The following is a 140,376-nucleotide window of genomic DNA, read 5'->3' as shown; positions in this document are numbered from 1 at the left end:
ATATGACATCCTGTCGCTTCAGAGAGAGGAATTTATTTTACAGAGTAATCCCCAGCAAAATACTTTGAAAGCCAAATTCGCAGCCTGCAGCACGTTTTTCGAGCCCCCCGTGCCCCCCGGAAGCAGAGGTGCCGACGGCAGGAGGCTTGCTCGCTCCCGGCTCTGGCAGGGAACCGGCCTCCCCCGCCCCCGCCTGCGGCCTCTGCACTGTGCACGCTCCACACGCCCAGGCAGCCACAGGGACTTTACCTGCTCTCTGCGTGTGCGAAATGTAAGTCCGAACCTCGGCTCCTCAGTTGCCTTGCAAGCTGGTCCCTTTGATTTGTAATTATCGGGGGCTCAGGTAATTGGCTAGAACTTGCCCGCACTGTGTCCGCGGAAGATCGATAGGCGTGCAACTTTTCACCACTTACCGTCGTCTCTGTAAGGCCGGGAGCTGGAGCTTCTCCCTCCGCTCCTGCCGTCCCCGGTACAGCTGGGGACACTTCCCAACCAGAAATATGGGTGCGTTCGAGCAACGCCGAGTGCCTGCTCTGCGTTTGAGCCCGGATTTCCTTCTCCCCGGTGCCGCCTCAGCCATCCAGCATGCAACCTCCCAGCAGATGCAGAGTAGGCATCGCTGAGGAGCGAGATGGAGAAACCGTGAATTTGAGAAGATTTCGCTTTTCTTTACTCGTTTTGCTACATTTCTTTTCGTGCTTAAATAAGGCGGGCGTTGCGTTTTGCTGCACACCGTGTTGCGCAGTCCGCAGGACGCCCGCCACGCTAGGCAAGGATGTCCCTGGAGATGATCGTTTATTTAAACGTCTAAGGCCATTTTCAAAGGGCGCTCTCGCCTTTTCGTGGCCGCGTACGAAGCAGAGCCGGGGCACGAGGAGGAAATTTTGTTCTGCGCCCAATTCCTTCCACACTGCCTCGCAGCCGGCGCAGGGGCGCGCTGCAAACCCTTTCTCAGGGTCCGCCCGGAGCAGACCCCGAGCGGCCGCCGTGCCGGGAGGGCGGGGGTGGTGGTGGGGGCGGGCGACACAACCCACCGCGGGCGAGGCGACGAGTACGAGAGGGGCAGCCGGGAGCAGTCGCCCAACAGGTGACTCCATCCCTCCTTCCCTCCTGCGGGGGGACCCCGCTCCTTCCCAGGAGGCTGCCGAGGCGGCCGTCAAGTGGCAGCCAGGCGCTCCTGGGGCGGCGGGGGGAAAGGGTCTGTCCCCTCTCCTTGGGGAAAGCCGTCCCTAATATCGGGCTGGAAGGCAGCTCGGGAGCCTGACGTTTAAAAACGCTGCCTCGACATCAGGGAGTAAAGGCATCCGCTGCCCGCCTGCGCTCCCGCAGCAGAGCGGGGCTTCTGCCGCGGCCGGGCGGCCCTGCCCGCTCCCGCCTCGCCGCTCCCGCCTCGCCCCCTTTGCGGCCGGGAAAGTCACCCACACCCGCAGGAAGGCGGCGGGGGGGAACGCCGCTCCCATCGCGAGGGGGTCAAGGATTTTCCGGCAGGTTTTTCTCAGACTCCAAAAATCGAGTTTTTAAACAAAGATCAATGTGTTATGCTAAAGTGTTGAGCTGACTGTTAAAACATTTGGGGGGATAATGACAGTGTAACAAAGGCCTGGTTTGGAGTGAATCATCACCCTTTTAAAAGTTAAAGCAATTTTCAGGAGAATAGCTTTCAGCAAACGCTTTACATTATTCAAAACGGCCAAATAATGCTCTATTATAGCGCCTGAATGCTGCCAGTCAGCCCGTAAGTGCAATTTGTGCGAAGGCTCGGTGCCTTATCTCCACTTCTTTATAAAGAGGTGAATATAAAACAATTTCTTCCAAACCCAGACAGAGAGCACGAAAATTGCTTCCCTTTCTGCAATCAGGGCAATTTAACTGGAGTGCAATTAGCACTATTAAATGTCGATTCTGCATAAACAAATCTGACTAAGAAGCGAAAGTGGGGTGAGAACCTCATATAAACTGAAACTGATTTTTTAAAATTATGTATCCGGGTCCTTTACAATTGATCCGTGACGTTTTCATCTTGGAATATATTTACATCGTAAATACATTACGGTTAAATCAACATAGATCTTTAAAAAAAATCTCAATATGAATACTAATAAAGAAGAATAGCCTAATTAAATGCAACAGTTCACTTCCTTTGAACAATATTGTTTCCCATCTTCCCTTTACGCGTGTCTTTTGATCTGTGCAACTACTAAAGTTGCTGTCTTCGGGAGGTAAAGCTGGGAAACAATTCGTTCATTAAAGCTGATTGGGAGGCTCCTGGGTTCATATTCAAGAGCGTCAGATGAAATGGCTCTTCTGTTCAAACAGAGCTCTGGGAACGAGCTGCCAAATATTTTCCAAATAAATCGATTTAATAGCAGTTAAATGTAAGGCTGCTCTGCAATTTCCCCGGAATCCTAGGAGGGGCACGGAGTTTTACACATGGATGTTACCGGTGGGAAAGGGGCAAACCCTTCCAAGTTCAAGAGAAGCAGCCTCATTTTCTGCCAAACAGAAGGGACGTGGGCAGGAAACAGGCAAACTGCTCATCGCCGAGACAAATAATTGCGTTCTGCCAGATTTTTTTTTTTTTTTTAGCAACAGGACTTCCGTGCGAGCCCCCTCCGCCCCCCCCCTTAATTACACTTTTCATTTACGTGATCTAGAAACCACCATTGATTATCAGAGCAACGCAGAGGGGGACCTGGGAATAAATTAATAACTTCGGTTGAGAAAAGGCTTCCCCACTATTCTGCCCAAGAGTGGATATTAAAAGGGGGAAGGATATATAGAGATGGCGTCAAAATACAGACCTTGGTGCCTGTTGAGTCCACTGCATTCTTTCTGCTGCAGAGTTTTTCATTTGTGGGTAAGGATGAAGTGCAGCGTTTGATTAGAAGAAGATATTTTATAGTTAATAAAAAGGGAATGAGCGCTGGGATCATAATAGCTCATGGAAATTAAATGAAAATGGTGGCACTCTTCCACAATTTCTGCTGGAGCTTCCACGCGAGGTTTGTTAGGTGATGCGCTCCCCTCGCTCTCCTCCTGCTTCTGCTCGCAGAGCCCCGGGCTGGGCTCTCGTCTTTCCCTCGGTCTCTACGGGGACCTAAGGGGACACCAGTTGGGAGTAACAGGGCGACTCGTACTGCCCCGCGCTTAAAAGAACCTGAGCGGTAATTTGAGAAATCCTGTCGTCTACCGAGCCCGGTCAAAAAGGTGTCTGTGGAACTGATCCTCTTCCGCTAAATGCGTCTGGACCGCGTGTTTTTACCCCCCCCCCCCCCACCCCCCGTCTCTGTTTCTCTCAGTTGAAGAGACGTTAACAATTAACGGGAAGACTGGTGTCAAAGGAAGGAAGGTGGCTGTAGACTGTGTGAGGATTTTAATTACTACAATTATTGGAAGATTATTCAACAGCACCGTAGATGTGTTTTCTGGCAGGGAAGCCTGAGGAGCACCGCACGAGGATTTCATCTGCGGGTGCGCAGGCTGCCCAGCGCTGGTAGGACGTGCAGGTTAGACATGACGAGCTCAGGCTGCAGCAGGTCTGACATTCAGCCGGTGCTGGCGTTCATCAAGCTTTTTTTTTCTTTTTCGAATGAAGGCGTTTCTACACAGAGGAGCTCGCTCAGTAAGCGGCTGGACCCACGTTCACAGGGCGCAACCCCACCTTCCGCAGGAGTCTGTTACAGAAGCTCAGACGACGCGGTTACGAGCTCTGTGTCTTTGGCAGAGTGGCCACTACCGCCAGCTTGGCGACCTCCCGTGCCGGCCCGCCGGCCCCTCCGGACCCGCGGGACTGCCCGGGGGCGAGCACCGGCACCGCACGGGAGAGCGGGCCGGGCCCCTGACGACACAGTGCTCCTGTCCCCGCGCTGCTGCTAGTAGCCCGCCTCTGATACCGTCCCAGCTTCTCCCGTCCCATTTTTAGACAGGCATGACTCAGAACGTTGGTGGTGATTAAGCAGGCTGTCTCTCTGCAGATAGAGATACGTGGGAGCCTAATAGGCAGGATGATTGACGTTACAAAGTTCTCTTCGGTCCACAATGACCAATAAATCCTCCTGCAGCTTTCGCCCGTTAATGAATTGCTGCTTTGGAAGAGGAAAACACACTGGAGCCCCCCATTCGTATGCTCCCCTCTCCCCCCTCCCCCTGTCCTGGGATTAGGGCGAGGAAAGACGGGGAACCGTTCATTGTGCTCCTCCTGTGTTCTGTAATTACTGGAGCTCAGGCTTAAGGTGAATTTCAGCTCAGATCATGAACCATTTCACGTTCAAATGCAAGCTTGCAGTACTTTCCTAGTGGCAATTAGGAGCCTATTACAAGCCATTAGATTGATCAATGTACCTTAAACAATGTGAATGATTTATATGGCACAGAAAAAAAACCTTCTTACATCCATTGTACTGTTCCAGCCACCAACCTGGCCCTGTGTCTCCATTCATCACAGCCTTAAACAACAAAAGCGATTTATTTGGAAAACTCACATGCAAAGGAACAGGCTCAGTTCCTTCGTCTGGAAGGGTACCCAAGCTTTATCTGTCTTTACTGTCAAGAGATGTAGGCTGGAAGAATTCAGGCATATGGAGGGGGGGGCGGGGAGGGGAGGGGTGGATTTACTGGTTTCCAAACGGATTAATTCACCTTGTACCTGAAAGAAGGAAACAAAGAGATTCCTGACTGCTTCCCAAACAAGCCCCTAATCTGCTGTGCATATGCAACGCAAGGAGGAGAGCAGCAGCTTGCTCGTGTGTTTAACAAAGTGTTCAGGTAGCTTTTTGTAGCTACAAAAACATCGGGGACACAGAACCACGGCCCCTGGAAGTTCCAAGGCAGCTAGGGAGCGGAGACAGCCTGGGACGTGCCAGGTGATGGAGGAAGGGGGTACGCGCAGCCTTCTTCACCATGGATAATTATTCCAATCGTTCTGCGACGAAGAAATTACAAGATACAGCTCATATCAAAGCCAGAGCAGCTGCCCTGTAGGCCTTCCTTCTGTCGGTATTTGTCTCCTTTCACAAGACCCAGGGAACCTGGGAAATTCCTCCCAGCTCCTGGCAGCCCCAAAGTGAGGGGCTGGGAGAGGCTGGTGACTTTGCCCTTGTCAACAATTTGTTAGGGGTGCAGAGATTCGGGTCGGAAGGAGCAGGACCACGCTTTGCCATTCATTCAAGAGAAGGCCTCCGTTTCTCGCATTTTCCTTACCTTTTTGCTAACCTTATTCACCTTGCTACTTAGCACTGCAAAATTACCGTCTTCTCAATAGCTACAAAGTGACTGAATGAATCTTTGGCTTGGTGTTAAACAGTTCTGACATGTTCTGAATTTAAACAACAGAGAAAAAAACCTCACATAAGTGAACTAACTGAGCTGTTCTTTAAAATGGGACTTGGATGGGACCAGCGTTACTGGTGACTGTTTGCTAGAAAAAAAACCCAAAACATTTGTAAGTCTTAGTTCAGCTGGAAATTTGTTTTGAGATACCACACGGGGGAGAATGTTATTAGTTTAAGATCCCAATTATAATTTGTGTTTCAATAACAGTCTGGTCTACTGTTTTCTACATTCTGGTTTCTGGAAATTGCTGCAATGCTTGTCAAAAGTCACCGTTTTATCACGTCGTTCTCTGTGAGGAGGTAAGCACGCAGCACATCAATACTGGTACAAAGAAAAGAAACAAGGGATGGGTGTCAAGTCCTATCAACAGATACAAGGCTTTTGTTACAAAGCACAGATATAGCCACTTCAGAATCTGATTTTCCAAGTTGTCGGTATGGGATTGAGACTATTCACTTACTTCTCTAGTTATCAGCTGCTTGTTTTCTTGATAAAAAGGGATTAGTAAAATGCAATGTCTACCGTGTAAACTGAATGATAGATGCAATAGGAGTAAGAGCCATCCTCTCCCTTCCCTGTAGGAGATCCCGTAACGAGAAGAGTGTTTCTATTGAGTCTGTCGTACAGTGCCTGTACAGTGTCGTACAGTTCCTCCCTTTCTTATAGAACCTACACCATCAGGAGCTTAACCCATAGAATCAGCAGTGTGTCCTGCTTACCTTAAACTTGTTCTTTCTCACAGAGGACACGCGAAAGAATAAAAGATGTGGAGGCCTCTTTCAAATGTTTTGTAGAGATATTGTCCATTTAGTCACATTGTGCTTTAGGTCTTTTTCCTTTTCCAGAGCTTTGTACTTGTCACTTTGCCCAGGAGAATTGCTGGGTCAGCCTTTGCAGGACAGGTTCTGGTCTTCTACTTTAAGTGTCTCTACTAAAACCGTCTACTTGAAGGGCTTTCTGCAAGCCTTAACCTACACACATACCCTCTCTTGTACAAAAGCAGCCTATGCTTCCTAACATGCTGCTTCAGGCACTTGCATTCCATCTGGGTCGCATTGCCCTTTAATTATCAGTCTTCTTATTGTGATCAAGTGAACTTTTACTAATCTCCACACTTATTGTTAAGGTAAATAGATGCTGCTTTTAATCAATATGGAGAGCCACACCAATGCAGTTCGAAGTAACTTAAGTCAACTGTAAGGAGTTCAATGTGTGTATAATTACAGAGGACGTCAACTGTTCACTCCAGTCTAATTCCGTGTCTCTGTAGAGGCAGACGTCTTCCTTTTCCCCAGATCCCACTCTCACCTCCTTTCCTCCCCCCGCCCCACAAAGCAGGCAAGAGGAAACCAGCAGAGGCCAAGCAAGCAACAGCCCTGCTGAACTTCAGGCTGCCTAGCGCGTTGAAACTGCTAGGTGCATAGAAGCATATGGGTACAATATAACCCCTTCTTCCAACAAAAAAGATTGATTGCATCTTGGCCTTGGTATTAAATGCACTATTATCAGAAGAAGCTGAAATAATGCGTACAGTCACTTTAAAAGAAACCGGGTTTCTTTTGCGAGCATGCCTATTATTTCAATAGTACTCGAGAACTATTTCAATAGTGGCCAGGTTGTTGCTTACTGAAATACATTTGAATTGAATACGTATATATCAAGGTTTTTTTCTTAATTTTAGTTTGAATTATTCCTGAAGTTCTCATTAAATTTACCATTTGTAAAGGACAGATTAAATGAAAATGGCTTTTAGAAAAATAGAGCTGGAAATTATTTTGGCCTTTCTGACCTGGAAGAGGTGATAATTTGCAGCAGCACTAGATACTGGACATGTCTGGCATTTTAGGTATTCCCTCACAGTTTCAGACCTTTGTACAGATGAACTCCGCCTGGGACAACCCAGCAGTCAACTTTTTGTTACCTTAATGTAAATGAGAATACTACTGTCTTAAGTCTTAAGCAATGTCTTAAGCAATCTAGGCAGGCAGCACCAATGGAAAATGAAACTCGGGCAAGGGCAGTGCTAAGAAAAGAATGTCCATTATCCACAATAATGCTCCTAACATTTTCTAAACAGCTATTACCTGTGTCTGTCCATAATTGTCCTTGTTACAGTAACGGTGCAATCTGTCTTTCAGAACACTTAGAGAAAGCTCTCTCCACTGACTTTTCCAAATGTAAACAACCTATACAGCATTTTCTAATGTAAAACAAATGTGGTAAGTAGGCTCCACATTAAAGAATCACTTTGACTGGAATGTCTGAAATGCTCAAGGGATTTTTGGGTGGGTTAGAAAATACCACCACTTGCATTCAGTTTCCAAACGCAGTCCCATATATACATATGAGGGTTAGTGGGACCTATATAGCACATGGTTGCTGAATTTGGATGGTTGCAGAGAATAGATAGTTCACTTTCTCTTCTGTAAAGTGATGCAAAATAAGCTGTTGTGGATTTTTGCTGGTATTTCTCGTGGCCTTTATTGCACACGAACATAGCTAATTTTCAATGTTGACACTAAGAAACATTTGTCTGTTTAGAAAACAACATGACTACAAAGTTCTCAGTTACAGCAAAAAAACCCCTAGAAGCCAAAGTCTGTATCGCCCTGCCCTCCCCGCCCCCCCAGTTTGTAATCCTGTTTGCTAAGCCATGTTAGTTACGCTCATTAAAATGGGACTCTGTAAACGCAGACCATTAAACACATTGGAGGGATTGAAAGCAGTGAAAGAAATCCACATTTCTAAAATCTCATCTCCTTATTAAGATGTTCACAATTCCTATGTGATACTCGTACAGTGTAACTTCGTCCTCCATTATGCAGGTTGGAGGAAATGTAGCAAAGCTCCTAGGTTACCACAAAAATGTGTGCTGTTTGTCTGGTTTTTTGTAACCGTGACGGCTGAAAGCACAGGTCTAAGAGGAAGAGGGGGCAGTGTCCTCCAGCTCTTTCATATTATCACTGTACATACAGCAGATAGGTGAAATCAAGTAGCCAGACCTTTCAGTCATTACCCAAGTCCTTCCGTGCTAACTCCAACAGAAGCTTTATCCGAGTGAGGACTACACGCTCCTATTCAAAGTAAGATGTTGAAGTTAGTGCGTGTAGAAACCTGTGCTCGTTCTGAGAAAATTTTATAAACAATTGTAAAGTTGAAAATACAATGGCAGGCTTTGTTTCTGCATTCTGCTTTAGCTCCTGAGACTGTTTTGGAATCCTCTTTTCCCAGCAGTTGGAGTCTGATTCCCAGACTGCAGACAGGTGATACCACACTTTTCCAGGGAGCAGTGGTACCTGCAAAGAGACAAGCTGTATCCCAGGAAGCAGCAGGAGTGCAGGAACACCTCTTTGTGCCAAAAGTGCAGCCTGGAAATGCTGCAAAATGTGGCTTTGTTGCCATGTGAGGGAGGGACTCAGACTGGATGTTCCAGTGATACGTAAAAATATGCAGTATCTGGAGTTTTGCAGCTCCAAGACTGAAATTCTACGAACACAAACTATTTGCAGATGATGTCTTACCTGAGCACGCACACTCACAGTTGTGGCCGCACATGGAAGAGAGAGGGGATGTCTGTAAATAAATTTCTTAAAAGGAAAACCAAATAGTCAAACTAGCAGCTTGGTGATTTGATATTTGACTGCTTTTTGTTACAGTATTTTTTCAGATAGCTGTTACCATAACAACATAACATATTTTTCTTTTAATATTTTTTAGCTGTTTGGAAAAAAATATATATTTTCTTCCAGAATTCTTCCGTAATAGCTTCCATTAACTGCAGTGACTTCTATTGGGGAGGCCAGTGCTGATGTCTCCTGCTGTCACAAGTCACTCACAAATCTAGCAGATGTTTTGTTTGATAAGGCCAATTTGAGCCTTATAAAACATGTTGTGTATTTTTTCCATCCTCAAAGAGCAAGTATCAGTAAGGATGGGATTCAGAACTGATCATTTGCCAGGAGACAAGGCGCTTGATATCTGTCAGCAGAACTTGTCCTACACTTGAAAAGCTAGATCAGACCGAACTGTAAAGATTCTCCTTTAACATTGAGATAGTGTACCAAATACCAAGAGGTAGACCTTAGAGGCATATGTATTTATAACAACAACAACAAAACACCCAAAAAACCAAAACCAAAAACAAGGAGGAGGAAGAAAGGAGGTACAAATCCCTTAGGAGGCCAGTATTTCCCCCCCTATTCTATAGCACATATTTTGCTAAACTCTTAAGGTAAATGCTGTAGATGAGAGTGGTTTATCACAATCAAACAAGTTACTATAAAAACAATTGGAAAAAGTGAAAGAAAAGGAATCTCCTTTAAACACTGATGCTGCCCTAGAAACACTGGCAATTTTATTTTGGATTGAAGTAATTTGCATGGCTAAGAAATAATCACTTTTCCAGGCCCTCCACACACTTGACCGTGGTGAACATGTTCACATTCTAATATTTAGTAATTTGTCTGCTAATACCATCTTGTTTCTGGAAACAGGGACGAAACTATTTATTTTTGCAAGGCTTATTTTATAATCAGCTAGAACCATGTTTTAGTGTAAGGTGTTTGATTTTTTTAAGCAGTTAACACAGAATAAGAGAAGGTTCCATGAATTACTTTCATGTTGTTATCTAAAATTTCTCAAAGGAGAAGAAAATTTAACTATACATTATGTATTAACTATACGTTATTTCTGTGTTGATTACCTGGATTGTTGATTACCCTACTTTTCTAGGAGAGGTGTGCAAGTGTGTACATCCATATGTATGCACGTGTGCCCATGTTTTCTTTGTACTAACTAAAAAATAATATTGTAAAATCTTTGAAAGTAAAAAGTGGTGCTAAACAACGTGCTTTATTGTCCATACTCTTGTCCTTAAATCTGCATTCACAGTATGTGTTTTAATTAGTAGTAGTTTAAATTAAACTAATTCCAGAGAGGATATTCCAGATTGGCAAAAGGACATTGGTATGTGCTTATCTGGTCATATGGCTTCAGTGAGACTACGGCCATAAGATTGAATCTTCTCTTTAGCTTGTGGAAGAATCAAACATTTCAGTGAACCTGAAAACAGCAGTGTTGAAAACAGCGTCACAAATCCTCTTGCTCCGTATTTAAAATTCAGAATAGATAGCAATTTTTTCCTATGTAGTTCAGATTTTTTCCCTAATGTGTAGCTGAAAATATTTCTGTAAGTGTCGTGGTTTTGTTAGTGAGGTGGGGCCTAAGGTGGTAGCTTCTGTAGGAAACTGCTAGAAGTCGCTCCCCTTTGTTCAGTGGACTCGGCCGGTCCTAGGGCGGACCTGCTGCTGGCCAAGTCTGAGCCAATTGGTAGCAGAATGTTCCGTGATAACGCCTCTGCGATAACGTATTTAAGAAGGAGAAAACAGGAAAAAAAAAGAGGAGAGAAGATGTGAAGAAGCTGAGCGGGGGCAGAAGCGCAGAGGGGGAGGCGCAGGCCTCATGGGCCTTGCAGGCCTCACCCTCTGGCCTCTCGCCAGGCAGCCGACTGGGCCCAACTCGGTCCAGCCCGGCTGCAAGAAGTGGAGAGGAGATGAGACGTGAATAATTTCCCCCACATTTCGGAGTCTTTAAAAGCATACACACATTGATGTATTTCCACTTTTAAGAACGTAGCAGGTCTAGTTTTAGACCGTCTACTTGAGTATCTCTTTTTGGTTAGCAACAGAACTATGTCAGGGTTGATCTAACACTCCCTGATCACAAATCACTTAATATAAAAAGGTGAAAGACAACTACAATTTGATTGATAATATTAAGAATGTTCATCTACACAACTGTCCACTAGGTGTTATTTTCTGCAGTGAGGTTACTCAGTTTGAAATAATTTCATACAGGCAACAAATCTGCAGTTTTGAAATCAAGTGACAAATATAACATGCTCCTTTTTTATGCTCCATATTGGCTGTACGTGCATGTGAAAAATGTTACTGAGCTGTATTAAATTTATGAATAACTAAAATCTCTTGCATTCACACCACTCTGCTGCAACTAGGACTAAGAAGACAAACTTGAAACAAAAAGAGCTTTCATACCCTGCTCCAGTGTGACCAGTCATTGTAGGTTACCCTAGGACTTGTAACTACTGAGGGGACTTTGAAATGGGCACTATTTGAACTTCTGAGTGTGGTCTATAATCTCGCTTAATAATTACATCAACTGTGACAGTTTAATTCAGTGTAGATATCCAAAACTATTTCTGAAATTAATAATAGGCATGCTTTATAGCTTATGCATGTCAAAAGTTATAAGACAAGTCTCATCATGGAACTTAACTATTTTAACATGACTTTTTAAATAGTTCAACAATTTAAAACAATTACATAACATTTTTTCTTGCTAACTTTTAAAAAAAAAAAAAGTTTTATTGCATTTATAGGGTTAAATATAGTTAAGTGACCTCTACAAAAGGCTTCCTCTGATGTGTTCTCTGAAGAGAGCTTCAAGGCAGCTGAGCGTCTCAGATTGTGATTTTGTAAGGTTTTGATGCTAGAAAATTGTTTAACAAACAGCTCAGAAATATTTAGATTTTTATTAATAACACACAGTGCCCTGGTATTTAAATAATATAAAGTATGAAATCTAACATGTGGGAGAAGAGTTTGCATTCCACATGGTTAGGAGAATAGGAATGGGGACAAACCAGCATCTGAGCAGGAGGGAAATAGTTATACAAAGCCAATTAAACTATTGTTTAGGAATATATTAAACTGCTGTCTCTACTTGTGCCAAAACTTTTCCTCTGACTTTGTGGTTGGAAAGGATGCTCCTTCAGCAGCATAGGGAATTCTGGTTACCATTGCTTTGTTCTTCAAGTGTCCACATCGTGCGTGAGTCTGTAGAACCCTGGGCTTGGTTAACATTGACCTCCCAGCAGAGAACCGTTTGGGGACATTCGCCAAATTTCTTAATACAGTAATACATGAATAATACTAAGTAAAGTCAGGGAAACAAGTGGTGTATAACTGTCCTGAAGAGGAATGCTCTCGCTGAAATCAGTCATAGGGCCTCAGAACCTTTGACTGTAGGTAAATTCCTATATAGTTTCACAATCTTCTCAAAAGTTGAAACTTTACTGACAGAAGTTGTTTTACTCTCTCCAAAGAAGTAAAATCCTGCTGTATTTACAGACTTCCTGATGAAGGGACTGAACTGGCCTACACTGAAAGGTTCATTTAAAAACCTCACCTCATTTATACCCTGATTACTACTAGATTAGGATAACATCTAATCTCATAGTAATTATATCTTAGTTGTGTATCAAGGATGAGATCTGATGTTTTCATACAAGTATTTATTTTATTAAATGAAAAGGAGAAAAGACCTACCCAATTCTGGCATTGTATGCCTATACCTTATTTGCATAGGTACCTTTTAAATTCCAAACCAGAAAAAAACTTGTAACTTTAATTTCTATTTTGGAACAAGCCAAAAGGAAAAAAAAAAGCCCAAAGCACAGATTTTTTTAAAATCAATTTTCCTATGATGGAAGCAAAATGCAAACTACATAGCTATTTGCTGTGCATACATAACCATTGTGAATCTGCAAGAGGCCATTTAACTTGCCAGGGCAATGCTGCAGCTGTCCAGATGTAACACTGTCAGAAGATGAGGTGTACCTGTAATTCTTAGTTATTTCAACTTTCTGGTTGTTTCTAATGGCTGGAAGTAGTATGTAGCCACAGAAATATGCACAACAGAAAAGACTCATAGCCAACATTTCTGAGCAGTTTCACGTTTGATCTATCAGTCTGAAGAAAATCCTTCCAAACTCAGTTTTCTATTAGTGATGGGAGATCTCAGAAAGTGGGTAGTGGTTACAATATGAATATGCTTTCAGCAATGCACTACCATCTAAAGTGGACATTGACGCATCTTTGAAAAGTGATTCTGTCTTCAGATCAGCATAGCTGTGACTCTTAAAAATGTAGAGAAAAGAGCTCATTCAGCAACCCATAGTAATTATATCTAGCCCATATTTGCAAATTGGTTAACTGTAAGCATTCCTGGACTCATATTACTAAATCTCAAGGATTATCTTGTGGTTGTTGGTATCAAAATTAAAAATAGTCTCCATTTAATCTCTTCCAGAAGAGTTGAAGCTAGATGCTGTGAAAACAAAATGTAAAGAATAAATAAAAGCCCTATAATAAAATATCTTGATACCCAGCCAAATTATTATCTAATGGCTGGAATCTAACTTCAGAATCAATTACAGAACAACATTTTTAGTGTTCATTCAGCTTATCACAGAGATAAGAAGATAAAGATTTTAACATAACATTTTTATAAGCAGGAATGTAACAAATTTTTGTGATGCAGGGTTTTGAGACTTCGGATTATCATCTTTAGTCTTAGCTAAACAAAAGAGAATCTCTCAAGCTTCTTAATCACAAACACATTTTAGTGATCAAATCCATAAGAAACAGTATCTACGGCTTTATAAATCAGATTTTTTTTTTGTTCAGGTGCTTCCCCTTGGTGAATTCCCAGTCTGTAGAAGCACATACCTACCTACCGCCATTCACAATCTATCGCAATTTCACATTTCAAAATTAACTAGGCTGGTATTTCTCCAGTCAATAATGTTAAAAGTACATACATAAGGGAGTAAGACCTTAAAGCTTTAAGATATCACATATTTTGAAAATGGAAAATGCTTGACTCTTGCGGTCTCCAGGAATTACAGGGATACAAAACTGCAGTACTGATGTTGCTGACAAAATGCTTTTTACTAGTGGGCTCTTTGTCAGGTACTCAAAGCCTGAGGCGGCCCCGCTGTTGTTATAATTTCTTCTTTCCAAGAAGGCTGGTCTCGGAGATACTGGAGCATCAGTTTTTCACCTGATGGATTCTTGACTTAACTGAGGAGGCTTCACAACCAAATCCTTCTTACAGTGTGTGACGTACAGAGCTGGCTTAGGCAAGTTCAAGTTAAGCTATTTACATCCATGTCACTTTGGACGTGTCTTGATTTGTGAACAGTTAAAAAAATAGGTCAGATTCTCCTATTTGTGATTCTCCCAAAATTTAAACATTTTGCATGCCTCAGACCACTTCAGGAAGCTTGCAGTGTAAATGGAGTCCCCTGCTGAGCAGCTAATAAGGGAACTCAGACTTTCAGGAAAAGTGTGTCTAATAGCAGGGGATTACTATAAATCTCCTGGTTTGATGTACACCCTTGCTTAAATGTTACACGAGTGGCTTCAGTATCCTGCAGCTTCTGCATCCCACTTGTAGCTGCAGCCAAGCATATTTATAAATTTATTAAAGGCTGAAATTTTTAAAGAGGAGTTATCAGCTCTCCTTAGAGATGCAAACCCTCCCCCCCCAAATAAAGTAATTGGTTTACCTTTCTTCCCTCCTTCAAAATGCTACACCTTCTTATTATTTCAAAGTAAAAGTCACAACTGGGGGATTTTTGAGTTCTGTGATGGTTGAACATTGAGTGCGTACATATTTATTTGACCTTAGGTAGAGAAAATAAAATAAGTAAAACTACTTGTGAATCTATTTCATAAAGAATCTCCTGTATAGCATATAATACTATGTTGTATACAAAATTGACCCCTGAAGAAAAAACAAACAAACAAACAAAATATTTATTTTGTAAATATAATTATTAGATTTGTTCATGGCATACTCTTAGACATAGCATCTCCCAGACAGTGTTTGTGATTCACAGACTGCTGAGACCTTTGGATTATTTCTAAAGGAATCTGTGAAGAATGGCTGAGAAACTGAGTTAATCCACAGAACATCACATGTAGTTGTGCAATTAATGGTTTTAACTCATCTTGCAGTTTTCTGAAACATTAGAGAAGCTTTCTAGATTTTCTTTTCTAAGCCCTGAGGGTGCCAAAGAGTCCTGGAGCTTTGGCTGTTTCCCCAAAGCCCTAGCTTGGGTGTTCCTAAAACAGCTTAATGTTTCTCAGCTGAGCAGAAGGCATTTAAGCAAGTGTTAAGCGTTACAAGGCTAGATAAGAGGCCAGTTCAGGGTTTTAAATGCTTTATTCCTCTCCTAGTTCTGGGAAGTGGACACTGCATCATGGCTGCTCTGTGATTCATAGTTTCAGGTACAAACTGGGGAGGTGGCTGTGATTTGTATGTGATCTATACAAACAATGCTGGTTTTTTTTTCCCCAAGTGCTTTACCAAATCTGGCTATTAAAGATGTTTTTGTGGCTAGCACAGCTGATGATCTGACAGCAGACATAACTTCAGCTTCAGTGCTGTGGAGGTCATCTAGCCCCTCCTGCTATCACAGCAGTGAGATGAATACTGGCACTAGTGACCATCATCTCTTCCCTGACTGAATGCTGTTCCTAGGCATTTTGTGCTTGATGGTACACCTCCTCCAGAGAAGTGGGAATCTTAAGCTCAAAAGAATCCTAAGGTAAATGGTATTTCAGTCTCATCTAATTCCAGTGATACGTGAAATGCTGAACAAAAAAAAAAAAAAACAAACCTGGAAATGACAGAAGAAATAAAGGGAGAAACTCGAGATCACCTTTGGCTTTGAACCAAGAGGAGTTCTTGCTCTGCCTTGCAGATAGATGAGTTTGCAAGTGTTGCTGCTGCTGTTACTAATTCCCTTGAATACACGACCCATGAGATTGAAAGTGAGCTTACAGGAGATCTCCTGTGTTGCCACATGCTAACAGCTCAAAAAATATGCGGAAGATATAGGTGGAATATCATCACAGCTTTCCTACAAGAAAATGTTGTGAGTTGGGAAGTGCATTGAGATTTGCATTGGAGTGGACTTTCAATGATTTGAAATCTTTCTTGATTGTTGAATGCCTTTAAAAGTAGCCTGTGTTTCTGCTGGGATCATGCAGAAAGCATTAGCCAACATGAAAATTATCATGGATAATTGCTGTGAAAATGGTTAACTTTATCTAAGATTCACCTGTGAACTCACCTGGATTTCCAGTTTTATGCAGTGAAATAAGCAATGATTGTGTGAGCTCCTGTTTTTGTTCTAAAGGTAGTGGCTATTGAGGAAGAATTCTTGATGTTTTATTTTCTTCATTTTTAATTGCAACTTCTTATACTGTGAGCCTGTTTCTCTTCTGTGTATTTTAATTATTATTTTTCTTTGAAAACAAGGCATGGCTTTGCTTGGCTCTTTGCGTAACAAAATTAAGATCTTCATCATGATGTTTCAGCCCTGAGTCTGTAGAGTTAGAAAAAACAACTTAGATACATTTGAAACCTTTTGTAACCTTTTGGCTGAAATATGTATTGAGATTGATAGGGATAATGGTTAAACACTAGTTTTGCCAGTACTTCTCTGAAACAAAGAATAATTAGGACTGAAACTTGCAGATTCAGGCTGTGCAAGTATGTTTCCAATCTAAGGGTTAAGAAAAGAGGGGCAATAATTCAAGTTATTATTCAACAATAGACTGAAACTTCCATTTGAGAATTGACTTTATAACTATCTCAGCTAAAATGAAAAAAGAAATACCCTTACCTGGAAGATAAAAAATAGTAATATGGTTCTCAACCATTTACTTAAGAAAATTGGGTACAAATTGACATAAATTTGGCATTGAAGTGGAGATTCCACTAAAACTGTGACTGCTTCTATTAAGTCTTCTCCCATTTGGTGCTGCAAAACAATCTGTCTTGTTGTTAGAATGGTTGGACACAGCCCTGTAAGTGACTATGTAGATTTCTCTTCCAGAGGCTGTAATTGTTTCAGATATGTCTGTCAGGCCATGTACACATTACGCTTTAGCATTAGCCAAAAATAATGACACTTCATCATTACTGAACTAACGTAACACAGCTATTCAAACTTGGCCACCGACCTATGCATTCCAACCTACAAAATATTATGAGGGAAGAAAATAGGAGTGGGATCATAATTTGGCAGATAGATATCGTAATTTAGTGATCTTCCCAAGGCTTTTCACAGAACCAACAGCGCAGCTGAACAGCTGTCACTGAGGCTGAGCACCTCAACCTCTTCCTGCCTGCCCAGCAGCTTGGCTGCTTGCGCTTGGGGCAGCTCCGATGCAGTGCAGGGGTGTGACTTGGAATCAGGGTGCTGTCAATAGAGCTGTGAGAGAGCTATGTTTGCAGTCAGGTGTGAGGTTCTAGGTGAGCCTGCCCCTAGTTCTGTGACCTTTTGTGAAGGTCTTCTGAACCAATCTCCAACCTGTTTTAACTGGAACACAGACCTGCTTTGTCACTATAGGCTTTTCTGGTATAACTACTGGACTTTTGGCTGATCCTAGTTATGGTTACCAAACCTGCTTTGCTCTTCCTGCTGAGGTATTGTGGGGATGCTGCTCTTGCTGAGTGCCTGGCTGGAGTTCTGTGGGTGGCTCGCCTGCTTGGGGCCACCAGCTGCCCTGGTGGGAAGGGGACGGTGTCTCCAGCCCCTGGGCTGTGAACCAGAGCTACCAACTGGCACATTTCCCTTAGAGAACTTCAAGGAATTTGGAGACTTGTAGCTCAAATGGAAGAGAACAGCGCACATAGGAACCAGGTTTTCTCTAATTAAAAACAAAAGATGCATTTATTTTGGTGGAAAAGACTGTAGCCAATTGTAAATACCATTACAAATGTTTCTGGAAACAATGGATTGCTTCTGCAAGCCACTCCAGGTCTTTGAGACAGTCCTTTGAGGTTGCCGTCTGTCATCCAAAAAGAAACACTAATGGATATCATTTAACAGAGGATTTGGAGAAGAAAAAAAAAAAGCTAAATGCTCACGTCATTGACATACTTAGTGTTTTGTAATTAACTTTTTTTCCCCCCTTACAATTCCTAAAGGACTTTGTGGACTAAGTGACTGTGCCACTACTATCAAATAAGGTAGGAAATATTTTATCACACTTTGATCCCTTTTTTAACCACAATTTATGTTACTGGTTATTAAAACTTCCAGTGTTCAGATCTGTGAAGTGACATTATTCGTTGAGATTTTCACCATAAGTGTTTTCACACTTTTGGTTTCCATCATGTATTTGACATAACTCAAATGTAACTAATTGGCACTGAAGTACAGCTTTACATTTATCACATTTTTGCAGATTTTTTTTTTTAAGCATTTATTCTGATTTCTTAGGTGTCATGATACACTGCTTCAAATTAGAACCTTGACTTATTAAAATAAGGATTCTGAAATCTATTAATACATCCTGCATGTGAAAGGCCTAACAAGAATCCTGTTATTTCCATAACATAGTGGTATTGCTGTAAACATGACAAAGTTGTTATGTTTTCATCATTTTATTCAAAGACACCCAATACTAATACTTATTCCTCAGCTTCAATATCATTTTGGAACCACCATCCTGAGAAGCAGATAATGTTAGAAAGAAGGAGAATTATTAATGCAGAGTGGCATAGCCTTCAATAGGCTACAAAATACGCTTTTAAAATCATGCTTTTACAAACATGGCACAGACTCCGCCGTAGCACTGTATGCTCTAAAAGCTGCAGATATATTTTAGAAAACACTGATGAAGCCATTACTGCTCCATCCATTTGTTCATAGTATATATCATTATTCAAGAAATTTAAGAACTGTAATGATGGAAAATCACACAGAAAGAAAAGAAAAGGAACATGGACTTTGTCAGAAACAAGGGCTACATTTTTATTCAAGAGGCCCATAATGACGGAAAATCACAGTGAAAGGCAGAGACGAAACAGGGATCCCATAAAGGACTGACACACCACAAGTAGTAGAACAGTCATAGCAAGTGGATAAAAATAAAGAAAACAAAATTAACTAGAGAAGAGCTGGACTCAAGAATGAAGCACAAAACAAAAACAAATCACAGCAAATGCTGCCGATTAATTTGAAAGAATCTGCTGAGAATGAATGGAGAGACAAGTTGCATCAATATTAATGAAGATGAAATAGAACTCCAAACGACCACGAGTACAAAACAGCACACAAAGCATTTTCTTTTAAATAGGTTGGAGATTGGATCGCAAGACCTTTACAAAAATGAACAGAAGTCACAAAAGACATTATAATGGGAAATGGATAAACAATCACAACATAAATCTTAAAAAAAGAGCTATAGAAATATTAATTACCAGGGCATACATTTATTTTAAAACAACAGTTTATAGACAAGGTATTTAGCAGAGTAAGAAGAGAAGAGTATTTTCTGATATCCAGTAATCTATAAATGTCGTAAAGGAATCTTACATATCTTCAGGTACCAGTCTGATTTTTTTTTTTTCAAGCAGTCTAAGAGAGCTAGGCACCTCAAATTCTCAGAACTTAATTCCACTTTAAGTTCATATAATGTACAAGGAAATATTATTGAAGACCTTGAAATGAAAAAAAGAATAAATATATGATATCTATATAGGTTGGCAGTCAGAGCTTTGTGCAGACAGGAAATAAACTTTCCTTCTCAAATTACTTAAGCTACCCACTCATATTAGACAGCCGTGACTACAGGCTATGGAGCTTTCCGAGATTCTTGGATTCTTGACATAAAAAAATTCTGTCCCACCAGCTGACAGCTGTATTCACTTCTCGTCAGATAGCCTATGGTTAGAAACAAGGGGTCATGCTTTAAGAACCTGATTTCTAAAAAAACCTAACACAAATGTGTAATTTTTCAGATGATGTTGTCAGGAGTCCTGTAAATTATAACTGGCATGTCAAACATCCTAAGATCTCCCCTATTGAGAAAGAGGAGCAAGTGAGTACCTTTCCCGATAAAGATCGCTCTTCCCTGTGAAAATTCTTCATGACAGGCAAAATTTCAGTGTCACAGAGATGCAACCAATTGATCTGTTTCACTTACATAACAAATTAAACTACTAAAGGTTTTGCATCTGCTGCAAGACTGGCTGCATGTTTTTCCTTCTGCTCATAACAGGTCTCTGGTTATTTCAGTGCCTTCCCCCCGCTTACCAGCAGTAGTCTTCTCCACTTGAGGGTTCTCATTGCACAGACTGTAAATGCGGTGATCTTTCTTTTACATTGTAAGTAAAGCTATTGAGAGGAATAAAAATACTTTGTAAGCCAAAGTTTTGCTTTAAAAGGGAGACAGGGATACAGGGGCGTGGTGCTACCACAGCGTTTCTGAGCTGGACTGAAGTATACACCCATCTGATCATCCCAGCAATGTACCTTCATGAGGCAAACCTTCTAGATGATTACTGCTGTAACTCTTCAGATTTTATATATCTTCATATGCAATCTCATCTTGAAGGTGTAGGCTATATCCCTGTTCCCACCTTTCTACGCGCATAGGCATGATGCGCTCTGGGGCTTTAATGAACAAGCCCAGAGGAAGGTGCCACAGCCCCTTTCAGTGTACTGGGCTGGGCTCAGCATCCAGCCAGTTACTCTCCATCACTGCAGCAAGAGCTGCAGCTGTCAAAATTTTGGTGAGAACTCTGACCTGGTGAAGGCTGCAGATTTTCCACAGCTAAAAGAATTCTTTACTACTTTGTAAGCGGTGTCCTAACTATTGCCCACAAGTAACTTTTTTTTTTTTCTTCCCCAATCTCTAGAAATGTAGATGAATAGTATTAATCAGTTTTATCTGAACACTTCAGGCTATAAAATAATAAACACTTTAAATCAAGAATTGCTGCATGATGTTCTTCAAAGCTTTCTTTGGTTTTCATTTTACAGCCACTTTGCAAATTATATATTGCAAAATATGTATATATATTTGTAGTGTATAAAAAGTACAGTTTTCATTTTACTTATGCAGCTTACTAGGTAACTCATCAGTCTGTTCTTTCACCAAAATAGACAGGCTATCCTTATCGGGTTAGAAAAAAACTTCATGTGCATTAGGTTAGGCCTAGAATGAGGTTTGTGACTTTTTCTCTAAGAACACATCTTTGAATTCAAATTATCCAGACTTGTCAATATATTTTTGTACTGTGTACAATATATGAAACAAAATTAAGTCATGAACTCTATCACAAAAATAATACATCGCAAACATTTTTGTGCCCTAGAAGAGAAACATGAAATGTCTTTGAAAGCTAGCAAGAGTCTACAATTCTTGTATGGACATTTAAGTGCACACAGTTAAAAATCTAGATTAACATTTTAGCGTTCTAAGCTGTAACTTCAAATTCACACCTCACACAAAATCTAGAGGTTAGAGACAAGTTATTAAAAAAACCCATAATTTTCCCTGAAGTTTCTTCCTTGCAGGTGTCTGCCTAGGTTGCTGAACATTCCCAAAGGTTTGCAGAAAACAGATTCCAGAATAAGTCCTTCACTGGGTTTATTCCTGGTCAGCATTCTTGGAGTTTTTTGGTTTTGTTTGTTTGTTTTGTTTTGTTTTTTAATAGGTATATAAGTACAGCCCAAATTCAGAGACACAAGTCTCCCTACCTGTAGATCAGAACATCTCCTTTCATGTTCAATAATATCCTTCAAAGCACAGGAAATATTTCACAGTTGCGTTCCTTTCTTATACTTAATTGCTCAGCTATCAAGCATCTTGATAGTGCTCTTCAGTGGCACTCTTCAGTGCCACCATCCAGCACTAAATAAAATGAAAACTAAACCTTTTTCTTGGACCACTACCATTTCTTTAGGTGAGAGATGCTTTATGCCACCACAGCAATCCTGACTTTGGAGCAGCACTGACATCATTAACAACCTGTTATGATACTTAAAACAAGGATATTTAGCATAGTACAAGAGCAGGAAAATGAGTAAATATAAAGCAGAAAGTATAGTGTGAATTTAAGCATATAAAGAACAGTGTAAGGTTAGATTCTCTATGGAACTGGATGAATCCCCAGTTAAAAGAACAGACACTATTGAGCCCTATAACATTTAAAAATATTGTATTAAAGCACAGTTCAGCTGGATGATTACTCCCTTTTAAACTTCACAGAACTCAATGAACACCGTTTAGTTTAGACCATGCCCTTGAGCAGTGTTCCTTTTTAGCGCTGAGTGTATTTATTACTGCGAGCCATCCAGTTCCCTCCAAGCGGCACAGACCCAGGCAATTCGGGAGCGGTGGTGTGCAAAAGCAACTGTGGTGTTCTCACCCCCTGGGTTGTGCTGAGCATTGCCTGGTCACAGCAAGGATCGGAGACTCTGTCTTTATTCTTCCAGTTCTACAAAACCACTTATTTTTGCAGTTAACAGTGACTCTGCAGTAAATATATGTTTTGGGCAGCAAAAAAGCAGAGGGTATGCTGGTGGCACAAACCACAAGGTGTTTGTTTTATTACTCTCCCTTAAATATTGTTTTTAATCAGGCAGAGTTGCTCCAGGGCTGTTTGACTTCTGCACGTGTTCCAGCTGTACAACAAGCTGTATTTGTGCAGTACTTCTGTGTTGGAGAGCTGACATTGAGATGACTGCTCTCTACTCTATATGTGTTTTTTTTTTTTTTTTTTTTCCATTACAAAACACATTTTGAATGTAATACGGTTAAGATTACTATTGTTTAAACTATGTATGCCGGTTTAAAATGAGGTTTTCACCCCTATGACAGATTTGGATAGAAATGTTCACCCAAGTAAGGCAAACCATGACTCCAAAAGCAACGTGAAATCAAAAGCACGTAAGGTGAAGTGTTACATTGCCAAGAGACGATTTCTAGCTGAAGGAATCAAATGCCTTCAAGTCCTGTATCTGTATTTTGTGAAGTGGCCATGCTAACAGTAAATTAGATACAGAGATTAATGGGGGGCCAGCATTATTACAGTATGTTGTACGAAGAGCATAAACTAAAAAATTACAATCCAACTTGCGAATTTTTGCACACACAGCACTGACTTTTGCACCATGTGTAGACACATTGAAGTACAGGAACAAAACAATTTCTCTTCCAGAGTTCAGCTGTTTCCACAGATAGCTAAAATGAGAATTATACCTATTGTAGGCTCTACTATTTATATTTATATACAGACAGACACTCCTTTACTTCATGTTGCAAACCGCTCATGCCCATATTGTGCTTATGAACTGGTGAGAGAAAAAAAAAAGTTAAACTTAGCTGGGTGCTAGATAAATACCAACTTTCTGGTCACAGACAATTATTTATCAGAGTTTAAATATTTTTATTTTAACATGACAGTCAAAAAGTCTATCTTCTGAGAGCTATTATGCTGGCGATAAAAACATGGACAACAAAATTGTCTGATAAAATGTTAGGATGGTGAGAAAATTTAATAAATGGAAAAGGTCTCCAGAAGTAGCCTTTCGGAAAGTTTGTGGTCTTATTAACAGAGCTAGGCAAACCCATCCTTTACTGTGGCTGTGCAATTGTCTTGCACAACCCTGCTTACAGGACAAGTATGGGTAAGAGTGAGCTCTCTTGAACTTGAGAGTGGTGGAAAACTAAGACCGTTCCTGAAAAGGAAACTAATTTTAGTTACTGAAACTTGTTATTTAGGGATGTGAAGGATGCAGGGGCTGCCCTGCAGTTACAAATATTTTTTGTTAATTTCAGTATTTATGAATGTTTGTTGTAGTAACCCATTAGCTTCATTCAACAGCTAAGTAACAATATTTTAATCTGAATTAGCCGGCTGATTCCACCCCCCCCCCTTCCTGAATGTATAGTGTTAGATTTTAAGACAGTAGAAAGACCGTATAAGCACATTACCAACAAGAACTGGCTGTTATTGATTATCGCTGTACTAAGAGAAAAGCTCTGAACAGATCTCAACCATATTGTTGCAGAAATCTCATGTCACTGGAAAAAACAAGTTATAACAGACATTTTAAATGTGTAATTCCAAATTAGGCTTAGTAAAAGTGTCCTTTCTTAGAAAAAAAGAATTTTTTTGTTTTTTTTAAACATTCAAGATCATATTCCTTTTACAATAACAGAGATGATATATCATCTGATGATACTCTCACCTTGACTCCTTCACTCTGGTATTTTTCAAGTTTTGAGAATTTTATCTTATGAACTTAAAATAGGACATGCTCTAAGAACAGTTTTTACTGCCTTCTCTCCTTCAATTTTCTTAGCAGGCAAACACTTGATGGTGTCTGCCTTTAATGGTTCAGAGAAGCAGGATCTGAGTTAAAGAAAATGTCTTGACATTTTTTTGAAAGTCCTCCTCTGACTTCTGTAATATTCCACAATTAATTTTTCCTGGATTCTAAATAGTTAATCTCCTCTTCTTGAAATCTGTATTTTATGCCCAGATCTATCCTCTCAAGAGGATGATTACTTTGTTATTTATTAAATTGCCATGTGAGTTGTTATAAATAAATCCCAATGTGTTTACAATGGGCCCCTCTTAAGCATACAACATCTTTATAAATCTAGAGAATCCAGTAGTGTGCCCAGCCGCCAGTGCGCCTTAGCATCCGAAAAGCATACAGATGCTCTGGGCAGTGGGGATTTCACCTGTCCAGAGCTTCCCGCTCTGGTGCAGGATTGTTGGGGTGGGAAACAGAAGACCAGTAAACTTGAGCCCACATCTCTACTCGCAGTGAACAGCGTTACTCTTTGTGCGTTGATGTTCCCCTTTGATTTATGTTATTATTTCCACGAGGGTCCAGGTTCTTGTTCACAGTTTCCTTGCAAGCCATAATCATCTCGGACAGCTTTTGGAGCTCAGGTTGGCTAGAGAGCCTATAGAGAAGGACGTCCTAAATAACAGCATCACGTATTTTGACGGGGCTGATTCAGGCTGAGAGAACTGTTGTTTCCTTGCTGAAGGCTTATTTATTTATTTTTGGCAAATTCTTTTAACAGAACTTCGAAGCTAGATGAAAAAGGAATTATTTTTCAGCTGGAATATTGTTAAACACTCACAAAAGCAAACTGCGTGTAACTCTAAGGTAGTATTTACGTTCTTGGTAGTTTCTGAACATTTACGGCAGAAGAAAAAAACTGATACAGACACAGAACACAGACAATAATGCACAATAATGTAATCATTACTGACTCATATTTGTTTAATTTTTTTTTTACTGTGCCAATTATATAATTGAAACAATGCTAGGCAGGGGAGCTGGTGATCTTAATGACTCTTGCAGATGGTTAACTGTATTATACAAATGTATATATAATAATTATGTATTTTATAGAACATATTAATCTATTATGCCTATTAAAATTGTGTATTTGTTTGTTTGAAACAGCAAATGGAAAAAAAATTAAATAAAATCTCGATTCTGAGAACTGTCAGCGTAGGCCCAAATCTACGATCGACTCCGGAAACCGGTCGGAAAAGGGCGGGAGGGCGGCGCTGGCGAGACGCGGCGGCGCGCAGAAGCCGCTCCCCCCCCCCCCCGGCGTCTCGCCAACGCCGCCCTCCCGGGGCGCCCTTTCCCCCTCCTCGCGACGCTCCCGGCCAATGGGCGGCCTCCGGCCCCGCCTCTTCCGCCGGCGTGTCCGCGTGCGAGGTGGGCCACTGCCGCCTCTTCCTCTCCGGGCTCCGGTGGCTGAGGTGAGCCCGGGCCCGCCCGCCCCTTCCCTGCTTCTCCTTTCGGGTCTTTGCGTCCCTGCTCCTGCCGAGGTGGGCTGGGGAGGGGAGGGGAGTGCGGCGAAGGAGCCGCCCGGGGCGGGTGTTTCTTCCCCTCGGCCTTTTCCTAGGCCCCGGAGGCGAGGGGGGGCCTTCATCTTGCCCCTGCTTCTGTGCTTTCAGATGCCCCCGAAAAAGGGAGGCGACGGGGTTAAATCGCACCCCATCATCGGAAGGTTTGGGACGTCCCTGAAGATCGGGATCGTCGGGCTGCCGAACGTTGGGTAGGTGGTCGGGGGAGCGCGGGCCGGGGCCGCCTGCTCGCCCCGGGTTTGCCGCCGCCGCAGGTGGAGCGAGCTGGCGGGGTTTCCGGGTGAAGGTGGGCGCCTGGGGACGCGTGTGCGAGCCGAGGGGTACGATCGAAGTGCTTTTGCTCAGCGGTAGACTGCGCTGGAACCGCTTACAGGTGGAGCGGCGTAGAACACTCAGGTAGCGTAAGGCTGGTACGTACAAGTCCGGACAAGGTAATAGTGAAGAATTAAAAGAAAAAAAAGTCTTAGCAACTGCTGAGTTCTATGAAATGCAACATCTTTTGCATTTCCTAACTTCCACTGTTGTCTGTGTCTAATGCACGTTTTTATGCAAACACATATGCACACATGCACGTGCATGCAGATTCCTTTTTTCTTTTTTGAGAGGCTGGTGTGCGCAGGAAGGGGTTAATGATATCGTAAGTGTCATTAGCAGCGAAGAGGACTTTCATTCTTGAAGCCTCTTCAGAGTTTGTAATGGAAAAAAGAAGTTGTGTAAGTTATAGTTCGGGAGACATGAAGGAAAATGAATTGTTCTGTCGGGCTTCTCATCTGTAGTTCTTATGGCTCCTCAAAGGAGCTGTATTTAAAGCCCGCATAAAGGATGGCAAATTACCTGGAGAATATCTGTGAAACTATTGGTACTAACTTGTGTATCATAGTTACTAAAAGAAGTTCTCAGCATTCTTAAACTTGACATCTTTAAGAAGTTAGAGTACAAGTCTTTGAGCATGTCTCAGAGTCATAAGTACTGCTTTCTTTTCATTATAATTTATTTTTTCAGGGTGTAGGCAGGACATTATAAAGCATGTCAAATTGGAAAAATAGCATTTGTAGTTATGTTATGATGTAACTTTCAGATGAAATTGTGACTGACTTTTGAGCATGTTGGCTGTATGCAGGGCAGCTTCCAGTAGCTGAGAAGTTTAGTGAATACGGAATATTTATGGTAGAAGATTCAGGAGTTGATTAAGAACTTTATCTTACCAATAACTCAAGAATTACTCTCTTTTTGTTTAGTAAATGCTATCTAACAAAATAGTCTGCTGCTTGGTTCAAGTGAAAATGTTTCCCCCCCCCCCCCCCCCCCCTTGCTTTTTTTTCCCCAGTGATATTTAACAAGGATGGAAAAAGTTTGGTAAGGTAGAACTGTATCTTTATATGCACAGAAGATTACCTGTAATTGATTAACTGATGTGGTTTGCTTTCTATGCCTTTTTTTTTTTTTTTTGATTTTTGACTTTTATTGCTTAGATACTGAAATTGTAGAATGTAAATAAATTTGTTAATATGTAAATAAATCTGAAGAAACAACACAGTTGTAGAAAGAGCTGGTGAGTCTTGGCAGAACTAATTCACTCAGAAGAAGTTTCAAGCATTCTTATCAGTTTGTCACTTTGTGCTTGAGGAAAATGAGTAGTAGCCACTAAAGCTGTGCTCTGCTTTTGACTTAAAGTTTCTTTGCTAGCTGACGGGTGCAATATAGCCCCTTAGGGGAGTTTTCAAGGGCAGGGAAGAGAGGTAAACATCATTGGGTTTCCATGGGACACACCCTATGCGTATTTGAGAGTGTGTTGTACTAGAATCAGGGCAATGGTCACTGTTCATGAAGTAAAGGGAAAGTTCAGTACTGCTTTTGGGTTGGAATAAGACCCAGCCCTTTTAAATCCTTCTAATTTGAACTTCTTTAAGAATGCGTGTATTTCATTTATAGGAAATCCACATTTTTCAATGTGTTAACAAAGAGTCAAGCGGCAGCAGAAAACTTTCCTTTCTGTACTATTGATCCAAATGAGAGTCGAGTACCTGTGCCAGATGGCAGATTTGACTTCCTGTGCGAGTACCACAAACCTCCAAGGTAACTCAAATTCCTAATATTTTTCTTCAGTTAAGCAGTTGAAATAGTGTTACTGAACCCAAAGTTTTCATAGAAGTTTAATGTAACTATAATGTCTTTTGATTAAGTTTTTACTGATATCTGCTTTAGAATGTGAAGTTGTGTATGTACCTGGATTATACCTCCCCCTCCCACCCACTACGACCTTTGCGGTATGAGAATGAGAAATCTAGGAGCTGCCAGTCATTGCACAGCACCGTTTGGTGCTTGGTATTCCTGTATTTGAAGGTAGTGGCTCCCGGGTGACTTGGAGAATCTTCTGAAGAGATTTGGGAAATGAACAGTAGTGGAGATATCTAATGTGTCATGAGGTTGCTCATTTATAAAATTTCTGTTCTGTATTTTGTGTTGTTCAGAATATTGAATATGCTGTAGGCGCCAAACAAATATTTACCAACGTTCCTGTATCCTCAGTCTTTTGATAGTAAGCCTTTTTTGCTCTGACTCTTTTTCTCCTTTTTATAGGCTCTGCTACTTGTTACCTGGTCCATTCAGAGATATTCCTACTATGTGTCTCTTCTAATTGTTTCCTTATTCTAGAAGTGTATTAATTTTGTCGCATCAATGGTTTTTGCTATTGACTGTTTCCATAATCTGCTTTGTGTGTTCAATGTGGGAACTGCATTTTTACATGAACAGCAAAAGTGCTTTCAGAAAACAGAAACTGAAAGAGACACCTGACTTGTTCATTTCAATTTGCAGTTACTTGCAGAGGTGTCTTGAATAAAGTGAGTGTACATAAATCATAGGGCAAATCAGCATGCACGACTGTGCTTTTATTCAACACCTGGGCCTCTGTTTTAGAGCCAGGTCACGCCCACAAATAAAGAAAGATTGATTAGTCACTGATCAAAAATCCATTTTTTAACTTAATTTTCAGGTCCAAACAAGTTGCTTCTGTCTGTAATTCCTGTGCACTTTTAAAGGACGGAAAAATACATTAATATGTAGTTTTGTTTAGGTGGATTGTTATAACATGTTACCTTGTTTTTCTTTCTCAAGTGGGTGTTAAGCCTACCGGTTACTGTATGGATCATAAAACAAAGCTCTACTGAATTAGAGACAAAACTTTCTGGCTGTTGATTGTGCAGAGATAGTGGTGTGGCTTTTAAGTTTTGTTATCAAATTTGTTCTCAATTGTAGTGTTATTGCTGCTGTGGCCACATCAGTGATCTCTTTCTTCTCACTTAGCTGTGACTGGCTACTTCTAAATTAATAGTTGAAGTAACAAAGAGATTATTACCTCTTCCTTCATCCTGCGTTTGGCCATCTATCCTTACAAGGAGTGCTAAGATTGTAAATACCTGTATGCGTGTTCTTCAACTTGCCAACTCTCTCTCAGGGGCAAAAAAATCACCCTTAAATATTAATGAAAGTAGTGTATTTACTGAATCTGTTTTAAGTAAATATACTGAATTGGATAATAAGCTGGGTGTAAATAGTAAATCAGCTTTCATTTGAATGGTCTTTTGACTTTTTTAAAGGGAGTATTTTTTACTTAAAGTCAAAGGATGTGTGGATTAGTGGGTAGTTACAACTCCTGAGTTCACTTACACTGCTTATATGATTTCAGTGTTTCACTATAAGAGTAATAAAGCAGAGATAACTCGTGATGATTCAGTAGCACAGTAGACTGAGATAACTCTACTTGGTCTGTTTGTGTTTTTCTGTCTGAGATGAACTCAGGAAAAGGCAGCTATGGTTGTGAAGATATACAACTGTATTGTAATTTAAATTCTTTAATTTCTCTTGTATAGCCTTGATTTTGTTCTTCATCTTTATGTAATACGTTCTGTGTTAATTTTCTACTTGTTTGGATTAGTAGACGTAATCAATCTGTGCATGCATAATGTTTTATAAACATTGAGTTCTCTTTAAATTAGACTCTTGTCTAGCCTCAAGATTTTGTCTTGTAAAATCTAAAGCATTCAGGTTTTCATTTCCCATATGTTACACTTAGTCATGACATAACTGCAGTCATTGTTGAGAGGTGGGCGGGGGTGGATTTTGTCTTAACTAGGATGATGTATGACAAGCCAAAGTGATCTTGCCTTCTTCATGAGTGCTGTGGGCGAGGGAAGGGAAGACTGGAACTGGGATGGGCTGGCAGTCGCTCTCTGTCACACTGAGCTGAGATTGCTGCTGCTACAGGGAGATGGACTCTGTTGCTGAGAATATTGCTCAAGTGAATTTGCGGTTCTTCCATCAGAGGAAGAGTTAGGGTCTTCAGGTGCCATTTGTTGCTTGAAGGTACCTTCTTGTCTCCTGAAGAAGAAAGCATCAGCTTGATTGGGACTGGTGTGCAGTTACTTCCTAGCCCATGCTGAAAGCTGACTGGTATTGCTTAATTGGAAATGTAAATGTTTGTAAATTAAATCATGTAGGCAACAATTTGGAGACTTATTATGTAAAGGTTAATCTGTACTTAATAGATTAACGTATGCTGCCAGAACTTAGAATCTGTGCTTTTTTCTTTTTGCAGCAGTGGATGATGTATAGGACTGTTTATAATAAATAAGTTCAGTGATATAGACTGTACACAGAAAGTGGGCTCTGAGAACTTCCAGTATGTGTTGCTGCCAAATGGATTAGATGAACAAACTTCCTTGAGCTCTGATGTTACCTGTTGCCTGGTTTCTGGTGTGAAGGGAATTGTGGATATTAAAAAAAAAACAAAAAAAACTTTAATATATTAAAAATACTTCTGAATGCGTGTTATTTTAAGATCTTAGTTTATATTCTGTTACTAACTTAATATATTTAAACTACTTGTTTGTTTTAAATTTTATACAATATTTAGTGAAAACATATTTGTTACACTGTGCCAATATGTAGCTTTTCCAGAAAGGAAACACTGTTGGCTTTTTTGTTGTCCTCCTACCCCTGTTCCTTTAACATGGGTACTTTCAGGCAAGGTTTGACAGACTAGTGGTTGAATTAGTTCCAGTTTAGCAGTTGGAAAGAGAACCTTTTATTTGGACTGATTCACTTCAGCAGGAACTAAAGCAGAAAATGGTTAGGTTTTTTGGGGGATTTTCTTTGTGTATGTCCTGCCGCGCCCCCCCCCCCCCCCGCCCCAAGTTTGTGAATCTTAACCAGGTAGCAGAGGATGAGATCTACCAGTTCTGAAATAGGAAATAGATGTTATTCTTCATCTCAGCAGGTAGCTCCTGCCTTGAAAATTTGGACTTGGAAGTCAGGAACAGTTGATCTGTTAACTGCAGTTAACAGATGTTTTGTGTTTAGAAGTGATGGGTTTCTTAAAGAAGAAAAGAACTGTGTGTGTTGAAGCACAACTAAAGAAATTTTAGTAACTTCATAAAAGCTTTAATAAAGCTATTCTTGTTCATTTTTTGTTCTAAATTTAATTAAGTTGCTCCTTAATCACTTTAAGCCTAAACGTGTTTTTTGGTCTAAGTATGTAGAACTGATTTCATTTGGACAAGTGATTTATGTCATAAGTCACAAATACCCCGAAAGCCTCTGAGGATATATACCCACCAGGCTTAGCCATTACGGTCCTGCCTGCTACCGCAGCTGTAGCGTGCTGTGCCTGGCCAGGAGGTGGACCTCAGAAGTGACATTTGAGTCAAGCCTCAAAATGATTTTGAGTGAGGAGATGGAGGAAACTGCTATTTCCTCCTTTTTTAAAATTTTGTGCCCCAAATAATCTTTTCACTGCAATTATTTGCATTCCTTTGTCTTTACTTTATATGATTAACTAGAAAAAATACTCAGATAGAACTAATGTAAGCCTAAGCTATGTTTTAACTGTAAATAGTTAAAACTGAAGGACTATATCAACTGATAGTAATCAACCTGTATGAAAACATCAGTAAAAAAAGTTACTTTAATGTCTATATTTCTGCTTCCTCCTCTGGTTAAAATCAAATGAGATTATAAGCAGGAATGAGTAGAATGTAAGTAGTTTGTTTCACCCTTTCTCAAGTTATCAGTATTGATTTAATTCCTTGTTTGTTTGCGCCTGTAAGCAGGTATGTTGTTTTGCACAGATGTATTCACAAAACACAATGCTTATTGCAACTACAAATATTTCTGTTTAACTTAGACTGTTTTTAATCTATTTTGGATGTCCTTTTGAAACTTCACTTTTAAAGCAATCCTGATTATCTTGCAGGAGAATAATACCTAAAGTGCAACTGCTCCTCTTCAGCTCTAGCGCTGTCCAGTGTACTTCATAATCTCCGTCTTTGTCAGCAGCTTGCTTTGGTTTGTTCTGTTGCATTGTAGATGTTAAAATTTGTGCATTCAGATCTTTAATGCTCAAGCAATGGTTACTGAACTTAATCTGAGTGACTTCCATTGTTATCTAGGTCATGAAAGTCCTGTGTAATATTAAATAAAAGTTCTCTTGAGCTATTGTAGGATAGCATACTCAGATTCTTGATAAAGTTTTGAAGTTAAAATTATGTAATCAGTTGGTGGAAAATGCCGCTTAGAAACCACATCATCAGTGGGACTTTTAAAATTACATCATGTGGGACTTACTCTCGTTTTAAAAAGAGCATTTATGTAAATGAGAACCGCCTATAATTCCAGAGTGAAACACGAACAGCTTAGCTGCATTTAACTCCAGCATATCAGCATCTGTAAGAGAATCCCATTTTTTACAGAAAATAGCTAAAAATTGGGAAATATGTCTTGTTGCAAATATGTCTCCTGGAAGAGAGAGGGACTGTGAACTGCTCTTTTTTGTTGGGAAATGAGCTGAAAATAATGGTGAGGACAGACTGAGTGGCTTCCGAAGAAGTTGTCACAATATAGATGTTCTCCTTCCATGTTGCTACTTTTCCTTCAAGTTGTTTGTAAACTCTTAGCGGGTGACTCCTACTTAAGTTTTATATGAATTTTCAGGAAGGAAGAAGTTTCCCTTTTTTTACAGATATCAAATAATAGCTTTTAAAGGCAGAAGAGCCGGTGCTGGAACTAGGAGATGAGTAGTGTGTTTGGCTTTACCGAAGAGCTGGACATTTTACCCTAACACTGAAGAATCTCCATTTTGGTATGTGGGACCTAGGATCAGGTAGGGTTTGAGTTGAGAGAAATTCCTTGAACTATTAAAGAAGTTATTAAGAACTGAGTGTGTTACAAGAATTATCAACCAGGCTTACTGGAAAATTGCTGCATTTTGAACTTAGTTGAAGCTTTCATGTGGCTTTTCAGGGTCTCCTGGTGAATGTGAGATTTCAGTAAACTGTAGTAAACGCTGTAGAGAAGTTATGGGGTATTGTTTTCAGGAGGATAGAGATTGTGGAAACCTAGAAGAAAAAAAAAACCCAGTGAGAGAAACAGCATTTTGGTTATGATATTTCAGTCTAGGTCAAAGCTTCAGGTGTATGCTGTCTGTGAGATTTCTCAACTAAACAATTACTTGTGGAAACTTGAGAAATAAATCTGTGCCTCTTCCCCTCAAATTTTGGAAAAAGAATATATGCACAACACATTGCAGGTACTGTATGTATGTGCATTTTAAAAGAAAAAAAGGTAACTAGTTGCATTGCACCATTCAGTACTACTGTACTGAACAGGTCAGACAAAGAAACTGCTCTTACCTGTTTAAATAACTGTTTTAGACAGAAGTTTGAAACAAAGTTGTCCGCCTCCCCTGCAAAGTGCATAACCCTATGGTGCATAAGTCTTTTATTCCTGGATAAACACCCTAACCACTGGACTACAAAGCTGTACTTTCTTTGGCCCAGTGAGTCTTGGGCTCTTTGCACAGTAGCTCAGACAGTGAAGGTGTTACACTGACACAAAACCACTGTTGCTGTATTTCTAAGTGAGGTAAAAAAATCCTTGCTGAAGGATTATACCTAGACTTAAAATAGAGAGATGATTCTGGATTCAGTAATCTGTTTCATGTTGTAAATTCCTGTGACGTGCTTTATGGTAGATTGAGGTTGCACGGGTATGTACAGATGATCAGTTGATGCCACCTGTTCCTGATGATCATTTGAGGCTCAGTGACATTATGCTAATGCTGACTAACGAATCTTAAGAAATGGAAATCAATCTGTTTAGGGGTGAGGGAAAAAAAAAAGAACAATCCAGTTAAGTCTTCTACATTTAAAAACTAAAACACACTTGAGATATGTGGTACTTTTCTGCGATTCTTTGCGATGTTTTATGTTTGTTTAGTTTCATAATGTTTACTCTTTGTCCTTCAGAGCATAGGCAAGTGTGACTAGTTTGTGCCTTTTCCTGCTTTGTTCTGTATTAATTTTTCTATGATAAAGTAGATACTTAAGCTTAGGAAAGGGACTGCTAAGAATGGGGATGGTTTTATTTTGCTTGGAATGTTAGCTTTGCGGTACCCAAGGTGAAGGTGAGAAAACATCCTGGAAGGGATACTCGTCTTCAAAGGTCTCTTGCTAGTATTAGTCAATTGTGAAAGAAATGTGCTGAGGTTCTCTTTCCATTGTCGAGCAAATGAGGTTGATTCTAGTGACAGAGTGGTCTATCTGCATATGAAGGTATCTGTCTTGCTGTAATGTGGCATCTTTGTGGTGAAAGTGTGAATTCTTCTGGCTGGCCCGGAAGTTAATCCTACCAGAATGATGAGAGGGGAGGGCATAGAAGGAGAGCATTTCTGACAGCACCTTTGTTTTTCTTAAAACACAACTTAAAATTACAATGGAGAAGTGCTTTAAAGAGTGGCACTTTTCTGCCTTGCTGTTGACTTAGTTATGTGTCAAAAAGGAAGGAATTATAACAATTCTGACTGGGAAGTTGCTGCTGAGGTAGGTATTAGCTCTGCAGTTCTGTCAGGCAAAAAGAGTTATTGGGTTAATGCATTTATGGAGTTACAGGTTTCTGTCTTCAGAACGTGCATTACTCTTGGTAGTGTGTTAAACTTAAGGATTTGCTGTTTCCATTTGAATTTGTGTACTGGTAGTTAAAAAAAGATTGTGTGCTAAGAAAACTAGGGGCACAAAAATTTGACATTTTCAAAGTTTGTTTGCTTCAGAATGTAGTTACATTTGTGTTCTTTCTACTGCATTCAGCAGCTTTAACTTGCAGCACACATGATCTGTCTTCCCAAGGATGGGCCCTTCTTTTCATGGACCTGGTGAAGTTTAAAGCTAAAAGTTAACATATTGTGTACCTCAGTTTAAGTAACGTTTATCAGCAAGCTGTTGCACTAATAAAGATAAATCTCAGTTTGGGTTGTGGACAACAAAGACTTCAGAAGTGAAACGCTGGTGAGAGAAGGTTCTGTATAGGGTTGGCTAGGGGGTCACTGGCTGGGCCATCCCTAGTGCTCATTGACACCTGTGTGGTTGCTTCCATCTGTGAGCAGCACTGCAATGGTAGGTCTTTGGAAAAGACGTCTTAAGGTAGACCACAGACTTTATATCTTTCCATTTGAATCTCGTGTTGAAGAATGCTCACTGTAGAAGAGAGCTTTTCACTGCTTTACAAATTGGAGCTGTATGCTCATGTAGACTTCATAGTATAAGTCACACCCTTCTCATCATTGTGCAATGGATTTGAGTGTTTCCCATTATACTTACGGTCAGTAGAATAGTGAACTGTTGTTCTTAGTGTAGTGCTGATAAAATGTAATGGTGATAATTTTAAGTGTTTGATGGAAATTAAATAGTGTTCCAGTTACTTAGTTTGAAGCCATCAAGTTAGAGATTTTGATGACTATGGTGTGCAGTTTCTGGCCTTTTGCAAGTTAGGAATTTGCAGCATTTCAGTATGATTCTGTCTATGCCACTGTGTATGATGGTATTGTCATTTGCATAGACCATATGAATGTGTTTTTAGTCAACACCCTATCAGAAAGTTTTAGTTGTTGGTTATTTTTTTCTGACTCAGCTGGATTTTGAGAAGTAATATGATTTAGAATATACCTGAAAAGGTTAATGCCCATTAAGTTATGTGTTAATTTTAAAACAACTTGAGAATCTGCAGAAGACAAAAGGCTTACAGTTTATAAATTGCCATATGCATTTCCCATAGCTCAAAAAGCTTTTTTTCCATTTTTTGTAAGCTAATTTGAATGTCATGACTGTTCTGTTGTTGCTATGCAAAGTATCATATAGACATGTCTGCTAACCTGTTGTTGTTAACTATGGTGGAAAACATCACAGCTGTTTCCATTATAATGCCAGACTTCATCTTAATTTGTGTTCTGCTCTTTCAAATTGTTTGCATAACCCTGATCACTGCTAGTTTTAATCACCACTATGTTTAAAAAAAAAAAATGCCCTTGTCTTCTGAGAGTTGCTTAACTTCCTGAACTAAATGGTAACCTTAGAGGTGTGCGATAGCAGAGTGTGATGGCCGTTTGTGTCTTATCCCTTTGGTAATATGAAAACTGTTCGTTACAGATGACTGACTTCATGCCTCGGGGTTCTAGTCCTGGTTGATTATTTGTATAGTTGTCAGTATGATTCCACACTGTAGAAACTAGTTTACCTCATTTTACATGAATTATGACAGAGAAGTTAAAGAATGGTTGATGTTTCACGTGGGGTGGGGGAAGCTTGTGTTCTATACAGTGCACGTTAAATAAGGAAGAAAGCTACTGTATAACAACTTCTAGAAAAAACAAAATGTTGAATTTTCATGTTCTGAATTGATTTCTGCGACAAAAGTTTTGCCTAATATGTTTCAGTAATAAAACTTCTAACTTTTGTATTTCAGCAAAATTCCAGCCTTTCTGAATGTGGTGGATATTGCTGGCCTTGTGAAAGGAGCGCACACTGGCCAAGGCTTAGGAAATTCCTTCTTGTCTCACATTAATGCCTGTGATGGGATCTTTCATCTGATGCGTACGTAAACTTATTTGTATGTTCTTGCTATAGCTTAAGGACAGCATTGTACTCTGATTAAGAACTGTGGAACAAGTAGCCATGATGATTTTAACTTCTACCATTCCACTCAGTCATCAGGTTTTGGGGTTTTCCAACCAAGAAAATCCTCATCCTCTGCTACATAACGAGTATGTCTGTCTTCATTGGCGTTGTGCTGAAGACTTAAGAAGGAACTGAGTTTTTGGAAGCTTGCAGTGATGGTTTGTTGTTTTCTTTTGCCAGCAGTTGCATGGCAGTTGATTTGTTTAATTTTATAAAGGAGGAGGAATGGAATGTGATAGTAGAAAGCTGAAATGGAAGTAGAAAATGAAAATCTGGAGTTAGTAGCAGACTCTGGGATTTTGTTCCTCACAGGGCAAGCCTCACTTCTTTCCCTTTTCCTGATTTCTGTGTGACTTATATTGTCTTGAACACACTTGCCCCTGCCTCCCTGTGAATTCTGAATATTTCTCAGTTTGACCAAGGGCTTTAATTCTCTCTTTCGTCACCTCTTAGCACAACACAGAACTGACCTTCAGAGTCTTGTTAACAGCACTTACAAACTTGGCACTTAAAAGCTTGTTGAAAGCATATGTTGGTTTTGGGTCTTGAAAAGGCTTCTGATCTGAAAAGATTGAGCTTAATAATGTTTGTGTAGATTTGAGGAAGCTGGACACCTTTATTGTTGTCTTTTGGTTGGCCATTCTTACACAGTGAGTGATGAAACAATAGAACAAAATTAAAAAAAAAGAAATATTTTTTAGTTGGTGATGGGAACAAAATGTTTTTTGTGGGCAAGGTGTTTCTAAAACAAAACCCAAAAGCATGGAGAGTTACTATATTATGGTACTGATTTAGATGCTTAGAACCCCTTTTCCCATGAGATTGCGTTTTGAAGGATATTTATACAGAGCAGTGAACTGGTATGCCTCTACTGTCTGGATGCTTGGTGAATAGGTAAGTGTGCTACCTTAGTCAAATACAGTTTATTATGCATCAAGAATGCCTAGACAGTGATTTGGTGCAGAAGGCTGATACTTTGTTTTCAATCAAGTAAGACAAACTTTGTGGGTAAAGGTGTTATGTTTTTAGGCTTATACTGTTGAAAAACAGGACATTCTTTTGGGTATACTGGCCTTTTTTTAAGGTCTTCTAGTACCTTGAAGCCATCTATAACTGTGTGTGTGTGTGTAGCATTACGTCTCCTTTGAAAACTCAGTTTTATTTGTATTTTATATCTACTACTACTATTTTCTGTTAAAGTCATTTGATGCAGAATAGAAAGCTATGGGCTATTGGTCGTAGCTAAGCAGTGAATAGTATTTAAAACTCGGACATTGTGAAAAGGCAAGGCCATATCCTTACTGGGTAGAGTGAAGTAGGTCTTTTGAACTTGTGCATCGTTTTAGGAACTAGTTTAATATGTGAAGGCTGTACTAATACATTGGTATATTTTAAATATTTGTAACTGGCCAAGAACCATTACTACAGTATCCTTAGAAAAAAGCAGGGATCAATTTCCTCAAGTCCGTTGCTATCCTGGGATTGTAATTACTCTTTTGCCTGGTGTCAACTGAAGAACGAGTGATAAACTCCTTATACTTGCTCTGTTTTAATACGTGTACCGTAAAAGCTTGTTAAGGAACAGACTGGTGTCATAGTCAGTGGAGAAGATGCTTTTTAATCTGTATATTAAATAATTCGAAGCATTTGTTTCAGGTAACTGTTGTAAGGATTAACAGCATTTGCATTTTTCTTTGGGGACAGAAAGAGGAATGGGACTATTGTTGTGGATTTTAAAACCATTTGGGTACTTACCTTGTAGTAACATCTATTTCTTCTAATCTAGTCTTGCAGTTACTTTGTATATGTTTCAGTTTCTTTCAAGGATTCTTAAACCTAATGGTTGTGCAATGGTTGCTGTTTTTCTTCGGGGCAAAAAAGATAATGGAATAACTTTTAAAATAGCACTTTTTCCTTTTTCTTTTTAAAATCTTAACTCAGCCTCTTATGCTGCTCTTGCTAGATGTTTTAGCTAGAATGCAAGCTAGTGATGAACTGAAGTAGAAATTCTGTGTGTTGATTGCCCAATAAACCCAAAGATCTTTCAAAATATTACTTAGGGATAATAATGATAATAAAAAACTAATGCAAAATTTTATGGTTGAGATGTAAGACTGTTTTTTTTTCTCCCCTGCAAAGTGCATATTATTTCTACTTTCCTTTCCCCATAGTACTGTAAAAATGAAGATTTGTCACTAAAAGCTAGTAATAGCCCTCTCGTAAATAAAAAAAAAAAGCCCTATTGGTTACACAGCACAAACTCTAGTTAAAACTTGTAACTCATAGAAGTTTTCAACATACCATTCCAAATTATAAAAATGTATAAACATGTTAATATGCTCTAATGTTTTTACACGCACTCACCGACCTGTCAGAATTATTTCCAATCTAAAAGATGCCTTTTTCTGAGTCTGTGGCATTCCTATAGTTTGCACTGTTTCTATCAGGTTATAAAAACTACCTCAACTGTTTCCATAAATTCTTAAACTTTCTAGATCCTGAGAGGATGAAGCTTCTTTGTCCTTTACCAGGGTTTGGTCGCAGTTGTTAATGGACTGTGTATCTTTAGGAACTGGTTCCCTGAGATCGGCTGTCAGTTTTCAGCCTGGCAGGTAGGTGCTGGATCTCTGCAGTCGCGTAACACCAGACTTAAAAAGAAACCCAGACAGCTTGTTCTTATTAAAGTGGAACAGGCGGTGGACTGGAAGGTGAGGCTCCGTATGCCAGCAAGCTGGAAAGGAGATGTTGCTGAAGATGGGGATGATAAAATGTTCTTAAGAACAGATACACTAGGAGGTGACCTAGGGATCATGCTTTTTCAAAGCATGAACATTTAGCGTTTGTTTTTGCTAAGATTTTGAGTTGATCTGGAACAAACTTTCACCTTTGAGCACTGAAGCTCATTAAATCAATGAAAACATTGTTTTTGTTTCTAAGGTATATTTGAAAATCTCTAAAGGAACAGCAACATGTGTGAGAACAGCACGTGGTAGGGTAATAGGACAAGTAAAAGGAGAGATAAGGTTTTGTTGAGCACCACTGTATTTTTGTACATGGTTAGTAACAGTATGAAGTAGATTCCCTTAGCTCAGCAAACAAGGTGCATAAGTTTTCCTCTACAGAATAGAGCAATACGTTCTTGGGTTTTGATACTTCCTATAGATTTTTTCTATTAAAGTGCACAAACTGAAAATGATTTACTGATATTTTAAATAAACCATTTAATCTCAACACACTTTAAAAATCCAAAGGTTGTTTCAGTTTCTCACAGGTGTATTTTTTTCTTTTTGGCCGAATCCAATTATGAAAACCTCAGACAGGTATACTTGCTTACTCATTGAGTGAATGGGGAGTTTAATTCTAAAACTGTTTTCTGTCCTGGATAGTGGCGTCTATAGCATTAGTACCATAGTAACCTGACACATGGTTTAAAGTAGTTACAGCTTTGTTCGTGTTCTGAATTTCACTGTTTAATTTGAAACATTTCTGACAGTTCAATCTTCCGTTTCTCAGGTGTATAACGATTTTACCTGAGGCAGCAATGTTTTTGTGGTGGCAGAAGGCAGGCTGTTTGAAGATTGTAATAGCGTTTCTTCACAAGTTGCACGGCTTTAACCACCTTTCAACTTTTATGGCAGATCAGTCACAAGTACTTGTAGAAAATTACTGTCTTTGTAAGGTGGACTAAAAAAGGCAACATTGTTACAAGTGTAAATTTGCAAATTACTCTTAAATAGTGCTTCTGTGAAGAAAATGGTAGATGTCAGTATTTAGTCCCTGCTACAGCTCTGCTGAATTCTTGAATGTACTGGATGCTAAACAGACAGGCCTTCATATTCTTGAGTTGCTCTTCCCACTGATATCCTGTAGTCTTTTATTTTTCTAGAACATATGTTCCATATTTTTATCTTATTTTTAGTTTCTTTAATGAAATCCAGTCTTTATCTTCAAAGTTACAGAAATTGGAAGGAAATTTGTCTGGAAAAGTACTTTGCTTTCAAATGCTCCTTTTTAATAAATAAAAAAACCTTGGGGTTTGCCCAGTGTTTGAAGTAGGGTGGGCAACATTGGCTTTTGTGGAAGAATTTAAGAGCTCACCTGCATGCCATCACCTGGTCTTTCAGTCCTGCAGAGGAACATGTGAGCTGCCTGCAGTGACTTGGTGTGAGCGCAGGCAGGTAGGACTGGGGAGCTCCTGCTTTGCTCTTTTGCCTGAAGTGCTCTGACTCTACAGCAGAGGAGCTGCCTTTTAGGGGCAGGACAGTGAGTTTGGTAATTTATAATCTGTGAAATGTCGTTCTTTGTGACAAGAGTGAAAGAACCATGACGCTAGGTGAACATCCCCTGCTGTCTGTTATAACTGGGAATGTTTAGTACACGCCCTGGTTCTGCCTCCTTCAGGGTTTTAGGTAACTTCTAAATGAATTTGCCATCATTTAAAACTTGGATAGATATGAATCATAGGAGTTGTGTAGTTTTTTTCTTGTTTGAGATAAATACTAATCAAAACTAAGTTTGACAATATTAGTACTGATTTTTGCTTAGCATTTAAAATCAAAATGACTTGGCTTTATTTTTTATTGTCCTGAGAGTTATTGGGAACTCGCAGTAATGCTGCCAGTATTTTTATTTGCTTGTAAAAATTGGAGTGGTGATAACAAAGTTATTGGACTGAATAAGACATCCTCTCTTCTGACTTCATTTGGTGACTTTCTATAAAAATGTGTGTATTTTCTCTACAAAGACACTAATAATTCTGTAGCTTTTGTATACTTGAAGCATGATGTGTTGTTTTTTTTTTTTTTTTTCCATGTTTTCTAAGAAATAATCATACCTGCTGATTTCTGCTCCTGAAAGCTGACTGCTGCAGAGAGGAGGCATATGATGATATCACTTAGCCACACTCCACTGCACTGGCATTTCACTGAACAAAGTATGAGTCGCATCTCATCCCTTCAGCATGTGTATTCTGTCCACTGCAAATCATAGTGGCTCTGTTTACGCAGCCGTAGCTTGGCTGTGTCACTTCTAATATCTGAAGCTGTTTTTTCATCTTTATAATGTGTCAAAATTCACCTTGAAATGGTATAAACGAGGCTGACTTTTTTGAAGATGCTTTGCTTTTGTTTTATGTTACTAAACATAATTGCCACCTGTTAAAAAGGTTAGGGTTCCTTATTTACAAATACAAACCTTTCACTGCTAAGCTACCAAAGTTTAAAAGTAGTTTGCAGTTATTAAACTTTAATTAGTGTTATACAATCAAGATGTATTTCTGTATGCTATTGAGTAGATAATAGTTCTTGTTGAGATTTTATCTTCCTTGTTTGTTGTTGGAGTAACTGAATCAATGTTTAATAAAATATTTGGAGTAGCTCACAGTTCAGCTAAGCTTTCAATTAGCTTTCAGTGACTTCTCTGTATTTAAACAATTGTGAAAGCTTGCAAATTAAAGTGTCAGTTGCAGCCATGTGAAACATTTTATTGTATTAACTAGTGTGCTTGGTGGGATTTTTTGTTTTATTTTCTTTTGTGATGTGGTGGTTGTTTTGATTTATTTGGGTGTTGTTTTTTTTGTGGGTTTTTTTTTTTTTTTTTAATACTGTAAAATGTTTTGATTCAGGGTAAGGCTTTGCATAGCAGATCTTTTTGATCACGAAGTTGTGAAAATGACATTCCTCTAGCTCTTTTAGTGAAATTATCACCAAAACTGAAATAATTTTTATTATCAAGACAATTTTTGCATTGTATGTTGCAATTTCAGAATATCAAGTCACAAAAAAAAACCCCAAGGGGTAATTCATCTTAGGCCGTGTGTTATCTGTCTTTGACTTTTACTTCTCAGGATTCAGATACTGAGCCCACCACTTTGAAAAGGAAGGGAGGCTAGTAAAGATATTCCTGGAGATGCATACAAATTTGCTTTTTGTTACTTTTTCCTCATGAAAAATGCTTTTGTTGCGGGAGAGGAGGATTTTTCACGGGCTGGTTAGCTTTATTTTACTTCACACCTTTTGTTGGTGTAGGTGATACAAGCAGAAGCAGTACTTCATTTCTCCTCTGTTCCTTACAGCAGTTTTGTACTTGCAAGCAGAAGCAGAATATGCACGTGTAACAACCGCTACCTGAATCTAACCAGGCCTTTGCAGCTCTCTTGGTACTGTACCACGTTCCATGTGGTAATGAACAAGACTGGGAAAGGTGCCTTCTGGAAACAGATGGAGTTAAGTTCTGAAGCAAAAAGCAATGTTGTATAGAGGAATTCTGTATGCATACCAGTCTTCCTCCTCCTTTTAAATAACATGAAGTGGACAAAAGGAATCACATTTGAATAAAGCTTTTTTTTTTTTAGGTTTTTTTTTTCCTTCTGGGCATGGAAGTCAGTTTGAGGCAAAAAAAAAACCCAAACAAACAAACAAAAAACAAACAAAAAAACCCAACACAAAACCCCACAAAATACCCAATAAAAAAGGGATTGGAAGATACGATGTGTCATGGAAGACCGATTTTTGAGAAGTATTGCCTTGACAGGAGATTTGTTGTAGGGAAACGTGCAGTCATCGTTAGTATAATGTACGAGCCATGTATGAGAGCTACTGCTGTTGGATTTTTTTGTGTGTGTGGGTTTTGTTTTTTTTTTCCCCTTCTGTGTCCAAGGTTGGATCACAACTGTCTTTTTGCTAGAAAAAGCATTGGTAGAGAGAAGAAACGTTCATGTAAAAATCTATTCAAAGAAGCTTCTTGAGAAGTAACCACATAGTCTTGGAGTAAGTGTTTGTGCAGCATCCAGCAGCAGAGACAGTGAATGTAAGTGAAATTAGGAGTAGATTAGGGGTAAGACCAGGCATAATATTAGTGTTTCTGAGGTCCAGGAAGTGACACTGTAAAATCACCCTCATCTCCTGTTTTTGGAGCTGGTGTTTCTTTCCTTTTGCTGTGTTTATATGAAAAAAAAACTTATGGGTTTGTACCTCAGAACTGTTTGCAGTATGCTGATTGCAGCTTTGTCTCCCACAGAGGCATGAATTTGGTTTTGTGGGCATGTGGGTGCAGATTGTGGAAAAGGTACTGGAAAATTGTCAGCACTCCAGTGAGTTAGCCTTTGTCTGTATTGAACAGTAAATTGCATCGCTAGGCTGAGTGAAAGTGATACCTGAGCTTTAATCCATATTCCTCTAACACCAGGTAACTACAGTTGAAAGCACAAATAAACTCAGATGACGATTTAAATAGGCTTTACTCTTATGTTTATCACAAGTAATTGTTATTCTGAAAGCTGAATGAGCCTCCCAAATACATGAGTATGAGGAGCAAAAATTTATACATAGCAGAGTGGTAACATTTTAATCCCCAGTAATTAAATAAATATTTCTCAAGGATATATTTCTTCAGAAAGAGTAAGATGAGAGCTGTGAATGTTTAAACGTTTTTGTTACTAATCAAAAGCCTCCAGAGTTTGTTTTACATTGAGGCCTGCCTCTTGAGGTCACAAGTAGAATTTTGATTGTACAGTATCTGGGAGGACTCAAATGTTGTAAAAATCTATAGTTTCAGTTAATTACTTACGTTCATTGAGAAGAAAATTATTGTTCTTGCATTCTTCTCTAGCCCTTTACTGTAGTTTGAAAATACTAGAATTGCAAGTCTCATGCTAACTGAAGTTACAATGGATTTTGGAGCCCACTCTGCAGCCTCTGTATGTCCAATTTCTTTTTCTTATCAGAACAGATGAAAACATAAAAATTTCTTATCTAAAGGCCACCACCCTAGCTAGAGTAGCAGCATCTAATGGCATTCTATTTATAGATGGAGCTTGTTAAGTTTCCTCAGCAGGGACTTAAAGCTATGACCTCGTAGGCCAGAAACAGGAGAGCTACCTACTGAGCTACAAGGGCAATCTCTCAATTCTAAAGAATACATAGAAAATTTCTAATATACTGTACTGTGAGTCATAAAGTACTTGACCAGTAAACCCCCCCACTTCCCCTGAGAATAAAGACCAGGCAGGCTACCTTTACTGAGTCATTGCTGCTGTTTGACCTACAGCTACTTTTATTATAGTTACCTGTGCCATAGGGCAGTGTATAATTGCTATTTAGGCAGTACAGATGAGACTGAAGTTTTTCTCTGTAATCCTTTAGAGAAATTATCAATATATGATAGTGTTACAGGTGACTATTTTTGAAAAATGTTTGCCTGCTTGAGTGGATGTCTGTACTGATGGTGTACAGTATCCTGGCTTTAAGACAGTAATAGTTTAACACTTTATAAGTCACTAGTACTTTGCTGTGCCACAGACTTTCTTGAAAGCTTAAAGTGAAAAATATTGCAGGGTTTTTTTTTTTCTGGTTGTAATATGAAACGTGAAAGCCTGTTTTCCTTTAGTTGGAGGAAGGCCGCTAGGTAAAAGTAAAATCTTTTACCTTTTTGTAGGTAAAGGTAAAATCTACGGTTCCTTGCAATAATTTTGAAACAGAAAAAGGTAGGTAGCTTAGTTACAATATGTAACTGTAAGTCTAAAGTATAATTCTATATTTGTGTGTGTCAGGCAAGTCTCTGAGATCCTTGTGGTGTCAGTTCAGAGTGCTTCCTTTGTCTTTGCCCGTAGTCCCACCAGTGCTTAAAGCTCGCTGCAGTTATTGCACATTAAAATGCCAAAGAGTGTATCTACCTGTACCAAAGGAACTGCTTTAGGAGTAGCCCCTGCGCAAAAGCTCTGTTCAGTCATCCAGTTCAGATGCCACCTTTTTTAGTGTATAAGACTGTTTAATAAACTGAGAGAAAGACCTTTGGTTCAGTTTCCTTTCAGAATTGCCATTTATTGGAGCAGTCCTGGTTTGTACAATGACAAAAATGCCACTTCTGGAAAAAGAGGTGTCTGCCGCTTCCCAAGTGATACTTTGTGCCTAACTTGTACACTGGATAAGTATGTCTTTTGGTAGCTGAAGCAGCTCCATACTCCAACACCTTTTCTCGTCTATGTGCTGCCGCTTTCTCCTGTGCTGTTGGCACTGGTTGTAGAACCATGTAGTAAAAGGGCTTTTGTTTTTTAAAAGTAACCATTTAAAAAAATAGATAATTTCTCTAATGAGATTTAATATGTAATCCAGCAAACAGACGTGCTATTCTAGTTGCGGGAGAATTAAGCTGATTGGGTAAGTTGAAAAATGTTTGTACCTTTTTTTTTTCTTCCCCTGTCTTTTGTTTTTTCTTCCAAGGAAGAAGATGGTGGTTCCTTTTTTTTTTTTTTTGTTTTTGTTTTTGTTTTTCTGTTGTTTTTTGTCTGATTGTGTGTGTTTGTTTGTTTTCCCTTCCGAGGCTTAGAGGTGTTTTCTTTCAAACCTTGCATGTTGTCCACTGGAGTCTGAGGAAAACTGACTTCTTGATGACTGTTAGGTACGCTGGAGATGTTAGTGAGATGGAGGGTTTGGTTGTGGTGTGCCTTTATGCTTTTGTTTTAATGATGAAGTATTAATGTGAAAATCTGCTGACTTCTTTTGGTGAGCCCTCAACAAAGATAGCTGTTATTTTTCTAGTGTGCTTTCCAAAACTTCTCTTCTGTCCTCATGAAGCCCAGCTTCACATTGGCTAAGGATGAAGTTTTACTTTTCTGCTTGGGCTTACAGGTGGTCTTTTATTAATCAGTTATCAATGGCATCTGAGCAGAAATTCTGATGGTCTGGGTTTTTTTTCTGTTTGGAAATTGTCACACTTGCATTTGTTAATCTCAAGTTTCTCCCAGCTATTTTTTTAGTGTATTTCAGGATGTGTTTTTATTGTGAAATCTTGTGTGGAAGAAAAAAAGTTAGCATTGGCCTGGATTTAAGTGGTGAATATTTACGTCAGCAGCAGTTGCTAGAGATGTTTCGAAAGCTATTGTTTTAATATTGATGCCAAGTGGTCTCTAGCCTCAAATGATGTCCTGAAGTCCCGGTGACTGGAGGCAATTAACAAAATGCATTAATTATCAACCTAACCATTTGTTCTTGTGGAATACCTCAGAAATGCTACTTTCAGTTCTTATTTTAAGTCTTGCAGTTAAAGTGGGGCTTAATCTATTGTTGGACACAATAGCAGCAAGATTTTTCAGAACCTCGATGTTTATCCTTAGAGACAGAATTAATTTTCTGAGTATTCAAGCATTACATGGTTAATCTATCTTCTGTTAAAGTTCGTTTAGAAGGCTTTCTTTATAAAATTAAATAATACCCATTCTTCCTTCCTTTTCTCAAACTTCTTCCTTCTCTTTCCAACCTCCACCCTGTCATACAGGTTTTTCTCCCAATAACGATGATGGCAGATAAGCTTCTGCACTTCAAGCTCACTTTGCTAGTTAAACTTTTAAAATATGTTTGAGCATAGGTTTGCATTTCAGTACTTACTGAGATAGCTGTTATTGAGATAACAGTTGCTTGAGGCTTATTGAATATTTTTTATGCACCAAGCTTTGGCAATTTGATGTGAAAATTGATGTCTCAAAACTAAATAGTAGTAGGAATGGGAAGTCAAGTGTGTGAAAGAGTTCCAAAAGGGAAGAAACATACAGCTACCTGAGAGGGATTGCTTTCTTTCAGAGAAAATATAGAAAGAAGCAGAGGGAATTTGAAAGATAGACAGTCTAAGACTCCTGGGTGAGCTGCCCTGCACTGCTCTGAAGTGTCACAAAGCAGAAAGATTAATCCAGTGAACATCACCATAGAAATTGTGTGTGTGTGTGTATATATATATATATGTAGTGTACAAGACAAAAATATTGATGTGTCATATTTTTTAATTGTTAGATGGTGCGGTAAAATAGCTGTGCAGAGGAAAAAGTCTAGTATCTTGTTATGCACATTTAATCCATCCAAACCAGCAAACACTAAAATGTTTTAGTCATAAGCAGATGGTTATTTCATAGTTTAATTACAAGGCAGAATGTAAACATTATTTTGGTATGCTTATTGCATTTTTACCTTCTCAACTTATCTTCCAGTTTTTTTTTTTTTTTAATGTAACTAAATCAGTCAATACTACTCTAAGTTGCCTGGAAGTCTTTTGTATGTAAATGCAGATGTGAAGTATTAGCCTGCATTCTATGTAATGTAGATAGTTTAGTATATTTTTTTTTTTATAACTCTGTGTGCTTAAAGAAAACAAAACTGTTAATTGGATTGTGCAGTATTTAGGAAAAAAACCAATGTATTTCTCTGTCACTGTTGGCCAAAACTACATCAAGCAACACCAGAAACACATCACTCTTTTAGTTGGTTTGAAGACCTGAAAGTAAAAATTGCCTTCCAACTGTGCTACAGTATTCAGCTATTGTTTGAGGTGGTTATAGAAAAGACAGCAAGCAAATATAACATTTCTTGTCGTAAGTTGATTTAATTTATATATCACAAGGTACTGTTTAAATGTTGTGTGCTTTATGCAATTACAAAACATTGTGAGTGTAGGCAGAGCGCAAGTCAGTGGGATCCAGAGCCTTACCCTAGTTTCTGCTTTTATCAAAATAATGGATAATTTTCTCTGAGCCAGAGTTCATCTTTGTAGTTAGTATGTTGAGCTTTTATTTGTAGAGATTGTTTAGTCATTATGATAAAACTTATTATAAAAATTTTGATAATGAAGAGTTAAAAAGCTCTCTGTTTTCTTTTTATAAGCCACCTGTTGCCTTAGATGTGTAAGTATATAAATTCGAACAAAGTGCTCATCACTTGTCAGCCATCAGTGTCAGCATAAGAATTACTTGTGGTGCTTGCTTTCCAAGAAGTTCTTTTGTGTTTGTGACATCAGCTTTGTTTTATACAATTAAAGTATTACACGCTAGAATAATCTAAATTGCAGCCACTAAATGGTGGTGTAGTTCTTTTTTCATAGACCTGAATTTGTTTACTGGTTGTATACAGCTATTGACTACTGTTTAACATGACATGTCTCTTTTGCCTTGAACAGTCTTCAGAAAAGGTGTTTTTTTGTGTCCTGTTCTTGTCTCCCACCCCCTCCATTCCTCCTCCCTTCTCCATTATGGAAGGCTTTTGTCATACTTCTTTTTTTTTTAAACAAGTAGATATAAATACATGGTAGGCTTCAGTATATATATTTAGTTTTTTTTCCAACTAGCAAATTAATGGCACATGATGATATTGCAATAGAGAAAAGCCTTGCAGTAAAGTGATCTGGACTGCAGGAGATGTTTTGTTCCGTATAAACACATTTGACACAAATGGAATAGTTTTAGTTTGCACGGTTTAAAATAAAACCGAAAAGCAAACTCTTGTTTTGGTAACGCACACAGGGTTTTTATGAATCTGACCCTACTGTACTAATGACTGTACAGATACCTACTGAATGGCTTTCTCTGTTGGAAATAGCTAATCTGTGATGTTCTGTTCCTCTGCTATTGCTGTATTTTTCTTTTATTTACATGTCTTTCCACTTTAAAGTGAAAGGGAAGAATTTGCACGTGACTGAGTTATGATTTCTTAATATTAAATTGTTTTCATTGTGTTAGATATTCAGTGCTATAGAAATTTGTGGGAAATACCGCTGTGTCCTCGCGTTCTTTAGTCTTGAGTAATGGATGATTTTTGTGGCGAGTTCAATAAAGCAGGTAAAATTAGTATAGTTTTTTGTATGTTGGTAATATATGCAATAGGCCTGTCTTGTTCCACGTAACCTTAGTAAAGGAATACTGCTGCTTCAAACTTTTAATGTACTTAAAATTATCTGAGGCATAGTTCCATTTTGAAGAAAAAAGGCTATAATAAAGCTGCATCATTATCGATTTTTATATTGCTTTATTTTTGTAGGGAATACATGACAACTGCATAATTCTATTGTAATTTGCATGCAGGAGTTAACTGGCTCTACTGAGCCTGTGCTAACAGGAAGTAAAAAAGTGTTATCCAGGCTCTTACCGCTTGGCTGCTTGGCGCAGCTCTTGCTGTTGGGTAACATCTTTGTGGCTGCATGTTAGTCCTGCAGCATTAAAGGCTGCTTTTAGCTGCCACTCCTCCTCAGGCCAGAAGAACTGAGACAGGAGTGTGTAAGCTCAACTTTTCTATTCTTTCATATAACGTTGATCTAGTAACTTGTCTTTCTGAGGAATACTGCAAATTAGGGACCAGTTGCCCTAGCAGCTTCATTTTTTCTGAAACTTCCTCCCCTTTGTGCTATGGTGAAATGAAATGATTCTGACTCCTGTTTGCTCACGTGTTCCAAGCACTTTGTATAGCCCTGGTGGAGCGAGGAGTCTGTTTGCGCTGGTTACAACTGGGACAGAAATTATGGAAGCTTGATACTGAATTTCTGAAGATCAGATATTGCAATGTTGGCAGGTTTCTTGTTTTCACTAGTTAAAGCTTTTACAAGAGAAGGGGACAAATGTGCGATGATATTTCAAGATAATCCCTCAATCCACAAATAAAAATAAAGTTAAAAGTAGCTTACAGTGGAATAATGATGCAGCACTCTTCTAACAATAATCGTGTAGTGATGGGATATGAAAAGGATAGAAACACAAGCTAGGGGCCATGCAGAACAGTATTAGAATCACAACTGTACTCATGTAGCCTTTCTTTTCCCATGTAGTGGCTTTGAGGAAAACATGATTATTTTAATGCTTGCATTTCACAGTTATGTTTAAACTGACAAACTATTAACAACAATCACTTTACTGAGATGATATTTTTTTATTTTATTATTCCAACATCATTCTAAGCTGCTAACTGGTAAATTACTGATTCTTCCTGTCATCCTTTCACATGTTTTCCTGTTGTTGTTTTTCTTGGAATGTGCATGTAAACAAGTAGGAAGAGAGACAAAAGCAACTTTTAAAACTACTTGTATATCCTTTCCAAGGGTGCGGTTCTTTTATGTGGTCATACTGTGTTTGTGACTTAAATTCCACAAATTGCAGTCAAGTTCTGCTCAGTGTGAATGAAGATGACTTGGTCTGAACCTAAACTAATCAGTATATATTTATAAAAAACACAAATAAACACCCTCCCCTCTCCTGTATTGATTGCATTTGCAGACTGACATTAATGTGTCTGTGCTACATAGAATGAATAATTTTGTGTGTGATTTAATTGACCATTTACAAATACACATTCTTCTTGTGTGGAAAAGGATGATGTTTCCTTGTAGCTGATTTATCCCATACTGAAATAAAATAAAAACATTGGTATGCTTGTTTATATTCCTCCCCCCCCCCCCCCAACACTTTCATTATGAGTGGTTTTGAGTATTAATGGATGCAGTTGCACTCTTTGAGAAAATAACTGGGGAGTTTTGCTGTGTGCATATATTTTCCTTTATGCAGAAGCATTACAGTGTCGCTGTTGGGCTTGCCTGAGCCACTGTTAGAGCTGGAGAGTGTGACGTGAGTATGCCGAGCAGGGCAAAGGTGCCTTCCAGCTGAATTGGCTACTCAGCTTCTCAGGTGTCTTGCTCACTAAACCTCAACAGGTTTTCTGTTATTAACAGAAGAAGAGAACATTAAAATTACTTAATTTGTTTTTAATGAAGCCCTATAGTTTTTTAAGGTGTTAAATGTTACTAAGCTTTCATTTTCCTCCTGTGCGGTCAGTGTAATGTCATGCTAAGATATTGTGACTATCTCATTTGAATGTTGTTGTTGAATGATATGGTGGAGTAGGCACTTCACAAGGTAAATACATTGTAATTCTGTTATTCCTCATCAGCTGCCATTTCAGACAAATGTCTCGCAGCTTTTCCTAGTCTTGCTGTAGATGGGAATGTACAGCTTGCTGTTTGATGAGCTAAGGGAACCAATTAAATTCGGTAGCATAGCATAGGTCTGGATGTGTAACCTGTGGTTCTCATATTCGTGCCACGCAGGTGCTTCTGTATCGGTGATCGGCTTATGGCGTACAGGCCAGTTCTTGTCTGCCCTGCACTTGGTCCTCACTGTCGTGGGCGGGATGGCTTACTCTGTTTCTGCTCTGTTGTCATACGTCAGGAGCACGTTAGACTATATTTGGGAGAGATAACGTGGGATTCCCAGGAAGGGTGATGCCTGCAGTTGCAATGATGCCTGCAGTTGTGGCAGGCACTACCTGCTTGGCAAGTGCCTTCAGGCTGCCCAAGCTCCCTGCGTACTGACAACTTGTTGCAGATGGCGACTGTTTCCAGCTTGTGTGTCGCAGTCATCCAAGGAGTCCTTACTTCTTCGTGCTCCTTCATCTGGTTCTCATAAGCAACATCCAAATTCCCTCCCTGCTGGAGAGAAACGCTGCCTTTGTCAGTTAAAAACCTCAAGTTATGCTTCTTTCATCTTTCTGTTTATGGAAATTTTTTTTCAGAATTCCTCTGCACGTGGTAGTAGTTGCTGGTTTGGGGTTTTTTGCCTTCCTACTTTCTGTTTTCTTGCTATGTAACAGCAGGGTGACGTTGGTTAACAGGATTTTGTATGTCAGCGGTGCTATTTACTAGAATGTTGTTAATTTATTGTGCTAGAGGAGGGAAAATACGAAAACCAATAATTTGTTTGCAGTCTTGGAGAGCTAAAAACTTGACTAAAAGATATCTTTGGGGCCACTGCAGCTGTAGGGAAATTGTTTTAAATTTAAATATTAAATCTGGTGGAATTTGGTAGGTTAAGCCCCAGTTTAACACAAAAAAACCCTTCAAATCTCACTCATAAAACCAGCATGAAGTTCTGCGCCCCCCCCCCGGCCCCCCCAGTGTTTTAAACTTTGCCTTGGAGAACAAATAGCTGTTCTTTGTTTCAGAATGAGCATAACTACACCGAAGTGTGATATTTTTGTATTATATCAGCACTGCATAAAATTTTTTTCTGCATAACTAGAATGAAATGTTCAGCATGTTTAAGGAGAAAGAGCCTTTTGGAAATCTTTGGTAAGGGAAAAGATTACTTGTATGATGCAATTTGAATGCGTAAATCAGTCTCATACGTATGGTACGCCACCAGTTCTGATATCTGGATGGAGTGACTAGATGGCTAAGCTGGGCTTGTAGATGGCAGTATGGGAGTGGAAGACAAATGGAGCCGCATCCGAGAGCAAGGCAGCGTCTTCCAGTGGAATGCAAACAGACTCTAAAGGACTCTTAGGAGGAGGGGATATTGTAATATTATCAGCAATGTTGTGCTGAAAATTGAAAACCATAACTGAAAGCACATTGTGAAGATGATTTTAATGACTTGGAGACCATTTTTAAGGTTAGTAATCAGCAAACCACAAAGAAAATTATCTTGTGATCAGAATTCTGATTTTTTCACAGAGATCGAGAACTCACTTAAAGGTTATATATCTTATATCTGTTTTTTCTTAGCTATACTGCCTACCAATTTATTTAAAGGAAAATATTTTCTCTATGTACGTACTATTAAATGATCGAACGAGAAGTTAACAGCTTCATAGGTTTTTGAAAGTCCCTCTCTTCTGCAATAGCATCTGATAAAACTTCAGAAAGTTATTTCATAGAAACAAATTGTTGGAAAAATCAGCATGAGTGAACACTGGCTCACTGATGTGGCCTGTGTTCATACCATTGCAGCAGCTTTGCTTTCTTCAATTTTTTTTTTTTTTTTAGCAGAAAAGTCTCTTGTTGATTTGTGGTGTTTCTAGCCTTTTTGAAGTTTCTGCATATTTTCTTAAGCTCTGAACATCAGGGTTTTGTCAGCCCTCTTTCCCGTGGGCAAATGGAGAGCAGGTGGCAAGTGGAGTGAAACTTCGTGGAGTGATGGTGGTGCTTAACTTGCTGTTCTGGGGAGCCACCTATAGCAGTAGTGTTAGAGGTGTCTATGTAAAAGCATAGATATTGCATATGCCTTTTTCATGTCCATCAAAATTTGAGGGTTTTTTTCTGTCATCTCTTTCATCTACTGTGGAAAAGTATAAGTATTGTGGCTCAGCATCTACTGAGAGTCTACTAGTTTTAGAAACTCTGAAATAATTCCATATATTTTTATAAAAATGATAGCCTCTTCAGGATAGACAAGGTCCAAGACAAATACTACATGATAGCTTTTAGGGAAAAAATTGCAAGGAACCTTGCTACAATAATTGAATGAAGGGGTTTTTTTATAGGTTTAAGTGCTGATGAACAAGACTTTCTTCAGGGACTTCCAAAATTGCCAGAAGCATGATGGCCAGTACAGTCCTTTTTCTTCTGGAGGGTTTCTTTGAAAGCCAGAGTGTTTTGAAATGGAGAGGATCTTCATTCTATGTAAGAATGATTTTTAGTCTTATTTCATCAGAAAAATAAGACCAATGTCAAACCAGACTTTGAACAAAAGATGTTGTGCACTGGAATTAACAACCAAGGTTGTAATTTTCAGAGGTCCTTTCTGACTGCCCATGAGTTTGACAGTTCACATCACAACCTATTAAAAAAGTTGTGGCTGTGGTGATATTTAAGGAGGCAGTGGTCAAGTGATGGATGACAACATTAGTATTGATTGTCTTTCATTCTGAAATGTTTGGATTTAAAATACTTTTTCAGGGAATGTTTTAAGATACGCGTTTCCTCATGCAAAATGGCAATTTTTGGTAGCCCGCTTGACTTTTTTTTCTGCATGATACAAATGTTCATACTGACATTCATATGTAGAGAACTGTGGATATTTACTTTGAGAATTTGAGCATATCTTTATATAAGCACTTCTTTTGGATTTCAAAAGTAAAAAACCCCTGCGAAGGTGTACATACTCTTGCCAGCTTACGGTGAGTAGGAAACTTAAGGCAATACCTGTCTCAGAGACAGGCAGTCTACCGTGCATTCGGTGGTGGCCACATGTGTTTGCTTGTGCACTGTCCTGTGCCTGTATGTGAGCACAAAATTAGTTGTGGTTGTGTGCTGATCTTTACGGAAGGTCTGATCTTTTTTTTTTTTTTTTTTTTTTTATTACAAATGAAAAACTAATTTTCAGCTGCAGTCCTTGTGTTTGTGAAACTAGGAATCATGAAACTGTGGGGAAAGCTAATACACCTTCATATATACACTGTGTTTGGAAAGCTTAGCAAAGAATGTATGACACAATAATTCCTGCTGTTGAAAAATTATCGTAAATAATTAAAAAAAAGAGAAGCTTATATAGAAGCTGGTGAATGATGGTGGGATACAAATAGTGGGAGGATAAATATTAGAAGATATTTTCATATGAAAGTGTTGGTCTCCAAAGAGGCTACTTGCTAGGGCTGTGTGTCCACGCAGCTCTACCTAGCAAGCATCTTTAGGTGTTACTGTTAATACAGGCAAATCTGAAATATAAATACGATGTAATAAATAGAAGGTGAGTTTAAAAATAACATGTGAGAGTAAAATATTGCAAGTGTTTTAAAGCAGTAGTTTAACTGCAAAACATAAACCAACTGTCTAACAAAGTATGTTGCTGAACGGGTTTTGCAAACCAGTGCATTTACAAGAACACAGCAGCTGTCTTGGCAGCTGTCCCCCACCTCCAGCCCGGGGTGCCATTGTCACAGCTCGGGCTGTTCTTTGCCGCTTGTCCCTAGCTGCAGTTCAGGTGCTGTGGTGATGGCAAAATACATTTTGTTGCCATGAAAATAGTAAAACTGCATTAGCTCTTTAGCTCTGCATGAGTAAGTATAATATAGAGGTTGGGTGTGTTTGCAAATGCTGAGCTGTCCTGAGGGGTGCAACAATTTGTTGTAATGGTGCTTGCCCTGCATGAACCATGTGGTGACAGGGGAGTCCCTAAACCGTTTACCTAACCGTGCGTATGTTGCATCGACATTTTAAATTCATAAAGTACTGTAGTTTCAGATTCCTAAGTTGAAGTTTTTAATGTTTTAAACAAAAAGGTTTATAACAAACTGTTCCTTATGCTACGGTACTTTAAAACATCTTTGTCTTTTTCTATCATTAAGAAAAGTGTTTCTGTAATGTTAATTAGCTAGTAACTGCTGTTTTCAGTGTGCTTTAATTACAGAATGTTGCTTGATTATATGTTATGAAATAAACTTAAGGTTATTCTAGATTGTTAAACGGTAAGCTGATATATAACTACTGTGCTTAAGATGAGGTTTTTCAGATATGGTGGTGAGGATATGGGGAGGAGGAAAAGCTTAAAATGCAGCCTCATTCTATGAAGATAATTTTAAGAATTGCCTCCTAGATGTTAAAATTACTATTTATGAGAAATATCTAGTAAAATAGCATGAAAATACTTTGAATCATAACTGTGCATAATCATAGAACAGGCTGTAAAGATGTAACTCTCAGATGATTTGCGTATGTGTTACTAATAGGCATCCTTTGCTGACAGTCTAATTGTACAATGCAAGATACTTATAATTTACTATCACTTAAGAATTTTTAAAAAATACTTATGTTCAAATTACATTTAGTAATAGCTACATTACTAGTAGAGAAATTACATGCATGTAAGTAAGTGTTGCTGCAGTGACAGTTGTACTTTTTAATTAGCAAAATGTTTAAATAACTTGGTGCTCATGGGCAGTTTTATATTCAATTTCAGATGGAACAATGCTAAATATAAGATTGTACTTAATGGTTATGTTTGGTGAACACAAAAAAGTAAGCTAAGCTTTATAGATGAGTTAAAACTTCTGATAGCAGTTTTCATATTAAAACAAAAATTTGAAAAAAAATTTTGAGCAATTTTTTTTAGTATTGTAAAATGTGTCCTGTAACTTCTTTTGTCCCCTTTAGGAAGATACTTGCAGTAGTTTTTGCTAGTTATTGATGTAAGTGATCTAACACTGGAAACCACTAAGAATTTTAATATTGTTCATGTATAATTGCCTTCATCTCTGGTCTTTGCAGGAGATGGTGCTTTAAATACTCCAGAGGTTTTTTTCCATGGTGTTTCATTCTCAGATTGCTAGAATAAAATCTGTACTTGTTTCAGTCGATTGTAGATAGAAATAAACAGTTTACATTTTCAGTTGATGCATAACTTTTTCATTTGCTTTCCTATATCTTAAAGTAAAGCTTCATCCCTAGTTAAATTTTGTGGTTATGTTCACATAACTCCCCTCAGATCTTCCAGAAGTTCAGTGTAAGCGGCTGTATAGCTCTGATGATGAGCTAACTTTGCAAATGGTGCAAAATATATGAAGATCAATTCTGTATTGTGCCAATTTATTCCCTCAAAGATTTTAATCATAACTTCCTTTACAGAAATGTTTTCAAAATGACTTCACCAAAAAATTAACTCTCAATAATCCAACAGTCAATAAATTGTTGTATTAAAGATCTTTTATTTTTCTGAGTTTTTAATAAGTTTCTCTTGAAATGAGTTTTCCTTTGAAGTAGAGTAAGAGTATGGCTCAGCAATGTCAATACCTAGGAGAATAAGGTCAGCTGGGGGGGTTGGTTGTTTTTTCTCTGTGGCCTAATAAAATGTGGCATTTTAAGTGCTGTAGAGAGGATCTCAATTGTGGCTGCTCTCGCAGTTAAGTAACTGTTTAGGGGTAGCGAATACACGTTTTTTCATTCAAAGAAAATAAAACAATTAAGTGTTCCTGCCTCTACAAATGTTGTAAAATGTAACATACCTGTTAATTTCCCTTATCTCTCTATTCATAGTGGACATGGGGGCTTTGGTACAAGTGAGTCCTTCTGTTTGTTTTTTTGGTTTCGTTTTTTTTTTTAAGCTTGATACATTTTACAGCAGTTATTGTTTTAAGTATCAAAGTCTCACTGTCAAGTCCCCAAACAGTAGTGGTTTTTTGTTTGTTTGTTTGTTTGTTTTTTTTTTTGAGACTAAACTTACTGCTGATCCTGTTAAATACTATTGGTGGCATTTTTGTATGGAAAGTTGCAAGTCTTCTGGACTCTTTAGTCACCAGATAACTTGTTCATAGCTAGTGATTATTCACTACTGCATTTTGATGCTTTGTTGCTTTGTACTTTGAAAATGTAGTAACAATAATAAAATATGTGTAGAGTTAACCTTATGGAGTTGTTTGCAGTGGGGAAGAATATCTTTTTTTTTAATACGGGAATCTGATGAACCACCATTATTAATATAGTAGTGTGTAACTGAGATTTAAAAAACGTTTCAATTTAACTTGTATTTAAGTTTGATTAAAAATGAATGAATCAGCCTGGGCTTTAGGTGAAAAGGTTTTCAAATGTAACATTTTTGTGCCCCAATGAGATTATTTCAGTGGTTGACTGAAATGCTTAAGAGAAGGCAAATGTTTCTTTAAACAGAGGGAATTGAGTTAGGAATTGGGAACAGAGAGGAAAAAAAGCTTTAAACGCCCCTCTGATTATGATTATCATGAAACTGAGCTTTGCTTCGAGATTTTAACCAATGCTATGTTTTCATAATTTAATTGGTTTTTATTTTGTCAGATGTAACTGATTTGGATTTCTTAGAAGATGCCGTTAACAAAGTGGATTCATTGATAAGTAACTCATTTACAGCATTATTGTACTCAGTCGTGAGAAGTTTAATTGCAGTTTGCTTCCATCATTTTTCTTGACAGCTGTTGAAAATAATGTGGTAGAACTGGATTTATACTGACTTTTAAGAAGCAGATATTTGTTCAAAAGCAGTCGGGGAGTGCAAAGATCCATGCCAATATTCAGAATTCATATTTCCCTTGAATGGAAGGTTGTGATAAAATGGTACATGGTGTTTTCATTGCCTGTTGAAAGACTTTCATGCAGTTAAAATAAGCATTTTGATGGTGGTTGAATTAAGAGTTTTTGTCAGTCTCTTCTCATCATGGATGATTAGACTAAAACGTCTGCTTGTCTTGACTTGAGATCACCACAACTTCAGATAACATGCTTTGTGATTGAAGGTCGAAATATTTTGAATTCTAATAGGCTGCCAGATGAATTGCTTGAAATAGACTGTAAAATTTCAAGGCTTCCTTTTCCATCTGCTGTGAAAAGAACCATTGGGAATGGTTGAGCTTGATGATCATAGAATTACGGGATGGTGATTCTAAAACCCTCAAAGGGAAGTTGCTATGGAGATCTAGTTCCAAACTGTGAAATGATTCACCTCTGAAAGGCTTCAGGGTCTGAGAAGCTGAACACATCATTGTTCAGGTGGTCATTGGTTAGGAAATTGCTGGTGCCTGTGTAATCAGCACTCCTGTGGTAGTTAACGATCTAAAAAGGTTTGTTCTGAATGATGTGGGACAACAGCAATGTGCATAAGATGGCTTCTCTCAATCATAGTTTGTTCAGCCTGGTGCTTGTAAAAATACAGTGAGCTAAATGGCAGAGAAATGAACTGCTTCGTTGATGAAGTCTTTTAAAAACAAAATTCTTTTCTGTGATGGATTTGACATCTGAAGTAAAAGGAGAAGAACTGTTTCAGCTTAAAAAGCTATGGTTAGATGTTGCAGAAGTATCACATTTATATATTTATTTTGCAAGGAGCAGAATTGGGGAGCTGTGTATTTGTGTTTGCTTGCAGGCTGAAGGAGTAGAACAGTTGGACATGAAGATTTCTCCCCAGTCACACCTTGGGAACATAATTGAAGTAGCCTCAATGTGCTCATCTTGCTATCCACCCTCCCTTCCCAATTTTGGGGCCTGCCAGATGCTCTGCTATGACAATCTTGGAAAAAACCCACCCAGAATTCAAGTTAATCAAAGCATTTTTTTCTTTCTTAGTTTCAAACTTACTTGTGTGTTTTCAAGACAGTGAAAGGGGAGTAAATGGAAACTGTTTGCATACATGCATAAAGGAATGCATTTTGTCAACTACTGATATAAAATTTGCCAGCGGATTCTTAAATTCCTTGGAAACTTCAACATACACAGAAGTATTTAATGTGCTTTTTCAAGGAAGGCAGAAAGTATTTGCTTAGTGTACAAGAGGCTGCTGACTATAGCTATCCATACCTAGTTCAACATAAAAAATTTGTTTGACCAGATGAGGTTCAGATAAATAAGTTTGTGTTATTATTTCTTGCACATCTGTTCAGTGTCACCTTTGTCACAGGTTCTGTTAATGAGATTTAGTAAAGAAGATGCCACTGGCTACTAGATGGTGCCAGATAGTTACAGAACACAGCTGTTTCGTGATGTAGTTGTCATTGAAATAAAATGCTAGCAGAAAGAAAAGCAAATCCCTGAGTGTTAGGGATTCCTTCACTGAAATAATGTACCAAATAGTGAGTTCTTTACTTCCCATATTCAACTCAGCCAATCTATAGCAAGGAATATGCTTAGGTTTCTGTTGAGATGCTGTTTTGAGGACAGAAGAGACTAACATCCAAAGTAAAATATTAGTATTGAGTTTTATCTGGTTAGCTGTTATGTTAAGGTTTGAAAATTGAACAGGAAATATCGCAAGCCCTCTTTATCAGGTCTTGCATCTCAAATAAGATGCAAATGATACATTGCCTTTTGTTTTCAGTATTTCAGGTGCAGTTCTAAAAAGTAATTTGATATTTCTTGTGATTCCAAGACTGTACTGTTATGTGAGGTCCTAAGAACGGTGACATCATCTTTAATTTGTTGAAAAGTAATCATTGCATGTGAAAAGTCATGTATGAAGAGCAAACTTAACCAGCTAATGATTTAATTTTTATTATTAACAGGATTTCTATTAATAGAAACCAGATAGGTGACAGTCTGATAAAATTGGAATTTATTTAGAAAGGATATATCTCGATGAACTTTATTGCTACTTTTACATTGTTTATGTATTATGTTATGAATGTGGGCCAGAATGTCCAGATTGTATGATGAGACACATTTTTATAAGGTAAACTTAATGAGAGACTCTTTGGTTTTTTTAAAAGCTATTTTATTCACTTAGCAACACAGCGCTTCATTACAAACTATGTAGGCCATATACATACACAATGGCAGTGATCAAACAGTTTTTGCTTGTGCAAGTCTTCATCAACTCTCATTTTTGTTATATATTGACTAGTCTTTCCTCAAGTGTGTTTACTCCTCACCTCTACTGTGGAATGAAATAGCTCTCAAAGGAGAAACATTAGGGTGTGGAGAATAAGTTTCTTTGTTAACACATGATGAGCTGAGTTTACGACTCTATAAATACCCTTCTTCTAAAAAACTCGGTTACTGTTTTGGTAAACAATGACTGATCTGTAAACATAACTTTTTTTTTTTCTCACTCTGCCAAATTGCATGATCCGTTGTTATAGCATTTTTGTAAGGCACAGCAAGATGTTGTTTGACAGTTTTGCAATGCTCTTGTTTTATCATAACAACAATACAATTTTAAGTTTCAGAATATTTGGGGTACTGCTTTGATAACGAACCTCTTGTCATTCCTGAGTTTTGTCTAGGTATTTATATGGCTTAAGACATTGCTTTAAATGTTTTTGAAGAGAAGTTGCCTCATTGAAACAATTTTACACCCTTCATTATGGGTTCCAGGGGGGTTGTAATTTTGCATTGTGTGCCGAACTGTTCATTCTCCATTCATTGTTTTATGAAGACTAATAACCTCCAAGGTGTTGAAGAATGCAGAACAGAGAGTTGAGCTGTCAGGAGTTGAGCTGTCAGTTGAGCTGTCAGTTGAGCACAGGAGCCAAGGTGAGCTCAGCAAAGTTTGATGGCTTGGACTTTGTTGCAGCATTGAGGATCAAAAGTGGTTCAGTAGGAGCACAGTTGTAACCGCTACACGGTGCTATGCAAGACTCAATAAAAACTTCAGGGCTCAGGTGTTGTTCTATATGTTTCTGCATCTTTGGTGTAGTCAGCCTGTGACCCAGATAAATTGTCCATGAATAATTAAAATGTTTCCTGTATATGTGGTCATTTAAGGCCAGATAGAACTGCTCTGTTGGTTTCTGCTGATGGGTGCTAGTTGCTATCCATGATCTGTCTAAATATATTGTCTTTAAAAACATGGTTATTGTTAGCAATTATATTTTGTTATAGTAAGTCTCAGAGATTCTATCTAAGACTGACACTGTAGAGCTTGGTGGTGAGTGTTTCTAAAGAGAAGACCTTGATGACTGACCTTGAGAAAGAAGGGGTAAAATGCACCACAGAGATGGTTACAGTGGAAGTAATATGAATACATAGTGATACATATAGGCAGTTCCAGTCTGCTTTTGAGTAGGAGCATCGTCTTCTGTGAACAGTCTGGATATGTGGTACACAGAGGCACGTTAAAAGTTATACTGATGTTTGTGGCCAAACCTTCTGGAGTGCGTGATCCTTTATGCGGACAGTGCTGCCATGGAAGCACTCACCAAGGAGGGTGATATTGTGGAGACTTTCCCTTGTTCCTGTTTGCTTCTCTTTTCACGACCTAAACTCACAAAGGAAATTTTTCAGTCATTAGAACAGAAAATAATATAAAGCAGAGCACGGCTAAGATCAGGTTGACAAGAGCACTTTTCTCTGAAGTAGACGTTTGTGTTCTCCAGCCTTTTTGGCTTTTGAACATTATACAGTGGTCCAGGCTAGGTTCCAAGTGCCCCTTCTTGTTTCAATTAACACAGTTTTATTTTGGAAAAATCTGAACAGAGGCTATTTTTTTCTACGGAATTCTTATTTTAAGCAATTTATGTGGTGTGTCAACCGTCTCGAAGTTTTACGTCGAGTGCTGCCCTTCCTAGTGTCTTCTGATAGCGAGTCCACGCGAATTACAATGTGCTGTTATCCTGGATAAAGTGCGTTACAAGAAGAGTAACTAGGGAGTTTATCCCAAGCTCTATTTGGAGGGCATTGCAGTGATAGTATTTCAAATATATGATCAAGGGCAGTCAGAGTGAGCCCTCTGCAAACAGTGGCATGAAGGGCTCAAAGATTTATTCCTTCAGCTGTCAAATAATGTCCTTTACCCAGTGTGACCAACTTGATAGCAAATCTCAGCAGGTAGAAGGTTTTGCCTGCGGAGTGTTGACTACATCCCAGTGGTGCTAGAATGAAAGAGCAATGGCAAGTAAACACATTTTACATCTGAAATAAATCACTAATATTTGTGAGACTCAAGGGTAAGGACTCTGGAACTGAATTTTACAGATCGGCTCATTGGAGCGACTGTCTTGGTAAAAACTTTTCTCTGATAGAACTACTTCCACCAGGAACAGAATTGTGGTTTCTTCTGCCGACTTGGTGTCCTGAAGTGGATTACTTTGCCTCAGTGTTTCCTGGGGAGGTTATAATTCTCGTCTCTGACCTTGTGTGGTACTTGCTTGACGAATACTTTTATGCAAATGTAAATTCTTTATATGCTCAAGAAGTTGATACTACGGTCATTTAAAATCCTGTATTGCTGCTACACGCTCTCATTGTGTGTCTGCCAGTGCAGAAATAGACTTGCCCTTTTTTGTCAAATTGCCCAATAGATTTGATATTGAAAGGACTGCCATTCAGCTGCTATTCCAGACTTTTGGGGAGGGGTGCTTGATTTGTGCTCTCTTGACTGATGCAGTATTAGGGCTCAGCAGGGTAAATGTAGCTGCTTATCTTTTATATAGGTGAGTAATGAATTGGAGTACTAATACCGCACCAGTCAAGAGAGCCCAAAGCAGCTGCTGTTACCGTCCTGCGTCTGTGTAGCCATACGGTACGCATAAACTGTAATGTTGTCTTCAAAGTAATTAATGCTGCAACTAATATCCTGAACAGTTTTTCTGTTGGTAAAAATCAGCTGAACTTGAGAATAAAACTAGGTGTTTTTAATGGGAGTTAAAACCTTTTCTTATATTTCTACGATGCAGGTAAAACAAAATAATTATTGCCACAGTGACTGCTTGCATTTTAAATAAATTTATACATATTATTAAAAAAAGAAATCTAGTTAACTTTAAAATATGTAAGTTTTCTTGTCATTTAGGGTTCTGTGAAGCTGATCATCAAGAGGGTTGCAAATCATTGGCGGTTTCTATTTTCAGAGTTCCACATCCCAGAGTAATTTGCTTTAATTTCACCCAATTTAACCTATACTTCACACCATCACCATTCAGCTTTAATAGCTATGTTCTATGCATAAGAAAAGCAGATAAATGTCCACAATTAGACTGCGAGTGATTACAACTAGTTAGGGCTTTATGAAGACAAAACTTAAAGGGCTGTAGCACAAAACAAAGCCACAAAAGATGTCTGAAAAAATTCTTTCTTCAGAAGTCAAGGTTTACTATGGCATTTCATTCAATGGTTTTTTGTACTTGATTTTGCTTATGTTGAAGATGTAGGCAGGTGCACCTTTTTCAGCTGAAAATTGCTCTGCTTAAAGAATATTAGGTTTGTGTTACAGGTGATTAATTTCACTTGAAATTAGCTTGCGAGGGAAAACATGCTAAACCTACTTTATTTGTTGGTTCTTTGTTAACACGTGCTATGTTTAAGAAGCTGTAAAATGTTGACTCTGACAGTATTCTTTTGCCCTTGTAATCATGAGTATGTATAGTAAAATGTGCCATGACCAAAGTTTAATACCTTCTGTAATGTCAAATGTACTTGTACCTCAGTCAGAAATAGTGCTTTTACCATTTAAATCTTTGTAATACTGTTGATAGCATGTCAAGCCAGTCTAAGTACAGACATTATTTATCATGTAATGTTTTTTGACACTTGTAGTCTTATTTCTTTTGATAGCTCAAAGAAATAGCCGGTTTCTAGCCCCCTCACCCAAGTACCCTGTTTTGTTTTGTTTTGTTTTGTTTTTTCTTCTCTCCCTGATTCCAACCCCAGTAAGTGGCCAGATAGATACTATTGCTCGTTTTTTGCAGGGCTTTTAACAGGGTATGTACGTGTATTGTGATGTGCCATATCAGGCTGTGATGAGCAGCTCTTTTTGATAATAGTTCTTGAATGTATGCTGGAGAGAGGAAGTGCAAGTATCAATTATTTTCAGATCTGGTTTTTGGTGGTGTTATTAAACATTCTCTTATAGCATATTGACAGAAAAGGCTGGTGATTACCCTAAATACTGATGCGAGTTTCAGCCTGTGATGCAGTTCAGATTCTGATCAAATGCTAAATATCCCTCTTAATTATAGCGTAACATATACCAGTGCAATTGCTTACCTTTTTGTAAATAAATAAAAGATGCCAAAATGCTGTTATTTGGCTAATAGTAAGCTCCATATTTTGTTCTGTTTTACTTTAAGGATAAGGATAATAAGTGAAGTGACTGATATATCAAAATATAAATTAATCTTGAAGATATTTATTCATTTCCATAGTTGCAGTTAGGAGTAGAATAAGATAAGTCTAGTTATATTACTTTGATCTGGTTTTCAGCATTGTGGTGGCAGCTTGGAGCAGCTAGAAACAAAGTTTAGGCTATAGGCAGCTTCGTTTTTGTGTCAAACCAGTTTTATATGCTGTATCGTAAAACTTCCAGTCCAATCAGCAACTACATTTAAATACTGCAAATTGTGGCAGCAAAACAATAATTCTGCTGATTAGCCCCTTTCCATTTCTTGTAAGTGAACTGTTTATGCTGTTGAGTACCTTTTGAAAAAAGAAAAAGCCAAAACAGCCTTGATTAGTCAAGGAGTAATTGGATGACTTGATTTTAGCAAGAGAATGAATTGGTTGATGATAGCCTGTAACTAAGTGTAGTGGTTCTGTTCAGATGAATACATAACATACAGTCATCAGATCTTGACAGGTATAACATAAGCAATGCAAAATTCTCTGGAGGCTGAGAGGTAAATTTTGTCAAAGAATTTTGAAGCTGATTCTTGAAAGAAATTGAAAGAAACATGCATGCTATTAGATGATGCCATTTAAAATGTGGCATTTGTTACTGTTGTGCTGTATACATATTTATCTGCTATTACTTTTGCATGTGAAGAAGAGAAGATGTAGTCTGTGTGTCCTGGCTGCCATCAAGACCTAATAGATAGACAGTTCCTGTTCTTCCTCAGGGAAACTCAGAGTCAGGTTTCACATCTTCTCCAGCCAGTGATTCAGTTTTCTGATACTGATCTAGTAACACCTGAAAGCAAAGTGCAGAACCAGCTATCACTGTATTACGTCTTTAATGCTGCTTTTACAATATTTTTTCCCTCCTGGTGTTACATTTGGACATCGTTAATAAGTGTCATTGCCAGGTGACTTCTCCAAAGAGATCTACAGGTGCCCAGAGCAGAACTCGGTGCAGAGCTCCTGCTACGCTCCTGATGGTAGAGAAAAGGTCCAAACTGCTTCCCTACGCTGTGGGCACACCACACTTGGACCCAAACAGTCCAGATAAGGATTTCTCTTTGACTGATCACTTTCCCTGAAACTGAAGAATCCTTTAGGTTTGGGCCCACTGGCAACAGAAAAGGGAGCTGGATGTGGCAGTGACAATTTAGAAGCTCCTCATTTCTGGTAGCTTTAGATTAAGTCATTACTTTTGGTGCTGTTAGATGGCAAAATGAATTCTGCTGCTGTGTTATGCTTTACTTCTTTCCTATCTAAGTACTTGCCTTGTTCTGATAGCAATATCTGCATGACACTAATACATTATAGGAATTTACTACAGCAGATTTGTTTATTTACAGCAAGACTGATATTTCCAACTCTGTCATCTTTGTTCTTTTACACCAAAAGAAGGGGCAGGGGTGTATCTTTCAAGTTAGAGTGCAAATCCATCAGCATTTCCTGGGAGATTATTTGAAAAAACGTTTATAGCTAGGATGCTTAAAATATAAGAGGTGGATTCCATTCAACTTCTTTTTGAAAGGTTGATTAACTTCTGAAAAAAAAAAATGTACTTTACTTCTGGTGGGATACATGAGACACCAGAGAAGTCGTAATCAAATCTTTAAATAATAAAATTATTAATTAGAGTTTTCCAGCTGACCTTCCTGTATTGCTGTATGCTTAGCTTAGTTGTTGACAAACAGATGCTTCTTTGGGGAGATTCTTGAGTAAGTCTGTTTTATGTATGTATTTTTTCCTCCCCATGTGGTAAACTGATTCCTTTTCTTCTCTCACAGTAGTATACTATAGTTTCCTGTAGTAGGAGGAGGGCAGGCTTGGAGCACAGACAGTACAACTTTAGGAAGTAGGCAAAAGGAAAGTGCTGTGGATTGGGATAATATTTGAGAAATGCTGAGTCCCTCCATTCTAAAAGCAAATGCAGTTGATGAAGGCACAGGAAGAACAATATATTTTCATTATATTCATTGGAGAAGGTAATTGTGCATAGGTCATAAGTGGTATGGCTAGTTTTGAATTTTTTTTTTCCTGGAAATAATAAGCAAATAAAGTGGCATAGTTCGGTTTATTGTTTGATGAAATTCTAGAGTATCACAATCTCTTTTTTTAAGACAAATTTCTTCAGTGCAAACTTGAAATTTTTTTTTTTTTTTAAATGAAAACTTTGGAAGCTAGACCATAGAACTCAGCAGCCAGGCAGATATGAGTATGCTGCAGAGCACAGTGTGTAGACAAGTTTCTAACCTTGGATAGGTCCCTCATATTTACAGAAGTTGAACCCTCATTATGTCAGTCAGACCACCTCAGTTGTCTTTGGGGTTCACCGTATTTAAATACAGCTCATAATCAGAATGGATTCTACTTCTGACAGATGACCATGTTTGCTTTCTCTGTTCTTCTGCAGCTATCCCATTCTAGTCCTTTTCTTCCTCACTGGATGCCCTGTTACTATGATTTCAGGGAACCTTGCTTCTCTTATTTTTCTGGTAAGCTCTCTCAAGCTAGTAATCAGCTCGAGATCAAAATAAAGACTACCAGAGCTCCTTTTTTCCCCTCTCTCTGTTATTTTTACTCGCTGATTCTATTGTGATCAGTATCAGCCAAGCCAATAGCAGCATTTCTTTGTCAGTGTTTATTTTTCATTTGTGCCTTTCAGAGAGTTACATCTCCGTAAACTAACTGGTATCCTGTTTTTTTTTTTTTTTGAATGATACCCAAGACATTCTTACCTGTTCCCTCAGAAAACTAAAATTCTCATTGATTTGCTATCATATTGCATCTCAAGATCTACCTCCCACCCCCCTGCTTCTTCCAATTCAGCATGTTTTAGTGGGTCCTTTTTATTCTCAACAGGCTGCTTTTCTACATAGTGCTTGATACCAAGTGCCTATGCTGCTGCTTACTCAAGGTTCATGGCTTGTGTCTGCCTTGTGGATCTTGTTCATCATGGAGGTGCTGCACTGTCTTTAATTGGACTGTGATGTCATTCTTAGTCTGCTAGTCGTTATATTTTAAAATAGAGCCTTTGAGCTTTCTGTTTTTCTGCTGTTCATGCTGGGAGGAATGAGAGGTTATTGTGTCATCTTTCATAACACATGAGAGTTAAAAACCTTGCTTCATGGAGGAATTTCACTCGCTGATAAAGCAAAGTCAGGGAGAATTAATAAATAGCAATAAATTGTTAACAATGTATATCAGGTCAGATTTGTAGATTAATATTATAATCCTTATTTTCATCTATGTAAATTGCAAATAATATACACATTTTCTGGTATGTCTTATTTTTTGAATCAGTTTTACAATTCAGTTTTTTCCTACTACTTTACACTTCTGTATGGATTATTTTTTAAACCAGGGACTTGGGTAAAATGTTATTCTAATAGTTTAACTTCATGAATTGGTCGCAGTTGTATCTTTTTTTTCAAGAGATCTCATCTCTCGCACAGAGCCTAATTCCTAAGGTTACCACCAGTTCTTGCTAAGTCTGCGTTCAGCTCTGTAGACCAGAATTGAACTCCCTACAGTGCTCAGTGTGATTTGTGCTAGACCATCATTACAAAGCAGGCTTGAAGCTGGTGTTAATGGATTACCCAAGATAGATCCCACATGTATATTGAGTTAAAGTTATAACTAAGGCTCTTTCATCATAGCAGTCTCTCTTGCTGTTCCTTTCCTTCTTCCCTGAGTATCCCATTATCTGTCTTCTGGCTGGGCAGTCTGTCAGAGCCTGATCTGTTTTCAGGTTGATGACTGAAGTTGGCATTGACAAGCTCTGAACAAGAGATTAACAAATAAAACTCAATGCCTGTTGCTAATCAAGAAGAGTCTTTCAGTTTATGCCAAAATCTGGACATGAACACCAGTTTGGCCTTAGGTGCGTACAAAATCTTATGCCTACCACTTTCTTGTAAGCTGTTGCTGCCTCAGCAGGAAGAGATTTGAATTTATCTTGTTTAAGTGTTCCTGATAACCTAAGGGGAAAAAAAAAGTCTGCCATGATTAATTCAATGAATTTTCTATTTATTTAGAAGGGAACTATATGACCCTTCTCAGCACACTTGTTGACAGATTTTTATCCCTTCCAAGTTCGGAAGATGCACTTTTCCTCTAAATGAAGAGTTGAGAATTCAAGCTCAAAATCCAGTGTTTTAATGGAATATGCAGCTAGTGTCTGTTTCTTCCATGAGGAGAGAAGGCCAAATTGTTGCCTTGAATGGGAAATCATCAACTCAGTTGAGGGGCTCCTTACCTGCCCAAGCAACTGCCTGTTGCCAGGTGCGGGTCTCTTGTCATTGATATTGCCTAAAGGAGCTGCAGGATGGCTGCTGACACAGGCATGAGGACAGCTGATGGGAGGAGGAGACTTGAAGAAAACTCTGGCAGAATGCTGAAGTGTCCATGGGTTAAAGCATTTAGTGGGCTGAGAAGAGAGCAAAGGTGAAATGTATAGATTCAATTTTATAGGGGTGGAATTACACTGAATTAATTGGGTTTGGATTAATAAAGAGCTGGATTTTTTATGAAAAGGAGTGGGAAGATGTGAAGAAATTAAGATAATTATTGGAGAATTATTTTACTGTGTTTGAAGAAGATGGAAGAGTAGAACTAATATATAAGTTGTATTTTGTTATTACTGCCTAACTCACCTTACACTTGCTTTTTCAGAAAAAAAAACTTAATCATGGAGTTTTTCTCCTGGCTTTAACAGTGTGGGGGATTTTTTTTTTGTTGTTTTTTAAACCCATGGACACCAAGTGCAGAAGGAAGATGTAAACAACTTGTGTTATTTAGATGGTCATGGATACTTTATCTTTCTTCCTTGTATTAAGAAAAAAAACTTACTTTTTTTAGGTGCAGAAATACTACTCGTCTGTTGAGAAGACTGGGCAGGTAGACTTTTCTTTGATCTGTATGGTGACATGTTCCTAATTTTGTTCCCCTCCTTTCTATTCAATATTTTCCTTGTAAATCAGAACAGAGCTGTTAGATTATGTTTTCTAGTACTTGTTCATCTGAACAGCCTGTGTCCCTTTGGGTTAGGTGCACAGACAGATTTATTGGAAGGCGAAGGCTCTTCCTTAATTGTCTGGCATTGCTCTGGGTTAGTGTAGTGAGTTTCCATTTGACAGTTCTCCTGTCACAGCTAGCCTCGGAGCTGGGTGTGTTGCTGAGGTGATTTTCCTTGTACCTGGGGAGCTCACTGATGGTCTTTGGAGAGAGACAGCTGATGGGAGATGAGGGAAATTCTAGTAACCACTGTTTTAAAGACTTTTCAGAAGTTTACGTGAAAATGATTTTGACATTTGACTGTCAACAACATTTTAAACCTAGGTACCGTGTGTTTTGATGTAAAGTCTTTGTTGCTAAAACCACTGTTTTCACTAAGTTAATAGAAAAGGTGAAGTTTAAGATGTACATGACAACAAACTCAACTTTCTATTAGTTAAAGAATTGTTTGTAGTTTACCGTTTCCTATCTTATATTTAATAAAATAAATACCTTTAAGTTGTTTTCCTATATAAAAAATGAGTTGATTTTCATTTTAGTAATATTAAAATAAAATTATTTTCATGGTTGATTTCTCAGGTATATCTTTAATGTTACAAGATAGGCATATAAATACTCTGAAAATTGATCCAGGCATAACTAATAAACTGGTTTTAGTTGTTAGTAATTTTATTTTTAAAATATGTACTGATTTTTGGGAGGGTGGGAGGTTTTTTTGGTGATGTTACTTATCTGATAATTTAAATCCTAGTTGAATTATGTCACCAGATTCTCCTCAGAAGGGAATGAAGTCAGCACACATGCTTCAGTAATATCTGGTTGTTTTACCCTTATGTTTCCAGTTGGCAATTTGAAATTATGGCTTCAACTGCACTTTAAATATGTGATAATAGCATGTGTTTCTAATAAGGGCCAGCACCATTTTGTTCAGATAGTGTGAATGGTTGTCACTCATATATGACAAATGCACCTTCATCTGCTTCTTTGATGGCCCCCTAAAAACCATACCCTCAAATCAGGCCGATGAAATTAGCTGCTGTGTAAATTGTGTGTCTGAGTGGTTCATTATCTAATCACCGTCAGAACCACAGTGATAAAGTAGATTGAAACAGGGACGAGGTCTGCCAGATGATTTCAGGCCTTTTTTTCTGAGTCCTGTTTCCCTTGGAAACACTGAGTCGTTCAGAACTTCAGAATTCTTTGTCTAGAACTTCTCTTTTTTTTTTTTTTTGTTTTTTTTTTTGTTTGTTTTGTTTTCTTAATGCATAAAATTGGTCAGCCACTAAGGGCTGCCAGGGTGATTTGTAAGGTTTTTTTCTCCATGAGTCCTTTGGTCATTACTGTATTAAAATGTTGTATGATGTTCAATTTTGCTACTGTGTGTGCTACTGCTAGGTTAGATACTGTTAAACACAGTGGTACCTGTTTTCAGGACAGTGCTCTAGCCTGTTCCTATTTAGAAGAAACTCTTAAAGGTGTGTTAAGTGCTCTCCTGAAATGGCAAAGTGCTAGGCTTTGTATGTATCTGTATAAAGCTTTGGATTCTGGAGCTGATACATAAATTAAGACTAGAAGAGTGTGATATAAAATATTGCAGGTAACACTTGTATATGGGCAGTATGACAGACCTACTGATGCTACTTTTTCAATGTGTCTTGTGACTCTTAATAGTATGTTGTAAATATATATATTTGGGGGTTTTTTTGTTTTTTTTTTTTTTAGTTTTTTTTTTTTTAGTTTAATGTGTAATTTAAGTGTTCTTTTGTTTTAGGAGCATTTGAAGATGATGATATCACTCACGTTGAAGGAAGTGTAGATCCTGTTCGTGACATTGAAATAATCCATGAGGAACTTAGACTTAAAGATGAGGAGCTGATCACGCAGAGTATAGACAAGCTTGAAAAAGTAGCTGTAAGAGGAGGAGACAAGAAATTAAAACCTGAATATGTAAGTATATGAACTATAAAAGTAGGTCATTAAGTAGTCTCTGCATTGAATCAAAATTTTTGTATTGTTGGATTTAGTTATTGATCTCCCACACAGATAATACAAAACACTACTACTATTTTTGTGTGTATTTTAGAGTATTTCTTATTCTGAGTTGATAAATTATTAGAATTTATTATTTACTGGGTTGAGAGCGTAAGATTTCACTGATAACACTAGTTGTAATTTTAAAAATTTAACTGTTATTTTCTTGCTGAGACAGGTTTATATAAGAACTGCCAATGTTTCATCAAACTTACATCAGTGTTTAGTTGTAATTCAAAGTTCAGCAGTCACTTTTGAATTACTCTTGCTGTTAAGTTCTAGTCTGATGTTGATATTTGTATTCCTGTAGCCCCCAGGTGAATGTTTTTTCTTGGTGTGGTTGCACTGTGTGTCTTTTAGTGTAAGTTAAATAAAGATTACTTGTTGAAATTAATTCTAGAACGTTGTTGTGGAAAACTGCTTAAATGAGATCGATTATCGTGGCGTTTCTTTGTAAATTAGAAATGTATAATAATTATCAACTTCAAAGTATGTTTTTGTGAATTATTATTTTACTGCCACTTAACATTTGTCTGCCACACTTTGCCAGTAGTCTAGTTATTAATTTTTCTTTGTCATTTATAAGTATTTCAGGTGGTGTAGAAAACACACTTTCTAATTATTACAGCAGCGTATCAGTGTGGAAACACACTATTTATGCTTAACAATTAAGTAGTAAAAAATACAGTTTTAGTTTATCAATGAAGTGCAATGAAATTTGTTAGCCCTACCTAGTGTTTGGAAGTGAATAGGAACTAAATGTGAGTGTCCCTTTCCAAAATGTTCATTTTCGTGATGCGGTGTTAAAAAGCACTTCTTTGGTAGCTTCTGTTGGTGAAGAACTAGTCTTAATCTGGCTTTAAAAGTGTTTTATTCCCTATATGAAGGCTTTCAGAGGGAGAACCAGGTATGCTTCATTTAAGGTCTTATCTGGCATGTGTCAACCCAGCCTTGGGTACATGTGGACAGTGATTTTTATTTTTTACAACAGGTAAAAATACACCTGCCTAGAGCAACAGTGCAGCTTATTCAAATAGCATCCACACAGTCTTTCGCCTTTTAATCAATCTTAAAGAAAGGGGCAAGCAAAAATCCTATCCGTAGCGAATTCAAAGTTCAGCCTGAGCCTAAATATTACATTGGCATGAGGTGATTAAAATGAGGAGTGTTGTGATGCTGTTCTGCCCTAGTCTTCAGCTCTTCTCACTGGCTTTCTTGTGTGTCTGTCTTTGGAAACAGCTGTGCTTGGCTCCTCATGGTGGGGATGTTCTTATCTAGTTTTTGAGTGTACCTCTCTGGATGCTCTGAGGGTTTCATGTCACACTCGTCGTTCTTCCTGTACTAAGGAAGAAGGCAGCACTTTTTTTTGTGATTGCAGAGAGACGTAACTGAAATGTGTTTTAAATAAAATTCTTAATAGTCATTATGTAACTGCGATGGGTGGTAGGTACAGTTACTGTGAAATGACTGAATTGCTTTTGCTCATTTTGTAACTACAGGAAGTTGTATGTGTTTGAAAACGGAGAACGTCATATTATTCTCAAATCAAGGGAGACAGTAAATAAAAACCTCAAATCTAGAACTACAATTTAAATGAACTGAAGAAAACTTTAAAATCTGCTTTATTAATCTGTCTTTACCCAGGTTCATTTTTTCCATCCTTCTCTTTGCCTCTTCCTTCAATCTCCTGTTACTTAATCTGTAGTTCACCTGTTAAAATGACTTCTTCACCGTGTGTTTGTAACTTACACTTCCCATCATTCCTTGTTTGGTTTTTTTTTTGTCCCTTCTTTATGAATACATGCACAGAAAACAGTGGGTTCTTGATGTTGCGTTGCTCCACCAGTTCTGTTCCCAGTAACAGCTGTTACACTTGACTAGTCTCAGCTGAGTTTGTCAACAACAATAGAGGTTTCAAAGGCATTGGATTCCTTTGTTTCATGGAAAGGGGTGGCTGAACAGAAGGGAGAGGCACAAATTAACGCTCCCCTGGAGACAAAAGCTGCATGTAGGAAATACAGTCACTAGGGAATTTCTTCAGGGAAGTGCTGTGGGGCATCATGTCTTTGCGTCCTGTGGATCTTGGACCTTCTTGCTTGTCTTCCTTTGTGACTATATGCTTGAATTGTAGGGTAGACAGAGACCTTAGTAAAATAGACCTTTTTAATGGTAAAGGCTTGTGAAAGAAAGCTCTGCCTGGTTACTTTTCTTCTCCTGGTAGATCAATCCTTAGGCATAGTTACACAGCTTCTACAAATAGATTTGTGTAGGTGTAAGATTGCAACAGCAATTCTTGGACTCTTCTAGCCACGGAATGAGTTTATTTAGGTGTTCAGCCATTGGGTCTTGAGGCACTCCTGCGTGATTTGCTGTGCCGCTCTTCCTTTAACTTTTTGTGTTGCAGAGTAGGCCTGTGGTTGTATTTATATGGTGTACTGCATGATTAACTGTGTGGTAAATGACTTATGGGTCTAGGAGAGAAAACATGGGATTGGTGAAAAAAGTAGTTAAAGCCTCCCTAAAGTGGTAGCCAAATGTTAGGAATGTATTTTAGCTGTTTGATCACTCTGCACTTCCCAAATCTGTTGCATTTTGGAGTTAGCTTGTTGGGCACAGACTGAGTTTCCCTATCCAGCACTATTTGTAATGTTTCCATGCAGCTTGTGTTCCATGCAGCTTGTGTTCCATGCAGCTTGTGTTCCATGCAGCTTGTGTTCCATGCAGCAACTGTTCAAGGCTTCCTCTTTCCAGGTCAGAAAAGCCATTAAGAAACAGTATAGATTGGAATTAATACTTTTCTTTTCAAATAAGTTGTCTTAAAAAAATGGAGAGAGGCGAACTGGGAGAGAACTTACCAAGATTTGCTTTTTAAAAGTTATTTACGAGTATAATACAGAGCCATTGCTAAAGTTCTGTTCTTTCCATAGCAGAGGTGCACAACAAACAGCTCTTGTCTGTGCTCTGGGTGTTCCCAGTCATTTTCCCTTTCAGGAAGACTGGGAGGTTACAAGGGAAAAACTTGGTATTTGTAGATTGGTTTGGTTTTAAGGCACAATATTAAAATTTTTCTCTTTCATTTTTCCTATTTTTCATTTTTCCCATCCTGTTGAGAGTAATTTAAGGTAAAGATACTTAATAATTTGAGAGTTTTAACTAGTTGAGAGTTGTGAAAGTTCTGTGGTTCAACCAGCTAAAGATATTGCAAGCTTTCTTACCTGTATTGCTTTTAAATCGTTCACTGGCTTGCTTTCCCCTGCAGAACAAAAACATCTACACTTGAATTACATTTTTTGTTTCTTTCCACTTTTTTTGAGAGCACTTTGAGATCTATTGAGGAAGAAGGCTATATAAGGTTAGGAAAAGTAGTAGGTCAGGAAAGAAAATAAACAGTATTAATCTTAGTCAAGCATGTTTTTCCTTTGGTAGTTTGCAGAATATAACAAATAACCTTAATATGAAAGCTAAGGAAAAGTTACTGATTTCAGAGAGGCTATAACCTCTATGTGACCTTTGTAAACGTACTGTTGGCGTAAAAGGATATTTCATTGTGTTTCGTGAAACCTAATTGAAAAAAGAAGTTGTCATTCTTATTTCATAAATATGAATTCTCTGCTTTAGAGGATTCCCTTTATCAATAAGCTTCCACAACTGTAGCTTGATAGTCTGAAATCTCCAAAAGGCTCAGGAGGAGAAAAAAAAGAAAATTGTCAGTCTGTATCGGTCAACAGTTCTTAAATCTGAGGTTTGTATTTGCCCACATTCTTGCACTTGTATTCTAACTTGTTAATTATATTTTTTTCCTTTATGTAAGCCCACATTGCATACAGTTGGTAAGTTCACCTTTGTGCAGTGACCTGGCTTTGGAGTTGAATACAGTGTTAACTGTTCGTGCTGTCTCTCAGAGAATTGATTTTTCAGTCTCCTGTCAGCAGAAATAAAATAGCCAACTGCTGTTAAGGAGCCATCAATGAAATCATTTTCAAGTTCTGCTTAAAAATCAATGACACAATATGGTCCAAGATCAGCAACATGGAATGTTGGCATAGGCTTGGAATAGCTTCCTCTACACATATATTTTTGTCTGTTTTGCAAATGTTCTCACTGGCTTCTTAGAAATAACTGTCTGCATTTACTAAGGATACTATTCTTTCAGACTAGGTATACCTTTAAATATTATTTGGGCTATAATCTTCTAAAGAGATATTATAGAACAAAAATACCCCTGTTATTTGCATGTATTAAAACAGTGTGAATATCATTTCAGAAAGCAATCAGAGTAATTTTGATTTTGTGTTTTAAATCTATCTGGTGCTGATATCTGCAGTGACACAAGAGAACTGTTGAGTTAAAATTTATTATTAGCTTATTCATCTGTCATTTTGGGTGGCAGAAGATGTAAAAGTAAAATTCAAATATGGACAAATATATAAATCAGAATGTACAGATTTTAAAACTTGTTTTTAATTTTTTTTTTAAATTTATGGGATTTTCAATCCTGAAGACAAAGTCTTCAAGTTAATACAATGTAACATAGTTAAGTGAACATAATTGTAGTATTCTCTTCCATTACTCTTCCTGTGTGATTCAATTCTAGTCCTTAGAGATTGACCCTCTGCAGTAGACAGCTACTCCTTCAGCCCTTTGTTAGTGCACTGAATCTTGAATTCCAGCACAGAATAATTCTTAATGGTAATGGTATTGTGACTTATATATCTGACCACAAGAATATCTTTATAGTTGAGTTCACACAGATTATTGATGTTAGTGATGCAAAGACAAAATCTGCAGGTCAGTATCAATGTCCACAGAGTTTGAGCTTCCAATTTTCAGTTGAAAGGTGGCTTTTACAGTAGGTCAGGGTCGATGTTCACTGCATTTGAACTTCCAGTTTTCAGTTGAAAGAGATGCTTTTACAAGTCCTAAGAGATATCTAAATTCCCTTGTTAATCTGTCAACTTTAAAATAAGATTAGTTTTTCAAATAGAGCACAATTTTTAAGAGCCAAGATAGTTGTAATTATGAAAAGAGCAGTTAGAGACTCCTTTTTAATGTAATGGTACCAGAACCATCTCATGCATATTTAACTTAGAAGAAGAGCATGAGGCTAAGCTTTGTTACTGTAGGGGGTGATGAACTAATATCTGATGTGGTGACCATAGCCACAGAGCATAAATGTCAGCATATATGTACTGTAAAGAGCAAAGCAAAATCTTCCTAATTGTGTTTGTAAGTAGCTTTAAACCCTTCTTCCTTCCTCCTCCCTTTCATTTAACATCTTGGTCCTGTCCTGATAATACAGTAACAGTTTGGAAGATGGATATATATTTTTTTTTTTCCCATTTAAAATTACCAATATGGGGTGGGAGATACTTCACAAACAGCAGAGAGCTGGTAGATTCAGTTTCTTCTCATTATCAATACTAGGTGAAAACAGGGTGAAAATCCCTCCTTCCTGCAATATTCTGATGAATGGGATGGTGCCAAGCAGAATTTGCTGACCTGCTGCTGCAAGCGCTTGCCTGAGTTCTCACGGATGGATGAACTCTTATTTTGTCTAACTGATGATGTCAGTTGGGAATTTTCACCTTTCTTTCCTTCCAAGTTGAAGATAAATACAGTGGTGAATTGTGTTTGGTTTATGTGTGTGTGGCTTTTTTTTTTTTTTTTTTCTTTCCCCTCTTTTGCCATTTTCTTTGGTGTCCTTTTGTGAGGAGTTTGAGAGGCCAGTTTGCTCCACTGGAGATGGAGGGAAAGGAGTAGCTTACGTGTACACTGTTGACATACTTTCTGGTGATGGTTGTTACAATTAGTAACTTAAATGTTAAATCATAGGGAATCGAGAAAATATTTATATTCTTAATGCATATAATTATGCCTGAAATCTTTAGTGGACCGTTTACTGTGCTTAATGTGGTATTTAGAGGAAATTAAAGTTCATTCTGGAGAACATTTTGAATGTAACAGAAAAATATTCATGGCAGATGTTTGTGAATTAATCGGTGGTAAAGCCTGACTTAAAAGTACATAATGTGTAAATACATGATCAGATTTATTTTGGTATTATGAGTAGACAAAGATAAATCAATGCTTAAATACTTTCTGTCAAGGCTGATCTTTCCTGTGTAGATTTGAACAATGGCTTAAAGTAATTACTTCTGTAAATAATGTCTGTCTGGGTATGTCTAGATCTAAGCCATGGTGTAATTTTAAAATAGAATATACATATGCCAAAATGCCTCCATATATGAATAGCTGTATTCTGAAAAGAGACTTTTTTTCAGTTGACGTAATTCAAATCTAGAACAAATGCATTCACACATGCATTTATTTGGAAATAAGTGAGTGTGGACAAATACAGTAAGGAAAGTTTAGTGGAGCTCCTATGGAAGATATTTCATTTTACTTTTAAATGTGATTTCTCTGTTCTGAATTTCTGAACTGTTAGAAATAATCGCTTGTAGATAGTCTGCTTTCTATAGTCTTGCCTGCTTTTTTCTTTGAGAAGCTATGAGTGACTATGTCATTTTGTGTATAATACCTTAGAACCCACAAGGATGACCCACACAGGAGAATTTGGGGATTATTGACATGAATTGCCTGGAATGCTTATAGGATGTTTTGGGTGAAAGTACTTGCTGTGGTTCATAAACATTATTGGCATCTAGCTCTAAGCAAATCTTATATCATGTACAGCTTGTACTGGCTCTGTTAGAAGGCATTGAGTAGAAGAAAGGATAATACACTTGTCCTAAATCCATTACTTCTCCAATTGTATTTTTATTACAGTCAGTGAGCAAGGGAATTGTAAGAGATTAGACATTGTTTTGTACCGCAGAGGAGCTCATTGTCACTCCAGTTGATGCTGTACCTGACTTGTTCTTTCTTGCACTCAGCTGCTACAGCTTATTTAAGCACTTAACACAATGGAAAAGCATGATCTAGCCTTTTTTTTTTTAATTGTCCCTTTAAAATATCACTGTTTCTAAACATTGTTTTTACAAGAAATTCTTACCTTGTCGCTTCAGCCTGACACTCCTCCAGGAAAAGTCAACAGCTGAGGCTGTGCTAAATAGAACTGAAAAAGACTTTGAAGGAAAGCCGTGAATGGAAGGACTGTGGGCACGGTGCACACCAAACATCTTGTGTTAACCAGGAAATTGGTGTATGCATCATAGTTTGAAGCAGCACAGTTTAACTAGTTATGAGTGCTCTTTACCTCAAAGTGCATAGTTCTCTATCTGTGTCTGAAAAACCACCATAGCTATTTTGAGGGCCAGATAGAATCCTAATTATTACCTAGTTTGATCTCTTGCATATTTCAGTTTAATTCTTACAATTGTTAAAATAGAGTGTATCTCTTAGGGGAAGAAAAAACCTTTATTTAAATATATTCTAGCTAGAGATAAATTACTGTAACTTGCATAAGCTGTGCCAGTGATTAGTTATCTGCACTGTTTAGAAATAGGACACAGCTTTAGTCTGTATTTCTTGAGCTTCAACTTTCAGCCATTTGATTTTTGTATGCCAATGTGAAAAACCATGTACTATGAGTTTTTTGTTAATTTTATATATATGAAATACCATAAAAACAAAAGCATAAGATTTAAGCACACTGAGTCTTCAGGCATAAGCAGGTTTTCAAAACCTCTTATTTTTCTCCGGTTTTTCAGTATTTCAGTGGAGTTTAGTGGACATTAGCCTATTTATATACTCAAATAATGTATTAGTCTTTTAGTTACAGTACAGTTCATCTGCTTGCAACCCTCAAGTTTTCTCAGTCACTCCTGTGAGGGGGAAATCTTCTACCTGGTAAATACTGTATCCACCCTCCCTTGTCCTCCACCCTGCAAGTGTATGAACTTGAATTTATTGTATTAAAAAACATTGTTTGGTTGCACTAAATCTGTCTAGCAGTTCTGATCACTACACACATGATTCGCATTATTAGTAATTTACTATTCTCAGAATCTGTGTCATTAATGTGGTCTTTTTTTAGGCTGTTGATGAAAGATGATAACTAACAAAATGCAAATAATTTTTTTGGAGTGTCACCAGAGAGACACTCGTTGAATTTTCTATTTACAGTTACATTCTGAGACCTAGTGCTTAGGTGGTGTTGACTCTGTTAGTGTTTACACTGTTTTTTGAGTTAAATACCTTAGTCACAGAGCTAGCTTCCTTAGGGAAATCTGGATATATTAATTATACACTCCTACCATCCTTATTGATGTGCTGTGCTGTTGGACTCTTGTGTGAAATGAGAGGAGCTAGCTAAGAGCTACAGGTAACATTTATGGTACCTCTTAGAGCTTTTTGGAGGAGCAGAGTTGTGAAAATGATAGCATTTTGGACAATTGAAACATTTTAATAAAATGTATTTAACTGCTTTTGAAGTGTTTACAGGGAGATGATCAGTTACTACATCTTGGAAGTTTTGAAGGGAACAAATAAGGTGCTGAGAAACACTCCATATTTCCCAGAACCATCCCCTTTGGTGGGGGGAAAAAATGCCTGCTGTACTCAGATGCTGTCGGTAGTGGAGACTTCTGCACTGCCTGCAGGATCATGGAGAATTCACTGGCACTTTGAAGTGTGAAGTGATAATCCTCACAACTGCTTACTTCTTTATTACATTTGCGGAAGTTAATTACATGCCCTGCTAGCTTACAACAAAAAACTCACAATTCTCTGATGCCAAGTAGGCAAGTGAGTTTTTCAAGCTTCAGTTTAGTCCCTCATGCTGTAAGAAGAATTTGGCATTGGCACACGCTTACTATCATCCATCCAGAGAGTTTATTAATGCATGCACGTTTTTCTACACAGTAGTGTCTCATAAGCATGTATTGATAAATCTAAATGCAATTTAAATGTATTTTTAACAGTATTTTATACTGTTGGGACTTATTGTTAAAGTCCTGCTTAGCATTTGTGGGTTGACTACTTGCCACCTTTGGAAAATCAGAGCAGGACATAAATTAAAATCTCTGTATTGCATATGGCTAAATATGCAGAGTATTCACATGTGCTAAATATATTGCCAAGGATATAATAAAAAAATTAACTGGTGTTTTAAACAGTGGTATTTGATATTCATGTCTTTCATATGCCTTGACAACTGTCAGTAAATTGGATTTTGGAGGGGTTTTTGGTGGCTTTTAAAATTATTCTTCCAATAACGTTGCTAGCTGAAAGCCAGAAGAATACTCCCTCATCAAACAAGAAGTGGATCATTCTGCTGGTGACAGATTGACCTCAAAGTGTGCAACTGAGGAGGCCAGATATAATGGAAGAAAGTGGATCATTGCTCTGTGTTCTGTTATTAAGCATCTTGGAGTTAACTAGAGTAATGATTAAATGTGTTTAAATGACTGTTACAATGATAGTGAAGATAAAAAGATCAGTTCGTACTCTTTCACCAGGGCTAAACAGAAGCAATTGATAAAACTAAAAATGGTCCTGTGTGAGATACAACCTGAAAATGCTTTTTGTGTGTTTGTTTAGACTATTGGGGCAGCTGAGTGGAGAAAAAAAGTGTGGAAATAGTTGCCTTTCTTCATATTGTTGTTAGTATTTAAGGATTTTTTGTTAAAGGATCATATTAAATCTCATTTAAATGGGACACCACCATTGATGCAGGGGAATCTGAGTTCATCTGTCCCTTTTTTTTGTTGTTGTTGCTTCTGGACTGTCTGCCTTACATTCTGTGTGGTGTGGATGCCCAGATAGTCTGTCAGACAAAACTTGACTTTGAATAATTATTTCCAGATTTTTTTCTTTGTGTCTTCCTGCCTTGCCAGCTTCAGACATGAGTGCTGTATTTGCTTACAAGTGTCTCTCCTTTTATCTAAAGGAGGTTTTCCAATACTTTACCACCTTCTCTGTGAAACCAAAATAAAATTGCAAGTGTACAGCTGTTGGTTCTCCCAAGCATATTCAGTTGTTGGTCAGCCTTCCCTGTGGAAGCTAGCCATGTAGTTACTCCTTTAGAAAACAGGTACAAACAGCATCAAGTCAGTTACCTAAATGAGAACTCTGAAAAATTAGGTCTGTGCAAAAATCTGTTTAGATTTGTGTCACATTCACCTGTGACACGTTTACCTGTAGTGTCACTATAGGTAACAGGTGAATGTGGAAGAGGAGTTCTGATTGGCAACTGTGTGCTTAGATAGGCTTTAGAAAGAGCAAACTTTATTTGTTGTATTGATGCCTGAAGCTTTCTGGAGGTTCTGTGTTCTGTAGCTACCCTTACAGTGTGATTAAAAACATTTTAATTGCTGCTTAAGCCTAAAAGATTGGCTTTGATAACTTGTGCTGTAATGTCTTTTCTGTGATTTTTTTTGTTTATAATAACTCCATATAACCGCAATTTATATGCAATGATGTGCTGCTGTTGAGGGGGAACTGTAATGCTGAAAGCCACATGGTAGATGCCTACAGAATTAGTTTAAAACTTGAAAGAGTGTATGATCGGAATTCCTTCACTGCTGAGCAGGAACCTCGGAGATTTTGGTTTTTATATATCTGTTTAAACAAAAGCTGAGGATAAGATCGTCAATGAAAAGTACCTATCGGTAGAATCGCTTCCCTTATCTTGTTTATACTGATTAATTAAAAAATAAAAAGCACAGAGGGTTAAAGATAAGATGGTACCACTGTTTTCTTCTTTATGTGTAATCTTGTTGCATGTCTCTACATAAGCTGTTCTGGCCACTCATCACAGTAACCAGCTGGGCCATTTCACCTGCTGGAGCCATTAAAGAGGACTCTCTCCCCCTAGATTAATCCCCTCCGACATTAGTTTTTTGCTCTGACAACTGGAGCAGGCATTCAGAATTTGCAGGTGGCCAGTGTGACGCACATAATTGCCTACAATTTTAGGCAATGAATAAAAATGGTCTACATTACTTGTCAAAGGTTGTATATGCAGTGCCAAGTGAGATCTATGGGAAGCCTTTTAGGGTTTAAAGAACAGTTAATAGCAAAGCTGCACAGTGCTTTTTTAATCATAATGCATTTGTAATATAGCACTTTGATCTTCTCCTTGTAGGAAATGGTGTTATATTAGCCACTTTTAAACATTTATGAGTGAAATTCAGTTATAGGAGAGTAAAAGTGATTATTCTTAGGCAGAACATGTTAGATTTCATTAAAAGTTTTAGCTTGCCCCTTCCTTGTTAAAATCTGTGGGGAGTCCTGTTCCTGGAGGGTTTCAAATCGGGATCTGAAGATTTAGAAGAGCTTTTCTTTGTTTTTCACTAAAGCAACTGCAAGACTAAAAAAGACTGTAGTAAATACTGATGTTATTGGTAGTTGTTTGTAAATGTACTCCAACTGCATAGCATTAAACGCAAAAAACATTGTGCGCTCAACGGTTTAGGGAATGTTTCCTTGTATTTCAAAGATCTTAATTCTCGATTGTGTCAGTTATAACGTAAAAAAGTGCATTATTTAAAGCATGATCATAAATTATCTACAACAAAAAATAGGCAACTCTAAAATGTACTACTCCTAGAAGAGCCAAGTTTGACCTTTCAGACCCGAGAGCCTTTTATTAACACCTGCCTGTAAGGAGAACCGTGCCACACGCAGCTTTCGGATTCATGACCACAAAACTGATGAGGAAAGGCTTGAAGGGTTCAGTTTGTGTCACTTGCTGTTTGCCGTTTCCATTTCACAGATGATTAATCTTTCTGTGAAGAAAGGCCAGAGAAACAAAGCACATTGGGCTCTTCCTGCAGTTACTCCTTCTGAATGCACACTAGCTTGCTAACTAAAAGGCCTTTAGATTTCCTGCCGAGAGAGATGTTCTGAAAGTGAATGCAGCTGGTTGGAGGTCACCAGTGCAAGGCTCTTGCCATTGTGTAATGGAGGCTTTGGCAGGTTTCATTTTGGGGGGGAGGGAGAAGGTGTTGGCGAAAAATTAATGCGGAATAAAAAGGGCTTTGGCCATTTGAATTAATTTCTTGAAGGGTGGATCATCAATAATAGGCTCAATTTCTTTTGCTCACAATTTAAAAAAAAAAAGGTATTTGCTGTGTTTTTTCACACCCATTCCCTTTTCTTAATGGCATGTTTGTATTGTACGTGGTCTCTCCTGCTGGATGCTGAAATATTGCATCTTACTGAGTTTGAAAAGCAATCTAAAATGTACTGATTTTTACGTATATTTTGTGAGCTTTGCTAATTTTCGTGGTGGTGAGACATGTTACTGAAGTATTGTGTATTTAACTTCCTAATTATGGGCTTTGTATTGCTTTCATAATCGATACTGCTTTTTAGTAACTTTTAAAGCTGCGATTTCTACTTTTCTGAGATAGTAAAAATTTGTTTTTAAAAGGTATTGTCTAATTTTTAATTTGTGTGTACATTTTGAATCTTAATATATATATGCCTTGTTTATGGACAAGAATGGTCTGATATCCAGCTGAGTTTTTGACTTTATTTTTTCATGATCTTGCATAGGATGTAATGTGCAAAATCAAGACCTGGGTAATAGATGAAAAGAAAGCTGTCCGCTTCTATCATGATTGGAATGACAAAGAGGTAGGCTATAAATATCATCCCATGAACTGACTTCTAATTTTGCTACTTGTTACTGTGGTTTTTTTAAAGTTTTTTTTTTGGTAGATTTCATATTCTTAGTATATTGAATTTTAAATTTATCAGCCAATTTTGTGTTTATCAGTGATCCATATATTACACTTAATTCTGCTTCCTTCTCAGAGATCCGTGAAGAAAATGGTCATAAAATTAGCTCAAGTTGGTATAACTTGTCTTCAAAATTCTCCTCCTGTATTTTCACTTCTAGATTGATGTTTTGAACAAACATTTGTTTTTTACTTCAAAACCGATGATCTACTTGGTGAACCTCTCTGAAAAAGACTACATTAGAAAGAAAAACAAGTGGTGAGTGTGTGCAGATTAAGTGTCTAAATTTATGTTTCTCTTTCACATTTTTCAATGGTGAATAATTCCTTGCGCATTAAGATCAGAAAGGATATTAATTAAAATAGCAATAAAAACTAATGTTGCACTTTTGTTGCTTGTTATGCTTCCGTTGACATACTACTTGTGTACAACGCGTATGGTGAATGAAAGTGCAGAATAGAAAATAATATGCTTTCCTTACTTATATTTTTACATTAATCCATTAGCTGTGAAGAAAATAGATTTGATTTAGAAGTACTGATTTAAATAAACATATGATTTTATCATGTTATATAGTGCTGATTGTCCGAACAACATCCTTTTAATTCCAAAGGAATGAATTGAATGCCAGAGGACTACAGCTACGCGAGTTGCACAGAAATCATTCAAACTGTGGCAAAATTGCACATTTTAACAGTACTCTTCCATCTGCAGTTGGGTGCCTGGCTTCCTTGCCACCGCTTGCACTTTGCTTGCGGTTTACAGGCCTGTTTTGATGGGCTTTAATGCCATGAACAGTGCAGGTTTTAGTCAACTATTTCTGACATCAATATTATGACTTAAGTACATGATGGTTACAAAATCAATCTATCAGATATTCAGTGAACTGGATGAAGATCCAGTCCTAACAGGGTAGATATATGGTGGGAATCTGCTGTTGAGAAGTGCAGCATTTAACGTGTCACTGGCAGTTCTAGATGGCATAAATATTTGGATTGTGAAGGAGGGAACAAATTAAGTAGTATATGATGAAGAAAAATCTGTAGCAGTATATTTAGTTTTAAAAAACCCAACCAAACAACAAACCTTTTCTTAGTATTCAGATCTTTAAACACTGTACTTGTGAGATACTTTGAAGATATATAAATGTATGTTTGTGAGCAGATATATGCATGTAACTCATCCAACAAATCAGAAGTATCTAAAGCGGAATATCTGAATTCTCCTGAAGTACACCCTCTGTTTCTCCCTGTACTTCATTAAGTACTTAGATGCACATGGTTTCAATTTTCTATTAAAAATTCTCATTTCCATATGATATCAAAGAGTGAGAAGGCTTTAAACTGAAAAATAAACATTCATAGACTGGAAGCCAAAACAATAATTAATGTCAGATGGTTAACTCCAATAAATCATTAGAATAAATTCTGTGAAATTACTGCAACTGAAACTGTCCTTTTGATACTCCAAGACATTTTGTGTTAGGTTAAATTTTGTTCTTTTAATACTATTTAATAGCAAGCCCTCTCAGCCTGAACTGGACATTTTGGAATAAACTTGATAACCAATGTAATAATGTAAGCTTTTCGTATTTGGCCAAATTTATTTTTGTATTAATTTGCTCTTTCTTTGAATCTTTTTTGGATACGATGATTTAAACATTAAAAGTTATTATACCCAAGGAAGTCTTTAAAAATCAGAGTAGTAGTATTTCCTCTGTAATAGTCACGTGATTTTTTTTTCCTAAGTACAAATGTTGAGGTTTCCTAAGGTTTGCTCTAACCGTACAGATGTGGAAGTTTATGTGAAAATGGATGAGTCAGTTTCCCTGTCCAAAAAAAGGATCCTCGCACCTGTATTTGGATGATTACAGGTAGAGCTCACTGGCTCTAATTGTATGGTAAATACCATTTCCCAGACCCTGATGGTAGACAGACTACTTAGGAGACGCCAGTCTGTGATTTAGCTGTCGCCAGTCACCCCATGTTTTTTGTGAGACTAGTTGTGATGATGACATAGTTAAACCCAATTGAAAGCAAATCTTTGTATAAATTGCAATTTTTAATTTGTAAAAAATCAGATGTTTGAGTTGAGGAGTCATATAATAAAATGGTTTAACTGTTTCAATTACAATTAATGATTTAGTTTTTAAAAAGTATACTCAGATCTCATGGACGTGAGTGTAATTGCAGCTGAAAGATCAAAGCCTGGGTAGCTGAGTGATGTTCCAGAAGAGAATTTACCACATAGCCATTTTCAGTACAGTTTCTGCCTCCTGCTGTTCCTATTTTCCCTCAAGCTAGCCATTGACTACCCCCTGTGCATCCCTGCTCGTAAAAAATGATTGAGGAAGTATTTGTCATGTATTTATGAGTGGGAAACATTGTGTGATGGGGAAAGGCATCTACTAGAACCAGAAAGATTGCCATTTTCTTTCATTCAGCTACTCTGCCACAGCTTTAAATCCTCTGTTTATGCAACATAGCTTTTATATTTAAGAGCAGAATAAATGTTTTCTATGAAGGATGCTAACAGTAAGCTTTTGTCATTTGTGTGGTGCAAGCAGATGTAAATGATTAGAATATATTTTACTGTTAGATGCCACTTAATTTGTGATTTTTGTTATTATTTTGAGAGGTAGAAGTTCATATTTGAAATGCAAGCCACATTTAGCCTAGTCATTCAACTTGAAAAAAGTTGATTTCTGAGTTTAATTCATGATATTACTATAACAAAAGTAAGGTTAACACAGGAAACACTCAGCAGTAAAATGTTTTCGTAAGACTTGTATGGTTATAAAAGTGTTTAAAACGGCAGAGGAGAGAAGAGACTTTTTGGTTGTGGGTAGAGAGGAAAACTAAAATTGTCTTTGTTTTACTGGGTCACTCTTCCTGAATTAATGAACATTTTAATTGTTAGTTAAAACACACTTACATTTGAGTGCTAACGTGTTATTTTTCAATCCGAGAAAAGAAGAAAACACTGTGAAAGATAGGACTATTGTGTGTTTGAGTAGGTGTATTGACCTTTTGAAAGATGTAAAAACTGGAATGGCTCCAAGCAGCTACTTGCTGGTTTTAAGAATGTTGAATTAGTCATTCAGTTGATTTATGATTAAGACCTAGCCCCTGAAGAGAGGCTGACATGGCAGCTGCGTTAGTTGCACTTGTGTTATGATCAGATGACAGTAATCGTGATGTGGTATGGGGGAATCCACTGCAGTCATTCTCACTACATATTGCTGTGCTTTAAATGAATACTTAAGCCCTTCTTTTAATAATTCCTAATGGGTTTTTATATGGATCTGTTACCTTAACATGGTATACATGTATTTGAGTTTTACAATGAAAGTGTTCTAAATAAAGCCATTAATTTTCAGTTAAAACTGCTTTCTGATTCACAGGATGTCGCATAAGTCACATTTTTTAATGTTCTTAATCTAGAAGAGGCATAATTAAGTCTGATGAAAGTTCTGTCTTTTTTTGGTGTCATGTTTCTGACAGGCCACTAACAGATGTCCAGGGAAGAGTATAGGAACAGATTAAGCAGAGTGTATGTGTCCAGCTTCTTGCAATCTGTTGTTGTAGAGCTGCCTAAGCCAGATATGATATACTTGTGGTTAATAATTTTTGACTGATTTTTATTCTACGAATTTAGCCAATGACCTTTTGAACCCAAGTATGCTTTTGGCATCCCAATATCCTGGAGCAGGCACTTCCACAGTTTAACTATGTGCTATATGGAGAAGTACTTCCTTATGCTTGTTTTGGATCTGCCACATCATAATTTCATTTGATGCTCCTTAGATCTTGTAGTATGAGTGAATAATCCTTTTTCTATTAATCTTTTCCATATTGCTTCAGATGTTCCAAATATTTTTTTTTTAAAAAAAAAAGGCTAGGAGTGGGTAAATCTGACATGGAAAATGAAATATCAAAGGTAAATACAAGAAAGACTCAATAGGCTTGAGTATGCATTAATTTGCTTTAATTAATCTTTCACTTTTAAACTAGTTAGGAGAGAAAGTTGTTATCTGGTGGTAAATGGAGACTTGGTGTTCTTGGTTGTATTTCTGTGGGTACATGTCCACTGGTAGATCCAATAGTTGTGTTCACTGTCTTGGCAAAAGAGCAAGGCAATGCCATGTGCTGGTATAGCAAAAGAATGGTGACAGAAGCAGTGCCATCCAGAAGATTTTCATGGCTTCAATACGCCTGTTAAAACAAAAAAAAAAAAAAGAAAAAGAAACTCAACAGAAAAACCCTCCCAAACCTCCCCTTCCACCCTTAAATAATGTCTGATTTTAGAGAAGTCCTGGTGATACTATTTTTGTACAGATTCTTCTTAACTTGGTTAGCAATAAATACTTGCTATATATGTGGAAAAAAAAAAAAGATTATAATTTCTTCCTTAGCATTTTACCTACTATCCTGGTTTTGGCAGGGATTGAAGAATTAGTTTTCTTCTCAGTAGCTGATGTGTGTTAGATTTCAGATGTGAAGAACACACCAGTGATATGAGTTGTTGCTGAGGGCACCAAGGACGCTGTCCAGCTTTCCAGGTCTTGCTAGGTGCAAGGAAGCTGCGAGAGAGCCAGAATGATTGACCCAGCCTGGCCAAAGAGAGTATTCTGTGCCATAAATGTCACGCTCAGTGTTTAAGTGGGGGTGCCTGAGGGGGGCATCACTGGCATCACTCTCTTGCTCCTTTGGTTGCTGCTTTGTTTCGTTTCCGTCATTGCTGCTCGGGATGGACTGTATCGGCCATTGGGAATCAGGTGGTGAGAAGTAGTGCATTGTTTGTTTTGTTTATTTTAGTATCCTTATATTCTCCTATTATTGTAGTTTTCCTTTGTTCTAGTAAATTGTCTTCATCTCAACCCAGGAGTTTTTTCTCCCCCAGTTCTCTCCCCAGTCCTCCTGGGGAGGGAGATGATGAGCGAGAAACTGTGTGGTGACCAGGGCTAAACCACACCACCTGCATTTTCGTTTGAGACCTTCCAAAAAGACATTTTAAAAACCAAAAGAAACAAAGAAAACTTAGAGCAAACAGTTACTTGCGAATACCAGCATGTTAGTCATGTAGCAAGATGCCTGAGGGAGGGCAGAATGCAGTTTTCACTGCCTTCAGCTTCTGAATTACATTTATTTTCTGAATTACGTTAAGAGTATCCTTAAATATACCATAGTTCATATAGTCATGGATGTTTAGGCAGATAAATTTTATTCTTATAAATATATTTGAGAATATATTTGATGTAGAATTCTTTACATCATGGTTGTAAGTTGTAATGTCATCGTAGTACTGAGATGTTTTCTTGACATAGCTGCTTAATGATTTTAAGACTGCCTTCTGTGCTGACAGATTTGGAAAACTACAATTTTAAAAATATGTTGCACTTCTTGTCCCTGCCTCACAACTGAAATGTTTTTTAAAAATATTAAAAGATTATTTATAATATCTGTGTATAGATGGAGTTTTGCACACACAAGTTGTGAAATCAGATACTCAAAGTTAGTAAGATCCACAATTTCAGCTTCCTGTTGCACCTTTAGTGCCTAATTGAGAAGAGAGTACCTTACAGCTCAGGCTCTTTTAACTAGAGGATGGTGTATCTTTTCATAGAGCACCTACCTACTTTGTAGGGGATAGTGCATGCTGTTTGATTAATAAAGTTATTCTTTATTACCTCTTATACAAATTAATTAACGAATACAAAATAATTTGTCATCCATCAACCTAATGGCAATCTCTTTTCTTCCCAGCACCTTTGCCTGACATTGCCAGTTGACTTCTTGTTGTCTTTAGTCTAACCAATTCCAGTGACTTTTTATTCAGTTGTTCTGTCTGTCCCAGACTCTTTTCCCCACCCTTTTCCTAGCTGACGTGTTCTCTGTGGGTCTCTGTCAAATTCTCTCCCTTTTCTCTGGTTTCATCCCATTCTTGCTGGCTTAGTTCCAGTCCATTCCTTTGGTCTGGATGATTTCTTTCACCAGACTTCCTGCTTTGCTTTGCTTTCCTCTGCCTCCCCCTCTGGAGTCCCCCATCCCTTTGCATGTAAATGCATTCTGTTTGAGTAACAGCAGGCGCTGGAGAATGTTGCTAAGTGTGGGGAAGATGGTCCCTGCTCTCAGCTCCGGTGTGTAACCTCACCTCAGACACAAAAACACCTTCCAGAAGCTTCACTCTCATGCTCCACTTACATGCAGATGCTGTGGATTGTAGAAAGAGATAAAATTACTTAGACTCTTCAGTGCTAAATTTGAGCAGTTTTGCTACTGAGGATGTGAATTTCTGATTTGGATGGACTTTTGCACAAGTCCAGTGGTTTATCTCTGATATTGAGTTTGCTCTGTGCCAAATGTAAAATCTTTGCTCCTAAGCATTAGGACAGTAAAATTTTTCAAATAAAATGTTTTTGGGATGTTTTAAAAATGGGTAATGCTGTATGGTGAAGCTGTTTTTTAAAATTTCAGTCCACCTGGTTACAACATGGCATTTATAAATAGCTAAAGTATAGGTTGTGAAATCTGGAAGTAAAGCCTCAGTAATTTACTGAGGATACATTGGGTCTTGAAAGTGGTAAAAAGAGGAATGGTGATAGAGGGAACCTCCTGGTTTTGGTAAGGCCTGGCCTGGGCAGATAAAGGTAGCTTCAAGCTATTCTTACAACTCATCAAAGGCTGCAGACTGTGGAGAGCAGGATGACGAGAGTAATGAAGAACAGTTTCCGCAATGTTGTGAGTGATGCATGACAGCCCAGCATACCACAGCACCAAACACCAGCCCAACTCAGCCAAACCCCAGCAAGCCTCTCGTATTCCCTGAGAGCATCTGTGTGCGTCAAGCTGATTACCCTATCAGAGTAACGCGGAAGAACTGGGCATTAGCACTTCATATTGGTAAGGCTGTGCTGAGTGAAAGCAGCTATAAGGAACTTTTCAGCTTTGTTGCTGTGTGTCTGATCCCTGCCTTACCAACTGTGTGTCATACCAAACCTCCTTTTGAACAATTCAGCTTTGCTTCCCATTTTCTGTTCCTTTTCTTCTTCTCTCTCCAGATGCTCTTCTTGGTGTTTTTGTTTTTTTTTTTTTGGCTGTCATCACCATAATTTCTGAGCTGTTTATACACAGTTCTGTGGGTGCAGTTGTAACGTTGAACAACCACAGCTTTGAGTTCGGATGCTCCGTCGGTTTTACAGTTGGATTGTGTAGTCTTATGAATTGCTACCTGCTAATGATACGTTTTAATCTGCCATGGCAGTTCAGAGAATCAAGTAATTTATGTGATTTTTTTATTTATTTTTTTTTTTTTAAACACTTGGATTTCCATAGGCAAAATCTAGAGCCATTGATGCTAGCTTTTAACAAGAAAAAACTGAACTACTTGTAAAGTTACCCAAACCTCTGCCGGGTAAGAACGGGCATCTTTATTTGTATATACTATCTGAACACTTTAGAAACTTTATTTCTTGATCTTCATTGGAATTGGGACTTTTCAATAAGTATTTTTGTCACCTTTATAAACACATACTACTTAAGGTACTAGAGGAGAGAACGATGTGGCACTGGATTTCAAATCAATTAATTACACAGCTTTGCTTCATTCAGTGCATAGATAACATGAGCAGTGAAGAGAGGGACTTCCACAGAAAAATGGTATGTGGTGACATTGTCAAAGACATTGATGTAAACTTCGTTGCAAAATCATTGCAATGCAATGTGTTCCTGACTCTGGATGCATCATGAGGTAGAACATCCTTTTCAAACTTCACTATGTTTAAAACTGAAGAATGTTTAAACTGCTCAGATACAAACCTGAAGTGCAGAGATATGTCAGAGCGTAGATTTTGTTACTGCACAGTGGATATAGAGAAAGTAGAGACTAATAAATAACTGCGCTTCTTTCTTCCCGGTATGGTGTATAAAGGGCTTGCTTCAATTTTCTGCTACTTGCTTTCCGCTGTTTGCAAAGCTTGTGCTTTGTGCCTCAGTTTTCCTTACTATTTCCTTAGAAGTGTTGGTGCTGGTGAAATCATAGACAAAATGTCTTTGGGAAATGTGTTCTACTTTAAAATCAAGCTATCCAATAAAAATTTGGATATTGTGTAGTAATTGCTTATGTTTTTCTGGGATTGTATCAGTGCTTTATTTCCTACATGATCTCTGCGAGGAAACTGTGTCCTGTCAGTCCTCTTTTTCGAAGGCTTTCCAAATGCACTTGCAGTGATTTAAGTCTGTATGTGGTTGTGGTCCTTCACTGAACACCGCTGTTACAGGCTTAACTGGCTAAGCAATGCGCTGCTTGCTTGCCTGAATGCAGATTTATAGTTCTTTGAACCAATTCTTCTTTAGAATGCTTCCCTCTTATTTATTGTATGTTAGAGCATAGCTTTTGAGAGTGTACAGTCAAGCAACCTATATTAGTTTTACTGATGACTAAATTACTTGGGAATTTTCGGTAGCTTGATATATTTTTTCGGTGCTCTAAGGTGAGACTTTTAGCTTCAGAGTGTTTCATCTTGTTTTTTGTGGCAGAGAATAGGTGAGAGAATAGGCTCTCTCATAGTACGCTGAGCCAGTGAAGTCTTAAACACTAAAATGGAAAAAGCGAAGGAGAAACAATGTTTTTCTCACCTTTGTTACAGAATGGAAGAAAGGGGAACGGTAAGCAACTTAAGAACCCAGCTTTTACACGAAGGACCAGTTTCTGTAATTTACAGTGTGTTCCAGTCCTGAGCACCATCAATGCAACCCTATCAACAGTTCCTAAGGGATTTTGGAGGAGACTAGGGTTCTAATCACAGTATCAGTGCTGTCTCTACAGTATCATTACCTTGGACGCGGATTTCAAATCCTACTTGCAATAGCAAATTGTTCAGTAGTGATTTCACTCTTGTTTTAGAGTAAAGCAGTTTGTGCATGTAAGTCTGTAGATGCTTGTGTCAAAATCCCCTTCATGTTTCAGTTCCTGATGAGAAACATCATTACTGATGAAGAAGTAGAACACTTATTGTTTCCTTACTCTTTTGTCTTGTGTGTTACAAGCACAGCCATCTTCACTGCAGTGGTTTTTGGATGAAATAATATTGATGAGAGAAAGAGAAGGAAGTAAGGTGAAGTAATCTACTTAATTGAATTTCCCAGGGATAAAGATTATTCTTTGATTGAAAATTTGTCTAAGTCTGCTTGGAGAAGAGGAGCTCTATTCTGCTGCATTTTTCTGTTTATTGTTGTCTTACAGAAATATTTTACATCTCCTTTGTGATGTAAGTTACAAAGGTCCAGTTACACTTCTCTCATTGCTGTTAAAATGCTATATGCTAATATGCAATAGCTGAAACAAGCTATCCTCTTCTGCATATTTGAACCCCCAGGAGAATTTTGACAGGGAAAGAGGGGTAGAGACTGATCTACATAGTGCTATGGTTTGGTTTATGAACTCAGAGAATAACTTGAATTTGTCCCATTGATGAACAGGTCTTATCCTAGAAAGTAGGATTTTATTTTATTTTTTCTTAAATCAAGGAGTTTTTCTCTTTTTTGCATTACAAATAAGCTAATAGAGAATTGTGCAAGACCACAGGAAGAGATTATTATTCCTGATAATAGTTTTTTTTATTCTTAAGTTATTATGTATGAAGTTATTTATTATTACTGATTATTATTAATTTATTGAGCCCTGTGCCTTTCAGGATAAGAATGAGCATCGTCAGCCTGTCTTTGTCAGCTAGACAGCATGGAAACAAAAGTTGCACCTAGTTCATAAAGCAAGTAAATTACTCTTTCAAATCCAGGAGAAAATAGATACTATGGGTATGTGTCCCCAGCTTTTAACACTGAGTCATTATTATGGTTATTGTATCTGACATGGCATTTAAAAACCACCAGTTATTTTTCTGTGGGTCCTAATGAGAATTTCAAAGGCCGTTGAATGTCTGTAGAGAGGTCAAGTGTCTGTGTTCTCATTTGGTGCGATGGGAGCAATGCAAGTAGCTCCTTACCTGTGTTAGGGTCTGTGTTACCGCCTTGCTGCTTGTAATCAGTGTTTTTTGAGAGGAAAGACAATCTTTCATTCTCATGGTAGACACATCAACAGTTGTAATAATGCAGATGAACTTTCATTTTAGAATTTTTTTTAAGCAAAAAAACCCTCTGATAGTATTGTCTCCTATTCTGAAATAACAGGAGAATTATTTGTATTGCTTTTGCAAAAATGACTGTATGGATGGATGTTTGGACTGGAAATTTGGATTGGACATTGCAATCAGTATCACTATAATAGTATCTCTTAAACAATGTCCAAATTAGTAAGTAACTTTCCTTTTACAATATATTACTCAATATCGGTGTATCTGATTTGCAAACAAGTACACGTGTGTACTTCTAAAATTCTGCTTACTGAATTTGTCTGTCCAGATTATGTCTTGAAACAGTTCTTGATACCACATGCTACAAAGTTCTGTTAAACTCTTTAAGCTTTCATAGTTAAAGTTAATTTTATTTCACATACCATTTTTTATATCACCACAGTTGATATTTGAAATATTTATGGGGTCTGGGAACAATACTGATCTTGAATTTGTTCTTCATGAATGGTCTGCAGCATCTCCATTCTCTGGGAGGAATATTTAATTGGAGTACTGTTCTGTTTTCTACAAATAGAAGCCAAGCAAAATCATGTATTATCAATAGAAAGATAATATTTAAGAAGGAAAAATATTTTATACAATTTGAACTATAAACTAATGTGACTTTGGCACCCATTTTTCAAGTTTACTCTTACTCTGAAGTAAATTCTTTGTTTCACAATTGACAGACACATTTTAATTGACAATTACTTTGAAAATCTGATGAATTTTTAAAAAATAGTTTTCCTTTTAATATTATGGTTACTTACATATCAATGTTATGTATTAAGTATATGGAAATACGTTTTCATTTAACTGCTTTTTTTTCCAAAGAAAGATTACTTATCTTCTAAATTTTTGGTGGAGTACTTCATTTTCACAACTTGAGTTTCCCCTAATGAATAATACTAATGACTAATGTTCAAATGTTGATCATCACTAGTTTTACAATTAATAGAATTATGTATCCTTATTTTGAAACCAGGAATAGATCCTTCTTTGTGTTTAAATTGGAGAGGGAAGTTCATAGGTTATGTATGTTCAATGGAAGAACTGTCAAATGAGACGTTTGATACAGGTATCTTATTATCCTTTATTACCAATGCTTGACCTTAATTACTGTTAATTTGGAGAGAAGCTAAATAAAGTCATGTTTGGGATTTACTGTGCTCTGGCAATAGTTTCTAAAGCCTGAAGATATGTTTAGAAGATAAATATTTGAATGAGAGTAAGTGCATGCACTGGTTTCAGTACTTCATTGAGTTGAACAATTAAAATGCATTAATCAGATCCACTGTACATCAGGTCTCACTTATGTTCTTATGCACTGGCACAGTGTTACACTTGTGGAGTTAAAATGTATTTAAATCTAAACAAATGTCTTTTATTAAAAAAAAAATCTTACACCTAATACATTGAAAATGTACACAGTGTTGTCAATCTAAAACATGTGATGGTTCTTCCAGGCTATGTTTTATTTCAGAGGCTCATTAAATCCATACCTGTTTTTATTTAATAAAATATTATGTCTCAGGATACTCAGATTAATGAAGTGTGTGTACATGTGCATGCATGTTCAGTTTCCCATCGGATTATTATTGTTGTTGTTGTTGTTATTATTATTAACTTCATGCAGGGTAAATGTTTGTCTTTGGCTCCCTCTATCTGCCTATCTCTACTTGTCTTTGTGAATTAACGCTTTTTCATAAGTCAATCCATCAGATTGGAATCAGCAGATCAGATGTGTGCAAGTATTCCATGTAGATGTTTGGTTAAATAAATAAAGTATGGTAAAGAGACGTGAAGGACTAGTAAGGAATTTCATTATTCAAGCTTAAAAAGCAAGGCTCATGTCTTTGTGTTTAGATAGTATATTTCTGAAAAATTTTTCCATTCCCGTCCAAGTCTAATTTCTGTATTTTGTTTTGTGTAAAGATACAGCTATGTGCTCTAACTATGCTAAACAGAAGCATGGTTTTAGCTGCCTGTCTTGCTGTAGTGTGTGGTTGTGTGATAGCCTTTTGTTTCTGATTTCTAGTTATGTTAGTACCCTATTGCTATAGAAGGTAACTAGATTGTTCTGCTAGTGGTTTCTGACAAACAGAAATTATTTGATATGCTAAAGCTATTTCTGACAGAAGATACAAAGTTTTGACAAACATGCATGGCACAGCAAGTGTCCAATTCTAAAGAGCAAAATAAATGCAAACCACCATTATGGGGAACACAAACAGCCTGAAAGCAAGTTATCAGTAAGCAAATAATTGTTGAACTGTTATGAATGGAATAGGATGTTGAAATAGGGCATGATTGGCTGATGTTACATATGTCCTTGATTACCTTCCTTGTGCTTTTATCCTAATAAGTGACATTCTTTGTATTCCCTTGGATGGCTAGACAGTCTGACACTGAAGAAGAATAAATATTGCATGTGGTACACATTAAGCTGTCATCTAGGACAGCATTTATAAAAAGTAACTAGAAAAATTCATAAGAAATTCTGCAGAGCTACAGTTTCCTGGCTCCAGTCATAATTGTCAAAGTTCTTGACACATCCAGGTCTTCTGAAATGATTTGAGTTTACAGTTACTTGGTGTATGAATAATTATTAAGAATTCATTTTCTCTGATGATGCAGACTGTTAATGTTAGTTCTCAGTGTTGCGTTTTCATTAAAGGCCAGGTAGTAATAGAAAAAAAAATTGCAAGTATGGTGTATCTAGCTAGTCCTCTTGCAGAAGTCAGAACTGTGTATGTATAAAATGTAAGTAACTGATAAAATTTAAAAGCTCTTTTTCAAATGCTATCTTTGAATCTTTGTGGAAAATCCATTATGAGCACGCATTGTTACTATTATTCTGCTTTGGAAAAAGACCTAATTTGTAAAATATCAGTCTTCTGTTTTTCTTCACTAACTTGAAATTAAGACTCAAAAGCAACATAGCAGGATATCATCATCTCTGCAAGGGCAATGGAGGAAAATGCTTTTGAACTATCTAAGCTGATGAGTTAGTGTTTGAATGGTAATTATTTTAATCTTTAATTTTGAGAAGAGGGAACTGTAGTAGTTAAATTCTTAATACTCTTAAGTCTCTGAATTTCTTGTGATGACCTGTATGTTGACCAAGAAATATTAAATGATTCCTTTGTCTTTCAATGTTTCTATCTGTTGCCTAACATAATACCATGATACTCTCTGGAGTTTGACACAAAACTTCTCTATAAATATTTTAAATTAGTCCTACAGCTCTGTCACTGCCCACATCAGTGGAGCATTCGCACTCTGTGCTGTATTCATGGTATAACCTCGTTTTTTTGCATATGAAAACGCAACCTTCTTCCATTTGTGGGTACATGTCTCTCAATTTATGACAGTGTTATTTCACTCCTGTGATTATTTTTAATTATTTTACTGAATTAAGAATCCCCTGTAATGAAAAATAGCCTGTTACTACCTCATCAAGTTACGTGAGAGCTAACATAATTTTGTAGGTGACTTTGTACTTCCTCTCATCCTTCTTCCAAGTAGCCTATAAGGTAGAAGACCTCGTTGTGAGTAGCTTGGAATGGGAAAATAGAGCCATTGGCTTTTTCATAAATTTGCATTTAATGTTAATTGAAAAGCCTTATAATAGTTCTTAGAACAGGGTTGAAAAAAATGTATGTTCATGGGAACAGATAAAGCTGAAACACCTGTTTGGATTAAAGAAAGTTTTCTTCAAGTATAACACTGCTCAGATATTACAGGTAACTGTTAACTCTGTAGACCACTACAGAGCACAAAATATTTGCCCAACTGGTAAATTGAACTGTAAGTCCCACTGTGGGAAATTGCTTTGCGGTGCTCCAAACAGCAGTTATCTTAGTAATTGTACCTGAATTCTTTTGTGGCTAATAGACAGTTGATGTCCTTCTTACCATGACAGAATTTTTTTATTGCAATGTTATTAATTGTAAAAATTTTCAGGTAAGATGAGTTTGTGTAGTTTAAGATGGGCTGAGTATGATTTTTAATTGGTGCTCTGAGAGCACTGGTTTTTTAGTTGAGAATGTGCATAACCTCGCATTTCACATTCTAAACCGGCGCTCACAACAAGGAGCTTATCAGAGGAAATTGTCTAGTCCATCCCCTTCCTCACTCAAAACCTAATGACCCTTTATCATCATGGTTTAGATTGCTGGACACAGATGTGAGAAAATACAAGTAATCTACAGGTAACTACAGTAGCTGCACTGATGTTCTCAGAGAACTGACTGCTGGGAAGATAAAAAGCTTCCCACAGAGCCTGTGACTTTCCGGCAGCAAAGCACATCATGAGCTCATACATGAAGTTTTATTTGCTGAAGATTCACAATAAGATACATTAGGACATTCAGCAGGGTCCCTTCTTAGATGAGCATGGGAATTCAGTGAGGTTGTTAGTTGATGCACTAGTGCATTGCTTCACACTAAAACGAGAAAGTCCAACAATACCAATAATGTTTCTTTTTAAGAACGTCACAAACTACAGCTGTAATATGATATTGATGTTAACAGAGTTTGTTTCTTGATAGTAGATGATCTAATGCCATTGAACCTTTTTTTTTGTTATGGAAGGTATTCAGGCGGGAAGGAAATGTTCTTTAGGAAAAAAAGCTGCTGGCTGATGAAATACAGAGTTAGCAATGCGTGTAGATTTGAAGGTAGAAGTAAAGTCTTATATGAAAAGACTTGCGTATGATTAATTACTGTCTTTTTTCCTCAGCATTTTTGCTGTAATCATGAAGTAAATCTAAAAATATCTGTGTATGTGATTGGATACTTTGCCAAGGCATGGGAAGGAAATAAAGCATTTTTCAGATAAATTCCATGTACCTTAAGCTTAGGAAGGTAATGATCTTGTTTACTGTTTTTAAAATGGTTTCTGTAATTGAGGAAGCTGCTGTAATACAGTTTTTATTTTTAATGGTTCAGTAAGGTTGAAATGTATCTATTAAACCAGATGGGAATGATCAATGTGAATCAATCTGTCTGCACTTTCATTCTCTTCTAAAGTAACTGGAGTATAAACACAATTACTTATGTAGAAAAATGAATTTGGATGCTGAAATGCTTTTTTTCCCCTTCATCTAGAAGTTTGGGGTTTGTGAGGAGGGAGATGACATGGCATTAAATGTACTGGTCCTCCAAAAATGTGGATCCACCAAGGACAGTATTAATTCTTAAGCAGGCAATAAGCATTACAGTGGTGGTCTTGTCAGAAAATACTTATCCTGCAAAAAGCCTAAACCCAAGCCAAACAAAAACTCTGAACAGTCCCCTCCCGTTCAGAAAGAAAAAACATAAATCCCACAAACATCATCACCCCCCCCCCCCATCAACATCCATTGATCCTCCGTGAAAGGAAACTACAAGACACTGTGAAAACTATACACTGTTTGCTCTTCATCATTGTCACTTGTCTCTGTTCCACTTTTTTAATGCCTGTTTTCCAGCTTATGCTGACCTAAATGGTAACAAGCAGAACTCTGTATTGCAGAGCCCAACAGACACTTTGTAAGAAATGCTTTTCAGTGATTACAAAGGTTCACACTAAAGACATGCAGAAATATTTTCTTTATCATTAGCAAATAGGAGCTACAAGAAAATATATATATTTTTCTCTTTTCTATTTTTTCTTTTGAGGAAGACAAAAGAAGTTTAAAAGTGTATACATATTATAAGATTGATTCCCCCTCTCTTCTTTTTAAAATCTTGAGATTAATAATAATGAAACCCGTGTGCAAATTGCAGAAAACACTTGATATATCCTTTTTATGATATATACTGTGTTTCATATTCCATAGTGGCTTTAATTCTCAGCTATGGTAGACACATGAAAAACCAGAAAAAACATTGGCTGTTACAAAGTTTTGTTTGAGCTTTTTAAACTGAGTGATTAGCAGAAATAATGACCCTGTCAGCCTTAATCACATTAAAATGTGGTTAACATCATTTAATTTTTTCCACTTAATATGCGAAAATTTCCAGTAGATTTGCAGTGAAGGCCATTGAAATTCCATTAGAACAAGAATAAAAATTTCAGGCATCATTTATTCAGAGAGAGAATAAAGGTCTCGACTGAAAACTGCTGAATCTTTCTATTAGGGAAACTATGAATCATTGCATTGAGCAGTAGCTTCAGCTTCTATAGTACTGAATCTGGGGTGCTTCTGAATGAGTGCAATGCATTTGGAGTGTGGTGCTTTTCTGGAAATTGCAGCATATCAGTTTTGTAAAATTTCAAGAAGGGCTTTCTCGATAAAAGATTATTACGTAGTATTTTAGAACTGCTGTAGAGCTGGGGAGATATTTCTGGTTTAGGCATCTCATCACTGCGAATTTCTGTACTTTGCATTACTGTCATTAAAATATCTTAAAACGTAGTATCCTTTTCCTGATTTATGTGTTACATATAGTTGTGGTTGCTATGTGGCAAATAGCAAAATGAGGACAGGTGCAGCTGAGTCTAGAATATTAAGTCACGTCAAGTCTCCTGCACTCTTGGCGTTTCTTGTCGGGTGCTCCACAAGTACGTACCAAAGCACAGCGTACAATCTCTATATGAATACGCCTGAGAAACTATTCACTGCATCTTTTTTCTGAGGGGTGTTTCTCTTTCTAGGAAAGATGCAATCTTTGTTAGCTTTACCACATTTCTGTCTGCTCTATATAGCTTCCCATTTTTCTGTCATTTGCCTGTGTAAAGAGAAGATTTCACTCGATAAGTGGAGGCGCTAGAAGTACAAGTGTATGTTCTGTGCTTTTCTAGAGTCTACCAAAGGACTTGTGTTGAATATTTCTGTAAAACAAATGTTACTGTATGTATCTGATAAGACACAAAATCTTTATTGGATTGTTTTTGTGTCTCTGGTACTTAAGCAACTATACAGTAGACTGGGGGGTTTTGTTGTTTTTAAAATTTGTGTTGTGTTCCTGAGTCTGGTTCATTCCAGCCTATTACATAATCGCTTTGTTCTCTTCCTAATGGGAAAAATCATTAAAATGCATTGGATTTGCAGAACACAAATTTTAAATTCTCAGTGTTTGATTTATTTTTTAAACAAAATGTAACAAAGTGCAGTCATAAATATTTAATGTACTGCTAAATACTGTAAGATACACAGCAGCTAAGGAATTTTTCTTTTAGATAGCTGTTACTAAATTTAAGAATTTAGCAGACCTAACAGGAATTTGGAAGTGTCTCTGATCCAGATGTACCTCTGTATGATGAAGAACAAAGGGAACTGAGTAGGAGGTGAGTCTCTGGCCAGGACCAGAACTGTTAACCCCACAAATGAGATAAAAGGAAGTAGGAGTGTGGGAGTGACCGAAAGCCTGGGTAGGAAGATGCAAATTGGATGAAGACGTGTAAGTTTTTTTGGGGGCGGCATTTGGAAGCATCTTGCTAAAGAGCTGTTGTACCAGGATGGAAAGCTTTGAAGGCTGGAGAGTGACACCGGGAAAAGAAACAAGAGTAAGCAACAGAATGCGAAGAACTGTTGGATGGGATGGGAAAGTGACTGTATTTTGGGAAGAAGGGTCAGAAGAGACTGTACTCACTAGATATTTTTTTTTCTTTACAAAGCACGGCATGAAATTCAGAGGTAGTGTCTTTTTCTTTCTTTGCTCTTAGCAAGTATCTGTGACATCTTATAGCAGCACACCTTACCTCTTCCCAGCTTCTGGCCCATTGAGGGGTGAATACTCACTGTAGCTCCGTTAGCTCAAAGATAGGTTTGTGTAATGGGTACGTAATGAGTACGTTCAGTTTAGAGTTTAACATGTTTATTGGTTGCTTCTTTAGAAATTGGAATTATGTACAGATATGTTAAGTGTCTTAATGGGAAACACTTTGAAGTCAGAAAATGATGAAATGAAGGTTACCAATGCATTTTGGAATCCCTGTCCTGCCCAAAGGGTTGTCTGCTCATGAGTGTACCAAACTACTCCCTTTCCTTTAAAGCCAACCTTGTCTTGGTCCGTGCAAAGGACAAGCTTGTTCTTGAGAATGCAGTAGGGTTCGGTAGGATAGGATGTTGATGGGATTCCCTTCCTCTGTAGCAAAAATTGATTCTGATATGGAACTGGAGGAGGACAAGGGATGACTTTGTTAAAGGCATGTTACATGCCTGGAGATTTGGTGATGGAGAACTGGATTTTATTTCTGTCTCTTTTAGATTTCTGTGTGAGATGCCAAGTAAGAAACTTCCAGTAAAATTTTTACACACTTTAAAATAATTGTGTTCTTAATTAGCTGCATTTGATCAATTAGGATAACATAGTCCAGTGTCCTCACTAATGTTGTTTTTAAAATGTTTGCCTTGCGCAAATTTTGAAATTACTTGCTGCCAAGCTGCGATACGAGTACTGCAGCTACCTCTTCTGCCTTGCCTATGCTCTCATGAGTGGTACTGGTACCTACACATGGTATTACGGACTACTTTTGACTTTTATTACATTTTATTTTGGAAGAGCGGAACTCATCAAGTCTAGTTTACAAAGAGTTTGAGTCTTGTTTCCTTACAACAGTGATTCCTAATTTAGACTTGTACTTTAAAAAGCAGTGTCATGGTGCTCTAAACAGCAGGTAGTGTCATATTCTGTGGCTCAGGAGGACTTTTTGCATGATGATCAGTTCCTCCTTTGTTCCTCTTTTGCATTTCTGCATAGCCTTTATGTACTTCTGAATTTACAAAGTGTAGTACTTCCTTGTAACTATACGGTAATGCCTAAATTACCGTAATCCCTCTTCTGCATTCAGTACAGAACAAGTTATTGTTCACACCATACATTACACCATAATGATTGTTGTAAATTAATTAAGGGTTTTTTTTTTTAACAGTAGCTTATTGTTTTGCACTTAGTATTGGTAGACTGTTCACAGAGCCTCGCTGGTCACTTAGGTTGAAAATGTTCTGCTAACTTCCAGCCTACATTTTTCTGTGGCTGGCTTATTTCATTGGTGGTTCTTGTTCTGTAGATTAAATAGTGTCTTATCTAACGGGTGTTTACCTCCAGTGCTTATGTCTCTGTCATCTACATGAGATTCCTGTTTCTCTGATAGTCTTGGACCTGTTCTGAATTTAGCTGACCACAGCTGCACATAGTATTCCACATGCTTTCGTGAATACCTTGTATGCAGATGTAATGCATCCTGTTGAACAAAGGGAAGCATTTCCTGTAGGATCTGTAGATTACATTTACCTTTGTTGCATTGACTTGGTAGCTTAGAGTTGCTCTGAAGATGACTAATGCATCATGGTTCCTCTTCTATGTCACTTCCAATTGATGATGACAATAATGACTTCCCTTGAGGAAGATGTCTCCTGCTCTTGTATCAAATGTAATCTTTGTATGCAACTAATGTTTGTGTCAAGGTCATTAATATATTTAAACAAGATCGATCCTGAATTTGATCCTTGTGAAACTTCATTATCCTTAAACACCAGTTTGTTCTCCAGTTAACAGATCCGGTGCATTACTCAGTACACAGTCTTTAGAAATCCCCTTCCCCCTCTTCTCTGGCTGAATGAGTAGCATTCACACAGAGCACACTGTCAAATACTTTATAGATGTATTTCTCCTGCATAGAAAATCATATGTCATGTCAATGAGAGAATAAATTTATCAGGCATGCTTTTTTTGTTTCCTTTAAACCAAATTACTTGTGTTTACCAAGGTTATTGTCTGTGATCATTTCTTCTTTGATGGTGTCACTGCTCAAGCAAACTACATCTAAAATAGCATTGTATCTGTTGATTAAGTGACTTTCTGGTGGAGAAACTGATAGACTATCATGTCCCAGAATAACTGCCCACTTTGATTTTTTTAATATTTTTCCTTTGGCTAGGTCTGCTTTCAACCATAGAGTACTTACTCAGGCTCTTGCTGTTGAGCAGGCCTTTTCCAAACTTAATTTCTGTGTTACTTCTAAAATAGAAGAAGAATCCATTTGAGCATTAAAAAGGAATGGTGCTTTTCATTGGTTACTGAAACTTTTCTTACAACTGCTGTGCTAAAAGAGTGTAAGTGATTGCTTTAAGCAAGTAAACAATCTTTCTAATGGTAAGAAAACATCTGGATTCGAGTTGAGTAATTCACAACTGCACTATCGCTTTGGCTCTATGTATTTTATCAATCCCATGGTTGGGTGAAGTGTTTTCAACTGCTGTTTTGGACAGAAAGGATGAATATACAGAAAGTAGAAATCATTTCATAGAGGCTGTTGGAAGTCTAGATTTTTTTTTACTTGGGAGCTTTTACTTTTAATGACAGTGCACATTTACGTCATAGGTTTTTCTTTTTCAGTGTGACTGTAGATCAGACCACATTCCTTACAGTCTATCCTGTGCATATTTGAACTACTTTGAAGAAGTGAAATGATGTGATGTTTAGTTACAGAGAAATGTCAAAAACAATGCATTTATATGATATGAAAGATTTGCAAGCGCAAGCTAGCAATTGATAGTAATATTATAATTAGCTCTTTGTACAGCCTGTTTTTTATTCATGAACATTTTCATGTTGACAACTATCATGTGTGCCACCACACATGGAGCCTTTTCTTTACTCAGTAGAGACTGAACATGAATTGGTATGTTTTTGGGCTTATGTTCTGACTTTCTATGGAAAAATGGTTTCTGGGCCAAGTAATAAAAATTAAAGTAGCTTGCATTTTAGTTTTGGCTTTTTGATCCTATTGCTGTTAGTGCTAGTGTTTGTAAGGGTGAAACATGCCACAGAGTGCTGTAACTTCAAGGTGGAACTTCTTTTCAGTCAAATATTTTTTTTTTTGTGTTAAAATTGATGAATGCATCCTAATTCCATATTTGATAAGAAAGTGAAGATACATAAACTAGTAGTTGTATAATAAATCAAATTTTAGTTTTGTGTTTGCAAATAGAAATGTTTTGTGCACACCCACCCACAGAATAAGAGTATTTATTTCTGACAGAAATGTACTTTGTCAAAAATCTTTGTATCTAACAGATCCTTTACAGTCCGTCACATCAATGGAGTGTAATTTCAGACACTGATCCAGATACTTATTCCTGCTTCTGAAAAAAACGAAGTTAATGTTCCCATAGGACAAGTATGCTGTAGTAGTTGATTCAGATGTTGTTAATTGTTTTTCATTTCACCATAGTTTAGACAGGTAAACAGACTGTGTCTATAGAATTGAACACTTTTGTGACAGCTTTTCAAATTAGTGAAGTGCATTTCATACAAGACCTCTCTGCACACTGTGAAAATCCCTAACTCATTTAGTGTTGTATTTGGACATGGACATGTTCATCTGACAGTACAGTACATGCTGTTATATGTATTAGACAGTATTTTGTGGAAATGTATCAGCAGGAGGTAAGACTGGGACACACCACATAATTTTACATAAGCAATTCAGGCACTTAAGGTCAGGGTTAGTTTCTAAAGCAGCCTATGAAAAGGGCCGAGAGAAGATGCTTTAAGAAGCAAGTGAGAACAGGAGCCCTAATTTAAGTGCTCTGAATTGCCCTGGGAAGAACCTGCTGCTTCATTAACTATATAGGGAGCGGAGTGAGATTAGGTATCTGAATTAGGTTTCTGAAATTAAGCCTTGTATTCTCTGAGTTGCTGTAGTTTGAATATTAACCATTCAACTAAATAACTCTTTCATTGCTATAGTGAGAGCTTAGGTTATGTTATTTATCTGGATAAATATCAAAGTTAATTTCTGATTTGAGTAAGACATTCCAGACTAATAACAAGCTTGATCTTCTCTTCGTCAAATAACTCACCACAACTTAGTCCGGTATTGCCAACTTCTGTGATTCGTATTACTGATCTCGTTAAAATTGTTTCTTAAAACATTGCTTGTAGTATCTTGTGATCACTTGGTAATGGTCCAAGGGGGCGGGGGAAATAAGCGGGGTTTATTATTTTAAATCTAATGCTCTTATTGTGGTAATATTTGACTCTTCAAATTTAATACTTAAAGAGTTTTAACAGCTGATGGAGGGAGAAAGAGAGCATTCATTTGAATTCTGTGGTCTCCAGAGGCTCTGCAGTTAAGATCACACAGACTAATTTTGGAGAAGTGAGGAAGGTGTCTCCATCTATCATGTGTAAGCAGCAGAGGGTGTTTCATTAAGAGACTGTGGGGGAATATTCTGATTCAGTTTGCTTCTGTTTCATTAAATTGTTCTGTGACATTAGCAAAAGTCAAAGCTAACACATGTTGTAGTCTACATTGTGTTACTCATTGCAGATTTTTAATTAGCACTAGTGGAATATTCCCAGTGTCTCTCTATAATGTCTTATTTCAAATGTTATTTCATTACACAGGAGTTTTATGTAGATCCTAATTTTTGTTGGGAGTATGGCCTTGTGTTCGCTTATGTGCCCAGAGTACATAAAAGAGTTGAAGAATGTAAATTTTAAATGGTGGTGTCCGTTGTGCATCTCGTGTAAAGTGTCTCTTCTTAAGGCATCACATGTTCTTTTATCAAATAGTCTCTTTCTGCATGGCTTATAATTCCTTTTTGTGGGATTATATATTTGAGACTCTGTTGCGATAGCGTTGATATGAATTGTCTTACTTTTTTTTTGTACAAGACCCTTAAGAATACAGTTTTCTGTGTGACATAAGAAGCTTTGTCCAGATACAAAAGTTAAAATTATCATGCCATAATGTAAACCTGACTATGGAATTAGGGATTCTTTCTACTGATCTGTAGTAGTCGCTCAGTCATCATCATTTTGCACATAAGTCTTGTGACTGAGATTTGCTCCTTCTGCTATAGTTTATGAAAGAGCATTTGTTAAATTATTTTGTTATAATTTCAAAATAACCTTTCAAAACTCTACATTTTGTAAATGATAGCAGAAAGAACGACCAGATGTGCCTTTCCAAAGGTGTCTTTTCTCTCCCAAGTATATGTGCTGCAAGTGGAGCCTGTTATGCCTGTAACTATGAAATGTGGTGTGCACGATTTGTTGCAGTCAGCGTTGTTACGCAGTTCCATCAGTAGCTCAGTCTTGACTGAGCTTGGTCCTTCCTGACAGCAACAGTCATGTTGGGGTTTTGGGTTTGTTTTTGTTTTGTTTTTTTTTTTCTTTTTCTTCTTTCCTCTTATTTGAGTTGAGACCAATTAATTTTCTGAATTGGCAGACCAAAGAAACTAGAGAGTGTAAGCCTTTCACTGCAGAAGTGCAGTATCATTTTCATTGTTTAAGTTGTAATTGGTTTTGATCTCTTTAATAGGGACCATAATTTGGATAAAGAGATATTACTGAAGTCTTGAAAATTAGATTAGAAATTAATGTTTTAAAAATGGATTTCAAGATCTTTGCTCTTCATGAGTGATACTTCTTACAGATGTTTAAAATAGGGTTACCTTGACTGACCTTTTGTTCGGTGGAATTCGCTATATAAGTTACTGAAAAATCTGTTCTTACTCACAGCTCTATATAGATTAGCAGAAAAAGTAATTTTAGATTATTTTACCTTTCTTGCTGTCTTTCTACCATCTTGCTATTTTTAAAATTCAAACTTGGTTGTAGGTTATCAACTTGATTTTTCTATTATGCGTTCTTTATTCCTCCTTGTTTTAAAAGTATTTCGTCCATTGACTGCTGTCTGTACTCCATTTACAGGTAGTATCATGTTCTCTGCTATTATTTCTTTCACAGTTCCAGCATCTTGCAAACCCAAAACACTAAAGAAGTTTCATGTAATTTAAGACAAATCTTTGTATGAAATATGTTCCAAAAGTGGTCAGTAGTATGAAGTTGTAAGTGAAGTGTTATGTCCTTATGTGTTTTTAACATACCACTAAACGGCTAATATCTCCAGGTAGCTCTCTAGACCCGATAAATTGAGAACTGTGTACTGCTACCATATTACATTACACAGTTGTTTAACAGAATTGTGTCTTGAGAGGGTGAAGTGCTTTCGTATGAATTTCCAGAATATTGCCTTGATTTTTTTTTTCCCCTGTCACCTAGTATCATGTTCTGCCTTGAAGAATCGATTAAGTGATCTCATGTGGGATAATTTTTACTCAGGAGTCGTGCCATATTCAAGTGTTCTCCAATAATAAACACCAAAATTCCTGATTGAACTTGTCTGTACGGCATTGCCTCTTTTTAGGGTAGTAGGCTAACTTAAGGCACTCCTATCCTTAACAGTCTTCACCTGTTCCTGCACCACCCTTCAGTTATACTGGCACAGCCAGTTGTAAGGATACGTGGGGAAAGTTAATTGGTCCAGCTTGAAAGAAAGGGATGGAGAGGGAGGTATGAAAGAAATAAATTATTCCTCTCCCAAAACTGCTTTTTTGCCAGATTGTTTTTATTGGTGAACAGCCTGAGTATGCTTGCAGGGAGTGCTGGTGGGGTCCCTGCTCCACGTGCAGCTGCTAGCAGAAAAGCAAATGTAACATCTGGATGGATAAGGAATGGGATGGGAAGCTAATGTCCAGATTATGAAAATGTTTCTTTAGAAACTGGGATGCAACATGAACTAAAATAGGTCCAATAGTGGTCACCCCATCTAACAAGTGATTTTGCGGAATTCTAGAGGATTTAAGATAATGGCCATGATAGAGAATAAGGCCCTGGAAAAACTTGCATTGACACACATGAGATAGAGAGCCTGGAATTACTTACGTTTCAAAGGACAATGTAAGGAAAGTTATAAACCTGTCTATAATAAATGACAAATGACAGCGTTGATCAGGAACTTCTATTCTTCTTTTCTTGATAGGGTAACATCTGTATTCATCTTGAAATTATGATGAATTTAGGAAGTGTGAAATCCAAACCTAGTAGAATGAAGGACTTTATATACCTATTCTGTTTTAAGATTCCTGAGATCGTGGGATATGTTGCACGTCCCCAAAAATGTTGTGGTAGAGAATTTCAAGGACTATTCCACTGCGTGTTTCAAGGCCTAAGTCAATCTGTGTTGGAGGTGTGAGTGATGTGTAATGTGTGAGATAGGTTCTCCACGGTGGTCTCTTGTAAGGTTTATGTGGATGCAGTGACTAATACTGGAGGGGATATGGACGTTGGACTCTAGGAAGGTATGCAGGAACTTAAAGCATTCAGGATGCGCAGGATAAATGAAGTTCTGAGTTCCTGAAGCGCTTGTCCTGAGGGGCCGAGAGGAGTCTCCTGGCCAGGGAGCAGCCCCGTGTGTGGAGGCAGTGCTTTTGTTCTGAAGTGTTATGAGAAAGTATTTGCAAGTTGGGGGGAGGGAGGGTGGGGGGAATACCCTAAAAAGAAAAGCAGGTAGCAAGAACAGTTACAGCATATTAATCTGTTATGGAAGATTCCTGTTCTGAACTTCTTCCACTGAGCTATTTTGTGGTACACAATTACTGTATAAATTACTTTCACCATTCCATTCTTTGTTCCTTATATAAATTTGGAATTAAAGCTTCTGAGGCTGTGAATGTTTCTTATTTATATAAAAATACATATACATCTACATATATGTACAGCACTGAGAACAGTGGACCTGATCTTTGTGGAGTCTGTGCATGCTAACAGAGCAGAAGGGAAGGACATCGCCTGTGAATTGTGTTGCGCAGTACTGATGCTTAGGTAAATTACATCTTCCTCTCCCATCCCACCAAATCAACTAAACCTAGTAGTAGTCATAGTAGAATGTTTTGGGACCTGGCAAAAAAAAAAAAAAAAAGGTGGATAATAGGTGAGGCTTCAAAAGACAAAAAAAAAAAGAAAGCCACAAAGAGGGGAGAACCCCACCCCACCCCCTCCCGACATTTTTTAAATCAATGAGTTTTCCTTTAATTTAAAGAAAAATGTTGGAACAGTTCAGTTTTTTTTTAATCACCTAGAAGCTAGCCAATTGTCTATAGTAATAGCCATGTTGGCTATTACTTGTCTAAACTGTCAGATGACTCTGATATTTTGTTTGTGATAAATTTAAGTCTTGCATATAGTGAAAAAAATATACTTATTGGAATTTTTCTTAAGCCTTTAAAGGTTTCAGTGCCTTACAACATTCTCATAAGCAAGATAGGAAATATTGGCTAGATGGAAACTACTGGAAGTTGAGTGTGCAAGACTGGTTGGAAGATAATATACAGACCATAGTTACCAGTGGTTCACTTTCCAAATGGAAGAATATCTCATTATGAGAGCTGCAGACATGTCTGCTGGTTGAATACTGTTATGTATTTCCATTAATGAGCTGGATGATAAGCGTTCTTGTTAAATCTGTAGATGACTCCAAACTAGGAGATGTCCAGGTATGTATAGAACAAAATTAGAAGTTAGAAGCATCTCAAGAAATTGAAGAAATTATTAGGGAAAAAAGACCTAGGGTGCAACTTCTGAGAAGGATTTTATGCAGGAATAATCAACTATGCAAATATCGTATTAGGAGCAGCTAGTAAAGCAGGGATATACAACACGTTGTAAACTGAGCACGAGAGAATGTTGCAGTGCTCTCACAAAAAAAGCGAGTGCTATACAGTATTTTATAAACAGGAGAATCACCTGAAAAATGTGAGAGTTAATCATCTGGCTATTTTTAATGCTTATAAAATGTTATTTTTGAGAGAGAGCTCTGAGGAGTGTTCGGTGGGTGCTGCGTGCTTCCAGGAACTTTTAGACCGATTGGAGGGAGTCCAGAAAAAGGTTCAAAGTTTTAAGTAATACATGGCTTCCAAGGAAAGCTCAAAATAAAAAGGAAAGACCTCAGTTTTTAAGTTTGTAAAACACTGCTGTAAAGAAATAGGGAGTGTGTATTCACAGTCCATAGTGTATAGGCTCAGTGAACCAAATGCATTTAAATTGAAATAAAGGTGGCTTAGGCTGTATGTACGGAAAACTTCTACAGTGGGGAACAAAGCACTGAACAGATTGCGTTTGGGAGGCTTTAAAAATCCGGGGTTGCTCAGAACTGCCAACAAGAACAGCCTGTTGGAATTGCTAGGTCCTCTTGTTCTCACTCCTATCTGTAGATTTTTTTTTTCCGTCTTTTGTATGTTTTGATCACTTGTTTTGATCTCATCTCATTATCTTACACGTGTTTCTTTCCTCCTTGTGGTGCTGCCTGGTATTTTCTTTTTCCCTGCAATGCTGTTTTGATTCTGCCGATTTCCACTCAAAGTTCAAGTGTAGAACAGAAAAACAATTGTTTCTCTTCCATGACTTAGATGGGTGGTGGGTTTTTTTTGCTCTTGCTTGTACAAAAGCATAGTTTCACAAATCACCTTTCTTCTCAGGGGTCAGTTTTTCAGATCATCTTGGCTTGCAGGTGTCCACTGAGCTTAAGTTCTCTCTGCAGATTCCCTTTTCCATCACTACTTCTGATTTCCATCTGAACTCTGTCTCTGTTCCCAGCTGGATCTCTCATGTGAAACTCGGTCAAATATCGATTTGTAGTTAATGTACATTCTGCAACTTCTGCACCTCTTTATTTTGGTTGTCTGCAGGTTTTGGTTTCTTCTGTCTCAGGAACCATCACCATTTTAAAGTGAAGGCACTCCCTTCTGCAGAGCTCCCCTTTCTGGTGCTTTTTGCCTTTGGCATTCTCAGTGAGTGCCCTAATTTTTAAGCCTTTCTTCAAGGTCTGTTCAGCATCTTGATTTAATATCAGGAGTTAACTCTAGTAGTTGTCCTGATCCTTTTGCATGTGAAGTCACTGGCTTCTTTCTCCTTGTCAGGCTGATGCAAAATTAAAAACTGGAATGCCCCTAATTGGTGCCTTTGTCAAGGCATCTATTGCTGCTACTGGAATCTAATAGTGGCAAGAAAACATCTTGGTCATCTTAGCTTTTTCCAAGTTAGTAATAGATACGCTGACATGCTTTAGTCTTATCAATCAACAGTAACAATGTTAGGTAGAAGTGAGCATTTTAATTCCTTTTGGCTGTTTTCCCTGGTCAGAATTTTGAGTGCTGCCTTCACTTGTTCAGATCTGGTTTTGTTTTTGTGTCAGGTTTTTACACAGTTGTCTTTTAACTGAGCTTTCAATTCAACTTTTAGTTAAGATTTTATTTTTGCTACCACAGAATGAATGGTGGTCTTATTGTCTCTTGGGTCTCTATTTTTTTCCAGAAAGGATGTTTTGTCCATTTGTGGTGCATAGAATAAAATTTCATTTCAGGAACCCTTTGCAGTTGCTGTTGGCACACTCCTGCTCTCCACAGACCCAAGAACCAAGCCACCTCAGTAGGGGAAGGCTGTTGGATGCCCAGAAATGCTCTGCAAGACCCCTCGCTGTTATTACCGAGTAGTGCTAGAATAATAGGCCTTTCTTTTTTCTGCTCTATGTTTTATAATCAGAATTTAGTTTTAACTCTGCTAATAATGGCATTTTTAGAAATCTAATTAGGAAAGAGGATATTTTTAATTGCTTTTAGTGTGTAGTTTGTTTTCACATCATTTTCAGTTTGCTTTGTCAAGAATGGTCTTCATCTTGAGCACTTTTTCATTTTTTAAAGTAGTTTCAGCTGTTAATCATGGTCATTGGTTCTGCCAATTCTACTGATGTGGTTTTGGTTTTTTTTTTTTTTTACTTTTCATTTTGTTACATTTTAGTGTGGTTTGTTTTTTGGGGTTTTTTTTTAACTGAGATTTTACCAATAGTCTTTTCTCTCAACCTAAAATCCAATACCCTTCATCATTCATTATCAAGTGTAGCATGAAATATTGGAGAGAGACTCCAGGATTTGCTTACCTTAACAAAGGCCCCAGTGAGTGTACTAATGCTGTCCTTTCCTTTGAAAAAATATGTGCTCAAGTAAAACAGCCTTTGACATTAATTGTTACCATTTGTTAAAGAGAATTTTGTTCTGTTTAGCACGCTTGGTTATCCCTAACAGGAAGGCAAACTTGCACTATTACTTTATTGATTGTAAGTCAAGTGTTTTGTGCTTTGAGGACAGTTTCATTTAGAAATATATCGGTGTTTATATTTGAGTATTTACCTTTTTCTGTATTTTGGTCACCATTAGGGGAATTCCTTGGTACTCTTTAGTAATTCCTGTGACATTGAAAGTCACAAAAGTGAAAGACTCAGGCAAGAACCCAACTGTCTGTACAGAGTGGGATGCAGTACCTTGTTCTTTTAGTGAGGCTGTAGCAGGTCTGATGTCAGTCACTTCAGAGACCTTTAGACCTCAGTGCTCATTTATTGCTAAAATGTACCAGCTCTGCTCCTGCATTATGAAGATCATCTGTCAACACTTTGAGATATTCTCCTTTGTTATTAAGCTTGTGATGCTCTACACTGTCAGGTTTTTTGCCAATTATAGTTAAGGTACAATGGTGTATTCACTGGATCAAAGTCTCGCACTGGCGGTAGAGGAATGATTTGTAAGTCTTTATTCATCTGAATTGTACAATAGAATACCTGAGGAATGCAAATAATCCCTCTAAGGACTCAATAGAAAAGCTGTTAAAATGACAGTCTAAGACTATTTATTATTCTGAATTGGTGTTTTAGCCAAAGTAATTATTTCTTGTTGTTCCACAGTAGTTTGTAGTTTATTAGTTACGATGACCATATTTACCAAACAGAATTTGAATCCAATTTTTGACATTACTTTAATGCTCACTTCACTTTTTTTAAGTTTGCATGTTTCATTGTGTCTTTCACTTGCTGCGTTATTTAATTAGCTTAGAGACTAGTGTTAGATACCTTATTTAAAAAAAAAAAAGCACAGATGTTGAAATACACTTAGGAATAGCAGATCCATTTCTAGATAAATTTTCTGTAAAAGGTTGGCATTTATAAGCTCTGAATGTTGATAGGCAGTTTGTTAGCCAAAATAAATAAGTTAAGTACAAATGTCAATTTTAGGAGTGCTGTTAAATGTCACATTCAGAAATGCACCTTAATTATGATTTTCCGTTCAGGCGTTTCTGAAGGCAATAGTGTTTCAGGATCAGTCCTGGATACCAGACTGTATTTTCATTGGGTAACTGGAGTAAAAAAAAGATTAGTGTAATGAGGATTGAAAACCACTGATGGGATATTTACATAAGTAAATGATAGAAGGCCAGCCTTATATAACAAATGTGTGAAAACTGTTCAGTGAACTTTTATATTCTTTGTCCTGTCTGAAACCCTACTCAGTGGGCCATGCACTTAATCTCATAATAGCTCTGATCCCCTGCTATTTTCTTTAACAAATGTGTGTTGATGAACTTGTGGTTTGGTTCATTTTTTTTTTCTGAAGTGACATTTGCATTGATTATTTAAAGGTTTGCAGGCCACAGTTTCAAAGCACGTTAGTATAATAGCAGTTAAAACCTCAGTCTAAATCTTTGAGATTAGCAGGACTAAGGAAAAGAACTCAGCAAGCATAAAACCTTGTGCTGTATGGTGGGTGCTTCAGGTCTGAAACATCTCTGGCACCCGAAGTACTGTATTTTGTACTTTGGGTCTTAGAGTACACAAGACATTCCCGTGCCTCTTGAGTTTTTTTTCTGAGCATGCGGAGTTGTCATTCTGACCATTCACCACCTGTACAGAAACAGTGCCCTATAAATTACATTGAACTCCTTACAGGTAATTCACTAATGTCTCTCTTAAATTTAAAATAAACAGTATTTGCAGTCATTAATGCAATGCCTGTGTTTAAAGATTGTTTAAACGTCAGCTATTGCTGCAAAGATTTTCTTAATTTTTAATAGGATATTGAACATTCACAAGCTAGCACCATAAATGCGTAGCTCTAGATTTGTAGTTTCGTTCAACTAAAAAAAAAAACTAGATGTACAGCAAACTGTTGCTGATGCTGCTAGTTACTGAAGATGAAGAGAAATAGGAAATTTGATTCTTTATTTAAAAATAATAGTATAATATCTAGAAGCTTTGTCCTTAGGAGAGAGTAGAAAGGTGGGAGAAACTAGTAGCAACACAGCCCTGTACTCGTTGGCTATGGTGTGCTCCAGGATCAATAGCCAGGAAAAGCAGGGTGCTGCGTGCTATCTAGGAATTTATAGAGCATAGTGTTCTTTTCTGTCTGCTAATATCAGCTGCCCTAGCAAAAAAAAAAAAACAACAAAAAAACCCAAACCAAAACAAACTGAAGACCCTCAGTCTTACTGCATTTGATAAATATCACTCTTGGAAGTCTCAGAAAAACCTATGTCCACACATCTACAAAGTTTTATTTGGTTAGCATTTTAGATTGCAAGTGTTTAACCTCAACCAAAAACCTAGTTATTGTCTCAAATTAAGCCTATTTCTGATAGATTTAAATGCCAAACAGAAACCAAGAAACAGTGAAATGTTAATGGAGTACACCTGAAGCAATTGCTGCCTGTTAATGCCTTGACCTTGGAAAGCAATACACAAAAAGATGGCATCATAAAACCGTGCAATTCTTATGAATATGTATGTGCTACTTGATAATAATGAATGTGGTACAGCCATGCATGCACTACAAGATAATGTTGTGCCCTTTGTTGTCTACAGGTTGATAAAAATTAAAGAGTGGGTGGACAAGCATGACCCGGGTGCTTTGGTCATTCCTTTTAGTGGGGCCTTGGAACTCAAGTTGCAAGATATGAGTGCTGAGGAGAAACAGAAGTATCTGGAAGAGAACATGACACAAAGGTTAATTAGCATTCATTTTCCCTACACTTTATTATCAACTATTTCCTTGCAGTAATTTAATTGCTTGCGCTGATAGAATAATAAATGACAGAGTAATTACCATTATAAAGAGAGAATCTTCTCCTTTCTTTACCATGAGACAGAGTGAAAAGATTTATTTTAAATTAAGTTTTTAACTGTCATCTGTCATCTCTGTACAGTGTTTTAATTATAACATAGGTATTGGTTATGTATATTTTTGAGAAGGAATGATCTCCAAAACTGTTTCGTCATCCATGGGGAATAGGGACGGTGGAGAAAATTTTGCCATAATTTTTCTGAAGAACTATAATAAATTGTTTCAATATTGAATTTCAGTCAAACAGTTATGCTTTCATGACTGGAGTCCTGAAAATTGCATGAGACCAAAAGTGCTGTCTGATACAGTGATTTAAATTTATCTGATATTTCTGTATCCTGCCAAATAAACAAATCAAAATACTGTCTTTGTGATGCTGCAGTAAAAAAGTAGTTCTTCTGAAGAGAGTTCAAGGAACAAGGCTACTGCGATTATTGCTGTGTGTAAAAGTAGACCCAATGTCTTCAAAATACGTGATACCTTTCCATGTAAATTGGTTACTTAGAGCATTTAGCTGTTTTATGTGTATGTGTGGAATGAATTGGATTCACTTTTTTTTCAGCGCTTTAGCAAAGATCATTAAGGCTGGATATGCAGCACTCCAACTAGAATACTTTTTCACCGCAGGCCCAGATGAAGTGCGTGCATGGACCATCAGGGTAAGATTCATACTTATTCATCAGCTATATCCAGTTCCACACTATTGAATTCAGATTGATATCACTGACTTTGAAGTTTGTCATGGTGGCGGTTAGCTAGTCATTACAGATGAGGTTTTTGTCCAGGATAACTTTAATTATTTGTGAGCTGCTGAACAGTGAAAGTGGAGCTGCATTGATTGAGGCAGGTAACAATTGATTCTGCCTATTACATAGTCTGAATTTCTTCATCCTGTAGAATCTGTCTACCCTCCTCCTGTGGTCAGAGATAAGACGTACCAGTATTGTGCTTGCTTAATCTGTGTGACTGGGTTTGTCTGCAGTGAAATTGATGTTGCTTTTCATTTTGTATTCACTAAGTTTGTTTGGGTTGCGGGTGGTTCATTCCTCCTTTGCTTTGCTCGGATTACATTTTCAGCAATAAAAGCAATATAACATCATTATATTCCTCATGGACACACAGTTGGGCTCAAAAACCTAAAATCAGTGCGCAGTAATTCATGTCTTTCACTGACTTTAATATTTAGAGCTGGTTTATTTTTAGTAGGTTTATGTGTTTATCCAGGAACTTGTGTAATGCCTAAAATTGTATTATGAATTTTAAATATTGGTGTAGAATGATTATAGCCATAGAGATCAACTAATTTATTCCCAGAGGACAGTAAGAGCTGAGCTGTAGTGGTTTGCCTTTGAATGTAAATTATGTTATAATGTAAAAATTAGTATTGAAAAATATCTTGAAATGCACATAGTCACAAACTGTCTTAAAAATTACAAAAATGTCAACTTTTGGAGGTGCAAATCTGTCATTGAGCTGTTATTTTTTTGTATCAGTGTATTTAGTGCTGTGCAGCGAATTTCAGTGCTGTATTTAATTTCATTCAAGTGAATTAATTTTTTTTAATCAACATAATTTTCAGTAAATTTATATTTTTATTAATACTGCTGCAGATATTTGTGTATATGTTTTAGCATGTTAAACTTATTTTCGTAAAATTACATTTATTTTTTACGCCTTTTCATCTTATCTTCTTTCACATGGTAACTGCTAGCTAAAGTCCCTGAAATAGCTACCAAAATAGTATAAAAGCAGAAGTTTTGTTGTTCTGATTCTTGCCTTAGCTTTTAAAAGCACATTCTGAAACTCCGCTGTTTTCAGTAGGAGAAATGCCTGCTCTTTATTACAAATTTGAAAGCTGGTTTGTCTTAAGACTGATTGTAAGTATCTTTGATTTAATGTGCAAAGATATTTAGTCAGGTAAGCATCAGTGAGTAGCCATATTAACCCAATACATCTTTTATTGTAAAAACTGTGCTTTACACTGTCAGACTCCTTAGCACTTTAACATGCTTTATTAAGCAGCCTTTAGGTCACCATTATTTCTCAAATTTCTCTCCATGGTTGTGTGTGCACAGAATGTATGTCCTTGTAATTTAAAGCATGCAGTTATAATGCATTCTCCTCTATTCCATAAACTTAAATTATCTTATAATAGTTGCCTGTGATTTTTTTTTTTAAATATTTTTTAGTGATTCAGTTGTTGGCATTTTGGTAAGAATATTTATTCTATATTAGACTTCCTAAAATTATTCTGAAATAAAAATAAGCTACTAGCTTGAGATCCATAAATAATTTTTTATTACAAATGTGGTTTTCCAATGAATGTTATCATTTAATTGAAATTATTTGGACCTAAGTAAAAGTCTCAAGTAATTCAGATTTTAAAGTTATTTTAAAAATCTTTATTTTCCTCACTTTCTGTGTGGAGAGCTAGGGATCGAAGTGAATCACACAACAAAACACAATTGTAGCTTCTAAAATCAATACTGCAGTTGATACCTATTAGGAAAAACAAAGCCGCCCTTCTTTAATATCGCTTGGTTTATCTGTGGCAAAGGCATCTATCTGTCTGTGTGTCCCAATATTGGGAATTACCCAGCTGTATGCATGACATTTTAACTGATTTGAAACAAAGTTTCAGCAGATCCTGAAAGCATATCAAAAAAGAGAAGCCTCTTTCCTGCAATCAATCTTCTTAAATGCAATTAATTTACTTCTGGTCTTTCCTTTGACAGAAGGGGACGAAGGCTCCTCAGGCAGCAGGGAAGATTCACACAGATTTTGAAAAGGGATTCATTATGGCTGAAGTAATGAAATATGAAGATTTTAAAGAAGGAGGTTCAGAAGCTGCTGTCAAGGTGAGATCCCCATCTTTTTCTTCTCCCTTCCTCTGTATTGTGCCATTTTTCCATTTCAAGTCTGTTTTTCACTGGGAAGAAGTTGTTGATGCTAAGCAAATCTTAACAGTCACCTCTAGCAATAGACCAAAATCTGTTCTCATCTTTTACTTAGGAAAGAATTCAAATGCACCAACTTACTGAACAGGAATGCAACTATTTCAGTATCCAAGATATGACAGTTCATGGACTAAATGCTACTACTGAGACCAAACGCTGTGCTATTTTTTTTTCCATTTACATGTTAGAATTCAGAATTTAATAAGCTTTAAAATTAACTTGGTTTTGAAAAATCAGTTTTTAAGATGAGATAGCAGATTTTGGAATCACCTCTAAAAGGAAATGCAACACAGAAAATCTGTTTCTTCTAATAATGTGTCATCTTATTTTGAGTTTGCAGTGAAGATATTACAAATGTTGGATGCAAATACTTAAGAAAATCTTGTATTATAAAAATGCCTCCCTTTTTTTTCAGGATTAGTGATTTCCGCTCCTAGACTCTTGATAGGCATAATTAGAATCTTAAAATTTACTGTTTTAGCATTTAATTCAGTCTCCCTTTGACATCTTATTCGGATATTAAAAAATGCAGTGCCTTACTTTGATTGTCCAGAGTGTCAGTTATAGTTGTATGTAGTCCACAAAAATATATTACAGTAGATGATGTTTCCCAGCTACTCTCTACTGAATAGGCAGTGAAAATACTTAATGCAAAACTTTTTTCTTGAGTTCATGCTTCTTTGTAGTGACACTTCTATTAAGAAGAGTTTTATCTGCTTTCTCAACACTAGAGGGCAGAGACTGATTGGGTGCCCAAAGTTGTGCCCTTCTTATACCTGACAAATTATATCTGATTTGAAGTTATTAAATATTAAGTAAACATGTACATGGCAAATAAATGTCATAAGAAAAGCTGTTCTTTGTGTGGCTATTGCATTATTTCCACCTTCTTTAAGCAGAGAAATGTCCCTTTATTTCATACACATTTGATTTCTTGCTTGGCATTTCTAATGTTTTATGAAGATTTGTGTGTTATAAAATTGCCATCACAAAGCACATTAGCTTGATTTAATCCATCTCAGTATTTGAAGGTTCCTACACACTATAATGTGTTAAAGAATTTAAAAGGTTCAGCTTTTATTGTTTGCTATTTGATAGCTTGAAAGGTATGCAAAACTATGATTTCAAATTCAGCTTATTCTCAGTGGTATCACTAAGGAAGATCATACTGAGCAGCGGGACTTTAATAGGTTTGTTTGAACCCCAGGAAGTGAGGAGGGGGGGGAAAATCCCAGTATAATTGGTTCGTTGCGGCATGTGGACTGCCTTATGAAAAGGGAAGTGGAGTTGTAGTTGTAAAGCGAAACCAGAGCTATAAATAAATCCAATATTCTGCAGTCAGAAACCACTTTATGTAACCAAGATTCAAATTTTGCCAGCAACGGTTTTTGATGCTCAAGTCTGAGTGTTTTCCCTGAGAAGCTGCATCAGTTAATATCTATTACATTAATCGATAAGTATTTTTCTTACATATTTTTATTTGCTTTTCACAATGTAAGATTCTAGACATCAAGCTTCCATGTTCAAATTATTTAATGATTAAATTTTTATTGTTTTGAAGTATCTGTAAAACAAGTTTATTTGCATTTGTTACTCCGTTTTTAAATCAAGGTTAGAAAAAAACACCCTTGCTCTTAGAAAAATGCATTATATTGCTCTAGTCTTTTCTAATTTGCATTTAATACAGTGTTACACATCATACACAATACTAATTACTTTTATATTGCTGGTAAATTTCAAAATTATATTTGGGAGCTTTTAGGAGTTCTCTAAAATAACGGTGGTAATGGGAGTAGCTTGCTTTGTATGTTATCAAGTTGATCGATTTTTAAGTTTGATTTTGTGTGTGTCTAACACCAGTACAGCATAACTAATTTAATGCCAGTGCTGTGAACTAGACACTGAATAGCTCTGTGTGGGCTTTGTAGTCTACAGGGATATCACATTATTAGCAATCATATCTGCTTAGGCAAAGCTGGCTTCTACAGATGGCTGCTTTCAAGTGCAAATGAACTGGTTAGACGTGTCTTGTTTAATACATACTCAAGATTCACAAATGGGTATTGATTTTTTCAACCAGTGTTTCTGATAGCAATGGAAATGGATTAAATGGTCTCTAGAGAATTTAAAGGAACACTGTCACTTTTAATTAACTAAACTGGTAACAAAAATACATAAACTTGCATTAGAGTGTCAAAATGTATTTAATTAAAGAAGTCTATGCCACTTTGACAGTGTGTGGTAGTGTGCTAATAAAAATTGTTACTTTGTGGAGATCAGTTTTTTCTACAAATACTAGTGAGTAATAAATGTTTGTGACTGTAAAATGTCTCTATGCCTGCAGCTTATGCTTGCTGATGATTTTTACAGCACTGTTTTATTAGTGTTTATGCCATCAATTAGTCCAATTACTCTTGACTTTAAGCATTATTAGGATCTTCAAAGGAAAGAACTACTAAGTCTACTCGAAAGTAAACCTTTTATAGTCTAAACAAGTTTCCAGGTGAGGGGAAATATAAAAACATTTGCAAAATCCTATTTATTGATAGTGTCATATGGGATAAGGTCAGTTACTGTTGCACTGTGTATTTATTGTCAAGGCTATTTTATCTGCAATTTTCTGTAGGCTAGCATCACTGGTGACAACATTTAAATACGGAATGACAGCAACAAGGTTATCGAGCCTCTAAATTCCTAGACAGCAATATGGGGAAATACGTTGCTTTACAGAGGAGGTTTTGTGTAAGAAAGGTGCCTAAGTTAACTATGTACCATTAATCTGATCTGTTCTACTGCAACAAAGGTCATTAGTTAACAGCTTTCCTGTAATGGGATCTTAGCATGCCACCACTGTGATAGTGTCATTGAGAATAATGGCACAGTGAGGTCTTGCATGGAAGCACTTTCTCCTGCAAGAGAAAACTTCAAAACAGGAATGGTTATTGAACTAAAGCAGAAGCTCTCAACTTTTCCATATTGTAGATCACTTTTCAAGATAAATGCATCTGCAGACCACCTCTCGCCCAGTCTGTCAGTCCGAATGCCACAGCTTCTCTGTAGCCTCTACAATACCAGGTTTAATTATGAGATAAAGAGAGAAAAATATAATAATAAATTCTAATGCAGAGAGTACTGGTATTTAATAGATTCCTTGCCTATTTTCTGCTCTCCTCAAGTACAGCGTTTTCATAATGAATTTCCGTTTCATGTCTTTGGTCTATATGCCTTCTCCTGTATCCTGGTTTCACAGCCTATCTGCTCTTATACCTGTGCCTCTGAAGCAAATTTCTTCTAAAGGAAATTTCTGACAGAAAACCTGAGCCTGTATTTTGTGCTTCTCAGCCCCTCATTATCTGGGCACAAGCAGACAAGAGAGCCCCGCTGGAAGCAGGAGGCACGTACAGTTGTAACTTGCAGTGTTCCCGTCTTTAGTTTTGATAGTACTCACTTGTCCAGCCGCTGCCCATCGCCCTTTCCAGCAATACTGGTTTAGATTCCTGCCACTGGTGTTTGTCATCTGCAGGTTTTTTAGAACAAAAAGCCTGAAAGCTGAAAAAAAACAAAACCAAATTGAGTTGTTTTAGTGTCCTTTATATTAGACTTGCCAAGTTTACAGGTTTACCGCTGTATAATGCAGATGGCATTTAAGCACCATCAATTCTGCGGAGGTTAAATTATTCTTGTATGTATTTTATATGTATGTAAAACCAAATTATGTCAACCTGAGGAATATTGTGGCTGTTAACTGTGACACTGAAGTAATACCATTTCTTTACCGAAATGTGTTTAAATAATTACTATTTGAAAATACTATAAAATATCTAATGAAATAACCCATTTCTCTTTTGTTTGTTCTATTTCCAGGCTGCTGGAAAATACAGACAACAAGGCAGAAATTACATAGTGGAAGATGGAGATATTATCTTCTTTAAATTTAATACACCTCAACAACCCAAGAAGAAATGAATATCAGATGTTGTTCACTGCTCAGAAATAAACTGTGCTGCTTCAAAAAGGATATGAATTTTTATTTAGGATGGAATATCTGAAAACAAAAAGCATACAGTTTCTACCTAGGGAACCTCCCCTCCCCCCAGTGAAATTATTCTTGTTTGTTTTGAATTAAAATATGGCACCTCCAGCGAACATGCAAGTTCACTAAATGTGAACAGCTTTGCATTTCAAACGATTAAGACCCTACTCCAAATTGTAGAAGCTTTTCAGGAACCATATTACTCTCATGATACTTCATTAATCTCCATCATGTATGCCAAGCCTGACACGTTTGACAGTGAGGACAATGTGGCTTGCTCCTTTTTGAATCTACAGATAATGCATGTTTTACAGTACTCCAGATGTCTACACTCAATAAAACATTTGACAAAACCAGCCTTGGTGTGTTTGGGGATGTCTGTATTGACTGACTGTGGTGTGCTGAATGCGATACGGCACCTGGTGGATGCTGATTACAGAATTTTAAGACGTGTATGATACAGTAACTGGCAGTGTGGGGCAGCTGCAATTGTATCTCAAAAGTGAGTCTTTCATGGGAATCAGAAGATTAGGATGCCAATGATTTGTCTCAAAAAAGTTAATGAATTTGTAGATGGACATTCACCGAAAGATGATAGTAAGGATAATAAGAATGATGCAGCGTAAATTATTTTTACTGGAGAGAGGAAACATACATAGAAAAACCATGTTATCTCTGAGACTGAAGCTTTTTTGTTCAAATCATTTTGAAAAAGTATTTAATTTTTGCCTTGAAATTATTAAATTGTGGAGGCTGGAGCGGTGGTGCCTGCTGTTGTGTGGTGTCCTCTCAGGTGTGGTTTTCAGGCCAGTGGAGGGTGACACAGATAGCGTTGTGAGGGAAGAGGTTGCGCTGTGCCGGATCGGTAAGTCGCTCTGCTGAAATAAGGCTGCTGCTGTGAGTACTTTTTTACCCCTTTAGCCATGCGGGAGAGCTAGGCTCTTTGGGTAACACAGAAGAATAACAGAATTGTTTGCAAAAATAAAACCAAGTTTGTCCTTTGCAAGCTGTATAATTGCCCTTACTTGCAGTGTGTTTAATGTGTTTAAAACAGCCTGACTTTTTCTGAAGTGCCTGTGTGCCCCTGGTTTCTGCTACAGACTCAGCGGGGTCAGGGCAGGGAGAGCTGCTGCTCTTACCTGCGGCTCCTCGGTGTGCCAGACCTCTCACGTCGCTGTGATAAATTTGCTTGCCATAAACTTTGAAAAGGCAACTTTATCACTGGCTGACCCTCCCCTCTGTGTTTAAGATACTGGGAGCGCTGGTCATGTCCTGCTCCGAGGCTTCCCTGGAGATGCTGCCTTTGAGCTTCGTTGCTCGTTTCTGAGGGAGTAAGACATGGGTCAGCCAGAGCCACAGGGCTCATTGTTGAACGGTTGGCATCGTGCCTTTAATTGCACTGAGGAGAAAGAGGGAGGGCAGATGACTTCAGTACCTGGTTGTTGATGATGTTTTAAAGAGCATGGTGGCGGGAGGAGGGAGAGTATTGTAAAGCAGGGAAATTAGGACTTCACATGCTTTGGAACCCTTGAAATTCCCTTTTGTATCGTCTCCCTGGTGCGGCTAGTGTTTGTTCTTGGTGTTATTTTTTACATTACATAATTGAGAAAAGACTAGGACCAGCAAATCTTGTGTTGAAAGTCGAATCCAAAAGAAAATGGAGCCTGCCTGTTTGGGAAGTCAGCAGGGTGCTAGTAACAGAGGGGCTCACGCTGGGGCTCAGGTGCAATGACAGGTGAGTGAGAAGTGAGTATACGTGTTGGTGAAAGAGAAGCAACCTCTTTACTGCACAAATACCTGCCGAAACGTGTTCTCTTGTCCTGTCTGAAATTCGTTCTGGTTTCCAAAATATCCCTATGCTCCCTAATTATTATGGGTCAGTGAAGAAATGAATTGCATTTTATTTTTGCATCTCTTAGTTACATTTAGTAGGCTGTATTTGTTTAGCTTTGAATGTGTGTACTTCACGATACCTCCCTTTTCTAAAAACAAAAATAATTAAAAATCGAATTAAGCTGTTCTTGATAGACAGGGGGTTTTGAAGTTATTACAATACTCTGAAAATAGAAAATGAACTTAAAATATTTGCCACGTCTTCTTTAAAAATATATATTCTATAGTGTTTTATGACTCAGCTTGTTAACTTTCCTGAATAAGTTTTCTCTTCAGCTGTTTTAACTCTTGTTCTTTCAACTACTGAAGCTAATCAATTATTCCAGAATAAAACCAAGTTTTATTAAAAGAAAGAATAATCTGATAAGCTCTGTTACTCCTATCACTGGTGACTTGTGGCAACTGCCACATCAAATATGTGCAGCCTGTTGTTCTCCTCAGTGGGTCGCTGCGTTGAAGATGCACAACTCCTAAAAAACTTGTAGATACATGTAGCAAGTTTCAGGCACTCTGTTTTAAATAGAATTGTGATTTAACCTAAGCCAAGCACACCTTATTTGTACATTTCAACCTGCATAGGTGACTCCAGGTGCAATGTGTCCATCCTGCTCACATTTGCTATTTAAGGAAAAAAAAAAAGGTGAAATCTGCCTGCGTGCTCTTCACTGAGTCTCGGTGACCTGTACTCACTGGGGATGACGGTGAGTAGAAGGAGACATTTTGTTTCTCCAGCTGGAGAAGAGTGAGAAAACATTGTAGGCACTACTCCTCCAAAATATGGAAAGTAATGAATTTTGCAAAGGAGGAGTACTGACCCCTCCTCTTAACTCGCCTGACAGCCATGGTGTTGATGGCATATTTCTGGGATTAAACAAATGTCAGTGGAACAGGGAAATCACTGCTACCTGCTGCCAAACTGACCAAAAGAGTGCTGAAAGTGATGTGGAGATGTCAGTGAAAGCAGCTGTGCCTCCACCGGCATGTGGGGTGACTCTAGGAGCAGATCTGGAGAGCCAAATGGTTGGCATGGAGGATCTCATGTTCCCACAGCATGTAATTGAGGGGCTACCTCGGACTAGTTGCAGGCTGGTCCCGTGAGGAGTTAAGAGCACAGACTTCACTTCTGTCTCAAGAGAGACCCAGTTTGCTGTAAGATACCCGAGGGATAACCAGTTTACCTGCTGTGAGACTCCTGTGCGATGCAGAGCAAAGCGGGGAGAGTGTGTGTGAAGAGGCATGATCAGAAGATTCACTTTTAAAAGTACATTCCTGGTCAAATAACATAGCTGTCAACAAGTAAGGGCTTACTGCTGTCTTTACTGGCAGCATCAATAGCAATGTCTAGGTGATGTGCTTGGACACCCCAATATGTGACATTTCAGGCCATTAAGAAGCACAAAGAAGAACAGAAATGTAACTTTTGAAGACTGTTTGTACCCAGGGATATCTCTTGTGTAGGATATAGTATTTTGTCCTAATCAGTGTTTCCCAGCACGGCACAAGAGGAGCGGGCTTGGGCTGTCTGTGTGGATTAGTATGTCAGATAAAACATAACATTGTTTCCATAGTATGTTACCTAAAGTAAAACAGATAGTGGGTGTGGTCAGTGATGAAATGCCAGCTACAGCCTGAAACTCAGTTGTGTTTGTCTGGCTATTTAAAAACTGAAGTAAGCGTTTTAGCAGGATAAGAGCCACCAAGATGTAGGTGGCCGTTTCTCGGCTGCTGTTTGAGCATCTTCGGGGTCAGAATATTCCACAGAAGAATGGAAGGATTTCTATGTCTTCATAAATTCAGTGCTCAGGCTCGTGTGGGTGACAGGCTAAAACAAATACTTATTTTACATGGTCTCAGTTGTGCACTTCTTGCCACAAGATGATGTGGGTGCTGAAGGTTGGCAAGGGTTCAAAAATGCTTGGACAAAACCATGGAGGAAGAAAAAGGGAGTTGATTGGGGTGGGGGGGTGGGGAAAATCCCGTTAAAGAGAAAAGTATCACCTCTATACTTTGGAGTGTCCTTAAGTTACAAATTGCTGAATGCTGGGAGAGAAACTGGTCTGTACCTTGTGTCTGTCAGGCATCTGACCTGATGCAATGACACCATTCTTGCCTCCTCTCCAAAGCAACTTTCCTTCAAAGGCTATCCCCAAACACCAGTAAAGAGCATGTTCTCTTTAATGTCCTTCCCATGTACTGCATTTTGATTCAAGTCTTTATTTAAAAAAAAAAAAAAGTCTTTCTTTCATGTTTATTTGCTCTTTCAGCGGTTGTGTCCAGCCCTGTAGAGGTGGTAGCATTATTGTAATTGTTTTAAATTATTTACCTTTCTTACCTGCTGCAGGTTTCCATCTACCTTCTCCTCTTCATCGCCCAAGTTCACCCTGATCCTTTCCCAGACCACAGGGCCTGGTTGGTCAAGGAGCCCGTATGCCAGAGTGTCTGCTTCAAAAACACCATGTCATAAGCTGCATTTTTCTTCCTCCTCTCCCACGGAACAAATTTCCGTCTGGAGTGGCTGCACTGTAGCTGGGGTATCTTAGCCGAACACCTCCTGGGGTTTTATTGATGCTGCTCGTGGTTGCCGGCGGTGCCTGCCGTGGGCAGGGGCAGGCCTGCCGAGCGCACCATGCCCCCATGCAGGGCTGCCGGGTGGATGGGCAGCAGCAGCCTCCAGGCTTTTGGCCCGGTGGCTCGCGGCCGTGTGCTCTGCTTCACCGGCCGTGGGGCCAGCAAGCTGGCAAATAATCATCATAACTTCAAAAGTATCAGGAATGTGCTTTCTTGGTGCAGCGTTTTCTTATGTTCTTGTGACTGCCAGGCTTGTTCAAACTGTCCTGTGCAGAGCTCCGTCCGTCCTTACCGTGGCGGTCAGCGGTGATGCTGTGTATGCCCCGTTCTGTTGGGTGGTTTAAACACTGAGCGTTTCTTCTACCAGGTGCAGGGTTGGACTGTAAAATCGCATTTTGAAAGAGCAATGTGTGTGGCAATGTTTTCGGTTTAAAAAATTTTAGCTAAATTTTAACATTTCACTCATGAACTTGGCTCACAGAGGATGAAGGGAGGGAAATTATTAGAAGTTAGTAATTGTTTAAAACTAATAATAACTTATTTTAATTTTTACTCCCCCCATACTAATTCCATATGTTTGATTATGCTAATCCACTGTTTTGCTTAAATTAAACCAGGAAAACCACCGGGGGCTTTGGAAAAAAAAAAAAATAATCAAAGTAGTGGTATTCATCACAGTATCCCAGCGGACCGAAATAGCGGTGTGCTGGCTGGGCTTTGAAAGTTTAAAAGTAAATTCTGTGTTTCAAGGCTGTCTTTGAAGCTGTTGTTTCTTGGCTTCTATCTACAGGTAGTACCCATTCCCCGTCCATGGGAACAGACACATATGGCAGCGTGTTGCATATTGTGAAATGAGTTACATGTGTGTGCTTGCCATCATAAACCGATGATTTGGTAGGTGCCTGCTCATCAGGGCTCGTTACGGCTCCGCGCTGTTACAGAACGCCTGTAGCGTTTTATTTTCTACATGCAAAATGTATGTGCTCAGCACAGAAAAACTTCATAAAGCATGCAGAAAATAAAATCTGCGGCTGCTGCAAGAGCACGTGTGATGTGTAAGCTAACAAAACAGTCACCTGAGCCTCGGAGAGTAAGCGGGCCGCTGGCCCGGGCTGGCTGAAGAGGAAGATGGGGGTCTTTCTGCCCTTAGCGGCTGTGTCACTGCTGCGGGAGGGGAAGGGCTTTGGCTTTGGCACTGCCAGGCCCTGTGGGGCAGGGACTCTGCACAACAGGGGGAATTGGAAAGGCTAAGATTTTATGCGGGTGTATGTCCAAACACAGCTAAATAACACACCAAGGGCTATTTCAGTGAGGGCAGGATTGGAAGATGTACCGCCCTGCGCTGACGATGTTTTTGTCCCTGGTGACCCTTCAGCTCAAGCAGAGCCAGGTGAGGGCTGTGCTGCCTGCGGACCGCCCCCCAGCCCCCAGCAGCAATCCCCCGCCTCGCCCACGGCAGAGTCTCCAGGTCTGCAGTTACAACTGATTTAAGCCTGGACTTGAAAGTGTAGAGTTAAATCCCTGCGCTGCTTGCACCTCTTATACCGAGCAGACTTGGTATATTTCGGTGAGCCTCACGGTTGTAGCAGCGTGTGGGGAGGAGGAAAGGTTTGTGAGAGGGGTTTGTGAGGACCCTCACCACCTCACGGCTGCAGATGCACAGAGGAGCTGCCTGCACCCAAAGCACAGCCTGAGGTAAGCACGTCTGGCCCCGGGTTTGGTACCTGCCTCTGACAACAGAGTTAGATTGCACAAAGGAGTTTATGAGGTTTGATTTATGGTAAACAAGTAGTAATTCAAAGGTTAATAAAGCCCTTGCTCAGGAATGGGGAAGGCTGTTGCCCACATAAAAATGTTCCCAGGAGTAAGCTGAGCAGCAGGACAGGCTCCAAGGGAAGACACAGCACCTCGGTGTGTGAACGGCGGCGTGAGGGCTTAACTGCACCTGCCCAAAGCACGGATGGGACGGAGGAGATGCGGGTGCCCTGGGCCAGGACAAGACCTGCTCTCTTCTCTTGTCCTCTGCTAGCAAAAGTGACCTGTGCCGTGCAAGGACAGAACTAGCTGTTCTGCCATCTAACAGGGGCTGTGATGTTGCCAAAGGGCCACCTTGCCAAATTTGTCAGGAAAAGATGTAACATTTGCTCTCCTCTGAAAAGTGCACGCAAAACCTTTCAGTTGCCAAACAGTTAACTTCCCTGAAATCTGAATCGTGTGCGAATTATCCAAATTTGGTTATAAACCCTGCTTCAGTTTCAAAGCACGGCATTATTGGAGGTAGCAATAGTAAGATCAAACAGCCTTGATAAGATCAACAAATTACTAAGTATAATTGTTTGTGCTGGGGTGTGTGCAAGGAGATAAACAGCTCATAAATTAAACACCAGTGCCTGAGGGTAAGGCATTCATGGATTCAGAGCTGTCCTGACACTCGCAAGCAAAAAGTAATTTTCTCTTAGTTCAGTAATTACGCAATTCAAGAGCTAAGATCAGCAATCAGTGCTAGGTGCGCTTGCAAAGGTGGAAGGGTGCTTCAGCTCTTGGAGTTCCCCATACATTGATTAACAAAAAAAGTCCGTTGTGTGCCCATGCAGAGGGGAATATTCTGGCTGAGGTACAGTTCTCCAATACAATAATGAAGAATTAAGGCATTAAAAACAGACTAAGGGTCAGTTTTTGCTGATATAAATTGGCAGCACTTTCTTGGCTTCAGTAGAGCAGTACTAGTTTATACTAGCAGAAAATCTGGCCCAAATTATTAAAGAAAATCAACGAACGCCCTGTGATAACTGCTGTTAGTCATCCAGGCCTAGTGCCTGCTCCTGAAAGGCACCCGGCCCCTCGCTGGCTGCGCTGCGGCTCCTATGCTCTCGCACGGGGTCGTTAGAGCCCCTTCCTGACTCATTCGCAAGAACCCGTGAGCATCTTGGTCTAATCGGGGTTCTCCTAAGGACAGAGAACAGCAACGTAATCTGTTATTGTAACAACATCATCTTGATCTGCTTTTATTTACTAATGTTTTGCCAGTCATTAAATATTTTTCTGCCAAATTCAGATGGAGGTCACACTGAGATATCACGTTTTTTGGAAATGCGGCCTAAATCTCACAGCTGTTCAACAACAGTGACTGCTGGTATAAACTCCTGGCCTTCAGGAGACAACTTGGTGTGTAATCCACGACCCTCCTCACCCATTGGATCTCCAACAGCCTTCACCCCGTCTGTCTGTGGAGTGCCCTGATGGGGGAAGAGTGGTGGGAATCCTTCTGGAGAAGGGCGGGAAGTCTGGGACAGTCCTTAGACTTTCCTGCACAGAGAGCTTGCACCCCTTGACTCTGGGCTCCACCCTGATGAACGAAATGGTTGCAATCATCTGGCTATGCAAACAGGTACACCATGAGGTAAGCAAGGATAAAGACTAATCAAAATTTAAAATTATTTTTGAAGTCCCTCTTCACTGGTCACGTTAGGATGATGAAGTTCATACAAAGATGTTTTTACTTCCTGACTGGCAGCCAAACCCCGATGTCTCCTTTGCTCATCGGGCTCCAGTCAAATCCCCGGAGTGGCGGTGTCCATCTCATGGTCCCCAAGCACATTATGGGACTCCAGGACTTTTCCCTGGAGGAGGAGTGTCCGTCTTTCCATTCCTGCCAACCACAGCTCCCATCCCTCCTCCCACAGACTGGGAGCATGTAAGGGGTGAGATGGGGCTGTAAGGATGCTTCTTACGTGGAAAGCTGCTGGAAGTCTGTGCAAGGCATAAATAGGATTTTCATGTTCCTACCAAGGGATGGCTGCTATTTGAGTCCCAAGGCATGGCTGCTATTTAAGTCCAACCATTGACATCTTTATATTTTTCATAAATAACAGTGGGATCCTCCCCTTAATGTTTGTGGAGTCTTTCACAGAGCAAAGACTTCAAATGTCAGCTCTTCTCCAGGACAGGTTTCCTCACTCATCAAGAGCACTAATGTTGCATCAATTTTCATCCAAAGATAAACAGGAGAGATGGAAGCATAACTGGTGTAAAATTACACGCATGATGTATGACGTATGTCTTCTCCATTAAGTGACACTGCCTTCTTGGGCCATCTCCGTCCCTTCGCACGCAGCCTGGGTTTTGAAAGCTTGCTCGAGTTTTCTGCAATTCCTGCCAGGCCAGTGGTACGGTCACCCGGCACTCAGGAACTCATCACCAGGTAAGGATGCTCTCCTCTCGCAGGCTGCCTTTTACGCGCTGTGTTGCAGGTGAACCCCTTGGCCTTGGGGAGGTTCGGTCTGAAGCCAGCGGTGGTTTGACACACACTTGTGGAAAGGGTTCAAGGTCAGCCCTGGCTTCACTGGCAGATGCCATTCTGGGAACAGAAGAGAAATGTTTAATTTATATTTACTATTTAGGAAAAAAGCTATAAGTGTGCTCTTTTATTCCAAGATAAAAATGCATTAATGACTGGAGTGTTTAGCGCATTGGGGATGTCATTGTTTTCAATTACACGCCATTCTGATGGGAGAGCACAGTTTCTTAGGCTGAATGGAGAGTTCTGCTGCAGCTATTTGTGCCTTTTAAAACGTTTTCTTTACTACTTTAAGAGAAAACTGTAAAATGGCAATAATGACATATTATTACAAGTAAATTACACTGTAAAATAGCATTAATATTGCGGTTGAAACCTAGAATTTAAAATAAGATGGAAATATTCATTTGCACACAGCTTTTGTTCTTATCAAAAGCAATTTGGATTAGAAATGAGACTTACTTAGCACCTGCACTCACGGGCGAGCTAATGCTCAGTCACCTGGCTGCAGCACAGGCTGTCGAGCTCATCTGTCACGAGCCGCCACGGGAGCCTTGGGCAGAGCCTGGCCACCCTGGGATGGCACAAAGCACCGCGAGTCCCAGAGGGAGCACAGATGCTGAAAACACAGCTCAGAAAGAGCCGGTGCGTGCAGCGATGCCTCAGGCCCTGGGGAAAGGGCTGGGCGGCCAGGGCTCCCACGGGAGCGGAGATGGCCTCTGCTCGATCTCCGTGGTGGAGGTGGATCTGTACAGCAGCTCGTGAAAGCCACTCTTCTCCCGTCTAATGAAGAAAGATTAATAGGAATTAGAAATTAATAAAACCAAAGTGGGTGCCGGATAGTAATTGGGGACCTTGCACTTGGGGAGAGCACTGAACAATTTAATACTCCATTTCATGAAAATTGTCCCTTGAATTTGACAAGTCTGTTCTTTAAAGGTCAAGGTTTTTTGGTCTTATTTTTCCCCTCTCTGCTCATAGATGGAAAATTGTCAAACCCTTGAAGGGTCACTTCTGTACAAAGAAACTTTGCACTGGTAAGATCTGCAGGAGAGCTCCTTCAGGAGGGCACGTAGAAGGGATGGGGTATCAAAGCATGTTTAAGACTTACTGTTTTCTGGGCTGTGTTGGCATTAAAGAGCAGGGAAGAAGAGAAACCATTTTCTCTTGATTTCAATATAATCCCCTTACGCAGATTGCTCTGATAGTAGACCTGCATTTCCAAAGGCCTGTTGGCCTCTTACAGATCCTGCAGCAATGTTTGCTCATATCCATCGCCTACTTTTCAAGTAGCACACGTTATTGTACATTGAATTGGGACCACCAGCAAGGCCCCATGAACTCCCTGTGGCAACGGGCCCTAAATCCTCCCATCCTTCCATGCTTCATCCCTAAACAGAATGGACCTCCCCTTGCTCACACCTCAGGTGAGAGCAGACAGATCAGTGGGTGATCTGCCAACCAAGGCAGGCAGCGGCCGTTTGATGGCCGCAGGATAAAAGGGGAAATCCTAGGAACCCAATTACCTTTTTATCACAACTTTTATTAATTTGTATTCCCATCAGCACAAAAAAAAAGAGTAACGAATGTAGAATTGATCCTTCAGGAAACTTCCACTCAGTGTTACACTTCTAGCACTTCTTATCCCTGCCAATTGAATAATGTAAGAGACGCACAAAATGCTTCTTTGCAGCTGTGATGTATTTCAGTTTTCACTCTTTGCAGTAATTTTGCTGTGGCACAGAGAAAATAAGCTGCCAGTTGCCAAATCCTATCTTGTGCTCCTGGTGACCCCACCCAGGAGGTCTGGGCCACCGATGGTGTCCGTGGGAAACAGAGGGTGCAAGGCAGGCCGGAAAGTGCTGCTGCGATGCTGCTGCTGTCCTGGCTCTGCAGGGTAAGCCCCAGGCAAACTTCCCTCTCCGCTGGAGAAGCGGGGCTGAGGGAGGTCCACACTGCAGCTGCCAGGCTGCTCCCGGTCCTGCAAAAACGGCCTGTTTGCTCCTGCCCTACCCATACACAGGGTGACCTGGGAATAAACCAGTGTGTCCTTGTCGGAAACACTCTTATTCAGTAATTCAGGAGCACCTCTCCTATGAGCACAGGCTGAGAGAGCTGGGGCTGTTCCGCCTGGAGAAGAGAAGGCTCCGCGGAGACCTTACAGCAGCCTTCCAGTACCTCAAGGGGTTTCTAGGCAAATGCAACTTTAGTCACAATAATCCCACTGTATTCAGTGAAGCTGTTCTATGCTTTCAGATGCGCCCAAGTCTTTGCCTAAAGACAAATACATTTTTATAAGTAAATAAAGTTTATTCATGCTCTAATCTTGAGTATCAGAGTTAGTTAAATTGGGGACCAAGGAAGCTTTTCTGGGTGAGAATCAGAATAGACTTAAGTACCTCAATTATTTAAATATTTTAAACAAATGTTATATTTATTAGTGCTCAAATGATGAGTTGGTACGTGGGAAACACAGTGAAATGTTAAAATGTTTGCAACATATTCTTGCTTATTTATGGAGTTATGGATTTTGTTCATTTGCTGGGTTTACGAGTCTGCGATACTGACTGTGCATTTGTGCTTTCACTTCTTCATAAATCCATGGAAACTTTTCAGAAAAGTTTTAACTACAATCTGTCAATGAACTATAAAGTAAAGGTTTATGTTGTATATACCCTCTTTACCTGAGGTCCATGGTTAGACTCTGCATTAGAGCTCCTGGCTCTCATGTGCTCAGTTTGTGCTTTTGATCATGCCGTTCTCTGCACAAAGCTGAGAGAATTTCTGCTTCATAAAGAGGAAAATACAGACACGTTTTGATGTCTATAGAAATGCATGTTTGCTCTTATTTTTGAGGCAGGGGAACTTAGGGTTTAACATCTCTACAGTTCTTTCTAGGTCTCTGTGCAATCAAAGTTCCCGAGGAGGACTTAATGGGGAATAGAAATCATTTGGTTGTGGTGGCGATGGTGTACGTGATACATTTTTCTTTAAAGGTTGTACACTGATAAAAATGGTAAGTAACCTACTCTACTCATAACCGCTTCATCTTTAAGTTCATGCAAGTTTAGGGAGCTGTAAGTGACTAAAAGGATGAGTGGCTTAAGATTCACTGAGTGATACTGCAAATACAAGGGCTGAAATACCAAAGGAGTAAAGGATATATAGACCTTTGCCCATTACATCAAGAAAATGAAAAAGTTAGGAAGGGGGAGGGGGGATTCCTGTGCTACATTTTTCAAGTCCTACTCCAAAAGGGGTAACCAGCCCATTAGTATAGGTGCCAGGAAGCTCGCTTTTGTGACATCTCACCAAACACACCTACTTTCACTGGACCATAGAAAGATCAATCCTGTCTGAAAACCACCCATTACCTAAGACACCTAATTTATATTAGAAGCTCACTAAAAGGCACTGTCTGGCCCCCAACCTTCACTTCCAATGATAAAGAGGATGTTTTACACCGTATGTGACACTTAATCAAAACCGATATTCTTTAACAAACCCTTAACCTCTAGCACACAGGAGTCATATGAGGCCAAGGGACAAGACACAGATCCAGCTCAGGGTGGCATATCCTTTGATTAAGATGATACAGATTTCCCATTTTTGTCAGGGTTACAGGTTCTGGATATATCCCTTTTTGATTTGTCAGCATTAAATTTCAGTAGAGGTTCAAGCCAAAGAGAGACCAAGACTAGTTCTGTCTTCAACTGCGTATTAGGAGATAATTTCTCTGAATCCTCTGCGGTAATGATCCTCAGATCTTCTGATCTTTCTGTAAGCAAGTTTTCCTGGGAACCTGGATTTAAACTATGGCACAAACCTTGCTTGCATCTGGGTCCTTTCTTAAGGAGGAGTATCTAAATACACTTATTCTGTGAGCCCTGAAATGGACCTTTTTTTTTTTTTTTCCCCTTCCTCAGGTCTTTTTCAAAGAGGCAAACCTTCAAGTGAGTTCTTTTACCCTCCCTTGGATTTCTGGGGCAGGAGGTTTTACTTACGGAGTATACAGTACTTTAGACAAGGATTGTAAACTTCAGGGGGTTAGACAATTTTCACTGCCTGCAGTACATTGGAATCTCAGTATAGTCGACTTTACTCCTGGGTGATCTTTCTTCCCCCCTTCACTTTTTTAGGTAGCACCTTGTTCTAGCATTTGTATGTGGCTGATTTGGGCATGGGGAAGTCTCTCAAATTCCCCAACTCAGGGGAAAATTTGGCTGTTTTCCCTCTTTTTAGTCAAATTTTTAAGTTGGAGGTTTAGATTTTGTTAGGAAAACTGTTCTACAGAAATTATTGCTCATTATTATTACTTTAAAATAATGTGCTGCTTGATTCTTAGTGTGTAAAGATGATCTTGAAAGGGTTTTGGTTTTCAGCTCTCTGGTTTTAGACACTGAAATGGCACATCTGTTCTGTGAGGGTCTGTGGCTGGCTGGAGAATGGCTGATACGGGCTCACTTCGCTGCATGTGTGATATCCTTGTTCAGCACCCAGAAATGTTTCTTATCTAGACTGTTTTCATTTTCATGATCATTACTAATTCATTTATAAGAAATGCTCTTTTTGTGAGGAACTGCCTTTCTTCTGTGTTTTCCATAGGAGCAAGGAAGCCCCTCTCCCCTTGCAAAGAAGCCCAGATAATCTACAAATTTCTTTATGGAAAAAAAGGAAGGGCAAGATTTTGTATGACTTGCAATGCCAAGATGAAGCAGCAAGCAGGAAGCATTGGTTCTCAAACCTTTCAGGCTTTTTTTTTCTTTTTTAAACATCATAAAGGAAGAAGAGGCAATGTATATAGGCTACTTTTAAGAGAGAACTTCAGTCTTAGAAAGAGGCCTGTAATCACATTAAATTATCTTTAAAGGCAACTTCTGTTCAGTAAATGCAAAGCTGACAAGCAAAAATCTGGAGGACTGGTTCTAGTTTACAGCATATCACATACATCAAAGGTCAGCTTTTTATTCTCCTGTCCCTTGGTTTTTAAAACTTCATTAATAAACAGAAGCATAATCAAGGAGAAAGACTCGCATCTCAGCTGCTCTCACAATTCCTTACCCATCTTGACTTCTTAAGCAGAAAATTAATTGGGCCTTGAAATTTTTTTTATTTTTTTTTTTTCCTAAATCTCTTCAGATCTAATTAGGGTGTTCTGCTGGAAGCAATCTTTCACTTAAGATTTCATAGAAATGTAGCTAGAGAAACCACGTCATTTCCTGCATCAAATACATCAAAGTTGTGTGTGTTGGGGTTTTTTTTAACTATGTCTGTCCTATGCTTCAGTTTTGGTCTCTTTCCTCTAAGGCAAGAGTGTTTTATTTCTTCTTTCTACTGGGGGGTGAATCTGCTCTACTGCAATGCAGTCTGATGTTAATAAATTCCCAGGGAAGGATGAGCAGACCCCCTCCTCCTCTGCAACGTGCTTGGATGGGGGCTGAGAGCAGCGGCGGTGTGGAGGCTTTTGCGGGGATGCTTCCTACAGCCAACGCCTCCTGTGTCACACACTGTACAAAGGAGAGTCTCTTCCTATCGTTGTCTAATTACAAGGTGGACTCTGCTGCGCCCATTAACTAGCACTACCACTAACAGTTAACCCCGCTCTCCAGACGTGGTGCTTTATGGGAGAAAGGAGACAGCAGTTTGTGGGGAGCCTGAGCTGCGCCCAGTTTTTCCTGAGGTGGAGAGCAGCACAATCGTGCAGCAAAGCTGAGCGGGTTTGAAGTGCTCCTCCTGCAAGGAACACAGCCATGCCTGCCTCATCCCTAACTTGGGCTTTGGGTTTGCTGTTCCCAATGTCCTGGTGAATACTTCTATTCTCTAATGAGATGGGAAGGCAGTTACTGCTCCCAGATGTAAAGCTTGCTGTCACAGGGATTTAGCTCCAGAGTTCACAGGAGGAAGGTGCCTCCACGGGGCCGGAGGGCTGGGTTACAGTATTTAGCAGCTCGCTCAGGTTGACTGTACATATGGGGTCAGTTAAAAGCTGTGCAGTCCCGTGGCAAGGTGCCAGGTTTGTGCTTCATTTTAAATCAAAGCTTTTTTAAAAGGCTTATGAGTGTTGGGGGAGGGTTTTCATTTTTTGCCTTTGCTTTAGGCCCAGGATTTGGCCCCAATGTAAAAGGTGTTGCCCTATGAGGAGGGAAATCTTACTTGGCTTCGCTGCACAGGTACAAACCCTGTTTCCCACCCCTGCCCATGCTGCACCTTTGGGCTCCCTCTGCTGAGTCCCAACTGGAGGGGGCCCAGGGGGCCTCCTCAGGGGCAGAGGGTTCCTCCGAGGCCTTGTTAAATCCGGTTTCAGCTCATCTGAGGATACACAGGCGTGCCAAGGGTCCTGGGATGCAGCTCAACCCCACCGGAACGCTGGGCACAGGCATCCCCACCCACGTGAGAGTCTCCTGCAATTACCTTGCCATCCACTTATCCCCTGGCTGAGGTCCTCACGGGGTGGTGACTCTGGGATGTGGGCACTGCCGTGTTTGGGGCACCTGCTTCTTCCCAGCTGTCTTTATCCTGTGGCTGAAAGCAAGCGCTGGATACCGATGGCTGGAAGTCACCCCTTGCTCTGCGAATGGGGAGCTGCTGTGAGGACAGGCCATTGGACTCAGGTCGCCTTCCTCTGCTCTTGCCCCTGACAGGAGCCGGCAGCGACCGCCTGTCTGCTCTCTGAAGCTCCTCTCCTTGCTGTCTTTGTGAACGGCTTGGCCACACAAATTCTGGAATACACAAATTCCTGCACGTGCCCTCTGCTTTGCAAGGCACAAATTAGGAAATAAGTAAAACACCGCCTGTCTGTTCCAGCGATCACAATAGCATCCACAGAGCACGGGCTTTTGTCCGTGTTCACAAATATTAATAAAAAACCCTCTTTCATATTTGCTGAGAAAGCGAGCTGGAGCTCATTATAGCTGCATGCTCTATGGGAGCTTTAAACGCAGTAAGTACGAGATACCTGGTAAAACTTTAACAACACATAATTAGATCCAAGTTGCCTATTTTCTGAAAAATGTATTGAATTATTTGCCAGTTTTGGCCCTGGGACTAGGTTATAATACAGAATGCTGAGAGTTTTGAGAAAATTCAGGATTGAAAATACAAACCAGCTTGACACAGACTAATGGGGCGGGGGGGGTGGGGAAAGGGCCATCTTAAATGCTGCTGGCAGGCCAACATCAGTATTTAGAAACTAAGACCTAAATCTGATTTGTGGACTAGCAACAGCTTGTGCTGAGTGCTGTGGGGGGCGAGAGGCAGCTCTGGGGTCCCTGCGAGCTTTGCAGGTGCCTCCTTCGGGCCGACTCTGCTGGCACCACCCCAGCGGCGCTGCGAGCTGGGGGGCAAGGGGGGCTGGAGGAGGGCTGCTCTGTCCACTTTGCCCCAAACCTCCCGATGGATTGGATGACTGGGGAGAAAAATAAGAAAACTGATGACACCGCTGTGGAAAGACTAAGAGGTCTGTTGATGCCCACCTTGGCCATGCAGCGTTCGAAGGTGCCGAGGCCCTGCTCCGCTGGCTGTACCTCCCTCTACGCCTTGCAGGCACACTCCCATGAGTTTGAGGAGGATGAGGATCTTGGGTCTTGCAAAACCAACCAGGAAAACAATTTAGAGCACCTCTGAAATGTATCATGAGCCCATCTACGGCTGGTTGATGGATGCGAGTGCTGAGAAGACAGCGAACTCATTCCATGGGCGACGCAGGCTACAGCAGATACAGGCTATAAAAGATGGAAGCAGCATCCAGCATCCAGCGCCTGGGGAGGGACAGTGCTGCCAAGGCACAGCACACCTGCGTGCCGTCAGGCCATGGCTGTGAAGTTCCCTGAATCCCCATCATGCATTTCCTTTCACTTCCATTGCTAATTGGCGCTTTTTACCCATTTTTGCATGTGGAGTGTGTTAGTACAGGATAGGGTTATTATCAAATTAATTAGGAGCTCCCTCCAATTATTCCTGCTGTGCCTGACGGGCTCTCCCCGCTCCCCTCGAGGGGCTGATTGGCTACTATAAACTCTCTGGCTTTAAACGACTGAGCGGTGCCATGGGCTTATTAACGGCGCTGCCTCGCCGTGCTCTCCCGCCCTGTCACCTCCCCATCAGTGCCGGCCGTGCCGCTGCTGGTTTGCCTCCCTGGTGCCAGCGAAGCGC

At 38.5% G+C, this 140,376-nt stretch overlaps 1 protein-coding gene across 1 annotated transcript; it reads left to right on the top strand.

Annotated features, from left to right (window-relative positions):
* The first annotated feature begins 25,623 nt into the window (after nt 1–25,623).
* OLA1 (Obg like ATPase 1) lies at nt 25,624–123,823 on the top strand. Its single transcript, XM_086751166.1, has 11 exons — nt 25,624–25,743; nt 25,942–26,042; nt 27,784–27,927; nt 36,643–36,770; nt 71,716–71,891; nt 84,438–84,518; nt 84,784–84,881; nt 116,219–116,359; nt 117,040–117,136; nt 119,213–119,335; nt 123,299–123,823. Exons 1-11 carry the CDS (start codon nt 25,651–25,653, stop codon nt 123,398–123,400), a joined length of 1,284 nt encoding a protein of 427 aa, XP_086607292.1. The 5' UTR covers nt 25,624–25,650; the 3' UTR covers nt 123,401–123,823.
* The last annotated feature ends 16,553 nt before the right edge of the window (nt 123,824–140,376 follow it).

This window comes from Chlamydotis macqueenii, chromosome 6 (assembly GCF_036417535.1).
Source record: "Chlamydotis macqueenii isolate bChlMac1 chromosome 6, bChlMac1.mat, whole genome shotgun sequence".
Taxonomy (NCBI): Eukaryota; Metazoa; Chordata; class Aves; order Otidiformes; family Otididae; genus Chlamydotis; species Chlamydotis macqueenii.
Note: the sequence above shows the minus strand (reverse complement) of the source record. Positions and strands in the feature narration are given on the sequence as shown.

Bases quoted from the DNA above. Each gene is read 5' to 3' on its own strand.
- OLA1 (XM_086751166.1), top strand. From the start codon at position 25,651: ATGGGCGGCCTCCGGCCCCGCCTCTTCCGCCGGCGTGTCCGCGTGCGA. The intron at 36,771-71,715 runs GTACGTAAACTT...CTTTTGTTTTAG, and splicing joins TGGGATCTTTCATCTGATGC to GAGCATTTGAAGATGATGAT. The intron at 117,137-119,212 runs GTAAGATTCATA...TTCCTTTGACAG, and splicing joins TGCGTGCATGGACCATCAGG to AAGGGGACGAAGGCTCCTCA.